This window comes from Sparus aurata, chromosome 12 (genome assembly GCF_900880675.1).
Source record: "Sparus aurata chromosome 12, fSpaAur1.1, whole genome shotgun sequence".
Classification (NCBI taxonomy): domain Eukaryota; kingdom Metazoa; phylum Chordata; class Actinopteri; order Spariformes; family Sparidae; genus Sparus; species Sparus aurata.
In genome coordinates, this window is record NC_044198.1 from 21,709,203 (window position 1) to 21,812,542 (window position 103,340).

A 103,340-nucleotide genomic window follows, 5' to 3' on the forward strand; every position below is an offset into this window, starting at 1 on the left:
TCTGCCAACGGAGCACTGAGGAAATCAGCGGTAGCCGACTGGGGGATTCATCCACAGGTGGATGGCAACAAGCTGGTGCCGTGTGATTGCACGCGGAAGCAGCAACGATTTGGCAGCTCTACTTGACAGCTTAAATAGACTTTGCAGTTGGTAATGGCGGCAGAGACACACGGGCAGGTCAGAAAACAGCACCACTTAAGTTGTCAGGATGGAGTTGCTCTGCAGGCTTGTGTCATTTGCGGCACTCAGTTGTTCTGTTTTAATGTCGCTGAGAACCGTCCAATCGCGCCAAACACTGTCGGCATAACACCGGAGCGCGTGTTATTTCTGATTGTCAATCAGACGGAGATGTCATGCCAGGATAATGTTACACCGTCTGCACTGCATGTTCAGTACAACAGTCTGCACGCTCTGCTCCGAAAAAAGGAGACCTCAAATGCATCAAATACGACCTCTTGAGATAACAACGGCGAACATAATCGTTTATATTCAAATAAGGTTGACAAGATGGCATTGCTAAGTACATTGTGTGCGATCTATATCATATAATTATCATAATCTATCTTCAGTATTTTTATGCCCACTGTCAGGTCAGTACCCTCTCACTGACTTTGTACTTTCATGATTCATATTAATGTTTTCGAATCAAACAGTGTGGTCCATCACAGCCCAGTCCCCGTCATAAAATACTGGTTGTTAAGGCATCTGGGAACCAAAGATATGTTCACATCTGTGCATGTCATCGGGCACCGTATTGACATTTCTGCAATACGTGTCATATCACATTCACATTACATGTTTATGACCTGATTGTCAGATCAGTGGGTGGAAGGGACGGTGGTGGAATTAAGCGAGACGGCTGGCAAGTCAGTGATGACAGTTTCAGGAAGAGAGTGGAACCAGGGGATGTTTTTAACGAGACCCTGGGGCGATTCCCAGCCACGTTTGTGGCCAGACATTTTTGACAGGATCAAACATCTCCAGTCATGTTTATGGCGACAAAACAGGTATTTTAAGCAAAAACATGATCTTTTCCTAACCCTAACTAGGTGGTTTTGTGCCTAAACCTAACCAGAGCATAAGCACAACATTAAATTGAACCCACTTACAGTTTTAACATCTGCCGTAAGATAGTCACCATCGCCCCTGTACCTAAAAATTCTGCAGTATTGGACCTCCACCAGTATGCATTCAAAACCAACAGATCCAAAAGATGCCATATCCACTGCCCTCCACTAAGTCTTTACAGAAAGAACAAAGCTGCATCAGAATGTTTTTCATTGACTTTAGCCTTCTATCTTTTCATAGAAGTCATACCCTTTACTCTCAGGGTCAAAAGTCTGTGTGTCACTGTGCCTCATTCTACAATAAATTATGTATTTTTCCTCTCTGTGAATCAAAGGACCGTTTCTACACGCTTAGGATTTATCTCCATCATAATATAGCCAATACCACACAATGAGAAACCCCCCACAGGCTGAACGCTCTGGACCATGAACTCCCCGTACTTCATACATCCGTCATCCGCAGCACCATGAAGAGAGCATGTGCCCTGAGTCCATCCGCGCCATAAGTCAGCTTATGAAGCCAAATTGAATTTTGATGAACAGATGAAAAGAGTTGAGTTTTTTTTTTTTTTTTGCTGACCTGGTGAAAATCATTCATGCGTTCATCTCTTAGCGGTTGATTTAATGCAACTCTCTCTCTCTCTCTCTCTCTCTCTTATCCATTCCCTCATTCAAAATCACGTCGAACACTCGCAGTACTCTACAGAGGAGAGTAGGAACATGGAAGCAAAAAACTAATGTGTTTTGCACTTGTATTATTTATCATTTGTGTGTCAACAGTGTTTCAGCAGATATCATGAAGGCCCGAGAGGAACAAATTCCTAACTCATCCTGTCATCTCTTGGATTGCGCCCCTCCCCTCCCCTCCGTTTTCTCCTCTCTGTCTCTTCCCATCATGTCCTGAATTCCAAGTTTGTCACCACCATTCTCTGTCCTTGAGCCGGGCTTGAGGGGTAATTAAATCAGCAGGATGAAATGTGCAGGTACTTCAACCAATTCATATATTTCCTAAGTTAACAGCCCCCCAGTCTGACCGACAGTGTTTGCTAATCAACTTTGTATAACGTGCCGGAAGCATGCATGGCCCCTCGTTTCTAAAAGTTAATGGAAGAAGGTGGGAAACGCAAAAAAGGCCTGTCGGTCCTGTTTTCTGTCTGTCAGTACAGATAAACGTCTTGTTACAGAAGCAATCACAATGTTCCTTTACAAAATCGTCCAGGTAGAAAACCCTGCATCATGCACTTGCATACATACAATATAATCATTCATTTTTCATGATGTTATTTTTGTCATTTATCTTAAATATAACATCCCACTGACACTTTCGCTAAGGCAAGGTTGGTGACATAAATTACCTGTTGGTTCACAGACTAAAGACAACAACAGCTTGCATTTACCCCAAGCTAGCAGCTAGCCTGAGATGTCAGTGTCGGGGAGATGTCAAAGACGCTAGCAAAGTTTTCACCCTCTGCTGATGCCCGACTCTCTCTAAGACTGCTGCACATCTCTGCTTTCCCTGCCTGTTGAAGGTCTTCTCTTACCCCCGATTCATAGTCCTGGTCACACCCGCCGTAAATCACCTCTGTACTGCTCCGTCTTGAACTCTCAGAAGTTGTGTTCAATCCAGTGTAACTCTTGTTGCAAGCATGATGTAACTGTTTCATAATTTCGGCATCCAGTTGCTGTTTGGTTTGACCAGCTTATTCAACTTCATACTGATGTCTCTGGGTTTGTTAAATGGTCCCTCTGATGAGTAGTGAGGGAAAGAAAACTGTTCAGTTAGGTCCATTTCACATTTTTCAGCCTATCACCTGAATTATTACTGTCCTATACGGTGCGCAGCAAATTATGCCACTGAATGAAGCATTAATAAATGATAAACCAGCAGCTGTGAGCGTCAGTGTTATGCAATGACGCCCTCCCAGTAGTGTGTGTGTGTGTGTGTGTGTGTGTGTGTGTGTGTGCGAGAGAAGGAGAAAGAGTGAGTTGACCACGTTGCCGAGGTGAGAAAGAGTGAGCGAAGTGGCCAGGACTCCAGCGACAAGGCTGCGTGAGACTCATCCATATTGATGCAGTATTTACCACTGCCGCCTCCCCGTGTTGACCTTAAAGTCACTGTTTATTGCATTATTAAAAAGGCTTGAGGGCTTCAAGTGTTCCGACCAATATATAGAGTATGAGAAGAGTTTTATCTTATGTTATGCTCAACGCTGAATGCATATATTTATATTCACTGCCCAGTTAGCACTCGTACTTGTTTAAAGGTGCTCATTCTCATTCAGTAGAGAGGCAGAATGCCGAGGAGCGTGAGCACTTACGGAAACAGCATGTACCGCACGGCACAAGTGTCCATGGAGAAGCATGCGTGAAGTGTGAAAATGGGTTCAGAATGTTGTTTATGCGCATCAAGCGAGCAGCCAGTTAGTGAGCCACGTGTCGTCCTGTGTGCCTTCTCTGCTAACGCCGCCTCCGTGTCCTCCGGAGCAAAATGCATCGCTACACATCCCAGTCATAAGGTAATGATTACTTTTGAGGCCTGTACAGTAAAATCAACACATGTGTACGTCAACGGTGGTGTAGCGCGGCGCATGAGATGGCAATGTTTTGCCAGTGACAGTAATTGTATGCAGTCCAGAGGGGGTTTAAGACTGGCACTATACAGCAGATCCAGGTCACTTTGCATCCAGCTGTCTTTGCTCCAAGTCTAATAAGACCGCTTTAATCAGTATGCTCCAGTTGCTGCAACAGTCTATTAGCTGACCAGAGGTGCGCCCTGACTTTCATCCAGCTCAGCTCATTTAGAATCAGTCGAAGACATTAATTGTGTGTGTTTGCGTGCGTGGGACTCAAATGCCATACATATTTTATAATGTAATTTCCCTCTGTATGAGTTTATGCCTCCCTGCGTATAGAGTTTGCAACAGGAATTAAATTTGATCAAGCACTTGTTACTCCCATCAGTTCATTACGCTGAAGATGAATCACACAAGAGTGAAGTTAAAGTACAAAATAGTATATGTTCTGCTGGCACTTTTGGCCACGCTGAGTCAAATCAGGCTGTGGCAATTTATATTTCTGTGACCAGCACCCGAGATACAAAATAGTATATGTTGTATATTATCGTGTCATCTACTGTTTTTCTACTGGCACTCCGGAGTAGGTCATAAGTGTGCATACACTGCCTCCAAGCAATCTGTGATGATCCTCTTCTTTTTCTTGCGTGACTCAACTATATCTGTGCAGTTTGCTTTCACCTGTTTCTGGAATTAAGTCACTGCTGCTTGAAGGTGCTATTTGTAAGAACAGTTGGTTTTTTGAGTCTCATTCCCAAATCTTCAAAAAACTGACTGAGCTTTGGGAAAGTGATAAGGGTCGACCCAATCATTCCAATGTGTCAGTGTCTTTATTTGACTCAGAAATCAACTTTTCTCACAAATAGCACCTTTAAAACCCAACATTTCCTGATTTTGCTGCTTTATGCACGTCATCAGTTGAAGACACACCTTGAAGCAGCTAGCCTCGTGCTAATGGAAATGCAAATCCCTGCTGCGCCAACCTCAAATCAAATTGAGGTAATTGAAAATTGCCGATGGTCTGAGTATACCTAATACCAAAGTCCTTCTAGGCAAGTCATGCCACTCGGCGGCCATCTTGGCGACTCCTCGAAAACCCCAAAGAGACCAGACCCCTATCTAAATGAATGGAGGCATGGTCAAATCCACCCTTTAACGTGATAGCAGGACGGAAAAAACATACAGACATGCTCGCCAGTGAAATAAGATACAAATAAAAACCAAAAAACACATCATTTCTACGGTAACGACTTTACCGTAGAAATGATGCCATGGTATCAAATCTGTACTTTTCATTTCCAAAACTAACTGTAACGTCAGTGCATAGTCCTCACCAAAACACAGCATTGTCTCTCAGTACTTGGGCTGCTGGTATCAAGCGGTCATCTCACATCCCATTCGCTATTCAGGCTGCGACTGACATTACACCTGGCCATCTTTTCTTTGCGACACTTATTTGGGGACAATGACCTGGCTGGCTAGTTAGCTATAATTATAATTACTGTTTGTTGTCTGTATGCAGTGTTATTGATGCTGAATCGTGCTAGCATAATGTTAGCACTCAGGCTAACAGATGAGGATGAGGGGTTCCATGAGCTACGTGAACTAGTCACCTGTATCTTTGTCTTATCTAAGGCTCGTCCTGTTTAAAGGAGGACTGAGCGTCTCCATCCCATTAGAACCTCATGGTATCGGTAATTATTGTTAAAATAGCGAAAATGTCAGGTGCTGCCAGGGAAACGGAGGCAGAGAAGAGCTGATTCCAGAGTTTTCTGTAACCTTCACTTTAACACAAATTGATTCAAACTTGTAAATGCGGTCGGCTATAAAGCTCTGTGGCCGGGGAGCCTCGCTGACATTGCAGCAGGAAATGCAGCGAGTTACCCTTAATGTTCTGGTACTCTGCTCGCTATGATTTAATTATATGCGTTGTTGTTCAGGGCAGGAAAAAGCTTTTCTTTTTTTTTTTTTCTTAAAGTACTTCCGCTGTCTCCTTATTGTCTTGTGAAAAAAAAATCCACTACACGGTAAAGCGGGAGGATTGTTCATCAGCGGCTGTAAAGATCCATGCATGAATCAGGGCCTTTTTTTAAGAGAATACTAAGACTGGAGTGTTGAGAAAATAACAAACACATAAAAACCGCTAAAATGTGGAGAGAAGTGATTTGGATTAGAGAAAATCAGTGCAAGTTGAAGCAATTTGGCCTTTTGTTCTCACGCATTTGTTTGTTAATTGTGATCCAGAGACTGTAATTCTGCATCGGGGCCACATGTCGTGACTAATCAAGGTCAGATTGCCGCGAATGATACTTAAATATCAGTGCATCGGCAGCTGTATGTAGATGCCAGAGATTAGTTACAGCCCAAGTGTCCTCGAGGGTGGAAATTTTGGGTCCCACAGGAGTGAGAGTGCTGTGGCTGCAGCTGGCTGATGGGGAAACCTTATCAGCAAGGCACAGGGAGTGGTGGGTTGGTGTGTGTCTGTGTGTGTGTGTATGTTGGGGTTGCATAAGCTGAGCAGGTAGATCATCACCATCACAGCCTCTGAATTCAGACTATTTGCTGCAACGACTTCAGCCGCGTGCGACGGACAAAGTCGGGGGGGGGAGGCTCTGATCTTGAGGGCGTTCGGCAACTTGAGCACGAGAAGCATTTGTGCTGATTGTGAGCTCCCCGAGACTGTGACACAGCTGGACAGAGAAAAAACCCACAATGTGCGACCCACAGCATTTCTGAGCCGCGGCCACCGCCCACACGCACAGCTTGACTTTCTGTTTACTTCGCTGCCAACTGTCGCCACCATACTGACATTTAAATTGTGTGAGTAACCAATTAGTGACATTTCTGAAGGGTAAATCAATCAAAAAGAGACGACTGTGCTGGTTGTGGCGTTTGACGATTGACTCACATGGAATACAATTGCGACCTCTCGGATGGGACAGTTGGACAGTGCAGTGCAATTTGCGTCAGAAGAAGTGAGACTGATACCTAATGGGGAAAAATCTGATTCAGAGGCTGTTAAGATAAAACCTGTCGTAGGGTTTTTGGCAGAATTTATATTATCGGGGTTTGTGCGATAAGTGTGATTGATGAAAGCTGTTAATGTTTTGGGGGTTTTTTGCTTTTATGAAAAAAAAAAAAAAAAAAAAAAAACAGCCCAGAGAAAACAGATTCTGAAAAATAATCCATAAAAAGCAAAAGCCAGAGTGGACACACACCGTATGCTGGTGTACAGGTCTTTAAGGCAGATGGAGCACTCACAACATAAAGATTAATGTGAAGTTGCTCCTCTGTTTGTCAGGCATGTTGCACCTAAAGTAGTTGGCAAGCATCCATGCGACCATTAGTCTGTGTGGAAAGTGGAGCGGGTCGGCCGGCAGCTGCTACAGTGTGGCGCTGCACCGACATCAGGGGAGGGCGGGACAGCCTGCCAGCTTAAATGTAAAGGAAAAAAGAAAATCCTGCTAATGCCGATTTCAGATTTATGTTCATCAGTCAAAGTCATTCCCTTCGGTCAAATAACCAATAGTCCCCTTGCTGCTAGAGTCTTAACTAAGTGTTGGCTTCAATCAAGCTAAGAGGGAAGAGTCCTGTTGAAGCTGCTGCTGGTGTCGAGCAAACATGTCCCTCGTCGGCTTCGCCTTCCAAATGACACAATAAATTATTGCAGTTGATCGATGCAGACTCATTTCCTTAAACCTTCCGTTCAGTTTCGAGTCCCCAGGACGCCTTTAACAGCTCAATAATTTACTTAAAACTGTTGAATGTTTTGCATTCCCTCTGTTTGGGTCTCTCCATAACATACAATGCTATTAGTTTGTTAAGTTGTCCCACGGGTCAAAGGAGATGGAGCTGTTGGATTAAATAAAATCCATCTTGAGCGTAGAGGCGTGACTGACTTCAGAGATCCTCGGGTCTTTAGCACCTTGCTTCGTGCAGACATACTGCCGGTCCAGCTGCAGATCAGGAAGGCAACGCACATTTGCTTAGTTAAGGTAGCCGAGATTTGTAGCTCAGGAGATAGAGCAGGCTGTCCAGTAATTGGAAAGTCGCTGGTTCGATTCCTTGGCTCTCCCAGCTGCTCTTTGAAGTATCCTTGAGCAAGAAACTGAACGGCGCCGGGCAGTTGCTTCAAGCTAACAAGATCAGGCCTATGTACATTTAGGGGAGAGAGCCATAACTTAATTTTCAATGATCGCTGGGACATAAAGCCGAACGTATAGAATCACCAGTCGAATCTGCAAAAAAAAAAGAAAGAGGAAAAAAAAGCGTGAAAAGGTTCAGTGACCCAAATTAAGGCTTAAAATGCTTCTTTAAAATTTGAACAACATCAACTCATCCCACCTTGATAACCCTGTGCATGAGCGTGATATCCTCCTCTTGCATGCTTATTCGAAGTCTGACTGAAGCTGCACCGAATCAGAACAGTTGTGGATATCAACTGCACATTCATGTCAGTAATGATACACATGATGAGCTGATATGTTTCCTGTTATAAAGCAGGCAATCGGCTTTTGCGGTGAAGGGGCTGGATGTGTCTTATACAACCGCCATCTCCGCCGTTACATCTCTATTCAGGATGCATTGAGTGGTTTGTCTCCTCTCTTGTGATGCCTCTATGATCCCGGATGCAGGAACGAGGTCTTTGGGATCACGAACACGGAGGAAGTAAAGCGAATGTCAACAAACAAACGGCATGAGTAAACCTGATATTGAAACGCACAAAAAACACACAAACTGTCATAACGCTTCTATCGAAGGTATCACGCACACAAACGCACAGTGAACTCCAGCAGCAATTACACATACAGAAAATATTTTTAAAAAAAACACAAACAGCCCCTCCAGCGGCGTACGATAGGTGAGAGATACAATGTTTCTCTACAGTAGGTGTCCGGCTCGGTAAAAGCAGCCGGTGAGAGATAAAGACGGACAGGGAAGTAACCCATCCGGAGGCGATATCTTCACCGTTGTGTTTACAGCTTGCCAGGGACGATCACCGTGTCGGTGAAAGGTGCCCCTCTGCATTGTGTCTCACGCTTACACTGTGCACGCAGATCAGCTCCAGACCCGCCTCACACTCTTGTCGACAAATCGAAAACAATCCATTGTGCGTTAGCTAAGATCACACGAGGCAACCTGGAGTTAATCTAAGTAACGGCTGCCAGAGTGGAAAAATCAATGTCGACTGTCTCTGCCGCAAAATTCTAGCATCCCGTGACCGTGGGAGGAAACGACTGGGTAGGATAATAGCCTGCAAGCCAAACAATACGGCCCGGTGTAGTGGCGCATGTTGCCACAACTGGGCCATAAATTCTCTCATACCCAGGGCCAATTCTGCCTAATGCATCAGAACTAATTTAAATGGTGATGAGCCTGATTACCAGACCTGTGCCAATCCCGATCGCTTAGAATTAAGAACGCTAGGCCAAGAGAGAAGATGGGAAGAGGTGGAGAAAGAAAGAAATGGGAATGAGGAAGGAAGCTCATTTGTCACCATCTGAAGAGGCAGTTATCACGAGGGGATTACTGCAACAGAAACTTTGCCTTAACTTGGACCCAACAATGAACTGATTATATTACGGTGGTCAAAGTTCAGAGGTCAAGGTCACTGTGACCTCATACAATGTTTTTTTTGGCCAATAAATCCATAATTCATGCCTTAATAATGACGAAATATCAAATAGTGATAAGTGATTTTTATTCCTAAATGTCAAAGAGCAACTTCACTGTGAGAATGGTGTCCAAAAAGATTTGTCTGGCCATTATTCAACACCTTAACTCGGGAACAGAGGGACAGATTGTGACCATATTTCACATTTGGTGAGACTAAGCTTGGGTGCCTACCTTGAAACTGTGGTGAGTTTATAAATCTGCGCTGCACGGTGGAACGTCTGTGAAGCATCCATGATTTATAAATGTATCCTCTTCATGTTGTTCATCAGAATCAACAAACTCAATAAACTTACACACTAATAGCCCTAAAAGAAAAAAGCTACAGTCATGCAGAAAGAGAGATTTCCATGTTAATTATAATAATAGAGCGAATCTAGGCGAAGGAGAAATTCATACAGCCCATGTTCAGAAACTGTGCCTTTAAATGAGCCATCGGGACTTGCGTACGATTATGATGTCACAACTATACAGCCACGCCCCCCCAGTTTGCAAGATCTAAAGGGTTTTTCAGACAGCGTTGCATGGTTGCCAGTCATAGCAAAACATATTTTTCTACGTTTATATTGCTGTTATCATGTACTACAGTTGTACAAAAATGTTACTTTTGTGCTTTGCTAATATAGTTCCGATAATTTCCATAACAATAAAGTACCTTTGACTTGAATCAGGTGGAAGAAAATGCTATGTTACGACATGCAACCACGCAACAACATCCAAAACTGAGGTTATGAGGTTGCAGGCTGTATTGACACCTACTGGACCGGAATGCCTCTTTCAGCATTTGTGATACATTTTTATTCTTGTGTGTACAGAGATTTTCAAAGGCTGGGTGGACAAGAGAAAATATCCCTATGATAAGGCCTGATTTAACAAATGAGTGAATGAATGCTCAAGCTTGCGTGAGTCGACCAATCAGAGCAGACTGAGCTTTTACCAGGAGGGGTAGCTTAAAGGGCCAGGCACTAAAATGGAGTGTGTCAGACAGAGGGGGAATCGAGGTGGGGCAGAAATTGACACTGTGAGAAAAATAATGTTTTTTTGAACATTAAATCATGTAAAAAATATTACAGTACACGCCCAAAATAAAGATATGAATGCGGAAATTGAACATAGCATGAGACCTTTAAAATTGTCTTACAGGATAAATCTGTTTTCACACGGATCACGTTTTGATGAAATCCTAATGCTGTATTATAGATCGGTGCAAAGGGCCTCTCCGAGAGAAACGAATCCCTTCTTACTCCGATTGTTGCCGCATGGGTTGCCACAGTCCAACCATCTGCTCGCTGGCTGTATATTCTAGTGCATCCAGATCAACAAATATGCAGCACATTCTCCACGTCTAAAGAAATTAAACCATCCATCTGATGTGGGAGCTGCCAACGGTCCTATCAGGCATTTTTACTGAAGGTTAAGGCGATCTCTATTTCACTCACAACTTACTTTATGTTTTTCCCTCTTCTTATGAATTGAATATGAAGGATGCGACATGTCTTCCCAGTTCACTCAGTTCACACACTTTGTCACAAAGGACAGAGTAAATGGACCATTATGCTCCTGTATCAGCTGTGGATCTGGATGAAGAGGAAGGATGAATTCAAGGAGGGACGCAGTGGACTGTACGTGTGTGTGTGTGTGTGTGTGTGTGTGTGTGTGTGTGTGTGTGTGTGTGTGTGTGTGTGTGTGTGTGTGCATTAGAGGTGGAGGTGGGTGGTAACAATGAGCTGGGAGATCCGGAGGGGGAGGAGGGGGGGACATAATGGCAGGGAGGGGCGGTGAATTGTGGCCATCCCAAGGACACTGCACTGAGGGTATATTTATTGATCGTGGGCCCCGATGAGGGGACACGTGCACTGACATGTACTGTAGTAGAAGTAAATTCCAATCTCACAGTAATTGTTGTTGTTGTTTTTTGTGTAGGGTAGTAATCAAGGAGTGGAAAGTGCTTCAAATCGGCTTAGTCCAGATTTTGATTGTTTTCCTCAGTGGATCTGTAAGCTTGAACATGTAGGATTTTAACAAATATGAATAAATCAAACGCTATTTTTACTCGCACAGGGTGTGTTGTTGATGTCCAGCTGTTAAGGGCAACTGTCCCGACATCCGTGTCATGTTTGCTCTTCCCCGGATCGTGCCTGTGTGGCTGGGGCGTGTCTGCAGCAGCACTTCTTCTCACATCACATGTCTTTGCACCTTATGTGACTCACCAGTGAACCTTGGATCGGCTGGTGCGAGTGAGGAAAGACAGAGAGAGAGAGAGAGTGAGAGATTCACAGCGGCGTGCGGTGGAAGAAAATCGTTCCCACTGAGATGAAAAGAAGAAAACTCCACATTAACCTGCTGCCATGAGCCCAAATGATGATGGCTGTGCTCCAGTTGCTTTCCAGATTGGGTTGCTGCATCTCACCTTCCCCGATGATATTTATGGAAAAAATAAACCTAAAGAGGAACAAATAATGGACGAATCAGCAAAAGGATATCTCTTATAATAGGTTTTTCTCGTACGATGGCCTATGATGATGGGGACACATCTTTAACGTCAGATTTGCTTTGGTGTTGGTACATTTTTTCCGAGTCAAACAACACTCGCATACTGATATTTCCATTGAAACTGTTTTTGCAATTGTTCCCCCTGTCCTTACATAGTTGATTTGTCTAAAGGTCAGCGTCCAGCCTGAGCTGCCAGACCAAAGCGGCAGTATTCGACGGTCTGGGGATGAGACTCAAGGATCAGCTATCTTTTTATCCAGTCAATTTAATTTCGTTGCTTTAGCCTCATGTTAGCTTTGACTAACAAAACAAAGACTGCAGATTTTGTCCCCCATATGTTATAATACCTTTTCTTTATGTAATGCTTTTCAAAATACATTCCAAAGTAACATGTGTTGTGTTCTAGCATGCTAACCACCTAGCGGCTGTCCAGGTCCAAACCTGAGCTAGCTAGTGTCAACTCAACGCCCCACGGCTAACTGAGCTAGCTGTCTATCGGCAGCTACAGTTGGCAGCAGTTAGCGGTTACTCCAATGATATGCTGCCCCCTACCTGTTGTGAGTTTGAATTCAACAAGTAGCCAATTCTTACTTATTGCACCTTTAAGGAAGACAGTCCATCAGCTTCCCTGATCTCCCATGGGTGTTCTTTCCACACCTGAGGAGCCAGGAGGGTCCTTCCAAAGGATCTCAGGGTGCATTCAGGCTTGCAGGAGGTCAGGTGGTCAGCTATATATTCTGGAGCTAACCCTCCACAAGACTTAAAATGATGGAGAGGAGGAACACTTGCAGCGATCACACCTCTGAGCGTGTGAATGTACTTTTCAGACAGCATTGGTAGAATGTGAACCTTTTCTTTAAGACCATTTGGAGACTATTTCTCCTCCAGTTGGCCTCCATTCCATTCTGTTTGATGCAGCATCAGAAAAATAGTGCAAAAAATGTGATATATCTTCCCTGTGGTGTTCACTTGTTTTCCCCTTGATTTTTCAGACTACCAGACCAACAGACTTGTGTGTTTCCTTTATTTATAACCTTTCACAGTTTTGAGTGCCTTTGATGTTATTTCTCCTTCTAATTCGCCCGTTTATTTTGTCTTCTGGTGGGGTTGTGAATCACATCTGTATGATCCATGATTGCTCATTGGTCTGTTTTGTTTTCATACCGTCAAAGACGAATAGAATAATGATCTATTGTCATGGTAAAGAACCTGGCCATTAGAGTTTCTTATGGAGGAGCAAACCCCTTCCAAATAAAGACATATACACAATATACACAACGGTGCAATAAATAGATTAACATGCCATAAAGTGCAACATAAAATAAAATAGAAAATTAATGGTTAAGGTATTAATCTATTTATAAAATGTGACATAAAGTGATATATTTGTTTTATTTTGTCTCTGTATTTATTTACCTATATATTCAATTAGCTATGTATTCACTTCCCCATTAAATTTCATTTTTTTAAATTAATTAATTAATTAATTAATTAGTTTCTTTGGTTATTTATTTATTTATTTATTTATTCACTTCAACTTATTTAATTTTGTATTTATTTCTGTATTATTTACCATTTGCATTTATATTTTTTGCAACCAGCAAATTTTAAATAAGACAGAAATAAAATAAGAGGAAAATTACATGGGAAAGTAAGTAAACAGTTGAATTAATAGAAATGTAAATAAATACAGTCACACGTTACACATTTTATAAATCAATTAATGCATCTATTTTCAATTTTATTTTTTATTGGCATATTGATTGATCTATTAAACCATTTCTATATTTATTCATTTTTGATTTTGGCACATTCAGTCCTCCTTAGTTTCTGAGCTACCAGACTCTTTGAACATCTGACCTATAGTAACTTCTTTCCTCAGACTGGATTAGTAATGGTTTTATGTTGGTTACAATTGCATTATCGTAGCAGCGGTGGCGGAGTTGTTTAATGAAAAATACATAAAAAGGGATCATACTGAGATCTTAACTGGTTTAAAGATAATAACATCAAGAGTATTGAACTATATGGAGGGAGTTAAATATGTTATAGGCTAAGGGATTGCAATGATGGTAATGAAAATGAATTACTGTAATTACTGACCAAAGAGAGGTAGTGTAATATTGTACATTAAAGCGGCACCAACTGTGTTCATTCTGCACACAACAGTTTGTGGGAGGCAGAGTGACCTTGAGACAAAAGAAAGCCCTGTCAAGACAACGTCACAGGTTCGACTCATGTAACAGCCGACGTGTCTGACGGTTCGTTTTTAAGGTTTCAAAAACGTCGACAAGAAGTTCATTTACACTTCTGTAAAACAAGACTTTCTGTTCCATGTGCAAACACAGCTTTGGTACAAAGAGTCTGTGATGCAGGCTGGTAATATTTCTCATGAGCTCAAACTTGCTGTGGCTCTCTCCCAGTCTGTCTGGGCATGTGCAGAGAGGCACTGCAGTGCTGCACTGTGAGGAGAGAGAAAGACAGAGAGAGAGGAGTTGTGACGGTGGGGCGCTCGTTCCCTGCAATACATTCTTGTTGCCGTCCCATGTGTGAGGGAGCATTTAAAGGATAAAAGACTGTATTTGTGTGTAGTTTGCTGCTGCAGCCGCGCATTGTGAAGCACCCATTAAGCACGAGTCTTATTTGACAGCGCAGCAGCGTATTAAAACTTGTTACATTTCAGATTTTCTTCTTGACAAACAACCAAACGGAGTCTGTTTGTTGCAAAACACCCCTAAAACCATCACATCATAGATTAGCACTTCCTCTCCACATTGCTCTGCTTCAACTCGGGCAGTTAACTGAAGAGAAACAGCCAGCACCGACAGTTTTAATCTTTATTAGCTGATGTTTGTTACCATACAAACCTCTGCCACCTGTGTCCTTCCTTCACTTTTCTTTCATCTGGTTTAATTTGTCCCCCTGATTGGTGCTGCTTCTCTCTCCGCCGAGGACGTAAAGATGATATAATACTTTACATGGCACTAAAACAAACCGCTCCACCTGTAGGGAAAAAACACAACACAAACGCTGATGTGAGTAAACAGTGAGAAAAAGGAAATGTAAAGCGAGGTCATGGTCTTTTAAGGTGGACACACACATAACCAGAGAGAGGGCTGATTAAAGTGAGGAGGGGGGGCCTCTTTAGGACAACATCACCAAACATTCATTCATCTGAGAACAAAGAGACAGAAAAGTGTGAAGAGTTAAAGGTAAAAATGTTTCCTTTGTTGCTCTCTGTTGTTTTCTGGAAAATCGATGACGTGGCAAAAACAATGACATATTCACATCTCTGAGGCGGAGGATGTGTAGCCAGATATTACAGAGTGAGGGTTATTAGCCCTGTAGCTTTGATACAGCATCAGCCTGCAGCATTAATTGGCTACTTGTGCTGTCGCAGGCTTGATCCTCCTCTGCCTCTCGGGCTGCTGAGGCACCAAAACAGGTGGAACATAAATGGCACAGCATGTGCACCTCAGAGTCGTGACGCACCCTGGTATTTCTAAAAGCTGTCATCCATTTTGTGGGCAATGATGACGATAGTGGCAAAAGAGGGGCGGGGGGGTGGGATCTCTTGGTTGAAAGGGCCATCAAGTGGCTGGAAGCTGAACTGCACCGTCAGAGCCACTGAGGCTCTGCTGTAATGAGGCGAGGAGACCGGTGAAACACTACTTTCCCTTGGACTGGAATGGTCACGCTTGAGCAGACCCTTTGAAACAGGTCCAAGGTGTCTTTTTCAGCTAAATCACCCTAGAAGAGACACGATTCTCCGTCCTCTATGTAAAAGCACAGTTTCTATTAGAAATGATTCTATTTCACGTCACCAGAATAGACATCTCGACCGCTGTCGTATTTCTGAATAAAGTTAAATCATGCCCGAATGACCTCCCAGATTGAAAAGCGAACTGGCTGTAAGTGACACCACGGTCCTCTTATTTCACTCTGGATATCCTTTACAGGCTCCTCGGCAGCTCCGCTATCCAGCTCCCTGTAATGGCACACTGCATTCCTGAGAAACAGAAGAGCTCTTGGGTTCTGCAGGTGCCAGCGAACAGTGTGTGAGGTCAGATCGGGCCCCGCCGGTAGAGGTCACCCAGAGGAGAGGGTCACTCAGAGCAAAAGTCACCGGGATGTTCGGGTTTCTCATCAACTGGATCACTTGACCGCCAGAGTGAGGAGGGCGGCGAGGTGAGCTCGGGGTTAACAGAGCGTGAAAGGTGCGACACACTCCACCTGATGTGTGGCTCGCCTCACATGCGTCATGTTTTTAGCGCTGAGTAGGATCCAGTGGTGCAGAGTGGCTAGTTTTACAAGTAGAATTTACTGTGGCTTCCAAACAATTACATTTATAACTTCTTTTATAAGTTGTTTGTTATTAGGCTGGTTTGTCAGCAGAATTACATAAAACTACTATCAGCTTTTCACTAAACTTTGATGGAGGATGAGTCTCAGGGTCTATTCCACCTGCGTAAATGTACTTTTCAAATATTTGCGTGTGTTTAGCTGGTAATACTTACATACATGTTTAAATACAAGACATTTACTATGATTATTTTAGGAGCTGAACACTGTTGACTTATTAAACCGTGCAGCAATGACCACAAAAAGTGTCCACAGATAGCAATTAATTCATAAAGTGGCAACAGAGTCAGCTGTTATTAGTGTTTTAACGGTTCTTCCGAGCCTTTGTTTTGACGCTTGAGTTTTAATCTTACAAATGTTCAGACATGATAACGAAGCGGGAATTTTGCCACTGGGCGCCGCAGGCTATGAATACATTGTGTTTTATTATGCTAAATTAATTCACAAACTCTGCTTTTCTCTTTCAACATGCTGCTCAGCTTTGTTTGTGATGACACGGCCGAAATTCCGCACCAAAACAATCCCCAGTGTTTTGACACGGTACACAAAGACAGTAATCTGCTTTGCTTTTACAGAAAAGCTGCCCTCTGGAGGCGTGATGGCAGTGGTATGGGTTGGGAAAATGAGTGAATCAGTGAATTAGTGAATGCTACACTGTTGTATTTGACTAATGAGTAAACATGTTCTGCAGTTTGTTAAGTTGAGAGGAAACCAGCATGTCCTTGCTTGAACCTCATTGCTTAAGAGATATTCAAAATGATCGCTAGATAACACATTTTCACCAGATTAGATTCAGTAAATAAAGGGTCTTGATGGGGTTCACAGACTTGTGATTGATAAATAGAAGAAATCCTTTAATGCCTCAAATGGATGAGGCTTCAGAAACATGTACAAGATCCTTCTCTTCTCATAAAGCAACTCGGCAGCCTCTTATTAAACATATAATTAACCCTGATGGCATAATCAGGGTTATTTGTATAAACTGTGGACAGCTCCCCCTCAGAGACACTGCATAAATCCAGCAATTGTTTTCACAGGCTGAGTAGCCTCCTCCTCTTGATTGAGTAAACTGTGCTTCATGTGTTCATGTGCCCCTTTAATATTTTAGGAATGCTCTCTTTCTGTCTCAAATCAGTTTTTGATTATTGCATGCTTATACAACTTTGAGTTGCACTGAACAATTACTATGAAATTGATTAGTGTTCATATGTTAATGCATTACATCGTGTTGGTTTAATGAGCGTCCGCATACATATCAGGTTAAATGAAACACTGAGATTAATACACTTTCTTCTAATTGATGATATAAAGATGTTAGGAAGTGACGGAAAGTTATTTGTACATTCACTTAAGTATTGTATTATGTATAATTTTGAAGTAATTGTACTTATTTTCTGTTACTTTAAAATTCCACTCAGGCAACAATGCTACGCTTTTAGTTTTACCTTTGATAAAGAAACCTTCTGTAACCTGACTGTCCCTTTGACTTTTCCCCTAAGAAGTTTTATAGTAAAAAACAAAACAAAAAAAACCCCAAACATTTCCCTTCAATGAATGATGAAATATTTTGAGCAAATGTGTGTTAAACACATCTTTTAAGTCATATGATGTTGTTGTAAGGAATAGATTAAAACCAAGGATGGCTGTCGTCAACATTAAATAATATCAATGTCAAGAACATGTTTTTATGCAAAAATCCTTCAAATTCAGTTGGTACTTTTTGTGATTTTGACTTCAATTTAGTTGTTTCTTTGTTTGAATGACAACATTTTTTGGTATATGCCTGTTTAAACACATGTTTTGAGCTCTATGATTCTTTTTTTAAAATCAAGAAATAGACTAATACCAGGAGGACCCATTTTTAAGGCTGAAACGTAACATAAAAAATGTTTGATATTGATGCCTTGAATTTTCTTTATGCAAAAGTCCCCACAATTCAGTTAGGTCCAGGCTGAAGATGTCAAATTGATTATCAATACTGTAATCTTACACCAGTACCCTACTATCTATAACCCATGGTTGATTTTCACTTTTACTAAATTACTATTTTTACATTTTGACTCAAGTCTGAATTTCAGTATTTTCAAAACACTGAATATAAGCAGCATTAATGTAATAATTACATATTTATGAATTATTGTGTAGTTGCTGTTTCAGTATCAGCCGCGCGGTGGTAGCAAAGACGTAAACGTCATGACGCTCGGAGCACGTTCGGTGTGTGTGTTTGCGTGCCTGTGCGGTCGCGCGCGTGTGCCGGTTGAGTGATGGGACGAGCGTCAACGGTCCGTTTGTGCCAATTATCAAAGTTTTACCGGAGAGAAACCCTTCACGGAAAGGTATGTTTATGTGTCAGTACCGAAAGAAAGTCATGTTTAAAGATGAAAAAGTTAAAAATATTCCGGCTCACTCGGAGTTCTCTTTGACGTGACCTGTCAAAAGAGGAGAGGAGAGGAGGGAGAGTTAAGCTAGCGTCCGTTCATTCACGTTAGCTTCTCAGATGCCTGGGGTGAGTGGGAGGGTCCGTCCACACCACTTCACCCTCGGAGGTTGTAGCAGCGCGGAGGTAATCATTAGTGTGGATTACTGACAGCACTCAGGTGTCTGGACCGATGAAATGATACTCAAACACAACAGCAGCCCTCTTCTGCTCACCGTCACCTGCCTGTGCTTCTCCGGAGGTTTGCTTTGGTCCTACCAAGAAGAGGATGCCACTGACGGGTAAACTGAAACACACGTTAACTTGCTCTTTGAATGAGCTGAGTGGATAAAAATGCTCACTTTTCTTCCAAATGTTGTCTTTTCACAGCGGAGAGTGCTCTGAAAATAACATTTCTACAACTAAGTACCCCTGCGTGAAGTCGACTGGAGAAGTTACGACCTGCTACAGGTACAGTGAAGTGATTTATGTGGCTGGATGCTGTTCAGATTGTAAAACCTTATAATAGAGTGAAGTTATGAAGCTGTAGTCCAGTTAGTACTGTGCACATAAAAGTGATTGTAAAATGTGGCTCACCATGATGTAATACAGGACCAATCATGTACTATTCAGAGGAATAATGTTGTAGACATGGTGCTTGGTTGGTACTGTTTACGTTTGATATTCATCCTTTTTTTTATCAGATTATCGGAAATCAGTGTTTTTCAATAGTAATTACTGAGCAAATTAATGAATTTAAAAATCATCTACTTTGGCTCGGATGCAGCATACAATCTGCAAAGTATCTAAGTCACTAAAGTAAACTTATAAAAGTAGTAGAGTAAAAAATAACAACATTTCCCTCTGAAATGTAGTGGAGTGGAAAAGTAAACTAGCAAAACATTCACCTAGAATTGCAGTAAAAGATAAACCTAGGTAAAAATCACAAAACCTCATTACCTGAGGCTGCTATTAGCATCAACACAAAATTCAATAGGCTTTTAACATTCTCCAGTCTCCCTTTCTACCAAACATGTGGTTGTATTATTGTTTACAATGAATCTGCTGTCAATCAAATGTTTATATGAGTTGTAAAATGCTTGCTTCCTAGCAAGGCCACAGTTGGATTATTGTAGACATCACAAATCATCACAAGTTATTACAGAAAAATGTATGAAATGTGTTGAAAGAATGGGATTTCCTGAAACAAATGAGCCAATGTGGGTTTTCCTCTTAATCATCCTTTCTGAATTTAAGGGATCATAGCAAACTAAATATCCACAAGCCTCCAGATTGGCTTGTTATGCTCTGACACTGGCTTTAATTATGACAGTTCACAGACGCAGTGGACACAGCGGTGCCTCGTAGTTAAACTCCTGTCAGAGGCCACGGATTAGGTTGTTAGAGCCTAATCTGTCTTCATTGCAAGGGGCCACCTAACAGGCATTTTGAAAAAAACTTGAAACTACTGACTTTAAAGAGGTATTTTAGTCAAAAATCTATTCAAATATCCATGGTGCTATTCCTTTAAGACCAATTTATTCATAAATATAGTTTACAGCAGCAAAGTTTCACTAAAAAAGTGGCAGATTCATGCTGCTCTCCAACACCCCTCAAACTCCTTACAGCGCTCTATGAAGATGCATTTATTGTAAAATGGATAGCTGCTAAATACTAAAACACCACTTTGCAGGAACATAATGCTCTTTATTCTGGCTCATTATGATTCAGGCTGATGAGACGGGTTAACTGTTGCTTTGGAAACAAGAATCATGCAAATTATTCAGAGAACTAATTTCAAACATTTTCTGTGATGATGATCTTGATTCACAGCAAATCTATTTCTGTATGTCCTTTTCTGGGAAAGCGTATCGAGAACTAAAGAAATGCCAGATTGTTGAACGTCCTGCCTGAGAAGTCTTCCAAATGTCGACTTAGTGAGGTTTCATCCCTGCATCACTTGACAAACTGCTGGCCATGATTCAGGCACACAGTGACATCCTGTTTGATCTTCAAATCTCAAACACATTCTTAACATAATTATGTTGGTTTATGGTTACTGGCCACAGTTGTTTCCCACAATGTTTATTTAAAGAAGAAAAACTGTCTCAGCTAAGAGCCAAGATAATGTATCCTGGGTGCATTTCAGTTCACCTGCACGGTGTGAGCTGATGACTGCCTATCAGCCCTGTAATGGGTACAAGAGAAGTTTTATTGTAGTGCCAAATATTCAGATTAATGATCTGAATTTGATAAGGTGAATTTGTTTTTTTGTTTTTTTCTTCAAATGCAGTCATAGACCAGTGCAATTGTGCCTTGGCATGACTGAGACGTAGTTCAAAGAGAACTAAGTGATTTAAGCTGGCAAGATTCAAATGGAAAAGGAAAATGTAGGGTTATGACATTTGTTAGGCGCTCTGTAGAGGATCAATGTCTCTCTACATCTCATAACAGTTCGTCACTGTAATTATCTTTTTTAAAAGACTTAACATCATATGAACTTTTTATAAAAAAGTTTCTTGTTTTGTTTTGGGTTTTTTTTACATCAGCTCTCTCTTTGGACAACTACATCTGTAGAACTGTGTGTTAGATGGGCATCAACTTGCAAACCGCTGAAGCTTACTATGCACATGGCATGAACAGTTCCTTCATGGGGTGGACTTAATGGGATCATCACCCTGGGTTTTCTTCTTTTGTTTGTTTGTTAATTTGGGTGAATTGAAAATGCAGTTTTTAGCAGCTAGCAAAAGATACAAGATTTTTTACAGAAATGAATGTAAAGACATACTTATGTGGTTTTGGTTTTTTGAATGTAATTCATAAATATGTCGATCTGCATTTTTCGCCGGAAGTTAGATGAGAAGACTGGCACCACTCTCAAGTTTGAACGGTAAGATCAACAACCAGCCGAGAGTTTAGGAAATCTTGTCTCTTAGCCAAGAAATAGTCTTGCACATACCCCAATATAACACCTTGTCCTAACTGCGTGTGACGGGATCCAACGTGACGTGATCACTGACACCTGATGTCCACACTGTATCTGTTAAATATGAATGATGTTTCATCATGTAAACAAAACACATACCTATAAGCAGTGCACTGGCGATCACATTGAAGCCTAAAGCATTCACTTAAAAGATGAGTGAGTTTGCTAAAAAGCCTCCCTTTCAACATTTTTACTTCCTAAATAGAAAACACAAGTTTTGTACTGTGATATTTAGATGTTTCTCTACTGGAAATGATAAACAACAACCAACAGCAAGTAGAGATGGCGCATTTTCTCACCAGAAACCTTTTTAGTGTTTTGTAGGCCTAGCAGGAGAGGATAGGACCACACGAAGGAATTTTGAAACAGGCCCCCTTGAGCCATGGCATTCCACTGTGTGGACAGTTTAACACTTATCCATGATGAATTTATCATATTGTGAAACAGCACAAGAGGAGACACCAAAGACCCAGAGAGCATATGTCACAGTGCAAGAGACGCACCAGGGCCTCAGTTGACTCTGACCATATCTGTCTTACTGTCAGTGGAGGCACATTTGTTGTAGTTTTTTGCGTTGAAGAATAAGTGTATCTGGATTCAGCACATTCAGTCTTTGAAATATAAACTTTAAATTTGTGTTGTAACGGCCTTTGGTGTTAAATTTGCTTGTCTAGTAATATGATTTAAAAATTTGTTCAGGTTTTTGTTCCAGACGTTACACTTGAATTATGGATGCCTGTGATTGCACCATAAATTCTTTACTAAAAACAGGAGGGCTTGATGAAACTGATAAGATATGGGCTGTTTGTTCCATTTTGGCAACATCTTCACTGCAAATCTAGCACTTCTGTTGCATTTTGGCAGCCTACCTCCCAGTGATCACTTTTTAATCAGTACTGCCTGTTGTACAGCTAATCATTGTTAGGTTTTTTGTTTGTGTTGTTGTTTGTGGCTCTCTTTGCCTTGTTAGTTTGGCCATTGTGGTTATCAGTGGTCATAAAAGCCATTCCTATTGTTTCCGAACCACAGTCATTGCTGTTGAAAGTAAAAAGACATCAGTGTCTGTGTCCAGGAAAGGTTCAGTCCGTGGCTTGTGTTACATAGCACGATTACTGACTTAGATGGACAATCACACTGAGCATAGAAAAGCCCTGGAGAGGTTTCTACTTTGGCCTATGTTGCAGATTTGTGGGGCTTCCGGGTTTTACTCAGCAGTTATCCAGTTAACTTCATAATCCTGCTTTTTGAGACAGACCCCCTGGAGTAAAACAGCAAATCTTTCATGCATTTCAAGTTTTCATGAACTGCTTTTGGCTGCCTCACTTTATCAGTTGGCAATAGCGAGTGACAGAATTTTTTTTTAGCAAAATACTGTGAAGTAATGTTCTAAAGATGTATTATTTTATTGTTTTTATGCCACTCAATAAAGCACCTTTTGTCACCTGCTGAGATGAAGTATCTTCTTTCATTTCAATTTTCAAGATGACATCCAGATCCAATCTGTTAACCATCAAAGGATGGAAACACATTAATAATCTTTGTTTATAACTTTTCTTAGGTGACGAGAGGGTACATGAAACAGCGATTACACTGGCTTGATTTATTGTGTATACAATTACAGCCTTACCTACTCTGTAAAGGAAATGCTTCTCTGGAAAAGAAGCAGAACACAGTCTCTCTACAGCTGCAACAGTTACACATAATTGATGTGTGGCATGTGTAATTGTTGCTTTGTTATTTTTCCAAATAATACTGGTGGTACTGAACATTTTGTTGCAATCCCCCCCTCCCTCCTCTGTTCCCTCCTCCTCTGCTCTGGAATTCACTCTGGTTTACGTAGTAAGGAAACTGAGGATAACATTTCTTCAGCCCCCCTGTGAGACGTGCTAGCCATGTTACTTCTCATGCACTTGGCTGATCCAAACAGCGTTTGTTTGTCATTGTTTGCATTGTCCTGAAAATGTTGTCATCAATTCCTGCCAATTAAGTGCAGTGGAACCTTTTTAGAGGTCCGTCTCATATCTCTAATTTTGATGTAAACCTCGTATGCATTGTATCTTGTTGAATCAAATGGCTGGGAAATTTGTCAAAAAGAATTGGATAGATTTTCCATTGACTTCAAAATGACTGATATGTATCGGGATGTAGATTTAAACAGTGGGGGCACTGCGCAGTTCCAGAGAAATGACCGCTTCAGTCTGATTATTCAGTTTGGCTACAAACTCTTAAGTCTCTCTTGTTTCCTTAGTTTTCAAATCTGGTTTCCACATCAAATTTAAATATGTTCTGCACCCTGGAATAATCCTCTCAGTTGGACTTCTGTTCCATTTCCCAATTCAAATAGCTTTCAACACTAGAAATAAGCTTCGGAGTTCTTTGTTGCCATATTGTCATACCTCCAGTGATCTTAGCGTCATGAACGACATATTGTGGCACAGCTTGAGCAGTGCAGCAGGCACCAATAAGTAATGTTATGTCCATTTGGGGGATTACATTTCTAATACAAATGCCCTGCACATAAGTGAAATGAGTCTTGATTTATGAACAACATTGTAGCATCCAAGGAGAATTTCCTAGTGGAAACACATGTAACACAGGAAAACCCCTATGTCATAATGTTACAAAATGACTGTAAACACACACACATGGGCACACATCCACTATTGTAAAGTAGTAGTTTAATAGGCTGGAATCCTTTAGATTGATGTCAAACTTAATTCTTCCAACATTTTTGAGTGTATGGTGCTCATACTGAGGTCCTAGATGAAATTACACATACACTGATATAGTACAAGCAATCATTAAGCACAGCGATTACTGGATGAAAGCATGAAAATCCTCAAATGGAAAACGGATGACTGCATATGGGGGAGTTGGAAGATGTATGGCAATTTAAAATGATTATTCCTCATGTCTCAGCCATCTCTATAGATGTGTTTTTTATTACATACAACCCAATTATCAACCCGATCATGTAAGCTACTGGATATGTGTCAGAGAACCAGTTAGTAGAGTTTATAAGCATACTTGTCAAGTCTTGTCTTCTTTGCACGGAAAGAAAAGAGCAGCAGCACATTTCATGTCAAAGATTTTGGAAGAAAGCACTAAACCACAATGGCATACCAATAATAAACTTGTTGTAGTTCTTGGTCTGCTGTAAACATTATTCTAGTGGGTCTACTTAAAGGATTCCAAAAACACAGAGGCAAAGTGCCAAAACAGGCGTATTTTTAAATTACTGAAACCACATCTGGAATTACTAACAAAGCATTTTTAGAAATGTTTTAAGCCTCAATTTATTTTAGAAATTAATGATGACATTATAATCTATTGCTGTTTAGCAATTAAAAAACAAAAATGCGTCATTATAAAGTAAATACGTTGACAGACGAAGGAGCATGGAATAAGTCCAAGCAGTTTCTCAACAGGCCCTAGAGTCAGACTGAGTTTTCTGGAATTAACCCCAGTAGATGCAGAATCAGATAACGCTGCTCAGAATGATGCCAATCAAAAATGCCTTAAATGATTTACCGTACCTGGCACTGTTTCCGAGCATTTAAATACCGTGTACTGAGTAATAGCAGAAAAAGTACGAAGTTGCCACTGTAATTTACAACACTACATTACACAAACAAGAGGCAATTAACTATTGCTTTGGTGATGCATGTGCTGAATTTCTGATTCACAACTGTGATCTGATTTCCCATAATTCATCATAAGCCAACATCCCTGAAATGATGCATAATGTCTCGTCAAAGAAAAGACATCAACATCTGTTTTCTATCAATATTCACAAAGAGGACATGTAGCCTGTTAACTTAAGTAGACTGCTCTGTTACAGAGACTGTTCTGTGGAGTCAACGAGTTGACATGAACATTTTATGTTGCTCTTTATTGACAGCTCCCACATGGTCAAAGATTTAGAGGCTCTAAAGGACAAAGAGAGAGGGTCATCTGTTGGGTTAAGCTAATGATTTTAGTCAATCAGATTTAAAAACCTTTATAAATCCCTGTTGGAGAAATAAATGCATGTAAAGATTTGACTCTCCTGTGGTTACACTTTGCTTACAGTTTAGGCCTGAACTTGGCTGGAGATAAGTCGAAGAGCATTGTTTGAGTTAAAAGTACAATTTTATGAAGGTTAGGGTACCATCGTCATCATGGTTACAAAATACTAACTTGTTCAAAATCCAGAAATGATTTGGTGGTTTAAAGAAACCAACCACTGATGGTCTGAAAACTGGAAACAGCCTCCTGTGGCAAAGAGTTTTGTTGACCCAGGAAAGTAAAGCTGCAACAATTTGATTAATCAATTTGTCAAGTGAAAGAAAGTTAGTTGCCAACTATCATTTCATTCTTTTTTTCTAGCAAAAATGACAAATATTTGCTTCTTCCAGCTTTTTAAATATCAGGATTTGCTGATTTTCTTTGTCATTTATAATAGTACATGAAGGGTCTTTGGGTTTTGGACTGTCAGTTGGACAAAATAAGCAATTGGAAGATTTGTAACAACTTTTTATTGATGATGAAAGTAATTGTTAGTTGCAGAGGACAGTGTCCTGTTTACAGCATAATCACTTCTCAGTCTGTCAAGCAACAGTATAAAAGAATGGATGAGCTGGCCTGTGAATTCCGTTCATTGTATTTAGAGGTCAAATAAAAGTCCTGTAACTGGAGCCTCTAAGGCCCCATATATACACCAACTTCCAATTTCTGTAACCCACACTTTTAAGTGAACAGGCTTTTTGAGTGTCATTTCATGTAATCTGCTTCTCTGCCAAAAAACCTCTCCAACTGGCACCAATACTCTTTCTAACCATGCATTTGATTTAAGGAGAGAACATGATGCTTTCACCCTCGCTGCAAATAGATTATTCCTCTTTGCAGCTCAATATCAAAACAATAGTAAACATGCTGTATTCACTATAACTTGTACTTTACCACCACTAGTAGGTCAATCATAGGTTTTTATAATGGAGTGTTTGCCGTAGATTTACCCCCTCATTAATCACAGTTGGCTTTTCTATTGTATGTTCCCATTAAGCAAGTCTTCTTTAAAGCCACTGTTGAAGTTTTCAATGACACCAGCACAGCTGTTGCCTACAGGGGAAACTATAACAATCGGGTTATTGTGTGCATTACTTGATTGTCAGGTTATTTTTGCTCATTCAAGCTTTTGATTGATTATCTGCCTGTGTGCTCATGAGCACATCCTACCTTAGGAATTACCCCTGCACAGGTGGATTAGTTGCACCTGCATGTGCAGTTCTGGACCTATAGGCATCAGTTGAAATACATAGTTACTTAATTCTTTCTTTCTTTCTTTTTTAAACTGAGACATATATTTTTGTTTCAGCTGGATGATTAAATGTTATTAGATTTAAACCAAATGATTATTAAGAAGTTATGAATCCAAATTGGTTTAGTTTATGCTTTGTGTCTGTCATGTGTCAAAGGGAAAACACTTACTGTAGGGCTAGGTGTAAATTATGATTCAGAGTTAAATTATGTTTCAGAGCACCTCAAAAAAACCTTACAATGCAGTCATATCAGTCACATACTGCGAAAAACCAAGAACAGACATGCTTATCAGAAGATGATTGTTTTTGTACATATTCTTTATTCACAATTATCTATCGTTTGTCTTGAATGCCTGTGCTAAGATACATCATTGTACATTATTGGTCATTTTAGTCTCTTCTCCTGTCCAACAGAAATATTATTCTTGCTGATGTTAATAATTCATGGTGCATACAGCCTAAAGCCAGCCATTATATTGAGTCACTTTAATTTCGTTGCACTTTGCAACCCATTTTGAATAATATTGTGATGGAAGTCGAGCCAATTGCTCATGAATAAATTCTGTAGGTCCTGTCATTAATACATTGGCGTTGTGTTGGAAGTTCTCACACTCACAGTTGAACTGTGTTGTGAGTGGGAGGTGAAAGCATTCATCATTCATCTTTGCTCCCGCAGGGGGTGATATTTTGCAAAACATTTTAGTGGCGTCTTTATTATGTTATTTTAGATGATATGTTAAAGAGCTCATTAGCCCTAGTCTTTTCAACAAATCAATGTAAGTGTTGATAATGCCCTATTAGGTAAAGGATGAATCCCCATCTTGTTCCCTGAAAGCGCTGAGGAAGATACAGTGGAGTGTGAGTTATCATCATGAGAGCTGGGGAGGACATGTTAGTGTTAAGGAGCATTCCTTAGTGACCGATGTAGAGCACAAGCAGCAGCAACCATCCTCCCTCTCTTGTGTTTCAGTGGTGCATTGCAATTCATGAATTTAAGTGGCATGTCAAAAATATACATATAGTTGATGCAGTTCATAACTTTGCTATTGAATTCACAATTTAGTTTTTTTTTACCTAAATCGTCAACCCGCCAGGACATTAAATCAACAAATATGGTCCCACAATTTCTCACCTACAAATAAGAAATAAAAAGTTTTTCTTTCTCTCTCTTTTTTTTTTACCTTGTTCAAATGATTAGAAACATTTGATTTCAGAGATCCCAATCAGACTTATCGTCTGAATATTTTCACCATTACTGGACAGGGTGTACTAGGATTTGGTTCCTTGAAATAGTGTTTTGCCAGATGTTTTCATTTACAAAAGTTGCCTTTGCCGGAAAGAGCATGACTTTCTGAGTTCCTGCTCCATGTTGTCTCCTCTATCAGAATAATTTGACAACTGTTGTTTGGATGATTTTGACCTATTGCCCAGTACACACATACTTAAGCACTACACAGTAGTTATTTAACAGTATGTAGAGGACTGGCTGTAAATGGGGATGGATTTTCTTTTAAATCTTCCCCATCTTTAATGGCATGTATAAAGTGATGAGTGGTTGATGTAAGGTAACAGTGGCCTCATTATTGAAACTACCTAAGTCTGAGATTTAGGATGCTTTGATTGATCGTCCACTGATTGTTATCGGCTGGCATTTGATCCAAATAGTTTGATCCGCACGAGTGCATGAGTGTTAACATAGAAACAGGTATGAGAAATAAACGTAATTTCTCATACCATGGTGGTCATATCATGAAACATTTTCATATTCTCTTCATGATCTGATCTGTTTTAAGCATGCTAAATGGTAGTAGATCCTAAATTAAATGAATCAGAAGACTTGTTTCTGGTGAACTTTGAGACCTTGTTTGGTCCTTCACTTTCAACTTAACTTTTCTAGATAACAGGCATTTTTCCTTCTCCAATCCATGTATCAACAATTTTGTTGTCATTTTTTGGATACTTTGGCACCTCAAAATTCCACTCTTGTTGCTTTTGGCTGATGCTCATTCATCCATTTGTTTCTCTGATGGAGAACTGTAGTGTGGTCACGCTTTGGCCGTGCGGTGGTTTTGCAATGGTTAAGAGATGTGGTGATATGTAAACCACGGGCTCTGTTTTTTCTGCCTTCGTGCCTCTGCGCTGTATATCTAAGGCAGGGACGTAGTTGTAGTCAGCTTGTCATTACACCCTAAATGTAAAGATAAGCAGCAAAAGACAAGTATTTATTCTTCTATTACAGTAAAGCAGGAACTTCTTGACAAGTTAATCAGCTAATTGAAAGCAATTGGGTGTGTTCTTCAACTCAATGTGCATTTTTTCCCCAGCTAATTGTTATTCATCATTGAGCCACTTGAAGCCTTAATTTATTCTCCCATTAGTGAAAAGAACAAGCTGCTAATTTATCAGTCCTGAAGGACAGCAGCTAGCCAAAGGGAATGTTTGCCTGTGAACACACCACCATATACCAGTCATTTTAAATTGTAAACAGCTGCAGCATTCAGTGTTAATAACACAGTTTGGGAAAGGGGCTTCATGTTTGGTGGTTTTTGGCAGCACAGATGTTGTCCCTTCCATTGAGAATTTTGCTTGTATGCTGCTGAATTTTAATGTTTGTGCGTCAGTTGTAATTCAGTTTAACGATAATCATCACAACACCCACCACCAGTGTGTTTGTCCACCTGTGAAGGCCAGGTTGTAGAATACTCAGACATTTATCTTCCTTCTCACCTTGTCCTCTTCTCTCCATGCAAGACAAAAATGTTTTATTAATAATGAATCATGCATATAGATAAGCATTGATTTAGGTTATATTTTGAGTTAGCCAGTGCTCGCTGTTTCTTGTATGTGTAGTCCCTTGACAGAATATTAAATATCATTACTTGCAAGAATTAAAATACCATGAAAACCACAGAGCCTTAAGCAAGCTAACATGTCACATACCACACAGTTACCTTACACTCTGCATTACAGAGAACATATGAAATGGATAAAGTGAGAAATATGATACAGTAACTACCTCACATGATCTCTGACCATGACACAACCATAGGACAAGGCTTACTTATACCACATATCTTATATATAATGTGTATCTTGTCACTTTATTTACAATTTAGAGTCACTTTGCAGAATGATCAAGTAACAAATGGTGGATCACATCAAACAAATGTATAGACAACTCACTTAAAATCACAAATATCAAACACATGATGGCACTAGAGAAAAAGCCAGGACATTGACTAAGTAAACACATCATCTGGGAACCATGAATGTCTGAACAAAATATTGGGTCAATCCATCAAAGAGATGTTGAGAGACTTCACAGTGTAAGGGAACATTTGACCTGTTGGTAGCACTCAAGGAACCATCATGAGATCACTAAAGTCTGATGGTTTCATCCTCTAAAGACCAAGAATGTATTTAGAAAATATCATAGCATAGAATGAATCCAGCAAAAACTCTGTGGTCAATAATTCACAACAGATCATCCAAACCATACACAGTTCTGTGCATCCAGTATTCTGAATAACACAAGGCCCAATACTCCTCATAGCTTTTTAACATTCAATTTAATGCTCACAGGTGGGATTGCTGTTAAGCCTATCCTTGTCTTCTTTCTTTCCTTTCTTCCTTCTCAGTAAATGAAGTATATTGATTTCTCTCGCGCAGCAGTGGAAAGCCCCATTGTCAAGTGGCTTGAACTGATTGCAGATTGATTGATTGACAGCTCTTTTAAAAAATTTAGATTACCTTTTTATGGTACTTGATATATCTTTCTTGTTAAAGTGTAGGGAGGTGGTATTGACACGGTAGAACAACTCCAGCTAATGACAAGTCTTTTTTTTGCTTTTTACATCTAAATCTTTATGAATGCTGTTGGATTCAACCGTAGATTTCTACTTAGGATTTAAGGTCTGCTTTCAATCAGCCAGTTTTTCACTTCCTCTTTGGTACCATTTGCATCATAAGTATACTCTCATTGTAGTGTTTTGTGGCAGATTTTTCCACACTGTCAGCGTAACAAGCTGTTAAACCTGTGAATCATAACAAAGGAATTAAATTACTAATAACCCCTTCAAGATTCATGAAAATTTCCCTGAACTGGACGTTGCACCCTTTAACAGTAACCTCCCTTATGTGTTTGAAAAGGGGTTTGGTAATATCTGGCTTGTGTCCAGTTACATGGAACGGTTTGAGTTAGAACCACACGGAAGGGCTGATGGTGGTTTACTGTAACAGCCCACAGACAGGAGTGCTCTGTGTAATATCCTGAAGTGTCAGTATAAGAGACATCACACACACCTCTGCACTTGTCCACAGCTTTCTAAGTGAAAGTTTATGTGAATGAAAATTTGACTTTCTCAACTCTAAGTGTGACATTAAAGCAGATAGATTTTATTATGGATTACTTCACGTTTTATAAAATGTGGTCAGAGTCAAATCCAATTAGCTTGAGCCTGGTACACCACTGAGGTTAGAAACGGTAAAGCAGTGGCTTGAGCTGACTGTCTGGTAGTATTTTAGCTCTAGCTGTCTGCTAAAGCTGAGCAACGCTGAAGTGCTTTTCTGCAGTGTGTCTCATTGAAAAACTGACTGTTGGATTATGTTGCAGATGCAAGCACAGCAGGGGTGCTCTACACGGCCAGTATAGTTGCTAACTGCAGATCTAATATGGATTGGATAACGTGGTCCGTATTTCAACTGATTCTTTTCAGCTGCCAGAAAGTTGCCTTTGCTCAGTAGCCATGTTGTATAACAGTCATTTATTCACTGTATGGCTGCGTAATGGTCTTGTAAAGGCATACAGTTATTTGAAAGGAATAGTCCTTTATTATGGGATATACACTTATTTGATTAATTGAAGATAATTAGATGAGAAGATGGAGGTACAGATAACTCTCGCGGATGGATGTACCGTCATGTTGGTTAGTTTGGCTTTGAATAAAACATGGTAAGTGGGAGAAACAGCTTGCCTGGTTCCTTCCAGAGGTAAAAAAAAAAAACAAAATGTAAGTTGTTTGAACATTTTGTTTTTGTACAGATTGAATAAATTAGATATATTGTATTTATGAGCAAGCTTTAGGGGTGCAGTGGACTGTTTCTGTTGCCTCTGGACTGAGAAGAACAAATTGTTTTCAGTCTTTATGGACCGACATTAGTGGTCTCAATCTTCTCATTTTCTGCACGTGAATTTCTCAAAATGTTTAAGTATTCCTTTAATAGTGATCATGATCACAGGCTTTCATGTGACCAGCAGTAACATTTCCATTTACCTTCTGACTGTATTGTGTTGCTACACACTCTGACAGCATATTTTCCCAGTGTTTTCTTTACGGTTACCAGGCCTTCTCTTCACCATCGTGTCACAAGAGAGGAAATGAAAACAAAAGGGCAAGAATTAAAAGCTACGTAATGAATTACTGACATTAAACTGAGCGATGCATTTGAACAATTTTCAAAACAGACTGCTTGTTGTTTTTAAAATGAGGGGCCTTACCATGGGACAGTGTACTAAAACAGTGTGACTGTCACGGACTGTGAACACTGAACTCAAACAGTCATTGACCAATAGGTTAAGTTAATGTACCATGTTAGTGATCAAATGGGCTGCCATTATTTCTCTGGACAGACATACTGTATCCAAGCATTTACCCTGGATACAGATAGAAATAGTGTTGCTGGGAGAAACTCATTTTATTTGAGGGAGCGAGGATTTTATTCAAGCCTACATATGTCATTTTAAAGGCCAACTGAAGTATTATTCATGCTTTTTAGCAGTAGATATGATGTCCCAATCTGACCTTTATCAATTTTACTCTCTTTTCTTGTATTACCATGCCTCTATAATTTAAGTTCCTCATCTGCTCTGTTGGTTTGTTTGTGGCTTCCTCCTTACATTTCATAACCACACTATAGTCATGTGCATTAGGATGTCTTTCCCCAGGCAATCCTAACAATTAGATACTGTGAACTGTACCCATAATTCTCTGCCTAATCAACAGCATGTAGTTTAAATACTTCCCCCTTGACTGCTCAAGACTTCAGTAGAGTAAGTCAACCAATGAGTACAGGATTCATGACTGGGTCACAATGTGGTCAGTGTATGTTCAGTGTATTGCATAGTAGGATTCAATGAAAGGACTACATGTAATGTGAAAAAGGGTTGTTTTTAGTGAAGAACCCACACAGAATTGCCACGTGTGCAGCCTCTGTTGAGCCTTTTAGCCTCATTAAGCGCACAGTTTTGGTTTTATGGATTCCAGTTAAATGATGTTGCCATGTGCCTGCTGGATGTTATAGTAAAAACACTGTTATATTGTGATTAGGGCTAACGCAGAGTTTAAAACACAGAGTGTCAAAACCTGCAATTCCCCTCCACTTAGTTAGAACTTAAGAAGCCTCTTGGAGGAGTGGTGAAACGTCTTCAAGAAACAGAAACACCTCCAGTTGCCTACAATACAGCACTTAGAAAAACCGTCACCTGGATGACTGAGAAATTTCATCAGGATTTGATTAGGGCTGTTTTTCTGGCAGCTTGTTGTGGAGTACGTCTGTCCCATATTGGCCAGAAATGTAGTAATACAGCTTGCAAATATCCAGTTTTTCAAATTGAATCCTAAAATAGCAACTGGTGGAAAAACTCAAAGGTGTGTGAACTATGTTGTTAGGTACGGTATGTGGGTATAAGTAAGAAAAATTATGCTCTGCAGAAATCACGTGCACATTCATCCTGTCCTTAAAGTACTGAAATATCTCTCATGTTCTCTTAGTTCAACACCAGATACTGTTAAATATTAAACACATTTCATTTGTGCTGAACAGGTCTTTTGCCAATAACAACTTGCCCGTTCCAATGTTCTCCTATAAATTAAAGTATGTGCATGAAGCTCTTGAACAGCTAAGTTGTTGTTGGACCCCCTTATTCCATGAAATGTCCCTTTAGTCAGCATGCTGAGTTACTGCTAAGTGCGTTGGGGTTAAAGTGCTACAGCTGTTGTCTGTAATACCTCCAACAGACGGATACCCGCTGCTGGAAAAACCTATTTCGCCAACATTATTTGCCTTTTATGGCATCTCTGAACAGTCGTCTATAATTACATCCTAATTATCCACAATAATAGGACATAATCTAGCATAGCTAAGGTTAGCAGCAACACATTGGCAAGGGAAATGTCAGCGTATTAAGAATCATGTCTAAAAGTCTACCAGTGTAGAGAAAAATTATGGTTCGTAACAATATCTGATGTCTGTGTCCTTCCTTTTCTGTGTGTAGTATTTTTAGCAGATTAAATGACCTTTCCAAAAGTTTTTTTTTTCGTCTGGAGGCTTAGAAAACACAAAGGTATCCAGGCATTTTAAAGATGGACTCTCTGTGCTTGTTTTTTTAATGTGTTCCTATAAACTCATTCTCCTCCAGGGTTGTTTTTTGGGACACGTCACTGGCAGAAGAAACTGTCTGTCATAATATACTGCAGTTTTGTCTAGATTTGGAATAGCTAATGCGTTGCTTAACTTTATCTCCTGTTTGTCATGACAACCAATGTGTGCTTACAAGAAGTAGGACACATTTTGACATGCTGGAGTTTTATTTGTAAATTACATAATGTGATTCTTCAGGACAAACGTCCAAACCAGGAGGCCTTACAGACTGCAGAGCAAACCTTTGTTCATGTGTTTATATTATACTTTGCTGACCCTGAGAGCTGTGCGTGTTTACGTCTGTGTGTGGGTGTGCATGTGTTTCTAAGGGAGAGGGATTATATGATGGTGAAAGCATTTAAACTGCCTTTAATATACCGTTATCAATAACACACAATATTGAATATCCTGTAAAACTCTTACTTCTTGTGTATAGGTGGTAATACTTATATGCATGTCATTGAAAAGGAGACAGGTCACTTCCTGTTCCCTGATTGGAGTGAGCTCAACTCGTCTGTTTTAGTCACAATGTTTTGGAAGCACAATAATTCCTTGGAAAAGGTCTACAAGACTGTTGGCATTAGAAGGCACCACTAAGTGCCCCTGACACATCTCCATGACCTTGCTTGTGCAGCATGGTTTTGTTCTGCCCTCTACACAGCTTCAGGCCTCATGAGTTTTTGCTTCCACCATGCGTGAGTAAATTGAAAGGTTTCTTTTTTGTTGATTTTAAATGTGTTTATTGTTATTATCTTTGACTTTGTTGTGCTGACGATCCTAAGTCTGCACAGGGTGTTTTATTTTGAAATTAACTTGCTCTAGGCCAGTCTTGTGTCTGCCTTCCTGCCTGGCTGGAATTGCTCTTCGCAGCATGATTTGATTTCTGTCCATCAAAAATATAATCTGCGTGTTTTCTCCTTACAGCAGAGCTGATAGCCGCTTCTGGGCAGCTTCTAAAACACCTTTCATGAGCCAGGTGGACCCAAGAGCATTGTCCAGGATGGCTGCATTCAGCTCCAGCAGCCATGCAGCCAGATCATAACACAGACATACTCTGTAAAACCTGGATCCAAGTATATGATCATTATAGATTATTCTGCAGTTTGTTTAACTTTATTTCCCTTTTTTACATTTCATGAGAAAAAATTGTCTTCAAGTTCCTAGAGCCAATGATGACATCTTCAAATGTCTTGTATTGTCTGAACAACACTACAAATAAGAGGGCCAAGAGGAAAATCTTCTTCTACTTTTTCAGATCCATCCATCCAGTCGATGAATCAGTTAATAGTTGTAGCTCTATTCCCAACACCAGAGGAATGCCTTTCTCTGCATTACAGGCCTTAGATACACGCACATCAGCATCAACAGCTGCTAAACTGTAGCATTGCCATAAAGATGGAAAATGAGTTTCAAACGTTAGAGCAAGTGTTGACTGATATCTGGCTTGCAGAACAGGGAAGACATTCTTTTATTTTAGCACAGGCAGAGTCTAGTAAATCCCCCCCTTTTTTTACCTTCCTTAAATTAAAAAAACATTTATTCATATTTAACGGGCAACCAATAACCTTTCAGAATTGAGTGACTCATTCTTTTGAGTGTGAGTGTGCTGATGACCGCAAATGGAAATATTGGTTAGCTGCTTAGAGAAAGCGACAAGAACAGCAGGGTTTTTTTCCTGCAAAGAACATTAGCCATTTCGTCTCACTCATTTCTAAACACGAAGAATTCCTTAGAACCAATGCCATACAGCAAGCCACATGAATATGTCTCACATGCTTAAGATCACAATACCTGTGATTATACATAGAGTCATTGTCCCTTGTGTGGTTTCCTTGCCTCTGACTTACTTGTTCTATTTATGACATAGCAGACAGTCATTCTCTCAGCTCTGGATGTCTTCAAGATAAGGATTAAACAAGAACTCTGACTGATCACTGGAAAATAGCTACTGAGTGTAGCTTCAGAACTATTATTTAAAGGCTTTTTTGACAGCAAAGTGAGTTGTGATACACGTACGGTGACATGAGGGCAGCGCTTGAAAATTGGACTTTGACTCTACAACAGAGGATAACGAGTGATCCTGCTGTGAAGAGGCAACAGTGAGTGGTGCTTTGACCCTGCTAGAGGAAAGTGTAGAAGTCTGCAGTATATCTGCAGAATACAGGAAAAGATGAACAGTCGTGTGGGGACGACTGTGTAGTCTAGAAAAGCCAATGCCAGGGTTTTGGATTTGAAATTAGCAGCTAAAAAAGAAAGGGATAATTCAGTTTGGAGACTACATCTGGATGAGCTGAAGGAACTGGAGACTCAAGGGAAGCGCTGCAGATTAGACAAAAGACTGAAGATTGAAAAAGAATTTGGGCACTGTTATTGTTGATGAGGAAGCGTCTGATGAACAGATGGTTATATGCAAACATACTGATTGTGTTAAGCCTTTGTGGCAGATTTTACACAAGAGTCAGCTAACTAAGACTAGAAACCACCATAGTCTTCCATCCCTGGGTACAAAAGATTTCCCTAGAGAAAAAATGTCTTCATCCTGGGAATAAGTCTAAGGGGGCTGGCAGATATTGTTGATATTGATACAGGATTGGAGTGGGAGTGAGAGTTAAATATCATGAGCACAATAATCATTAAAAAAGTGGTGAAATGTTATAACATGGGAGAGAAGAAGTTGCAGAGAGGACTCCATGAGAGGCAATAATCAGAGTTTATAGACACTGATAATTAGATATGGGGTAAGATCATCAGTGTTGGGAAAGTTCACTTTCTACATGAACTAGTTCAAAGTTCAGTTCACAAATGTTAAAATGAACTAGTTCAGTTCATAGTTCATAATTCAAAATTTTGAACCAAGTTCACAGTTCCAAAAATGAACTAGTTCATAGTTCTTTTTTTTTTTTCCGTATGTTGCTGCGAGCTATTATTTTTCTAAATTATTGCCACAGCCCATTTAGAACCACAGACAGCAATTGTTCTATCAGTTTTAACACTAAAAACTGCAGCTCTCCCACAATATACTGCAAAGAAGGTTGTCCAGCTGCGGCTGGGAGATGAAGACAACGGAGCCGCTACTGTATACCGTTAATGTGATTTGGGTGGTAGAGGATCTGTTTTGGTCGCTGTTGCCGTGTCTTTTGATTTTTCATTCACTCGCACAGACCTTGAAAGGCTCGTCAGGTGCTTTAGTACAATGTGCCGTTTCAGGTTCGCTGTTGACGTTGTTGATGTATGGAGTTGCTTCTTGAAACCCGGCGGGCAAAGTTTACACAAAATTGTCAGATTTTTCCCACCTGGATCATGACTGACCTTTTCATAAAATAGTTTTAAGTAATCATACATATCATCATTAATCATAGATGGCGTATTAATGGTGGAGGCACAGTCTGAGGTAGTGATGCTGCCTTCATTTGTTTTTGCCTCCATGCTTCACATGTTGATGACGCATGCGGCGGTGCAACTCTGCGGTGGCTGGTATTGCCAGTGTTATGTCCGTCCATGACAAATTAATCTGTGTTCGTTTGGTAATGCCTCACTGCATGTTTGGTATGCAGCTGTTTCTGTCTGAACTAGTTAAGTTTCTTTTTGACCGAAAGTAAAGCGAGTTGCGTGCACAAAACTCTCGTCCAGCGTCCTTTTCATACACAACAGCCAGATTGGGTGTTTTTTCGCTATCTGTTCACAATGTGTTTTAGCCGGTTTTCGCCTGGAAGGCTCTGTGGAAATCTGGCACTGTCTTGAACGAAGTTAAACTGTGAGAACGCGCCGTTCACAAACGCCAGAATGAACGCGTTCACAATAACGTTCATCAGGCAGAAATACAGTACGTTCAGTTCACGTTCGCCCAAAATATGAACGAGTTTATGAACGATCGTTCATTGAACGCGTTCAGGCACAACACTGAAGATCATTATACCAAAATGGTGATCATTCAAAATAATTTCAATTATTTAACTATTAACTTGATTACTGTGTCTTTAAATGTAATTTAAATCCACAGCATGAGCAGACTTATTAGCATGAGCATAGAAGTTGTTTCCTCCCAACTGCGACAAACATCTTCTCTTGAGTGGAATCCAGACATGTTTTTGTATATCACTGGCAGCAATACTAGACAAATAAGCCTCCATCCACTGAGCAGACTCTATGTGTTGTCTCACAGCTGTGTGTTTGTATGTGTGTGTGTGTTTGTGTGTGTATGATACCCTTTGGTTTTGTAATTGTTATCCTTGTCAAACAGAAGAGCATGCTGGGATGTGAGGATGGGGCCCCTACTGTGAAGGTGAATGCATGTTCTTTAATACATGTGCACTTTTTTATACTGGGGTTGCTTCCACTTTAACTCATGGGTGTCTGTCATAATTAGTGTGTTTCATTACAAGACAAAGCCAGGCCAGGCTGGTCCACCATGTTGGTTCAGGGGAGGTCCACTGTTTGTAAGGTAATTAGAGTGCTTATGGTTCACCCGGGTAACTGAGGTCAGACTAATCTATGTCTAAATTTCAGGGGCGCCTCTGTAAAATGATATGGATCAGTGGCAAAATGAAATAACCTTTAGGTGAAAAAAAGGCACAGGTGGCAAAACAATCAGATTGTCTGTGATGTCCTGCTCATTCTGGACAAGTAAGGACCAAGCTGGTATTGTGTGCTTGTGGAGGCATTTGACTGCCAATTCTGCTCATTGATATTCTTGTGGAAATCATTTAATGAATGCCTTTGGAATATCTTTCCCTCTTGTTCTCTCTCTCATGAATATGAATGAAATCCACATGTGTTTTGAATTTGTTTGCAAATCTGTGTGAAGTACACAAGCAACTAACAAGCTCACGCAGGAATGTATTCTTAGCTGTTGTTATTAAAGGTGCTCAGGGCCCTGTGGTTCATCCCTCAGCATGGTTTTGTTTTGTACACTGAATATTTTAACGAGCTTCATTTCTAATAACCATGCGACAGTAGGAAAATTCATGTCATGATTATCCTGGCAAAATGATTGCAATTCAGAAATGATCCCTATATTCACCAAAATATACTTAAAACTCTTCAAAACATCACTGGAATCACTTCAACATCATGTTGAGAGAGGAGCCTGTTGAGATGCAGGCTCCTCTTTGTGGCAATTCAAAATAAATCAGGGAATCAATAAAGAACTGTACAGTATCCAGTTTTTTCAAGTCCTTCATGTGAGGATATTCACAATTATCATGATTAATGGCTACTCTGATAATGGAAATTCACTATGATCAATTTATCCAGAGTGTTTTTGTACCAATCCATGATAAAATATTCAATCTCTAATTATTGCTCCATGCTTGATTTTTGGATAGCAGCTATTCTATTAAATACTACAACAACAAAAACATTCATATAATGCTTTTTAACTATCCCCTAGTGTATCATTGTGCAGAGTGCTTTAGATCTGAGGCGTTTCTGCTGTTCAAATAGTGTGAGAGGAGCTGAGGTGGACTGTTAAATAGCTTTTTGGAAATCAATGCCAGATATTGATTCAGACAGCTGTTTAAATATAGACAAAGCTCTTTGGAAAGAATTGTATCCTTTTCGATTTAAGTGTCAGCGCGTTCTAGCAGAGGCTGGAGCTCACTCACACTCTATGTACACACCGCATTTATAAAAAGAAAAAAAAGTGTGGCTTCTTTAAGAGATAACTTGGCCCCGGCCATGGGAAAACATTAAAATTTCACCCCAAGCAACTTCCACATTCTGGAAAGGTGTGTTTGGACTGCAAGCTGCACTGCTTAATTACTGACTTTTTGCCACAACATGTCAAACTGATAAAAACCTCTTTAAAGTACGCAACAGTTTGACTGCAGTGCATTAATTTGGACCATGACATTACAAACCAGGCAGTAAGAAAACAAATGTCAAAAAGTTTTTATTTATATTATTGTACACATTCAAATATTTTGAAAGCTAGATGGTTAGATGGTTACATAGAGCTTTACATCTGGTATATAATGAGAATGTTATTTCCATGTATCAGCATCAGTGTCTAGCTCTTGAGACCCTCCATATCAAAGACCTGACAGATTTTCACCCCCCCAGACTATAAGTCACGTAGTTGGTTTGAGGTTATTTTATTGCTTCAGTGCATTGACCTTCAGCTTCGTATCCATCACACAGAGTCCTTACTAGGCATGTTGTTTTAACTCGTAGACAGGTCATATCATTACCATCTCAGTTCTGGGCGTCTGCCTTTCCCGGTCTGCCTGTTTTCATGCCCATGTGTCAAAATAAAAAAGGTTATCAAAGGGACAACATCAAATTAAATCAATTTGTGTAAATGGAAAATGGCAGATAATACTCTAATCGTGTTTTAAAAGTCCTTTAATCTGCAAAGTAACCAAATATCACTTAACTTTTCAACTTGTTTATTTAATAGTATCATGAGATAGGGTACAACAAAGTAGAATATTATAGGGCTAATAAGAATTTCTCTGAATGATTTAATAAAAAGCAACTTTAACAACACAGATCCAGTTTCTTTGGGATGTTGTCGCGTCTTTCATGATCTCCTGGAGACGGACATGGATGTTTGTTTTCTCATGATTGTTCAACTAACCGTGATTATTTTGCTTAGCTGGATGTTTGCTATAAGTGCCTTCTGTCCTCATGGGGATGTTATTGTGAAATGAAATATTGGGTCGCACAGGAAACCATCCTCAGATAATCTCTGTCAGGGTGTCCAAGCCGTAGCCACTACCACTCACAAAACAACACAACATATGGTGAAATGTAATTTACTTATACAAATTGAAAGACAGCTGTGGAAATAACATGCCAGTTTGACATCCTCACATGCATTTTACAGCCTAAAATAAAAACATGCAGTATTTCCCTGCTCAATATATATCCTACAGTTATAAAACATTTCAAGGTGGTCAAGTAATTAGCTTTGGCAAACTACCATACAGAATATAAATAACAAAAATACTAAAGAGTTTATGAAAGAGACCAAGAGTCTACAGCTATGCTAGAAGCCACATGAGGCTGTAAAGTGGGTCTTTGAGCAAAATGCTAACGTGGGAATGCCAACCTGCTTAGGATGACAATCCTCACATGCTAATATTGAACATCTATAAGGTATACCATATTAACCATCTTTTTTTAGCTGGTTAGCATACTAATCAGCACTAAATACATACTACAGCCGAAGCTCTAAATGTGTTAAGGTTTTACAGCTACACCCCCTAAATTGGGGGTCAAAACATACAAAAACACAGACATAGTATATTTATATGCATCCAGAGAAACTGACTAAATGCACAACACGTGGCTAGTTGTGACCTTATGGAGGGCCTCCCGAGTGTTCTTCTTCTACATTAAACACACCTGCAGAAGCTGCAGCATTGAGTGTCACCAAAGACTTGAAATGAGATTGTTGCAGGTTAAAAGGGGGCCTCAAGTGCAGTGAGGGAGGCTCTCATAGCCCCTCTTTAGGTAGTAAATATTCAGTTGTGTGAGTGAATAAGTACTTGGCTGCTCCGTATATCCTGTACTCATCAAAACGACCGTAAAAGCAGTCAAGTGTGGATGGTAGGCCCATTAGATTGCAGTAGTGCAGAGTCAGTGATTTACTTTGTTTTACCAGGATCATATTTCCGTGATGATGTTATTGCAAAGAGCGTGACCTTGTTATAGATGGGTCATGAGATTCAAAAATAGAATTGGAAGTAGGAAATGGAAAATCGAACTAATGAGATGAGAATGTGAAATTAAGGGGTTGTTGTTTTTTTTAACATATTTCCCTTTTTGTTCCAGGACTCTAATGGGCCGTATAAGAGGAAGATCTCAGAAATCAATCAAAAAATCTGTCAGTTTAATGATCTTCAGATAACCTTGTCTGCGATTCTTACTCTTCCCACAAATTATTACCTTATGTATCACATGTAGGCAGATATGGAAATTGTGTGTCACATTATCCTGTCTAACATAAATGCAGTTCTGGATATTATCCCGATATCATCCACATATTCTTAAAACGTTATAAATGAAAACTAAAATTGCACTAAAACATACTGGAATCACTTCAATCTTACATTTTGTGAGGGAACAAATCATTTTTAGTTTAAAACAAACAATCTTAAATTAGATTAAATTAATATTATAAATCATAAGGTCTTCCTGCTCAAATAGAGGATAAATAAATGGTGGTAACCTCATCTCTCTGTCATTCTTTAGATTGGAATCCGTAGTATTTACACACATCCGGGTTAACTTGTTTTTGTGGGGGGTACATTAGTATTCAGGCTGACAGAGCTGCTAGTATAAACTGTAGACTGTTGTTTTTTTCCAATGGGTACCCTGGTTCAGTGCAGATTAGTCATACACCGTTATGGAATATAGATAGATTAATTAAATCAATTGTGTGTGAATGATGATGAGCAGAGGAGGGAGAGCTTTCATTATGTGAAATTACCAGACAGGCCCATAGGATTACTCCCATCATCATAACTCCTGAATAAAACCTCCACAACATTACAGAGTCACCTTCTCTCAGTATCAATTTAAAGGTGATTGTAACTGCACTGTATTGCCTTGACTTTATGGTGTAACTGGACTTTTTTCAACCACTTCTTGTTTGAGAATCACACCTGGTAGCACTTTTTCCTTAGTAATGAATGCAAGCGAGGGACTGTTTTTTACCTCATGATGATTTGACTCACACTGATTCAAAAATATTACAACAATATGTGTTCAAGGAGACGGCATGACTAAAACTTGACACAGATGAGGAAAGAAATGATGCAACATAGGGAAGTTTAAACAAAAACTCTGTTGTTTGTTGTCTCATCAAGTTGTTTTCTCTCACTTTAATGAAATTCAGTGGAAAATAAAGGATCCGTACAAGTGAGAATGAAAGACAGAAGAACAGTATTTGGTCAATACTGAGGGATTCAGGAGGGAAAGTTTAAAGAGAACCAGGAAACACCACACAGTCAGCAGAGCCAACCCGATGGGGGATTTTAATCGTAATTCAGAGGAGTGTCATCAGACATGAACGAACATGCAACAGCAGGCCAGACGCAGAAATGAGACCTGCAGATAGCAGTCAGTGTGTGTGTCTGTGTGTGTTGTCTGGCCACATAAATCCTCATGAAGATGTTTCTCACATTAACAAGCACAATCGTAAAAGCAGACCGAGTCGCTGGATCACAATAAACTCTGTAGAACCTTACGAGTGTAACGTGTCAAACATTGTGCACATTGTTTGGGGATGTGGGACCCATTATGTGATTGTTGAAGTATTTTGGATGTGTGTCCATTTTATGTTTTACAGAAAGAAGTGTTGCAAGGGTTTCAAGTTTGTGCTGGGCCAGTGCATTCCTGAAGGTAGGGAAAACATGTTTGGATGTCTGTCTTGTGTATTAGTGATTATTTTGGAATTCCCTCCTATCATGTCCCATAAGCTCTTCAGTCCATCAACAGACTTCACTTCTCTTTCTCTTGTTTACACCTCACTGAGTGTTTCCAACATGTAACAGACATGTTGCCTGGATTTTTTAAATTTAAAAACAAATCTGAAATGCCTCATTTATTTCTTCAGACTATGATGTGTGTACTGGCGCCCCCTGTGAGCAACAGTGTACTGACCATTTTGGTCGGGTTGTGTGCACCTGCTACCCCGGCTACCGCTACGACCGTGAGCGCCACAGAAACCGAGAGAAGCCTTACTGTTTGGGTGAGACTTTGCACAATAGCACATCAATATAGTTCCTCTTTGAAAACAAGGAGATGCTTTACATTCTCAGTTTTGTAACAGGTGAGAGTGTCAGAAGCCCTCACTGTGGCTTGTACCAGTCTGTAAGAAGACACATGCACTCTTTACTGTAGATTTAACAAAACCCTTTGTGAAAATAGTCTTTCTTCCAGCAATTTTGCATAACAGGAAGTCATACATATTTTCACAATCTCTAGCATGGATTGGTCTGGGGAAAAGTGGGCTTGGCAAAGGGCCTTAAAAAGTCCTGCTCCAGTCAGATGGAATAAACTGCAGCAGAATGCGAAAGTGCATTGCCTGATTTCTTTAGCTCATTTTGAAATTTTTGTTAAGTCCCCCAAAGTGCAATGTGCAAGTACACTGCAATGAGTGATCAAGTGTGATAAAGATGAAGTAGATCATTTAAGGCTTAATCTTTTATTCCATGCTCATTGTTCTTTGTTATTGTTAGTTGAGTTTCTACATTATTGTGTGTTAATGTTTTGTGTAAAATGTAGCATAAAGGTTGAAATAATTCATTAAAATGTATCATATATGTATGGTTATTCATTTTTAAATTTATCATCGATGCAGAGGTTTTGGTAACAGTAGGTTGCAGGTCTGCAGATTTAAATATTAATTCTCATGCTAATGGTTTCAAAATTATTATATATTATAACCTAAATTATATTTCTTTAATTTGCTTCCTGTCTGCTTGTCACTGCAACATACAGACATCGACGAATGTGCAGACAAAAACATGACTGCATGTTCTCAGATCTGCAGTAACTCTGTGGGGAGCTACAGGTGTGAGTGTGAGAAAGGCTATTTCCTGGAAGAAGATGGGAAAACATGCACCAAGGGGGAGAGAGGTGAGAGTAGTATTTTTACTCAGACACTTTCTCTTTATTCAAGGGCACATCTGACTGTGATGTGGGGTACTGCAAACACAGACACCTGGTAATCATTACACATCCCAGCTCCTTGTGCATGTCAGAACAGCTCTGTCTCTCAAACATACTGCTGCCCCTGTGACTCCGGGTCTTTTCTGATTTGCTGAATGCTTTTTGAGGAAAACGTTACAAAATGTTCAGGCGATAATAAACTCTCTTTTTTCCCCCCCAGATTCAGTTGCCAATGAAGCGGTCAGGGGCTGTAGATTTGCTACTTCCTCCCATGAGTTTATCTTCCATTACCTACTATAACATTTCAGGAGAGGCTGGAGAGTGAGAAGCTGGATAGTGAGAAAGTATTGCGCATGTAGTCATGGTTCTGCGTTATGTCCTGCTGCTTTGTAACGTACTGGGAATGTTGTGTCCTAACGTATTAATTCATCCATAAAATGTATGTATTCATAGAGAAGGACCCGTTCTAATGCAGAAACAAAACAAGGAGACCTGAAGAGCTCTGTGCTTTTCATGTTGTTCTTTCTCTTTACAGGATTGTGTAGCTGTATTGCTTAAACCTAATTGTTAAATTGTGGTTTCCGAAAGAGTGGTTAGTTCTTGACACACCATCTTTTTGTCAAATTTTCAGATTGTTGCATTGTTTTACCTCCAGCAGAGCCAGTAGGGAGCCATTGTTTCTACACTAGTATTCCTCGAGGTTCAGACACATTAACTAGACCCCCCTCAGTCTAAGCAAGGTTTTAAGTGACCCACAAGATTAAGGTCTCACTAATGACGGTGTTTCCAAGATGTCAGCACTGTTTAAGTCCCCTGAACAGACAGTTAGCTCATCCAGTTTGCAGCAAACCATTAAACTTTCACCAGACTTTCACTGTGTGACTGTATTTTTGGTTGTTGACTTAGGATGTTACAGAAAGAGTTCAATAATCAATCAACTTTACAAATCACCATTAAGTTTCTCTTGGGGGGGATCTCTTAAAGGATTTTTATTATTACTGTATGTTTTTTCTTTTTCTGAAAAAACCATTGTCCTGATACAATCTGTGACAGAAACATTTTCTCCCAGCAGTGCATCTCTTTGAGAAGTCTGACAATGTGATGACTGCTGGAACTTGCTCAGCCACGTGTGACGATTTCCTCCAGATTAAGACATCTGTCCTGCAGCTTAAACAGAAGGTAAGGGGTCAGAAAAAAATAACAAAAATGCACATTTCTGTTAAATCCTATGTATGATTCCAATTTACCTGGAAGGCTACACTATTGTTTCATCTGAAATCGTAATACCGTTTTCTATTATTCTGTGGTTGACCACAGAAATGCCTCAGTGAGCATTAGACACACCTTCTCGACCGAGCTGAATGTAAATATCTGCAGAACTGCTCTGTTTCTTTATCACCACATAAATATCTTGCTTTATCTCTAAGGAGGCCACACCTGACAGTATTTCAGAAACAACAGTTGGCAGATTTTTACGGCAGCCTTGAGGTTTATTGTGGCATTTAATTCTCTAATAAAAAATGTCTGAAAAAACTTCCTTTACTGTAGTGGTAGATTTCTTCTGTAAGTGGGGAATTGCTGGGTAATTTGTGTGAAACTCAACAGTGGGGTTATATTTCCCTCTGTGTAATCACAGGCGTCTGAACCTATCCGAGCACGAGTCTGTCAACAGTGGCACTCAACACCCTCGACATTATTATATATTGCTTCCAGCTGTGTGGTCTTGGTGCTCCTACTCAATATGAGTCTTTTTTAAAAAATATAATAAATTACAAAAACAAAGTTAAAATACTTAATGTGGTCACTGTGTATTATCACAGTATATGAGGAAACATATACTCCTTTTTATTCATATCACGGGGAGGTTAGTGTATGATCTTGGGATCACAGTGTGGTTCAAACACCTGCGCCCAAGGTCACAAGCTACAGTCCTGCATAATGCTCACTGATCAGCAGGTGAACTATGACCTTGCTCAGTGTGTGTGTGTCTGTGTATGTGTGTGTGGACATATGCTTCTATGTCCATGCGCATGAATTCTGATCTGTAGGCCCTTGCAGCAAAGCAAGGTCTTTGACGTGTTTCCCTCTGGGATTGTCAGATCCACATGATGTTATACAGAGATCAAAGATACATTTTCTCAAGGATGCCACTTAGCATCCCGAACAGGAACTCTCCCGGTATCGCTGAATAATGCAGAGGGGTTGCTTGGCCCTCCATCTGTCTGGGGTACAGCTTGTAGCATGGTGCAGATGAAGGATCAGCTTTCATCTTAGGCAGGGTATATCCTTTTATCATAATTTTAATTCAAGTAGTGTGTAATGTTCCTGTCCTGACAGACAGTGCAAGACTATGAATCATTGCATATAAAGCCATTTCAGGAATGAAAACATTGTGTAGTTACACATTTGGATGTTTGACAAAAACACTTTGATCCCGTGAGAGAATGTGTATTTTTGTTGGCCATGTGTTTCATTTAATGTCATTCATCCTATTTTTGTAGTTGCCTCTCATTGACCTGTAAATTCTGCATCCTAATTCAAGATGGCCTTGCTGTCAAACAGTGCTGATGTCCCTGAGCAGATGACCAGGGAGAAAACACTGATGTCGTCCATATTTTTACCAGGGCCTCCAGGTCTCCCTGGACCACCAGGTAAAACACATGAAGCTAAAAATAATAAAAGAGTCCGACTCATAAGAAACTTGCCTGCATCCAGCAGGGATTCTGTGAAGCATTAAAGACAAAGCACAGCTGAGACGGATTTGAATGTCATTAGTTTTGCAGGTGTTTGGTCATAAACCAAAGTCTTGCACAAGATAAAGGTTCAACATAGTGATGGCAAAAAGTCAAAAGATCGTAAAAGTTATCCCCCTCCATCACAAGATAGAAACAAATAGCTATAACAGATTTCACGGTAGTTTATCAATTGGTTGTCAAGACATTGCACTCACAAATAAATGAGATCATGATAGTGATTAAGATTACATATGTGCCAGGTTATCATTAAAAAGTTTCACAAAATAAGTGTCAAGTATGACCTACTGGTGGCAGGAGTAGTAAAACCATACTTTTTTTGTGTGTGACCTCTTTAATGATCAGTTGTCTTTAGTTCACTAATATCAGTTTGTATTCTTTTAGGAGATCCAGGATCAGCAGGCCCTCCAGGACTTATTGGACTGATGGGACCTGCTGGGCCTCCCGGTCCCAGGGGTTTTATGGGACCCATTGGACCCACACCTGACCTGTCCCACATCAAACGAGGCCCTCGAGGACCTGTGGTCAGTTAGTATATACCTTTTCCCAGTTGATATAAATCATTGTGTTTTAATCAAAATTGGCCACACAGTTTTTATTGCATTTTGTATTTAATATTTTCCTCATATACAGAACGATAGGCTTCTGAATCAGCAAGTAAGAATGTGTGTGTTCTGACTGCGATCTTCCCTGCTCTGAGTAATGCTTGGATACACTACATAAGTCTCTTACGTCCAGCTTTGTTTTCTGTTGGTTCAGTGCCACACTTCTGCTTTGTGTTAGACTGCAGAATGACTTAATTAATCTGGATGACGGCACTGAATGCCTAAGACTATGTTGCAGTGTGTGTGTCGGATTCCTGTTAACTTGACAAAATCTTTCAGAAAATATAGTATCAATTTTGTCTACAAATCACTGATTTTAAGTAAGGAAAATATCCCCCAAAAACCCCTTTTAGAGGGAAAAAAATGGATAAAAACTCATCGAGAGGGGATTAATCCTTCTGCCAGGATGTCAGACATGCAATAGATGTCAAGTGTACAGAACACATCAACAGAATATATAGGTTACAATGACAAAAATTTCAGACACGGCCCAGGAGAGCTGTGATTGATTTATTCAGAGAGCAACCTTAGAGAAACCCACACTTTTGCAGGGTGAAAAAGGATGACACATGGTCGCAGCAATAACAACAGAGAAGTCTGAATCCATTTACAGCTTATGTTGTTTTCTTTGGCTCGCTGTGTCTTTGTGCAGTCTCAGTCTTGCCTGCGAGTGTGAACTCTCCGTGTTAAAGTGTGGGCTCTGAATCAAGAATGTGCAGGATGTGGCCAGAGACATATTTCTAGTTTTTAAAGCTTCAGTATTTATGCAATCTCATTATTGATAAATCAGACCGCCAACACTCGCAATCAGTCATAACACGAGCTGCATGATGCCAAACCCAGAACTCTGGGACCTTGTTTTTACAGTAAAAAGTGATCTACTGCTTTTTGTGTGTGACAGTTAGATGTATGTTCTTATTCACAGCTCTTTATATTTACGACTTGTTAATCCATTTAATCAGTGCACATGTCGGTGAGGGAGTTGTCTCTCTCCACACACATAAACCTGAATAGATTCTGAGCACAGCTATGAGGTTTGGCCACCAGGTCACATGTGTTTGACTGTGTGTCAGAGTTTCAGAGATGATGAATGTGGTATAGTGTGTGACTCAAAGGCTTGGTACTGATCTGAATATTGGCCCGACGTTCTATGCAACGTCTTCACACCTCTTTAATGGCGATTATCCCAGGAAAGAGATCAAAGCACTCTCTGCCATCGAGCTGATGTCACTCAGAAATGGCTTGGAGGCAGACGTGAGGTTAATCTCGGATAATTGTTGTTTCTGGAACACGACGAAGATATCTGTTTTGAATTTGAAAAGATTCTGAATACATTGATTTTCTGTGAAAAGAGTCAACTGAGCATTAAAGCTATAATGTACAGGTTTTTATTTAAGAAAAAAAACAATAACAAAAATAATCCCTCTGATTTATCATTTATGACCCACTAGTTGTCTGAGGTTGTGTCTCTGTCTGTAGAGATCCTACCCCGTGCCTGTATTTTATTATATTCTTAGTATTTTGCTGTGATAAGGATGTTTCTTAGTCCCCAGTCAATAACAGCATGAGGTCTTGACTTTATAAAAAGATTACAACCAGCTCACATCGCTGTCTTGTCTCTGTGAGCTGTAGGTGATGGTTGAACTACACAGACGCTCAGAACAGAGAGGTTAATCGCAGTGAGGAAGAAGCCTGTAATGCTGAAATCACACAAAATCCAGAAGTGCTGCACCTCCCTACATGCACCATGAAACAATCAGAAAATAACATTTTATTTCACTGATTCACTGCTTTGTTCACACTAACGCTGCTCCCTCTTTTCACTGAATGTGTAGCTAACTTGACCACACCTGCTCGTTCAGTCTAGTAGAGCCAAGGAGAAGGGTCCAACTATGGACGATTTGTGTCCAAACAACAAGTGACAATGGCAGCATATTATGCCTTAATCACATTTCTGTTTGGATGCAAGCTGCAACACATACAGATCCCATGTATATTTACATTTATGGGCTTTATCATTTCCAGTCCTGCTGACTTGTATGTCTTTGGCATGTGAAAGAAATCTGACATAAATATGTAAACATGATTCAAACAGATATGAAATTCAGGTGTTTTTCTCATTTAACAGGGGCCCCCAGGAGCACCAGGAAAAGATGGCTCAAAGGTGAGGGCGAATGTGGTTTTGTCACCTAATCCAGTTTTACACATAACTTTATAACAACAGGCATCTGCTCTGGTGAAGAGCTTCTTTTTCCAGAGTGTAGAACAGACGTCCATCCAGCGTACTGCGCCTCAGGCTAAGGAGTCACTCTTGTTGGCAGCTGAGTTTGACTCTTGGCTCACTCATCAGGGCCTCTCTCAAAAGAAAGATAACAGAGTCGAAAAGTACCAACGAAATACGTTTAACTCACCTGCCAACACCATGTCTGTCAAGAGATATTTCTCAATAGCTAAACTGTTTCTCAACTTCACCAGATTTATACAGGGTGAAAACCACAAGGCAAGTCCCAGGGTTCTTGTAAATCCTCAGCCTGGCAGATGATGCGGTCAATGCAAGCTGCTACAGGTTGAGAGGGGAAAATCAATGGGCTAAACAGCAATATCAAAGATCTTATTAGATAGACCAAACGAGCATGATTTGGTGGAATAGCTTCTCAATATAACCACATTCAGAGTATTGTATTCTGGTGTCTGTGAAGGCTTGTTTGGGCTCAGTTAATTGCCAATGGTACAAGAGCAATTTTAGCCAAACATGGTCAATTTTGTGGTTACATAATGAGACGTGAGATTACACAATCTATCAGATGATCTCTGTTCCTTTTAGAGTAATATAACCTCACCTCATTTCACTCACCTGCAAAGACATGTCTCCTGTAAACTGAGTCAGAAAGGAGCCGAGGCCGACAGCTAGTCAGTTCAAGTAGCAGCACAGTAACTTCTGTCTGACCACTGTGAACATACCTCCAGGCTATTGCAAGGTAGCAACCGTCTTTCAAAAGGATAACTGGAGTGTTTTATCTTTGCTGTGCCTCCATGTGAAAGCCTAGGGCGAAGTGTTAAACAAGAGGCTCCAGCAGATGGTTAAGCTTCAGATTAAGGAGGCACAATGCAGATTTCACCCTTGTTACAGTGAGATTTGCGTTTGCATATTTCACATTTCTTTTGTATTAAACCAGATTTGCTCATGCCGTCTGTCCCATTTTGTGATATTCCTGAAAAGATGATCAAAGAGCAGCTGAGGTCATAAAAATGGCATCTTTACTGTTTGCAGATGATGTTGTTTTTGCCATCAGATGTGTGCAGTCTGCTTCAGAGCAGTTGTGAATGAGTTTACTCTCATTCAGATGGGGATCAGACTCTTGACTCAAGCTGAGAAGTTAACTGTTAAATGAAGCTGAAATATGAATATCATGTGAGAGTGTGTCAACATTGTGTTGATTTGACAGCAGTTTGTGCAGTGAGAGTGGTGTGGCTGAAGCTCTGTGATCCATTGGGATGTCAGAACTTTAGAAATGTATAACTTTTGTATTAAAATTCTAAAGTTAGTTCTTCTTTAGTTCCACTGAAAAATAGATGGATGTCAACACTTTCAAAATTCACAAAATATTTTATCTAAACAGATGTTCTGCTTCAATCCATATTTTTTGGCATTTAGCTTTGCAAAAAACCACATATATTTTTCTTTGTGGGCAAAAAGCTGTTATCTTTCTTGTTGCCGCACACAAAATGAGACACACACTTATATTGACAGGGCGGTCTAGCAGCAGTCTAACATCAGAGACATAGATTACATTTATACAACCGCAATGACAAAATGATCATGTTATGTATCTGCATTCACGTCATGCTCGGAGCTCCATCAAGATGTCATCACTTTTCTTACCAACAACGACTGTAAAGATGTCAAAGAAATCAGCAGTTTGGGAGCATTTTGAGATTGCTTGTGATGAATCACATCATTCAATTATTTGTTTGTTTTTTGTAAGGTTGTCCACATCCTAAAATATGGCAACAGACATTTGGCGCAGCACAGAACTTTTGAATGTTTAATTTAGAGCATGACTTGTTGGTGGTTATTTTGTTCTTTGTCCTGTTCTTTGGTCGATATTGATTGAATGAGCGGTCATCTGAGTCACTCTGACTAAGAGAAATGTGAGGTGTAAAAACTGAGGTCTGGCTCTTGGATCTCGTTATACGCATAACACTGTTTGCTTAGCTTGTGGATCGCGTATGGAACAACTTAGGTGCATCTGCTTTATTATTATTGACATAGCACGTTGGCATTCTTTCAGTACAGCTGGGATGTTTGTGTGGATAGATTGGAGGGTGATGGTAATCTGTGTCTGAGAGTTACAAATCCAAACCATCTGCCAAAACACTCACAGCCCCGGTGTGACCCTGAGCCTGGCTAACAACCACAGTAGTCAGGTCGATGCATGTGTGTGAGTGTGTGTGTGCGTGCATGCGCTACTGCAGGTCAACAGGCCGACATGATACCTCACACGTTATCCTACATGTACAGTGCGTTAACTGTTATTTGAACAGCACAAACTTTTCTTAGGGCAGTTTCAGGAACAGTTTGGGAAATACACCTTTGCCATCCTGTTTCTTATCTGATGTGTGACACGTCTTTCTACTGTTTCCTGTTTTGTGGCACATTGGCGATGTCCAACGTTGACGTCGGACATCGCCAAACAGTAGAAAGCAACATGGAGGCGAGTGACAATGTTGCTGCGCTTGCTCCTCAACATCTTTCATTTCAGTCTCTCCTTGAAAACTCAACGCCGTCATGTCTTTTAACTTCAGTGCTTTTTATAGCATTGTGCCTGAAAAGGGCCAAAAATGTGCATATTAACACAGATGTTTCCGTCACTGCCAATCAGTCATTTAACCGGCAAACTAATGCCATTCCTATCAAGACAAAAGCCAAATGTTAGTGGGTGTGGGTGGGGTTTCTTGTCAAGCGTGAAAGGGAATTCTTTTACTTTCTTTCTAAAAATGTGTTTGATACAACTTCACGGATTAAGGTAGCATAGCTTAGCATAAACACAGAATGCAAGGGTAAATACATGCCCACCAGCATCACTCAAGCTCTCTTATTACATGTTTGTTTCATTTGAAATAAAAGTGACAAGTTTTATGGGGCCTTACATCGTAGAACTATTTGTATTGACTGCAATGTGTTAATTAGTTAGCCTGAGCTGCGCAGGTGGGTTTATTTTTCAACTTAAGTGAGAACCGAACCACCAGTTTCCCCCCTGCTTCCAGTCTTTTTGCTTAAATAAGATTATCACTATTGAAGTTAGATGTGAAATTGTGGTATCAATTTTCCTTATCTAACTAGAAAGTGGGTAAGAAAGTGAATACGTTTTCCCAACTGTCAAAATGTATTTTCCAAAAATGTCAAACTATTCTTTTAACTAAATAAGACAAGAATACAAAATCTAAATGTTTTTATTATTATTATTTGCTCACCATTTGTGGTCACGCTCCTCCTGATCTCACTTCTCTCTCCTGTCCTCTGGCTCTTTAAAACTTGATCATTATGAATTCTTCTCGTGCTTCTTCCCCCACTGTAACTCATCTAAGCTAAATATTTGTTTTGTTTCCCCAGGGGGATAGAGGAGCTCCTGGGCTCGTCGGACCACCAGTAAGATTCTGGCTATCTATTATTGATGCCACACTGTTGTAACTTGTTACCATTAGACAGGACAATACAGTTAAACTAAAGCATCACAGAGAAACAGACCACTGCGGACCCTGAACATAGAGGACACAGTTAATGATACTGTCAAGCTCAAAGTAAATAGTATCCAGCACAGAATAAGCGTGGTCCTCTTAGGTAAACACTGATGAAGCTAACGTTAACAAACCATTAGCAAAAGCTCAGTAGCCATTGATCAGCTGAGTTTCTGTTGGGATAATCTCCTCTGTGGCTCCTGTGTAAATATAGAGAAATTAATCCTTTTCAAAAAATGCACTTTCTTTAAAAAGGAGAATAACTTTAATCGTAAGTCCACAAATAATTTGTTGGACATAAACTAAATACTTGTGAAATCATTTGTTTTTGTTGTGCTCGACCCTCTCAGGGCCCTCCAGGCTCCTTCGACTTTCTGCTCCTTCTGATGGCAGACATCCGTAACGACATCGCCGACCTGCAGAGCAAGGTGTACGGTCGGCCCATGCACTCTCCGGGAGAGGACTTTCCTTCGGTCCCTGACAGCTGGAGGGATGACCAGGACGATGTGGACACGGGCTCGGGCGAGGAGTACAAGGAAGCTCCGCCTCGAACAGGCGGAGGGTCAAAGAGGAACAGGAAGAGGAAACCAGCACGCGAGAGAACAGACTTTGACTGGAATATTTAAAGAGTTTAAAAAGTGGATGTAAATATCGAAGTGGTTTGCTTTTTTTATTTAATTGTGTTTAAACAGAATGTACTGTATGCCTTTTCATCACAGATGTTTATTTTTGTATGATATACAAGAGTTTGTGGGAATATTTTTTAACAAAATGAGCAGACTGTGCAAATGCATGTTTTTTTTTTATATATTTTCAGAAGCATATGGTTCCTTCACAGCACATTAAACACGTCTCTCATGAAAGCAGTTTTCAGCTCATTACTTTAAGAGAGTATATTATTCTTTTTCACGCCCTGTCATTACATATTCTTAAACATTAAATGTCAAAGAAAACCACTTAATTTTACTAGCCTGGTACAATCAATCTTCCGGACATGGAGAGAATGGACTAAATAAAAGTTGGCAGTGTTGTCCGCTGCAAAGCTGGGTGAAGTCAACAGTGGCCTCATTCAACAGTAAAGTCCTGGAGGACAAAATCATGATGCCTAACATAAATTGCAAAATCTGTCTCATATTTAAACAGAGACAGACATTTAATGTTAAGCTCAGGGGAACAGGTCATTTCCTCCACTCTGTGCACTCAGCTGTTGGATGGATATGAGGATGATAGTTGACAGATCCACCAGAGGGAGACCTTCTCAAAGAAAAGAAAAGTGCTTTCAAAATACGGCAACATCAGTAGGAGATGATGCCTTGACTTCAATCTAAACTCCTGAAGTCATAGCTGGAAGAGACTGAACATGTCTGACCTCTGAGGTGAGAGTGAAGTCGTAAACTTGTGTTACTTCAGGCTTTTGTTCACCCTTAACTTTAGCACACATAAATTACATTTATCTGATATTGTACTTTATTTGGATAAAGAAGAGTTGCAGATATGATCTCAGGAGTTTAACCAAAACGAGGGGGTGTCATTTTGTTATTCTCATGAATAATGAGACCATGCAATAAAATTCCAAACACTCTGCCTCAATAAACCTTTGGTCCCATTCAGCACTGGTGTTTCATGTTACTGGCTTTCCAAGGACTTAAAGAACCGCAGCAGAATAAAGAGGTTTATTACAACTTTCAAGTATGTAAGAACTTTTACATTACAAATTCTGTCATGTCATCAGTGTTGTAAAAAGCACCTAAAAGTCACACACAAAATAAAGTGTTAAAATACTTTGGTAAAAGTGAAAGTCACACACATAAAAATTACTTGAGTAAATTAGATGTGTTCAACTATTAAAAGACATTCGGCAAATTATACATGTACTTAAGCATCAATAGTACAAGTAAAGCACATTATATGTGTATTTATCTGCATATATTTACTGCGTACTGGGTCGACTCATTACTTGCCTGGTGCTTTACTGGATCCAATATTCAGCATTTATTCTGATTATTGGCATCAGAGTTGTTGTGTTTTTTATACAATTGCTGATTAATTTTATTTAGTTATAAATGTGCTTTTTGACACTGATGCAAGTATCTATTAACTTAAGTTCTCAAATAAAAGTAGTTCACCTCAACCTAAGACATGATGCGTTTTTGTTCCCTCAGAATGAGCCTTGTGTATCTCTGGTCTCCGAGCTGGTCGTCTTCCACCAAGTTCACCATGTCGCACCGCCATGTTTCTACGGGAGCCTAGAACAGACAAACTAAACACTTGGTAGGTTCTCCTGCACACGTGGATGGGGAGGGGTGTGAAGATGCCACTAAATCATACTCATGTCACCTTTAATGATGAAACCAGGATAGATAGATAGATAGATAGATAGATAGATAGATAGATAGATAGATAGATAGATAGATAGATATAGAACTTGTAATGGAGTATTTTACAGTGTGGTATTCCTACTTTTACTTGCCCTACATATCCACTAGGTGTCAGTCATACACAGTCACACTCAGTACTGTGTGTTACCACCCTGTGGATGGTGCACAGCTCAGTGTTCACTGAACCCATTAAACTGTGCAGTGTAGTTCACACAGGAGCACATGAAGATAATCACAACACAATCATGAATAAACCTTTGTGGAGGGGCTCACCCGCCGTGGCTAATCAGTGTTTTCTTGTTTGTCTTCAGACTCAATAACTAGAAATTGGTGTTTTTTACACAACAAAACTTTACATCTTTCCCCGCAAAGATGTTTGACAACATGGTTGGCAGCCACGGCCGATGACGTTAAATGGAAAAGACACACTTGGCGTGTCTCTGGCCTGAGTGATTATTTGTGACATTGTGTTCCCTGGAAGCAACACAGTCATCTTCATCAACTTATTTACACATTTTTGGAACGCCACACCACGATTGCATCACCGCGATCACCGATATTATCTTCATTTCATCGGCAACGTGAACAAAAAACAGATTTGTTGTTGTCCAGATGCCACCTTCACTGAGCACGACGTCACTGTTTCCAGAGAACAGTACATGCCATGATTTGCATTTGATTAAAAGAGCGGCCGAAATGAAAGTCCCGTCCTGTGCACGTCCTTTTGACAAGCTCGGGTCATCCTGGAAAAGACGGGGAGGGGGGGAGGGGAGAAAAAAAAAAACTTGGCAATACATTTCTCCAAAAATCCCTTCTGGAAGCAATTAATCACCATCAATCAAGGGGGGAGCCTTAAAAGATTTCAAATATTTGCTGAAGTGCCCCCTTGTTCCTAATTATATCTCCCTGCTTGTCCCCCCTCATTATTTAGAACCACCCACAAAAAGATGCGACGCTGAATGGGAACCGGCCCCCGTCCAGAGAAAATGTTTAATAGCAAATGAATGAGTGAGTTACTGTGCTGCCATGAAAGGCCTTAATGAGGTAATTTTATTAGCAGCGGCTGCCCAGAACTGTTGGAGGGAAACAAACAGAGAGCGGCAGCATAGAGAAAATTAGTGTTACCCAATTCATTAATTAATGCATTAGTGTGGGCAGCAAATTAACTGCCCCAAAAATCCCCCATTCAGTGAAGATTACCGGGGGAAAAAATACATTGTTGCCCCCCGACGTAATTACAAGACAGTGCAAATTCAATTCTAATGAGGCGAAAGGCACCCCCTTAACATGCATCCCCTCCAAAAGGGCTCGCTCTTGTCGGAGCCTAAGTTTAAGGAAGTATTGAGAGTTGAAGGAGACAATAATGAGAGATCGGCCTTGTCCCCGAGTGCTTTATGCGCTGCACACAGGTAGAGGAGGATTGAATGGCTCTCTTTCTGGGACTCCTGGGGGGCCTGTCTTCCCAGCACAACAACACTTGGCCCTGAGAAAAAGGGCCCGCTGAGGAGCCTGCGGAGTGAATGGACCTGTGCTGCAGCGGGTCACGCTGAATGGTCAATTATTACAAACTATGTTGTGCCGGCCCCCGGAGCCGCACACATGTACACAAACACGAGCGCGCAACACACACCTATACGCACACACAAAAGCAACGCACGTAGGCGAGCCCTCACCCTTCCACCTCTCCCTCTCATTGAGTTATCTTTACTCAGGCTTTGTCTCCCCTAATTGGAGCTGATGAGGGACTAATTGGTAGCTTTTTTACAACACCCAGTACTTAAGCAATGGCAAGCCGAGGGAGGCAGCATGAGCGGAGTTAATGAGAGGCTTTGCACAAATAAAAGCTTTAAAATGGGCCTGTTTCACAGAATGGGGAGAAAAGGAAAGTTGAGAATATCTTTTGTGTGCTCCACATCTTTCACTTATGTGCAGGTATCTGAAAAGAAGAGGGAGTGGTTGGAGGGCACACAGTGGCTGCCGAAACGTTGAGCACTTGTGCGCATAAAGGGATCTGTTCTGTATTGTTTGGCGCCCATCGTTTAGTGTGTCTGTTAATAATGAGAGAGGGCCGCTCTTCAAATGAATGTGGCAAAGTCCTCAGTGGACAATAAGTGCCCTCTCTTACCCCCGGACCACACTGGACCGTGTTGAAGCAATCTGGAATAAAGGTTTGGTCCTTCTGCATTGTCGAGGGCGAGTATGTGGCCCTACATGAGCAGAACCGAGCCAACAAATAATACAGCAGCAGAGCCACACAGCTCTGATGTGGAGCCACCATTAAAGCTTTGTAGATTGTTGTTTGAAATCAGATGATAACTGGGGGCTCGTGTAGCTCCTGTGGGATGCTAAGAAGCTATAAAGTTTGAACTTTTTAAAACGTATTTAAAGGTTAGAATCATGCTCCTCTCTTGGCTCTGTAGGACCAGTTTGGGATTTGCATCATGGTGGAAAATCTTAAAGGATATGTTCACCCAAAAAATAAAATTCAGTCATTATGTACTCAGCTTCTTGTCGATGGAAAAGTCGAGTGAGGTTCCGTCAAACACAAAAAGATTCTGGAGCTTCACAGCAAAACAGCGCTGCAGCATTTTCCGAAACAACTGAAGTGGATGGAGACTTGTTTTAAAACTTCCATTTTTATACATTTTAAAAACAAGTCCCCATCTACAACTACAGTTGTTCGGGAGAATGCTGCAACTCTGTTTTTATGTGTTTGTGGAGCTCCTGACATGTTTTTGTGGACTTTGAATCTGCATCTATGGAAGTGAGAAGATATTGACAGAATTTTAATTTGGCGGGGAATTTATCCTTAAAACATCAACTATCAAAGTTTGGAGGTTCATGCTGGGAAAAAAATAAGAAATAGCTCTATACGATGCTCCGGAAAGCCTGAGATCCTAAATTCATTTGAAAAGATGTTATTTACACCCTTGACACCCCGTCAAGCTCAGGCACCCACTTCAGGCAAGGCAAACCCTTTTAGCTCAGCAGCAACAGTGAAGAAAAGGTGTAAATAACGTATTCTCAAATCAATTTGGGATCTCAGGCTTTCTGGAGCATGAACCTTCAAACTTTAAAAAAGTTTAAGCCTCTCAGTTGCTTTAACTGTTTCCAGAGACTTGGAATACGCCAGACCAGATGGAGCCATTTTGTGTGTTTACATGTTATGCAGCAACGCTGTTTTGCTGCGAAGCTCCAGAAATGCTGCGTGGGTTTATGAAACTCCACCTGACTCTCCGCGCTCGACGGTGACTAGATAATGACTGAATTCTAATTCTGGGATGAACTTATCCTTCAAGAGCACAGCGGGCTGAGCCACAGGACATTTCCTTCAGCATGCCGTCATCTCAGCAGACGTTCGGTTCATGTGATAATGGGCTGCTTTGTGCTTTTCAGGTATGAATAAACACCATGAGGCAGCGGGCTTCATTTAACCACCGCGGTGTCACAGCAGGAGGTGACGAGCCACTCTCCCTTTCCCCCTAATGCGACATGGGTAATACAAACATCTTCAGAGGCCCCGGTGCACGACACAACTGCTCTTTGTTTTATGTGATTAGGCCAGTTCAGGATCTACAAACCAACCAAATGACGGACGGGGCAAGTTGGGTTGAGGTTGAATATGTTAAGATGCGAGGTTCACTGTGGTCAAAACTTTGGAAAAGACAAAATAATCAACTGAATCAAACTGCATTGACTTTTGATCAAAGGTAGGTCGAATACTTTTGGAGCAGTATTTCAAACAAAGTCGAATTCAAACGTGAATGCTTCAGCCTCACCTCCCAGATACGTTTCCTGCAGCACTGTATAATTCACTGGCCAAATATTTGTGCTGACTCATGTGATAGGCCATTCACAGTCTCAGTGACCCATTAACATCCTACAGGTTCCCATTGTACGGCCCTAAATGGATCCATTAGCATTGCTTTTGTTATTTAAATCCTACATTTCCTGACAAAGAGTGTGGTTTAACTCTCTAATGAGGACTTCCTCGGACAAAAGGGACCGAGGCCTCTATTTTTCCCTCTGCTCTCTAAATCCACTGCTAACCTGTGAGATTTCACGAGTTTAAATGTTAGCATCTGCTGTCATTTATAATTTAACGTACTTCACTTTGAATTTCTAGTGTTTCTTCTGATATTCTCGATGATTTAACACTTTATTTTTTTACTATTGTAGCTGCTTGCTCACACGCCATCCTGGTTCTTCCCATAGAGATCATTAAGAGTAATCTTTTTCTAATGTATTTTTCAGAGTGATGGAGACAGAGACGAGTCTGTATGTTCACTGTTTGCCCTGAAAAAACACTTCATGGACCCAGTTTGACAAGAAGCATTCTTATCATTGATTAGGTTTTTTAATTGTGCTTGACCTATAACCTCTTCACTTCTGAGAGGGGAACATATACTTGCTACAGCGACTCCGTCTTTATCGATGCAGCATTTCCTGTTTCGTCTGGGACGAGAAAACACATTCATTCATCTAAAATGTTCAGTTTTGCGATGGCAAAGATACGACATTTGAGAAAACTCTTGACTGTATTTTCAGCATTATCATTGACGGTCCCAATACTTCTACATCATATAATATTGATAGTGGTGTTGTTGATGTGTACGTGCAAATCGTGCAGAAAATAAATGCAAAATTGGTAACAAAAAAGGACAATCTGGCTGATGTATCTACAATTCACAGAGTATGAATAGGTAATGAATGCATACAACTCTACAGGATATCAGAAATACATAGTACATTAATTTTGTTTAAACACAAAGTACATATATATCATCATAAAAAAACAATCACACTTGTGAAACAAAAGTAAAAAAAAAAATATTAGAGATTTTTTTCTTTTTATTATAATAACTAAATTCATGCCTTCGTTGACTTTTATTGGCAGACTGTTATAAGAGGCCAGGCTCAGCAGGATAGGTCATCAGTTTCTGGTTGTATATGTGTTGTTTCCAGTGATGGACTGTAACTAAGTACATTTACTGATGCAATTAAGTACAGTTTTGAGGTACTTGAATATTTCAATTTTTCTGCTACTTCATACTTTCACCCCACTACATTTTGGAGGCAAACGTTGTACTTTGACGCCGCTACATTCATTTGACAACTTTAGTAACTTGTCGCTTTGCAGATTACACACTGCATCGGAGTCAAAGTAGTGCATCTACACATGTATTTATTTCATTGGCATTAAAAACACACAAAAAAAACACACTGATTTTAATGATCAGAGAATTGTTGATAGATCTGATAATTGTCCAGGTGGATAATCATTATTTTTGATACTTAAATACATTAAATATCAGATAATTTAAGGCTATTACTCAAGTAATATTCAATCTTTTACCAAATTACAATGTTAACGCATTAAATATCGGTAGTTTTGCTCAAGTACGACTTTAAGGTACTTTTTTTTTACAACATTGGTTTTATTCATGTTTGTATGTATTGCATGACTAAAATTACTACAGCATCAAACCTTATCACTGCAAACCCATGCAGATGAGTCTTGACCAGTCGCTGAGGATTTTGCCAGAGTAGTCAAAATCCTGAGATTAGTGTCACCACAGTAGTCTGTTTTGTTCCGGGGTTCGTTCCTGAACCCGTAATCACAGGCCCTCACAGTAAGTGATGCTGCACCTCCAGGAGCAGCAGGAAGACGCTGGATTGAGTAAACAGAAAGCGAATGGCACATAATTGTGTCATCTCCAGTCTCCCGCTGAGGCTTTCTGACCGCAGTGAAAGCTTAACGGCTGTGTCAGCTAACCTTTCATTGACCCCATGCAGGTTTACAAGCCGGGCCAGAACAACACAGGTTACACCGCTGCTGAAAGAACAACAACATGTGGGGCTGATACGTTGCTGCTTTTACATTATACGTCTCTGATTGCTAATTTAGCTCATTTGTAGCTCATATGATAATGTTTTCTGTAGACATTCTGGGTCCAATCTGTGCAGGATGTCCTGCACAACAACATTCTTGACATATAAAACTTTTTATTTGCCCCACTGAAACAATGTAAGAAGCTAGAAAGGTTCTGTAGAACTTATGGTTGTGAATGCAGGCTGTTGAATAGCTGCAGGCACGTCGTTAGACCTGGGCATTCGAGGCTATAGCCCCGAATGTTTTGGGAATGGCACCAGATCTCTGTGCCGTGAAAAAAGTTTTTTATGTGGTTGCATATCGAACAGCCAGCAGCCACAAATGCAACATTGCACAGAAGCTGACCTGGCAATAATTTCAACATCAGTGTTATTCTTTCCCCCTCTATATGTCACTAATATTACCAGAGCCTGTCTATTAGCCTACTGTTTAGTACCATTGCAGCGTTTATAGTAGTTAGTTATTATGGATATACAGAGGTTCTTTGGGGAAAAAAGTCGCAGCCAGAGCAAGAAGACATTGAGAGTGAGACATCATCTCCCCCAACCCCTGATGATACTTCCATCAGCTCAGGTTCATGAATAAAAGCAGCCAGATTCAGCAGTCCCGCGGTGAATTCAACCTCTATGTGGTCACCTTGACACTGGGTAGGCACATGTGTTGATTATTCGAATTTTGATTTCTAATTTTGCCCGCTGTGGTAAATCAAATCAGCATCAGCATTTTAACTTAATAACCTGTAAAGCCTACTGTAGGCCTGATGCAGATAGACAACGAAGCCAAGAAATTATAATAGGGAATATTCTACCTGCTCTAATAGCCTATGCACACAGCACAGGTCTTATTACAGGCTATAATATCTTTAACGTAAACATTACTCAGTAGGCCTATAGTGAGGGAAAATTAGCTTTATTTGTGATTAAAATATGACGACGAGGACCCCAATGATTGGCCTTCCTTTCCTTCTCGAAATACGTTGAAATTGCATCTTTAATTTCCCCGCTAACAACAGACTCTATCTGCGGGACTAAAGCCCCGGATGTTTTGCACTCCTAGTGACGCCCCTGAATAGCTGACAATAGATGCACATTGCTGGCTGCCAAAAATTTAATAATGCCAATAATCTCTTAATGATGTGGAAAATGTTCTGTTTTTTAAAGGTGTTTTCTAATGTGTGTTCGAAACTGCAATCATTGATTAATCTAACTCAGTTCTCCAGTTACAATCAAAGGTCTCCATGGTGATGGCAACTAAATTGGTAGTGGTAACAGACAGAGTTTATTTTACAGAGGCTTTAGCTGACGCAGTATTACCATCAGTATTAGTGTTAATATTAGTAAAAATGTTGGTATTAGCTTATGATTTGTATTGATTTATATATATATATATATGTATATATACATATATATATATATATATATATATATATACATATATATATATATATATATATATACATATATATATATATATATATATACATATATATATATATATATATATATATACCACTACCATATATATATATATATATATATATATATATTGGCTATTTGCGCTACTATTAGCATTAGCATAGGTGCATTATTAGACCATAGGTTAGCATCTGTATATGTATGAAAAGTGGCCTACAGTTATAAATAAAGGGATACTGGGATATGTATTTGCATGTAAATGCAGTAAAAGTCAAATTAAATGTGTTTCACAATTGTTGGGGACCAAAAATATTCAAAGAACTTAAAATAACAATTCAGATATGTCAGAATAAACAATAGAGTGAGACACCACATACAGTGATGTATGTAAGTATGTAAGGTGTGTTTGTTTTACTTAAGTACTTGACAACGTGACTCATGTGGAGACAGACAGACAGACAGCTTCTCTTGTCAACCTCAGCTGAAAGATAGGAAAAAAAACAAAAGAGACAGAAACGGCTCCAAAAATTCGTCCAATGAGAAAACGCCCTGTTGGCCCTACAGGCATCCGTCATGCGCGTGGACTGAGCGCTACGTCAGCAGTGATACCGAAACATGGCGGTGTCCATAGCACAGCGCCCGGCTGCCAACGCTCGTCTGTTGATATTAACTTTTCTCACAGCGTTAATATCACACTGCAGTGTCGCCGATATCTCCGCCGCTGCCCCGGCGTCCGAAGAAGCTCCTCACCGCCGCTTCGAGTACAAATACAGCTTCAAAGGACCGCATTTGTCTCAAACTGACGGCGGTATCCCGTTCTGGATCCACACTGGAAGTAAGTTTGAGTCCAGCTGTCAACATCACAGAGCTACTGGTGGTCTGCTCGTCTGCTGCTTCTAACTTAACAACTCGTGTGTGTGTGGAAGACAAATCCGTTCATGGTTTCGTAACTGACATTTGTAACTGGCTTTGCTTTTCCGCTCAGGAAATCATGACAGCGGTTTGGCTTTCTCCATTCAAAACTCCACTTGAAAAATCACACATTTAAGCAGCCTAGCTTTCACGTTGGAGATACGTTCATACGTGTCTTAAAATCTGCTGTGAGAGTCCGTGCAGACGTATTGAACTTTCCTCTTGAAAACACGGGCCTTTGGATTCTTGCATCACACGCTGATTTGTTCAGTTGCTGACATGAGCGTTCAATAGGAGCACCGTGACATTACAGTGAAAATCAGCCCTGGTCTGGAGCGGTGACTGAAGATAACTCTCAATAGTGGTTAATGATTCAGAGCAGAAATTGGAGACGTTCATCACCTTTTTCCCCAGAGTCAAAGGTGACATCATATAGGATCTTTTGGGGATTATCTTAATGTCTTTTGTGGGAAATAGGAATATATAGTAGTGGCAGGAAACAGGCAGGGGGAAGTTGTGACTACATGGCCAGTGTCCCAACATTTAGGCCACCAGGATGCCCAAGTTTAATGAATGTTTGCCAAAAACAGGTAAAAGGGAAAAGTCGTTGAGCTACGGAACAAGACAAATACATAAGACCAATACAAAAAGCAGCAAATCCTCACAAGCAAGACATTTGAGATAATGTTTTGAGATTTCTACTTTAACAAATAAGATTATTGACTTACTGATTGCGTCAATCCATGCATATCACCGTAAGGTTGAAGAGGTCATTTTAAAGGAACAATTTGTAAGATTATTGTCTGATTTTTTTTTTGTTTAAAAGTAAAATTATGTCAGAATGTGTAAATGATGCAGAGGTTCGCATGCTAACCAGCTAGCTCCATCTCTTCATGTCTCATAACACCACCTTGCACTGCAGGAGGTTGTAGTCCGACAGCCTCTTCGCTCCACAGCTAAATGAGCTAACTTGCTAACCATAACTAGTATAGTTAGCAGCATGTGGCAGTTATGCTGCCCTCTATACTTTTGGAGCTACCTTTAAATTCTGGCCATTTCGTACTTACAAATAAGATCATTGACTGATTGAATACATTGATCAATGCATTCCACAGCACGGTTGGACCTGGTCAACAGTGCAGGAGTTTTCTGATTAAGCAGCTGTTGTTTAGTCTGTAAGATGTCTCTGCAATTGCCTGGTTTGTCTCTACAGCACTCAAAATCCCAGTTATTCAAGCCACAGTGATACAACACGGAGAAAAGCTACATAAGTACTGAGTAAACTTAAGTTGGACAAACAAATCTGGTTAAATAATCATCAGGTGCTGAGGCAGTTAAAAGATTACAGAGAAGGCACACCCTGATAATGCTGGTTTATAATGACATGACCACTAGTTGGCTTTCATGAGCTCGTTCACCTCGACATTAGTGGGAGAAGACAGGAACTACACAGAAAACGTTTGTGATCGGAGACTTCTTTTTGTGTACATTTTCTTATACATCAAATTAATAACACACTTCTTCATAGAGAACATTGAACATAACATGTTACTTATATCCTGAACTCTCTCTCCATCTCTCCTGTCCCTTCTAGATGCTATTCCCAGCGCAGACCAGGTGCGCATCACGCCGTCCCTCAGGAGTCAGAGGGGCACCGTGTGGACGAAAAACAAAGTCAACTTTGAACACTGGGAGGCCGAGGTGACCTTCAGAGTGTCTGGGAGAGGCAGAATGGGAGCAGACGGTTTGGTAAGGAGAGCTGAAACTTCTGTGTTGGTTCATGAGGCATTCAGTGAATGTTTTATTTTACACAACTCATAAAAGCCAGTGGTTCCATGCCACCATTCCCCAGTAGTACTTAGTTCTTATGTATTCACTTCTGATAGCAGTTGTTGTAAAAGGGGCAATGAATGAATGAATGGACTAAGATTATCATAACATTATTTTTATTAACAAAGTGTGAAGAAACAGCAGAACTGACCATCGTCAAAGACGTCGAGGTACTGTGTTGCAGAGATTAGCATGCTTACCAGCTAACCTCAGCCTGTGCTGTTACTTAATACCACTTGAGTCGATAGTCTGATGATGTCCCCTGTCGTTTCAGCTTGGAAACAAAATTAAATTCACCAGTCAACAATCTTGGTTTGTCTTTCCACAATGGTTCAAATAAACCCTTTATTCACTGAGTAAGATGTGAAAATATTCCATGCCTCGTCTTTCCCCGCCCACCTGCCATGTCCTCTCGTACCTGGAGTCATAGTTTTGGTCAGAGTTCTTGTAAATCACCTCCACACTGTATCCCTTGTCTTCCCCATCACTGCCTGGTATTAAATATTTAATTATCTAAATCTTAAAGGTCCAATTGTAGCAGATGATTGTTTAGACTCATTCTGAACAATCTGTGAAACCCAAAGGATCAATATTTGACAATATGGAAACCAAAATTATTAAACAAACTCTGTCTACAATAGTCAAATAAGTTATATAATATGAGGCTGTGCATGTGTTTAGACCTGATGTGTTCAGGGAGAGGTGCACATCCAGTTTAGGAGGTGTGTCGTGCCCTCAGGGTTAAATGACAAACATTGTTTTCTCCTGACAACTGGTGTGAACTACATAAACATTCAGAGTTAGCTGTTATTATTAGAAAAAGGGTCAAGAAAAGTAGCATGTCCTCATATTTAAGAAGCTGAACCCAGGAAATATTAGAAAAAGGATCAAGAAAAGTAGCATGTCCTCATATTTAAGAAGCTGAACCCAGGAAATATTTGAGATACATGCAATATTTACTCTAACTTTTCCTGTGTTACTATTCACCTGATTTAACTTATTCGTCATGAGAGAAACCTAAAAAACAAAAAGCAATCACAACGTAATGGATACTGCCTTTGATTTTTTTTCTATTTCTAAAGGACAAAAAAAAACCCTAATATTTGTACTAAATCCGCTTTTTCACAGGCCATGTGGTTCACCACTGAACAAGGCCTCGACGGTCCAGTTTATGGTGCCGCTGACCAGTGGAACGGAGTTGGGGTCTTCTTTGACTCTTTTGACAATGATGGAAAGGTAAGTGTGTACTTAATAGGGCTGGGTATCACCAGGTACCTCGAGATACGATACTATCACAATATTTTGCCCACGATAACGATATTATCACAATACAGCGATTCTGCGATAATCGATATATTGCAAGAAATTTCATCCACGATACATCACGATATCTGTGTCACTGAATAAATTCAGAATTTATTGGCTGCACTGAATCAATTTCACATGAATGACAGCCAAGTAAAACACTGCACAGTGGCTCTTCTTAACACACACACACTGACCGCAATTTAAATATTATTAAATATCGATATTTGGAGCCAGTGTATCGATAACGTACCTCAAGACAAAATATTGCGATATATCGTAGTATCGATATTTTGGTACACCCCTGGTACTTGTATTTGTAAGAATTGTAAAGCCCTGCAGTTAGTTTTCATGATTGTATATGTTTTAGGGGGAGTTCCAAAAAGTGTAGCCTGGGGAGTTTTTGTTTTGACAGTAAGCTGTGTTTAGGAATTCAAACTGATGTTGAGTCAGTCTTTGTTTCTTTCTCTTCTTTCACAAGCGCCCTGAGTAGACCTGGTGTCAATGTCTATCCGGGGTATTTCGATCACAAGCAGACAGCTCTAAGTCATTCAGTTCAAAGCTGACATTAACATGCGTCTCACCTGCTCAGTATTTAAATAAACACATACTGTACATCCCTGAGACAAATGGATCGGATGTTTTTTACACAAAGAAAGATTTTAATGTATGATATATTCTTTATTTATATTTACAAGAAGGCCCAAATTATTACAAAGTTCAGTGCTCTTAGAGAAATGGTGTTTCTCAAAGAAAAAATATAACTGGGAGCTAATATTTTTGTAAATCTCAAGTATTTGTTTTGGCTCATTTTGGGGGTAAAACATGTAAAAATTATGGAAAACTGTCTGTGATAGATCTATTTATATCACATTTGATAATGTATTTGTGATCAGGTATGGGATTGATATTTTGGAATAAGATTACCTTAAAGCAAAGCCACCTCTGGTCCTCAGATGAAAAAAAAGGATTAATGCTCTTTCCTTGTTTTTGTTTCTTCCTTCCAGAAAAATAACCCCGCTATACTCGTTGTTGGAAACAACGGCAAGCTTGTTTATGACCACCAGAAGTAAGTAAACACTTTCTTCTGCTTTTGCCATGACGTCGTCACCAACTCAAATTTTTACAACTTAAAGAAGATTAGGAAATATGATTATATTTGCTTGGAAAGTAAATAATCCTCTATCTTTCCTAATCTCCCCCAGGCTAGTGAAAGCTTTAAATCACTTTTTCAGTGCCATTCCAGTTTGTCTTAGAGTTCACACTGTTTACTGCACCACTAAACAAGTGTTTACGAAAACATACACGCGCATTAATGTTATTCATCTATTTAATAAACTTTGATCATACTGTATTTTTATCTATGTGGAGCAGAGTGCTGTATGTAGATGACTGAATGTGTTATACGTTGTCTGTTGTTTTGATCCAGTGACGGCAGCACACAGGCCCTCGGCACATGTTTACGAGACTTCCGCAACAAACCGTATCCTGTCCGAGCTAAAATAACGTACTACAAGCAGACGCTGACGGTAGGAGAAACGAGAGTTATTACTCAGGAGACAAAAATTAAATTCCACCTCATTACACCTAAGCACTTCTCAGTTAATGGTGTTAATCTTATTACTTAATTATATCACATTATGTTTGCTGATCAGCTCAGTCAGTGGTATGACAATATTTCAAATTTGATACATGTCATTCAAACAGCATGTTCTTTTTGGATATTCCAAATAAGGCTTTATTTTAAATGTAGCATTATCTGATTAAGACATGTAGGAAATGCTGATTTTATTTGAGTTTTAGGTAAGGCTGCTGGTAGTGACTAGTTTTAACATGCTGGCTTGTTTTGTGTCTGTGAACAACTACTCCATGTGCCTTAAATTGCCCCCTGGGAACCAATAAATGTTTTTAAATTGAATGTAATTGTTTTATCCACAACTCAAAGATACTGTAGTCAGTTTACTGTCATACAGGAGTAAAGAAACCAGAAAGTTATCACATGTCAGAAGCTGTAATCAAAGAATTTTTACTTGCTATCTTAATAAAAAACTCTAACTGGTTAATCAATTATGACAAAAGTCTGGGATTAGTGCAATAGTTGCTGCTGTAGTTCTCGGAGCGTTCTTTGGACAAGTATACAACACATATTCAGAATATGCATCCCATCCAGGGCCTCTTGTCTGTTTAGTCCTGCTCCGTGCGTCGTCCTGATTGTGTTGTACACAAACCAACAAGCCAGCAGTTTGCAAGAAAAGCCAAAGAAAATAAAACCCCATGTTTCTGATCAGAACGTCAAACAAACCCACAGTTCAACATTATGAACATTTTTTCCAAAGAGTTTTTGAAATTGCACAATGAGTGAGACATTCCTTTTCATCAGATATATGTAAACAGCTGAGCTGGAATAAGGGCAAGAACCAGAATATTTGTTCATGTAAACATAGTCACTGTTCTGTCTTCGTCCTCAGGTGATGATCAACAACGGTTTCACTCCGGACAAAGAGGACTACGAGTTCTGCACAAAGGTGGACAACATGATCATTCCCAGCGAGGGATTCTTTGGCATTTCAGCCGCCACTGGTGGTTTAGCAGGTATAATTCTGATCTCTGTGTTAAAAAGCCTTAAAGGTGCTCTACGTAGTTTTGGAGAAGAGACTTTAATCAGAAGAGAAAGATCTTCATCGACTGTTTTTCTTATGGCTAAACAAACAAAATACCACACTCTCTTTGTTTTCATGACTGAATAAACAAACTGACTTTAAAGGACAACACAGTTTCATACTGTTTTACTTTGTTTATATGTGGCGGACCCTGCCACCTTTCTATCCTCATATAGTGTTCTGGAGACCTTATTTTCCTCTAAGAACTGCTTGTTTATTCAGTTATGGGAAAAATAATTATTTCTCTGTGTGTTATTACCTCATTAATATTATAAATATCAAAAAGATGAGTTTGAATTTCTTCTCCAAAACTGCACAATGCTCCTTTAAAAGCTCTACTGCCATCTATTTCTCTGCAGTCCTCCAACTACAACTAGTGAGTCATCGAGGAATCAGACTTGGCGTGTAGGCTGAGCTGAAATAGAAAATTCTTCAGCTTAAATTGTCAGTTGTGGAGGTATAATCAACTTGATTTGTGTTTATTCCATTGTGTTCCAAGTCAGAAGGAAACAACATAGAAAGAGGCATTTTTTCCATTTTTCTTCTTTGTGATTGAGGAGGAATTTCCGTATGATTGTAATTACTGATTGTGATTTCCAAGAATGTTGTTGTGAAAACATCGTTATTATCCACTTATTACTCTATTATTACACAATTCAACCCCATTTACATTGACAGTACTGCACATATATATATGTTTTTTTTACCCTGATGAAACCTCATTATTGTAAGATGATCAGTCTCTTGTTAGCCATTACAGCTGTGATATTAATGAGACTTCCTCCCTGATCGAGATGTTCTTCCTAGTGTTACGTATTGTGTTTTTTAACCGAGTCATTACTTTGCGATTACCGTTGTATTTACACAGTTTAACTTTCCCTACATTTACATATCCTGTAAAATGTAATTAATACATTCAAAAAACATTTTAATATATGAAAGAAGCTCAGATATATTTCACAATTCTTGCTCATCATTTTGCATATATTGACACGTATTAAAATTGTATAAGTTAAAATTTATTTCACATATATTACCAGGTATCAGATACTTTTGAAAAATATGTGGTTATATTTTTTTACAAATGAAAAACTGCAACAACTGGCATGTTTGTAACTATATAGAGATTATTTTAACTTTATTCTTTAAACTGAACTCGGTTTTATTTGTAATTAGAAGGTGAAAATATTGACATAACAATTTAAACTACACAAATAATTAGGATGTTAATATATTAGATCTACATATGTGAAAAAAAGACTTCTGATGAATATGTTATGTTTTAAGTTGTATGTGTTTAAGTGGTAATTTTCTAACTCAGAGTTTCTCTCCTCCATCAGATGACCACGACGTTCTGTCCTTCTTGTTATTCAGACTCACGGAGCCCGGCCAGCAACCGGTAACCACATTTTCTCAGAGCTACTAAAACTTCTCCACAATCCTGTGTGTGCAGCTCACGTCTCTGTAGCTGTGTGCGTCTCATGCATGTGCACAACATAGCCTTAAGCACAGCGCTCTATTGAGCTCACAGAGGGTTTCTTTTTTTTTTTGTCTCTCCCATTGAAGCCCCCACCTGAATCTGAGATTCCTAAAGAAGAGAAGGACAAGTACCAGGAGGAATTTCAGAACTTCCAGCAAGAGTTGGACAAAAAGAAAGAGGAGTTTCAGAAGGAGCACCCAGACGTCCAAGGAGAGCCAAGTTAGTTTAATGAGACCCCAAATAATCCTGCAAAATACACTGGGAGCGAAAATAAAATAAATGTTAACGTCGTTTTTATTTATCTCTTCGGTTTCATCTTAATAGAGTTAAACAGTTTGTGAAGTATAAATCACAACATACTCAAAAGACATTGGATGTGTTTGTATCTGTCTCCAGTCGAGGACTTGTATGAGACCGTGAACGACCGGGAGATCCGTCAGGTGTTCGAGGGTCAGAACCGGATCCACCTGGAGATCAAACAGCTGCACCGGCAGCTCGCCATGATCCTGGACGAGCAGCGTCGGTACGTTTCTGTCATCACCGACGAGGTCGCCAAGAAAGGGACGAACGCCGAGTCAGGACAGGTGAGCACGTCACGACAAAGAGACGGGGGCACAGCAGATGGTTGAAGGATCGATATCATGAGTACATATCTGAATAAAACAGATAGTTAGTTGTTTTAAGACATTTTAATGTGAAACGTTACATAAAATATTCTTAATACATAATACTGCTTTCACTTTTGTGTCATTTCTGTGACCTGCTAATGAAGCTAGGTGTTTTTATGACAGGTTATGAAAACTACTAAACCTTTTATGGCGGCTTTATCAGGCATCACCGTTCAACCTTCAGACCGTCGTTGTATTTCTCTTTCAGCTGGACACGGCAGGTCAACAACAGCTGGGCTCCATCTTAACCTCCCAGCAGGAGGTCCTCAAAAATCTGAACGACCTGAGGTAAGTAACAACCGTGTCATTGTTGTCAAGGTTTGGTCACTAGCTGTTGTTTTTGCGACAAAACATACAGAGAGGTCCGTGATACTCCAGAAAAACAAGGGAAATCCTGGCCCTTAAATCCCTCAAATCATATTTAATCTCAGGATTCAGTGGCTGCGACATCACAGGTGTCTGCCAGCCTCCATAATCCAGCTGCAGTGACCGTCACATGCACACACGCATTAAAAGCCGGAGGAGTAAATGAGATCATCGTCACACTGCCTTCATCTTAGCTTAAAACTGTTTCACTAATTTGTTGAGAAAATTAAAAGACTGGTAACACTTAAATTAAATTAAAATTAACAAGTTGCTTTCTAGAATCAGGCATTTTAAAACCCTAATGCCTTATTCTGCATGACTATATTCAACAGCTACTTTGCGAGTAAATTAGTAATGCAAGACTCAAGAATGTGGAACAAATTCTGAGTTATAAAGACTAAATTTAGAGTTCTTTAGGCACTATTACTTTCTCACTTTCTCTTCGCTACGACAGCCAATTGACACATAAACACATCACGTTGTTTTTCATCGCGTTACAAGACTGGGGATTTTTTTTAACTGTATTTTTATGATCTTTTTTTAATTGACCTGAATAAAAAAATACAAATAATCAAGTTACCAAACTGCTCTCTGGAATAACTCGGTACTGAGTTTGTGTGTGTGTGTGTGACTGTGACACAGGCCGTATGAGGCTGAATAAATGCTTCAGCTCCTCAAGAACCCGTTCAAGCTGTGTCTTGAGGGGTTAGCTACGTGGTTACCGACAATTTCTAGGCTCCTCCCAGGCTCACTCGGGGTGGACTGACCTTTTAAGGCGGACCAGCTTTTGTTATTTGAGGGACAAACCCCTCATCTGGCAACCCACCGCCCACAACTGACTTTACCAGGTCAGGTAACATTTCTGAAACCTGGACACTATTTAGAAATAGTCTTAAGACAAAAAACACTTGTATATTTACTTTTGTTGAATATTTAAGATTTTCTAGTTACGGTACACCATTTTTCCTTGAGGTATCACATCAAAGTTAGAAATTCCCTTCCCACAGCAACACTGTGCTGTACGTATTTATTGAGTGACTATTGTTGTGGTGGTGCCACCTTATAAAACCCAATACTGAGCAAAACATAATAAATCTCATTATTCATGTACTACTACTTCTTTACTTCGGATCAATAATTAGCAATGAAGAGGTTATTGGGGGAAAGCTCAGGCATTAATAAGTCATTAATGAGTCCTTTATAATGACTATTAAAGACCCAAAATACAACTAATATGCACCCTAATGAGCAGCTTTTTGCATGTTCTCAGACAGCTTGAAGATTTTGTGTGAAAACAGTTCCTGAGTGAGAGAGACAGTTTGCAAATACAGCATGATAGGAACAGTAATATCCAGCTGTAATCTTCTTCTTTTTTCTTCTGTAATTTTAAAAATAGTCTCCTTACCGCTCGCAGATTTTAAGATAATACAGCTTAAGAGATTTCACGATGGTGTGCCTTCCACGGCAGAGACTCGAGCCACTGTTTGATTTTGGTACTTACAGTGAGTAAGCCTGATTAGGTGTACAGAATGTAATTTTTTGACGTTTAGAGCTTGTATTTGCTCAACAACATATTTGTGCTTTTGTACTGCTCGTCTAAGGTGCTTGTGGGCTTAGCCATTGTGAGCACGCAATCGATTAAAAAAAAAAAAAAGAAGAGTCTTCTTCAGAAGCCGCTTCTTTGAGATTTGTGAGGGGCTTTAAATGTTTTTCTCAATTTCAAAAGTAATTAATTAAGTTATGAATCATCCAATAAGTCTGCAGATTTATAACTTTACGACTAGTAAATATGGAGAAAATTAAAACCTTTACTTGTACCTTCTATTAAAAATCAACTGTAATTGTATTTATTTATTTATTTATGTATTCAGTCATGACACATTTGTCCTGTCGCTGCAGTTTTTTTATTGTGTCTTAATTTCGACACACCATCTGCATTAAGAATTAATCAGAATCACAAGATATTAAAGATGTTATTTTATGTAACATTAATCTCTTAGCCTCATGTATCATAAAAGAACCAAGCTGTTTCTATGGCCTAAATCCAACCGGACATTCATGCTCAAATTACTTTCCATACATGATTTTCTTTTATTAATATACGCTCACCCAGACTCTCACTCACGTGCTGTTATAAACGTGAATGATAACGTATAGATGGCAGGGAAAGACGGGAGTGTCTGCGAATTATCCGAGTGGATGTTTCATGATAAGGTGGTGTGCAGGAGTAAGCTGATTGACACGTTCAATAAGTGCAACAAAAAAAAAAAAAGGGCTGCAGCAGCTCCCCTCTAATGTGCTAATGTGCGCGACTGATCTGTATTACTTTGTAGATTAAGCTCTCAGTTTATCCTGACCCATCTTCCACACACGGAGTTTATGATAGGACTTCATCTCAGACTCTCTAAATATCCCAAGGAGGGCTTTCTGCTCATAAATGGGTCACTTGTAGCAGATGTAAGATTAGATGTAGGCTTTATTAAATGCTCACTTACTTTCTCAAGGGAGATTTTTTATTTATTTTTTTCTCTCCCCCGTCTCTGCGAAACAAATTAGATTTTGTTTTGATGTCATCCCTGTCCATCCCGTCAGAGGTCAGCCATGTGGCCCCCCCCGAGCAAGAAAAGGCCACATCTTAGCACCATTTTGTCCTTATCAGATTAGGAGTCTTTAAATACATCTGTCAGACACAGGGGCAAAAAAAAAAAAAAAAAAAAAGCTTTACCTCCGATTGATTTCTCATCACAATCCTCCCTCTCAGGGCCGTCGTGCTCGCGCTGCTGGAACTCCTTTCATTTGTGGAGTCACTTTTTTCTTTCTAATCATCTTAGATGTGTTTAAGGCGATAAGGGAAACTTATTGCTTCCTCCCTGCGAGTAATCAACTTTAAGAAATTGCATTTTGTTGAGAAATATGATCCAGGCTTAGACATCTTCATTCTCTTCTGAGAATGGTTTAAACTGTATTTCTTTCTTTGAAATTCAAAGTAAAGATACAGATTTAGAGATTTCACATTTTATTGCTGGTGAGCCTTTACGGAAATGGTTTTTGGTTGTATATATTTATCTTGTCTTTTTGAGGGACCGATTTACATAAAACCTTTCAACTTTTGTACACAACAACATCACTTTACTAAGCTACTGTTCCACAGTGAAGGTTTAAGATGCCTAATGCAATGACTTGTTGCTTATTTAGTTTATTCAGTCAGATGTCAATCTGAAGTTGCACTTCTTAAGTAACTAATGTTTAGACGTTTTATTGGAGTTTGCAATCAAAGACGTAAATGTGTGGGCAGGATGCGCTTGAAAATAATGTTCACCCGCATAAGTAAGACAAGTCTCCATCTACTTGAGTTGTTTCAATACTGTTTTGACGTGAAGCTCCAGAAATGTTTTGTGGACTACAAAACGTCCCGCGACTCTCCATCAGCACAGGGATGAGCAGATTATGACTGGAATTTGGGTGAATTTATCCTTTAATGTAAGAGATGGAGGACAAAATCTAAAAATGCTTTCACAAGCTCAGCTGGAAAATCATGCTTCCGCAGTCAAGTTAGACAAATCAGGTGTGTTTCTATCAAAGCTGATGCCTTTTTAGTCCTCACTTGCAGGCAAAAGCAGGTAACTTTGAAATAATTTAGTCCAATTCAGACAAAACAAGGAACATTTTCCCCAGCTAACACTTATAACGCTCCCAACCAACCAGCACTAGTGAAAAAAATCCACTCCGAGCAGTTGTTTAAAGATTCACACCCGAAGGAACTGTCTCCATTCTGAGACACAAACAATTATTTGATTATTTTACACATTTTCTCCCCCCTTTCTCTTAAAATAAAGCCTCTTTATTTGGTCTTTAGCATCATGGCTGGACTTCCTCTGTAGTCTGTTTCTTAACCTTCGGCACTTGTAATCTGGTGTAAGAACATGTTTTTATAAGGGATTAATTTAGCAATCATGACCTCTTTTATCAGATGGTAATTTTCTGTTTTTCAAACTTTGAGAATATGTAGCCTCCAGTGAATACAGGGATTAAAAGATTAATTTGGGACAATTTGTAAGACTGTAAATAAACGATACCACACAGCATATTTACTGCACATCATGTGTCCCAACTGAGCGCGTGTGTCAAATTGGGAAAAGAGAAAACATTTGGACTATATTGCTGATATTTTCATTTGGTATTAAGAGACCACTGCACTTTGAGATTATTCGTTTCAGTCCTTTGGGGGAACCAGTCACAATATTGATGCTTATCTGCTGCTATTTTTTTGTTGCAGAAACTCCTTTTACGAGTCCCTGAAACAGATCGGATCAGTCCAGCAGCAGGGTAACGCGGGCGGTATGGGAACGTACGAGACCATTCAGCACTTCAACGACATCAAGGAGCACCTGCACACGGTCAAGAGAGACGTGGAGCACCTGGTCCAACGCAATGCTCAGGTGTGGTATCAGAGTGTGCAGCAGTTTATAAAGCAGAAGAGGATTCAGGTGACTGATCGCTCTCATCTGCATGTTTTCACGCACAGAATCCTGCTGAGAAGGCCGTGAAGTGCCCCGAGATGCCTCCCATGCCTTCCTGCTTATCCACGGTTCATTTTGCAATCTTCGTCGTCATCCAGTCAGTCCTGTTCTTCTGCTACGTCATGTACAAGTAAGATGTCGGCCTTCTTAATTTAATCTACACGTGTACTTGATGTGACGTGATGCTGATGCTTTTGTCTCTCCTCTTTTCTTCCACAGGAGTCAACAAGAAGCAGCAGCCAAGAAGTTCTTTTGATGAAATTAATTTCTCAAACGAAAGCGTGTAAATGAGGGAATGTCCATTTTTTGATAATTTTTGGTTTGATTTTTTTTCAGATTGTAAGTTATTGTACTTGAAAAAAATTTGGTTTTGTTGAAGAAGTTTGTTTTAATCGATTGCAGATATTTTTAATTTGATCGGTAAATCGTTGTGTATGAATGCTAATGCGAGATGTATCATGTTCCTTACAGTGTTTTTTGGTTGGTCAGATCTTTTAGATTTTTGTTTTCAAAAGTTGAAATCTGCCACAGTCCCATTCCATGAAGCTGAAACTGACAACAACAACGACAACAACAAAAAAAGAAGCCTGTGTTTTGAAATGTGCAATTTTGTATAAAAAAATGCTGAACTCTTGGTGATGAGAACTCAGAGCAGATGTCTGCTTCCGTTTATCTGTTTTGATGAGTCAAACATGTCAGAATCTGACAGATCCCCCCACCGCAACAATTTACATAAACGGAAAACACAAGTTACTGGTGTCTGCGTATTCTATCAGATATGTTTAACTCCATACAAGACACATCTCTATATCTGCTGGTTTATCTATCATGTGTACAACAGGTTGTTTTCTATGAATGTCAGGTTCATTAATCATATTGATGAAGGAATCTATCTTATCTTTGCAGTCAGGCCGACACAACAGAAGGGGCACGTGCATGTTATTTTCAATGAGAAGGAGAGTTTATTTCTACAGCACAGTTCAGACACAAGACAACTGAAAGTGCCTCATAAAATTAAGTTGCATTTAAAGGACAAAAAGACAATTTAAGCAAGTAAATAGTTACAGATTTAAAAAGTTATTTATCTGATTCACTGGAAATCCACAGTAATGTCTAAAGTCCTGATTTAAACGAGATGCTGTCAGGTATTCAGGAAGATTTACAGCATACAAACTACAACTGAGTAAACCTAGCTGAGATGACCTGACGGGGTCTGGATGCTTTGTGACATATTAACAAATGAGAGATTAATTTAGGCCTGGTGAACATTTAGTGCTTGACAGACAAGTTACCTGATTTTAAAATCTATCTTTTGACATTCAGGAAGCCAGTGCAGTGGTTTAAAGGACAAGTTCACCCAATAGTGAACATTCAGATATTATCTACTCACCCCTGTGCTGATGGAAAGTCAGGTGAGGTTTCACGGTTGTAGCATTCGCCTAAATAACTGAGGAAGATGGGGACTAAAAAAACAAAAAAAGACTAACATAATTTTAGTTCCCTTTTAATCTGTCTTGTTCGATGCAAAAAGACAATTTCAGTTTTCCCATTGTTAACTACTAGAACTTTCCAACACATCCGCTCTCTGATCAGTTATCTGATACTTATCCATTTGTTCAATGAACGTACTCCACAAACATAAGGACTGTATCTAAGTGGCGACACTGTCATGAAGAGTTGTTTGTCATCTGCATAAGTGTGGTAGGAGATGTTATAATGTTCCATAATCTGGACAAGGGGGCTGAGAATAGACCCTTGAGGAACTCCAGATCTTACTTTTTTTATTGACAAATAGCCCCCATTAGGGATTTTGACAGTTACTTGGTCATCTGTTAACCACAAGAATATTGTGGACTGGATACCCAAGCAGCCCAAGGTCAAAGGTGATTCAGGCTAAAAGATGTTCAGAAACAAAAGGCAAAAAAGTCAAATTTATGTAACGTTTGATGCCACTCTTTAGCTTGCTACTAGCACAATACTGTATCTCTTTAAGAACAATCACCCTGCTGCCCTGTCTGAGGATGGCTCAGAGCCAAATATGAAGTCACTTCTATAGCCAGGGGGAGAAGGTGTGCACATTGGTTGTCAGAAAATCATGCTGCCAATCGGTGTGGTAGAGTGCGAGGGATTCATTGAGTTAGTTCTGCAACACTGAGTACGTTATGACATCGAGAGCTACTGTACTATGACTTGTGAAAGCACTTTGAGAAGAAGAAGGAGTGAGTCCAGAGCAGACGAGCTAACACTGGTTCCGATAAGCGACTCCTGGATGGCTCTCACAAACAAAATTTCACGTAATTTTTCGGTTTTTTTCTTAAATATTAACCTGTCAGTTACTGGTATGGGTGCAAGCTTATCAAAAGCTGTATTAAATGAAACTGACATCTCTATCGCTATCTTGCAACTATGATTTTAACCAATTTCCTACAGTAGCAGAAAGTCCGACCCACTCTGGTCTGTTGATCAGTATTTTATGATCAGCTGTGTTGAATGCAGCACAGAGATCCAGTAATACCAGAGGGTGTGACAGGAAGCAAATAAAGATATCCTCTTGGGCCGAGTGGTCCAACATCCATAACACGAAACCACAATATCCCGGTACGAATCTGTGGGGAAAAAAAAACAATTTTATAATCATAAAAATCATATAAGTTCCTGTTTTTTTTTCACCTTTAAACTCTCAACAAGAATTTACATGCAACAACACTAAGGACATTTTTGGTTGCAGATGAGCGTTTCTAAAATGTTTGAGTGACCGACAATATTGTGGTGATCTTCAAGTCCTTCACCAACCTTGCAGATAGTGATGTTGTCATAGGGTGAGGTAAAATGGGAGCTGTCTCCCTCCCATCCTCCTGTCAATCATTCTCCCCCCGAACAATAGCACGGCATGAGCGACGACGGCTCCACTGCGGGATAAACAAGACTCTAATCCCGCTCCTCTCTCTCCACTCTGCCTGGTCTCAGCAGTATAAGCTGCACACGGGCCGGCCCGTACTTTACTAATATGATTAAGCGCCAGTGGGCGGAAGCAACATATGTGTGGTCCCAAACTGAGGACACCCGTCTCCAAAACCATTTTTATGATGAGCGCTGCACCTTGTTTCACCCAAAGAACACGCCAAAGTGTCAAAATTAATGAAGTCAGTCATCTACGAAGGTCTGCATGATTTAAAAATAGAGAGAAAACAGGCCATCTGCCTCTTAGCATAGTGGAGCAGGGAGGATTAAATCCAGATTATGGCCGAGGCAAAATGTTGTGTGTGTGTGTGTGTGTGTGTGAGTGTGTGTGTCTGTTGCTGGTCGTCAGTGTGTCCTTGGCTCCATAGTCAAGCAGCAGGTTAGCTAGAGAGCTACCACTGGATTTGACGGCTATAGGAAGGCGTACCGGAGGGGCACCGTAACGGGAGCAAGCGTCCTTTTTTTTTTGCTTATCCACAAAAAATTATTGTCGTTCTCGCAGAGTAAACAGTCACACAGCTCAAGATGGCTTTCTTGATCAAGAGCATGATTGGGAACCCCCTGTCAGGAATGGGTCTTGGTGGTGGAGGTGACAAAGAAGAGGAGGCCACCCCCACAGATCCAGCCAAAGCAGCAGGGATGACACGAGAGGAGTATGAAGAGTACCAAAAACAGTTGGTGGAGGAGAAGTAAGTAGCAACAGTTGTCCACTTTGAATTGATGCCATCGGGCCCCATCGGGAAAACCCAGCATGGCTGCACAATGTATAATCTGACCTTGACGAGCTGTTTTCTCCTTCTGCATTTACAACCCTTCACTGTTTTCCCACCACACTTAACTGTGTTTTTTAAAATCGACACCAAATGTAAACTCTCATATATTCATAATTTCCATGATTTTACAATTAGCAAGCAGTTTTGGAGAGATGCATCTGTTGCTGAAGGTCACAGCAGAACGCCACAGTGCATCTTTTCTTTGCTTTTCCCTGAATCGACGACATAATAACCCACCGAGGGCCAAAGGTCGCACAGGACCTGGATCAATAATCTCCCATAATCTGTCATCTGTTTCATGCATCATTTTTCTCGGGGGACATTTTGAGAGACAATCTAGTTCTGAACACAACTGATTGAGGAATTGTAAAATGGCTGTTTTAAAACATGGACTTTGGTGCAATAAATGTGAGAACATTTATGCCGAATTACCAAAAAAATCCAACGGTTAAGGAGGAAGAAGGAGTTGGTTCAGATAATGAATCACAATCCTGCAAGAAAACAACAACTATTAAATCATATTAATCAGTTTTCTACAATATATACATTTTACTGTCAATCATATTTTATTTGTTATTTTTTTGAGTATCTACTGAATCTTTTTTAAAAGATATTTAAAGCTCTACAGTTATATTAAAGTCACAGCTCCTTTCACTAAAGTAATACAATGTACACATACAGTACAAAGCAACAGTGTGATTAATCTCCTAATTTTTTTTTATTTTTATTGTGTAAATATTGAATATTTTTGTTTTAAATTTTACTAATCTGCAGTTTGGATTTTGGTGATACAGCATAGATTTTGCAGCATCAAGCAGATCCTGTCAGCCTGTGTTACATAACAAGATTAATCCTGCCCTCCCCTCGCCTGTGTTTAGGAAATCACAATTTGTTTTAAAAGACAACAAAAAAGCTGGCAGCGGCCTCCATAATAGCGGATTTTCTAGAATCGTGTTCACATCTGCAACAAATAAATCCCGATCAACGCAAATATTACAGAACATGAAGAACCTTGATATTCTCCTTAAAATTTTTTTGACTGTTTGACACCTCAGTTCACAGACTGTGTTGTTGTTTCACTACAGTTCGAGTTGGCTTCATAGCAAATCTGCTTGACTCAGTCTGGCCTAATAATCCCATCTTTAATTGGCTGAGGGAAAGTACGTGAGACTCACCTCAAAGATGCAGGAAGACGCAGGGTCTCGCACAGTGCAGACTGCTGGAATCAATAAAATGAGATCTGATGGCTTGATTCAAAGTTCAAATATGGTGAATTATTATTTTCTGATAGGCTAAAACCACTTATGTTGCAACAAAATCTGATTAGGACACAGCTTTAGTGCATTTTCTATCATATTTATTCAAAGGAAGTAACACTGCTGTCAATGAAAGTAAAGTTGTTAAATGACAGAGGCAAAGATTTGAGTCTACAGGATATTAAATCTTCAAAAAAACTGTAAATAACCCCTGATGATTTGATGATTTTAGGAAAACAAAAATTGTGCCAAAATATTTTAGCAGTTTCATCATGTTGTGTAAAGAGAAACTTATGAAACTAAACCTAAGATGTCATAACGCTTATAACTTGAGCACAAAACTGGCATTTCCTTAAAATAAATAGTTTGGGGATGTTTTAAAAATAGTCCGCCTTGAATGAAAAGAACACAAAAATACATCTGTTGTTGTAACAAAACTATATATTGATTATTACAAATGAAATATGCGATTTTTCAGACATTATGTTTAAATGACCTTTAGGTGAACTGGAGGATGTTTGTGTTGAGCTGAACTGTCTCTCTGTTGTTTATCTGACCGGGCTGGTGTGTATGTGCAGCACACTGGATTAAGAAACAGTTAAGCAAAACATTTTGCGAGAGAAAAACAGTTTTTCCTGAAAATCAAAAATCCGTTCTGCTGCTGTTGAGCCGTTGAGCCGAGCACAAACACGAGATCATGAAATTTCACCTTGCTGGGATTTGCCTGCTAATAATGTGTTTTATTTCCATTTCAGGATGGAGAGAGATGCAGAATACTTAAACAAGAAGGCCGAGAGGGCGACGCTGAGGGTGTGTCTGAGAGACAAATACAGACTGCCAAAGGTACAGTTAATTTTCTACATCTCATTTAATTGTATACATTAATCTCAATTAATTTCTATTTGGTAGTGTTGTTATTTCTCCTTTTCTTTGTTTTGTTTGGCTTGATGTCATTGTAAATGAGGGGTGACCTTCAATGATCTGTCGAGCTTAAAAACAGGTTGGCTGGTGGATTGGTTGGTGGGTTGGTGGGTTGTTGGGTTGATTGGTGGGTTGTTGGGTTAGCTGTTGGGTTGGTGGGTTGGCTGGTGGGTTGTTGGGTTGATTGGTGGGTTTTTGGGTTAGTTGTTGGGTTAGCTGGTGGGTTGTTGGGTTGGCTGGTGGGTTGTTGGGTTAGTGGGTTGATGGGTTGATTGGTGGGTTTTTGGGTTAGTTGTTGGGTTGTTGGCTTGGCTGGCGGGTTGTTGGGTTTTTGGGTTAGTTGTTGGGTTGGCTGGTGGGTTAGTGGGTGGGTTGGTTGGTGGTCTGACTCACTAACTCACTGACTGATTCACAAAGGACAAATGGTTGATCTGATTATTTTCAAGGTAACACTTTTCTTTAACCCCCCCCTTTAAGCATTTATAATCTCTATATAGATACGTAATAAACGGTTTATAAAACAATATAATGTGATAATAATATAAGTAGATTTAAAGACATTTTTAGTGTTTATCATTGTTCAGTATTTGTAGGTGATTATCACTGCTTAAATGAAAACATGTTTGACATTATAACAACTCTGTTTGACCATATTGTGATTTATATTGTAGCATCAATTTACACAGCAGCCTCCCATTAAGTGTTTTACACCATGTATTAAACATTTGTAAAGGTTTATACACATCAGTTAAAACTTTATATTTTAATCCAAATAATGTTTATAGATGAACTACATAGTATTTATTAACCATTTACACAGTTTTATAAAGATCAGTTGCAACTTAACAATATACACATGCTTGATAAATGGTTCATAAAGTATTTTATTGTTTGTTATCAACTGAAGTTTAACCAACCATAAATGTACAATTTATTAATGACGGTTGTTATCAAGTGAAGCATTTTACTTCACTCTCCCATTAAGCATATATAATAAGCACTTTATAAATATGTAATAAACAGTTTATAACAACTATAATAAAGACTAAATAAGAAGAATAAAGATTGTTTTTTAGTGATTATAACTTATTTGTTTAATATATTTTCTATATTATTGTGTTTATGCACCAGTATCAACTTATCGATGCCAACAGGCGTTATAATTGTTGTAAACAATTTAAACCTGTTTTTAAATAGTCATGTAGTTCTTATAAAATGATAACTCAGGGGTATTTCAGTAAACTGGATTTATTTAGTGCCAAATCACAAGAGAAGTTACCTGATGGCACTTTTCATTAAATCAGGTCGACCGTACACCTCTATCAGATAATACACTACTTTTTTCAGTCTTTGAATTAGAATGGGTTTCATAAATCAACACTCCTGCCCTGACTGCACAGGTAGATCAACAAATAGCTGCTCCATGCTCGGGGTTATCCTTATCTAACAGCAGCTCTTGGCAGCTGAAGCTCGGACGACAGGAGGCGGAAGCCATGCCAGTAGATTAGTGAGGAAGACGTTGAAAGAGGCGTCCTGGAGACGTTAGCCTATACACGTCCCATATTGCACCTTGAGTCTTACAAAGCCAAATGCTGCTGAACAGGTGTCCCAGGCTCATTAAGGAGCAGCGGGCAGCGTGAACTGAATCTACTTTAGTGGATGTCAAGCGAGCGACTGCGCCTTTTTAAAAAGGACTGTTAAAGAGAAATAAGACGTAATGGAGGGAGCACAAAAGGTATGTTGGGATTTTATAAGAGCTGTGCGGTGTCTTCTTCTTCTAATCCCCATAAATTACTCTAGAGGTGAAAACTTGCTTGTAGTTGTTTTTATGGCAAAAGAGCAATTTCCTACCACAGCTTTTCTAATATGCTGATTTTTATCCATCTGAATGCAGCGATGACCTTCGCTCAGGAAACTGTCAGACATCATTATTGTTCAGTTTTCTCCTTTAAAACAAAGGCTGCGTTTCTTTTCACTTCCTTCTCTTTTTGAATTGAACCCACACACATATATGATGAGGACAATGGCAGGAGCCTCTACATATAGATCTAATTAACTTCAATAAATGATGTTTACATTTGCAGAAAAGAACAAGTGACAATGAGATGACGTGTGTTTATGAGAACTAAATGGGTTTCCAGCAACAATAAGGCACCTGAAGGGATCCTGTTGTGTCGAGTCTTTTCTTTTACCTGGTTGGAGGTCGACAACACATGCTCACACTTTGAAAATATAAATGTATATAAAGGTGCCAGTTCACATTAGTGTTGTCTAATGGAATTAGAGTCTCGTGCGACGCTATCGAAGGTATCTTTAGACTATCGCTGGGATTCGGAGTTGAGAGGCTAAAGCAGGGCCGAGATAATCCCACAGATTGACGTTTAAAGAAGCCACAGTGGTACCTATGGCATGACTCCTCCACATATTAAGTGATTAGATTGAGTTGGCTTCAAACTGAGCGTTTATATTTACGTGCAGTGAGTCAGTGAAGTCGAGCTCGCGTCAGAAAAAATGTTGGAAAACGTGGAAAGCAGAAGATCCTCGAGCTCAGCTACTCGAATGTGGATTAAGATCCAAGAGTTCATCTGTCAGCTTGTGTCCTTGTCCGCCTGTTTGCTCATAGTTTGAGTTAAAAAAACAAAAAACTATGTCATTTATTTTAAAGTAATTTTGCTCAAAAGTATTGTTTTTCCCTTTATGTTGTCCATTTTTTATAAAGAGATTTTAAATATTGAGATATCTTGCGTACCGTGATATACTGTAGTCCATCCCTACAGAAATTCAACATTTAATTCAAAAACAAAGACCTATTCTTAGTGTTTTAAGTTTTGATCTTCATGTTTTTTCATTCCGATTGAGGTCAAATCAAAAGAGGACAATATAATAAGTCAAAAAGCATCCAGAAATGTAGGTTTATAGGATTTTCTAAGACGAACGATGGTCAACACGTGCCGAAGGAATGTCAGATTTGAGTCCAGCAGTGGGACGTTGTGCTGTAAATTGTGGGAATCAGGGAAGGCAGACAGTATGTTAATCTTGTAACAAGCCTTTAAGCCAGACTTTGGGTTGTAACAGGCCTTTAAGCCAGACTTTAGGTTGTAACAGGCCTTTAAGCCAGACTTCAGGTTGTTGACTTTGGTGAATTATAATGCAATGCCATAAATATTACATCTTTTTTAGGAGCAGGAAACCAAAAAAAATGCCCGACCTCATGTCTGGTACTAAAGTGACATCATGGAGAATTATTTTAACTCTTCTATTACTGTTCCAGTGAAACCACGGGCAATTCTAAGAGGGAAATGTGAATATTTATGAATAAGTGCTTCAAATCTAATACATTCTCAATTTTAAAACGAGCGAGCAGCTTCATGTTCTGATGACTTCATATCCCAAAAAGAGGCCCATTGTGACACTTCTGACCTTGTTCCCTGTTGTCGTCCGCAGAGCGAGCAGGACGAGAACATGATCGAGATGGCCGGGGACGACGTGGACGTGCCCGAGGAGCTGCTCAAGATGGTGGACGAGGACGCCACGGAGGAGGAGGGCAAGGAGTCCATCATGGGCCAGTTTCAAAACTTGCAGAACATGGACATGGACCAGCTGAAGGAGAAGGCCTCGGCCACCGTCACCGAGCTGAAGAGCAAAGCGGAGGAGAAGTGCTCCGTCATGTGAACGCTGGCCTGTGCGCGATGAAGAAGAGGAATGGAAGAAGACGAGAAAATAAATCTGCAGAGTGAAACCGCCTACGAAATGTTAAAGCACTAAAAAAGGCACATCATCTTAAAAAATGAAGCCTGGCCACTTACCAGTCTCCTTACACTGAAGGATATACGTTTCCCGTGTTAGCTTGTTACTGCAATACACTGAAAATACTTAAATTAAAACCAGGGTGCCCCCATCTCTCCTTCACTTTCTTTAGATCAATTATGTAGAAAAGTGATATTCCCGGTCAAAATCGTGCTTCTCACCAGCACAGGCCACCAAACGTCTCAAAGATTTTGATTATTTGTGATGAAATGTTCTGTTTGTTGTAAAAAAGAGACGCTTAAAGTCTCTGAAAGTGTGATTTTATCAGTCAAATAAACAACAATATACCAAGACTAACCAAAAAAAATACCTTATTTAAGTCACAAAATTCAATCCTGTCTGAGTGTTTGAACTTTCCTGTTGGTTTGCTGATTATTCTAGATTAATTTTTTTTCTTTTGTATGTGTTGTTTGATGATATGTAGACTGTTCTCTTCTTTTGGTTGTTGTTACAGAGCACAACCTTTTGAATTCCACCACGTTCACGCTCTAATCGTCATAAAAACGAGCCTGAAACATTCGCAGATTTATACAAATACTGAATCTTAAAAAATGTATTCCAACAATGTACATAAACACAGAAATATATGGAGGTCAACAAATGTATTGTTCAAATAAAGATGTATATACGTGAAATATGTCTGCGTGTGTCTCTACTAATCTCCACGTGTAAGTCAATTATGATTAATTCAGACCATCACTGATCCTAATTTCAGGAGAAAACACTGTGTTATCTTTATTAAATGTATTAAACTTCTCGTCTCAAATCCTTCTGATGCGGTCAGCCGCACTGAAAAGAATTCTGTCGTACAAACCATCAAACATTCAGATTAACTGACAATTAATCCCATTTACCTGAATCAGGGCTAATGCAGTGAATAAAGAAAAAAGGTCTTAATTTAATTGGGCATTATCCAAACACTTGTTAGGGATGATTAGTCAGAACGAGGGAGGGAGGGAGAGAGGGAGAGAGGGAGAGAGGGAGGGATCCTCAACATTTAGAGTTTCACATGAACCTAAGTTTAAACGGCTGTGGATTTATGAAGTCTGGAGATTAACATCTAATAGGATCAGCAGAGCCAAGGTTGTCAGCCTGTGCCCCGCTCTCTCTCTCTCTCTTTATCTCTCTCTCTCCCCCTCTGTCCCTCTCTCCTTCTGTCTCTCTCCCTCTTTCTCCCTCTCTCTCTCTCTCTCTCTCTCAAACTGAAGCTTTACAACACCAGATCTTTCTTTTTTTTTAAACTGGAAAAAGGAAGTTCTCGTTCAGCGCTTAGCTTGAGACTCATTATTTAATTACTTATTTACTGTCATTACCACTTTATCGCTCTTCGTCCTCTCCATGTGGGACGGCAGGGAGAAAATCTCCAAGGCTCTGATACACCGTGTCACATTAAAGTTCTCTTAAAGGGACATTATGTAGTTTTAGACATGAAATTGAAATTGTAATAATTACAGTATTAGTGAGGTAATAATGCAATTCAGATATATTTATTTCGTCCATAACTCAATAAACAAGCTGTTCCCAGAGGAATAAACAGTCCAGAGCACTATTTGAAGCTAAAAAAGTGGCAGGGTCCGCCACATATAAACAAAGTAAGATCCTTTTTAGTTTAAAGCTTATTAAAATTTCTTCGCCAAAACTACATACCTTTGGACGAATATTTAAACATTTTGTGACATAAATCTTTGGCTTCGATAAATAGATTGATGTCACTCATAGGCTTCTATATGAACCCGTCTGTAGAGCTCATATGAAACCAGGTGACTGTGAGCTCAGCTTAGCACAGAGTGTGGTTACATTAGCAGAGAGCTGGTCTGGGTCTAAATGTAGGTGAGACCTACTGGGGGGTCGTTTTTCAAGTTTTAACCCTGAAAACGTATTTTCTGCCATTCTAAAAATATATAAAAATTCATTAACATATTGGATTAACTTTTCTTTTAATCTGCTAGTGGATGCAGGGAATATATAACAGCTAGCTAACATACTGACAGAAATTGAGCGTCACATCAGGAAACAACAACATTCATAAAACTGACTTTTTTACAGAAACAATCACAATCAACTGTGACATAGCAACATATAAAAAGTAGTTTTAATGTTCTTAATGTCTGACTTTTGACTGTATTTATGTCTCTAAATGTTGCTGTACAAAGAAACTAAATTAACCAATTAACTTACACTGTATTTAACTTTTTAATACGATTTAAGAATAATGAAATAGAGAGACACTGATTCTGCACAAAGTAGTGAAAATACGTGTAGATGTATGGCAACACAAACCACACGCAGAGCTGCAGTACACCTGATACTGCAGTACACCTGATACTGCAGTACATCGTAATACTGCAGTACATCGTAATACTGCAGTACATTGTAATACTCAGGCCCCAAGAGAACCATAGACGCACTGTACCAGTAGAAGTAATCCTGGCATAAGTAATAATTATGATTACACTTGTCAATGATTATTTTGGATGGCAGTGCATCGTCTTAGAACTGAAAACAAACAAAAAACAAACACATTATAAGAATTCATTATAAATCCAGCTCTGGTTTCATCTGTCGCCTGTTGAACCAAAAAAAACATTTCTACACTTTTTTTTACTTTTGCATAGAGGCAGGCTGACTTTTTCCCTTAATGCCAAGTCTTTATAAGACATTTTTGTACCAGATGGAAAAGTGGCATCAACCTCCTCGTCAAACTCTCCACAGAACAGCAAGTTAAGAGTCGTTCCCAGCGAACTCCAACTAAACCATTGCAGCTTCAAACTCACATTCAGATTCAGATCATCACAGAGGACGAAGGCCGATCGGTGCCGTGTTCCATCTCAGATTTTGGAAATGAAGTTTGACGTGACTTCAGCACACGTTGTGTCAAGTTAAAGAAACCTGTGAGGAGTATTGTGTCAGTGACGACTTCTTCTCTGGTGTCGTGACCACTGGAGGTTTTCACACTCAGCTGGTGTGTGTCCAACTTCCGAGGCAGTCGGTCAGCTGAGCACTGAGCTCATGACTGCTCAGTATTCCCCTGAACATTGTTGACATTTAAATAAAAAAAAATAAAAAAATCAGCTCAAACTTTTTTTACCACAGGAAAGAAATCACAATCTGTCTGTGTGCCAGCAAACATCGTCGAGCTCAGGAAAAAAAACAAGGCAGCGTGTTTTGAAAAGTTTCTGCTGTGTGAATAAAGTTCTGCTCGCCTCACAAACTTTTTATCACGGCTAATTAAAAGCGAGCTCAGTTAGCATCTCTCTCCCTCTGGACCCTCCTCCTCCTCCTCTGTCAGCCAAACAAAGGATAAGGTCACCTCCTGTAATTAGGAAAAGCTAAATAGTTTTAGGGGTTTTAACTCTTTTGAGTAAAATAATGTAATCCCCTTAAGCAGGATTACCACACTGCTGTCAATCTTTGTTTGCGGTTAAGTGGTTATAGCCCAAATTTGTTATTCTTTGGGCTTTGTTACCCTCTTTGACTCAACGCCTAAAAGAAAAAAGAAGCTCCTCCTGGTCTAACTCTGGTTTATGGCTCATTAAAAGATGATCTAATTGATTTCTAATTGATTTCTAATGAAGCCTATAAAGCCTCTTTAATTCAACATGTGGGTGTTTTTTTCTTTCTTTCTTTCTTTCTTTCTTTCTTTCTTTTAGGTCAATAAATCAATTTCTCTGCTCGATATGTCTGTTTGGTTTTGGCAACAATATCTTGACGCTTTGATTAAATATTAAGCTGTCATCTTGCAATCCGTGTCCTCACCAGAAATCTTGTAATTATGATTTTGTTGTACCTTAATCTGTGGGCCCTAATCTTCCTCTCTTTTTTTTTTCCTTCTTTCTACACAGACTGACATGAACATGACATCTGGAGGAGTGGAAAGATGGTTTTAAGATTTATGTAAGTCGGTTTAGAGCCGACTGATGCACTTGAGATGGGGATGGGGAGGAGTTTAGTGTGGATGCAGGGAGGGTGGCGCGCTGGTGCCCTTGCATGCGTGAGCGCACAGTTACCCCCCTTAAACCCCGGCGGACAAATCCAACAGGACGTCCCCCTTCTCTGACGTGCAGCGGGGGTGCCGCACCGGCAGGGGGTCTTGCAGCGGGCGCTACTTTAAAAGCCCCCTTCTGAGGGATGCGCCACATCCACTGAGCGACTCTCTCCTGCTGCCTGCGCGCAAGTTTTCCTCCAACTTTACCCAAACACGAGAGCAAGCGATTAACTCGACTAAAAGAAGTTTATTGTGAGCTTCTGTATTTTGGGGGTGGGCTTTACCGACAAATGTGGCTTCTTGGATCAACTTCCCAAGTGATGATGATGGATGAGCGCCTGTCTCCGTCCGCACGCTCCGTCCAGAGCCCGGGGGACAACCCGTCCACCATCCACAGCATCGAGGCGATCCTGGGATTTAAAGAGGACGGCATCTTCCACAAAGCGGCCTCCTACAGCCTGACGGACAAGGTCCTGGTCAAAGAAGCAGAGCGGAATGTAATTGTGACGCCAATGAAGAAAAGTCCGTCCTCGGAAAGTTTTGACAGTAAGTTTCCTTCCAGATTTCACGAACAAATCAATCAGATGAAGTGTAAAGATAAGCTTAAAACATGCCCTGCGATACTTATAATACAGGCATAAATAAAATGTTTACTTCTTTCTCAAGAGAATCATCTTTTTTGACTTATTCGTCATTTTCTTTTGGATTTTACGCATCGTGTTTCAACAGCTGAAATCCTTAAAAAAAAGTGTACAGAAGAAAAGTAAAGTTGTTAAACATGAATTTATCAGAATAAGACAAAAGGAAACATTTCTCAACATGGTCGTAACTTACTCTGACTCCTTCTCTCCGCAGGTGTTTGTTGCGCCAGCAGCGCCGCGGACGCGTCGGCCTGCCCGGACTCACCGGACCGAGACGGCAAACTGTCCGACGACGAGAACCCGAAGAAGAAACACCGCCGGAACCGGACCACGTTCACCACCTTCCAGCTTCACGAGCTGGAGAGAGCCTTCGAGAAGTCCCACTACCCGGACGTGTACAGCAGAGAGGAGCTGGCGCTGAAGGTCAACCTGCCGGAGGTCCGCGTCCAGGTGTGTGTGCGCCCGAAACTGCACCTGAGTCACCGCGCGTGTGTTCGTGATGGCGACCGTTTCAGTCCTCACAGAAACACCCAAAAAAACACGTCATATTCTTAATAAATAGCTGCAACAAAAGACAAAAAAAGTGTAATTATCTGAGCAGAAATGCCTTCCTTAGTTTAATTTTGGTAAATCTTCCCTCATCAAACCAGATTTAAGAGAAAAATTTAGAATTTATAGAAACAATTTGTAAAATATGAGTTTAATCTGGTCACATCGCTCTGATTTCTGACGGTATTTAACTTGTAACTTGTTTTTATTCCACATAGTAACTTTTGTCCACAGTTACTTTAATTCTTTAGATTATTGTTGTCAAATTCTGTTAGTCAAAGAAAAGTCTATCTTATTTTTCTCACAGAATTTTCTGAAAGAGATTGACATTTCTTTTTTTTTTTTTTTTTACCACAAAATGTGTTTAGATTTTGCTCTTATCTCAGACTCAACATGACAAATCTTGACAAAAACTGACAAAATGGGAAGTTTTATCAAATTATTAAAATATTTTGCTTGTAATACTATTTAATTCTTTCTAAAAAGATTGCAAATGAATGCAAAGTATTCTGTGTAATAGCTAAATCTTCATCCTCCACATTTCTAAATATTATAATTAATTAAAAAAGGCTCTAGTTTTTCTTTATTGCTTCATCCGTCCATCATGGGTCTGTCTTTGTGCTGAGCTGCTGCACTCAGCTGCCTCTGCAAGGAAAAATAAATAAAATTGTATGAAGTTGATTCAAACTAAAAATCCTCCTCTTCCTCTCCAGGTTTGGTTCCAGAACCGGCGTGCCAAGTGGCGTCGGCAAGAGAAGCTGGAGGTGAGCTCCATCAAGCTCCAGGACACCTCCTGCTCCTCCTTGCTCTCCTTCAGCCGCTCCCCCACCAGCTCCCTGGGCTCCAGCCTGCAGCTGGACCCCTGGCTCTCCACCCCCATCACCACCTCCACCTCCCTGCAGTCCCTCCCCGGCTTCATCACAGGCTCGCAGGGCCTCTCGGGCACTTACACCCCTTCTCCTCCGCCCTCCATGCCCTCTTCCTTGCCGGCCTCCTTCCTCAACTCTCCTGCGCTGGGACACAGCGCTCACCTGCCCCACATGGGCTCCATGTGCCCCCCGCCCCCCTGTGTACCAGTGCTCGGCCGACCCCAGGAACTCCAGTATCGCCTCACTGAGGATGAAGGCCAAGGAACATATTCAGTCTATCGGGAAGACGTGGTGATGCTCAGAGGAGGTGACACATGGACACCAGAGCATCCTTTGAAAAAACTGACTTCCTCTTCATGCAGACGGGACTTTTATTCTGGATGTTTGAAAGACTGAAATCTACAGTTGGCATCCCGGACTAGAGACAATCCTCGCCACTTATCAGGGTAACGCTTTAAGCAACATCTAGACATTTAATGAATGGTACGATGAGGTTGTGAGTAGTGTAACTGTCAACACAACTAACTCCTCCAGAGGGCTCCTACAATAGGAGGTACGATCAGATAATTAAAAACAAAAATTATATGAAATGTGTTTTTACAGGAGAAGTTATTGACAAATACCATAAAAAGAATATTAAATGTTTGTATGCTGTTTATAAGGGGACTCAAAGTGAAGCGAGCTGTTTTGAGAATCTGTGACTCTTACTGTGAAATTCCTGTAAAATATGAAACTAAAGCCGTCTGAGGATCATCGTCTTCTTCTCCTTTATCTTTTCCGGTAACTTTCACATTCTTTCAACCCGACTTCATTCTCATCCAGCGTCACGTTGCCGACACAACAAAGTCCATCACCCTTCAGTATTTATTCTACTCATCTTTTGATCCATTCTTCCTCTGCTGGTTTTTGATCTTTGTCATGAAAGATTTACCCAATGTGAATATTTTCTCTATACAATAAACTTTATATGTTAAAGAAACACACGTTACGTATGTTTTCAGACAGTTTGTCACGTATGAGAGATGCAGATTTGTCAGAAATGTCTAACACAAGGGGTGCTGGAGCAAAACTGAAACTTAATGGTGGACCAAGGACCAGAAAGCAAACACCTTCTGTGTTAATATGCAAAAAAGCACAATATGGAAGCCTAGAGAGGCAAGTCATTATAATAATAATAAAAAAATCTGAACTAATTTGTTTCTCTACTTCAGAAATGTGTGAAAAAAGGAACATTTTTAAAGGTCCTTTTTCATTATTTCCACTCACCTCTCGGGGCTTCCGTACCTCCAGATCCCAAATTTCCTGTTTTGGTCGAAGTGTTTTTCTGCCGGCCGGTCGCACTCATTCTGATCCATTCCTCCTCTGCTGGTTTTTAAACATTTAAACAAATGTGAATATTTCCTATAAACAACAAACATTTTATGTTAAAAAAACCATCAACAAAACAGAACCTGGTGAAGTTTTCAGAGACAGTTCATCAGATAAGTTTAACGTCCATACTTTTTTCCCTTAAAGAGCCAAACGCAAACACATATCGCGCTAAGACATGAAAAAATAGTACCGAAGCCCAAAGAGGCAACTAAAAGAAAAAAAAAAAGAATCTGATATGAGATCTCATTTTTTTTCTCTCCTGTGTTTGTGACTTTAGAAATATGTGAGAGAAAATAACATCAGGAAAATTAAGTTCCCTGATTATTTTTCAGGCCTTCTGTAGTCTCTGTTTTCTGTGTCTCTCTGCTGCTCTATAAACATGATAATTAACTGTCCTGCATGTTTCAAGATCATTTTACCTCGAAAAAACACAACAAAACAGTGATTCATATAATAGTTGACTCACTTACTTATAAATATTGTTTTTTTTCACTTGAAACATCTGGTCTGGCCAAAGTAAACCTATTTGGCAGCCCTGGTCTTCCAGAATGAGGAGAATAAAATAATGAATGTGTGTACAGTGTGTGTACAGTGTGTGTACAGTGTGTGTACATCACGTTAACGCCTCATTAAAGGGCAACTCCACCGAATTTACAAGCTGAAGGGAAGAACTCGGGAGTACGTCTGCATATGTGAAAAAAAATAGTATAGAGCATTTTTGTGGCTGCGGAGGACGCTGCATGTAATCTGATAGATTACCTCCAGTGATGTCACTCAGTGGCTAAATTGGATTGTGGGTAACGTAGTTGTCAGGTTTTGAATAGCAGTCCTCTAGTCTAATGTTGCACTCCTCTAAAACACTGTTTGACTCGTTTTGGACAGTTAATAAATAAATGAACAAAACCAACACAGCCGCCTACATTTCCCACAATGCAACTACCTGTTTCACATTGTTTGACTTAAACAGCAGTGCACCCCAAGACCCGTGAATAGACTTTAATGTGTGAAATTGGTGTAATTGACCTTTAATTATGCCACACAGTGGATGTACATGACGGCTCAGCACCCACTCACTGGTGGAATATATATAATACAGCCCCCCCTAGTGGTGGAAACCATAAACATGACTATCAAGTTTGGAAAAAAACATTTTCTTTAAGTAAAAAACGTAACAATTAATTACTTTTTAGACCTTTATGCTTCATTAAATACTCTATAAATGGTTGATAAATACAGTGTTTATCTGTAAACGTTATGTGAATGGCCATTATAAAGTTTGTAACGTCTGTTTATAAACCTTTAACAATAGCTTAATAAATGTTTTATAAAACATTTCATGTTTGATAACAGTAAAAATACTGTTAATTTAGGTTTAATTAACTTTAAATTTTTTATTTTTATTTTTATTTTTTTTTACTTATAAAGCGTGAGCCTGAAAGTGACTTTTACAAAAGTGAAATAGAGCCACAGATCATTCAGTAAATATTATTTGGGATGTCTATGGTATCAAGTTTCATACCTCTTTAACATTTAAAACAACAATAGAGTGTTATCAAGAGGCAGCTTACACTCACAGACTTCCTCCCTCATGGTTTTCACAGAATGAGTTTGTCAGCCCACTTATTTCCTCCTCATTAGCTCCGGTAAACTTTATCCCATTCGCTCCTGGGATTAGACCCATAATGACGGGGTGAAAGTGGCTTGTACCTCCATTGTTCACCAATCAGCCGTGACAAATGGGGGGAAAAGAGGACAGAGGAGAAAACTTTGCAACGGCTTTAAAGAAAAAACGATGTAACCAAATTGTTTCAATTAGCATTTCCTATTGTGTGCAGCTAATAATGGCCTCCATCATCATCCATCCTACTGTCCTAAATAGTCCTGATTGTGTCCTCATTGTGTTTATTTGCTCGGAAGCACACTGAATTGACTACAAACTGCTTTTGGTGGTGTGTTTTCAACCTCCTCATGCTTCACCTTATTGTTAGGTTACTCATAATGAAACAGGGAAACAGACTCCTCTCATAATGAACGCTGTGCCCCATCTGGTGGCATGAACTGGTTACTGTTAGGGGTTCAAATTCAAAGCAGTTTTGCTTCCTTAACAATCGATTAATGGTAAATGCCTGAGTTGATCTATGTTCGATTCAAAATGTGAATAAGCCACATGAGGGGTTGAAAGAACAGAAAAACTAAACAAAAAGTTACTTGAATCATAAACTAGAAACATCAAATAATGTTTCTGATGCTATTAAAATCCAACACACATTGAGGCTATAAATGACTAGAAAATGTATTAATATCAGTTTGTATAGAGTATTTTCTTGTATTCTTTAATTAAACTTAATTAAATACCAGTATTTTGTCTTTTATTTTGATATATCTGATAGGCAAGTATTTTAAATTTGTAACAAGATACTACTCAATGTATTTGCACGCAACTTTAATTGTATCTTAATACATTTTACTCGGTTATGTTATTAACAACCTTTAATCAATTCATGACTTATTATTAATCATTAATATTCATAGTTACAGAACAGGCAGGGCCAGATAAAATGGGAAGATGACAGTGGGCAGGATGTTTGTTTGGGGCCCCTCGGCATGCAAATGTTGGTATTTGTTAAACAAACAAAATGACTTCAATGCTGCATGTTAATTATTGTTATTGCTTATTTAGTTAGCTATATATTTTAGCTTTTTTATTTATATTTCAGTATTTATACAATTGGTTGGACATTATTATTTTTTATGAAAGTATATGTAACGTGGCAAATGTTTACATACCAAACCAAATTTCCCAAATAACACCAACAAGAACATTTTAAGAGTCACCTCTCGTATAACAGCTGTAGCTAGCCTGGTAACATCTTTTTACTTTCTTGCTAGAAGTGGCACCGCCCGCTGCCTGCGACTTCTCTTCTACACTGAGTTCATCAGATCTGTCAGGGCCCGCGTCGCCCCCATGCCTCTCGGTAAATATATTTGAGTTCAGGCCATTTCAGTATTCCACTAATGCTGCTTTTAAATCAGCAACTGAGGAGTCAAAATCTCTCTGTTTCCTTTAGCTTACAAGTTTATGCCGGCCGTCAGGTCACGATTCGGACGTATAGATCATGTCATATAGCCGTCACGTTAGCGCAGGCTATTCTAATTTACTTTTTCTTTCATATATTTAAAGGAAAGACAACTTTTTTAATGTGATGTGTATATGTTGTATTTAAATGTGTTACCTTTGTCTGTAAAAATCTAATCAAATAACAGTTTAGGGTTGATGCCACTTGGTGGCGCTTATGTAGCAGGGAATTACTATTATAAAAAAAGTGAATAAATGAATATATATATCAACCTTGACATTAAGTTTAAGATAAGGGATTCTTTTAGATTTCAATATCTTAAAAAGTGTGTTTAAAATTATTCAATGAATGGCAGTTGATGCTCTTTTCTCCCCCTAGTGGCAAGGAGGCCCAATGCATGTGCCTCGATCCAACCCAGTGTCCAGGTAAAATGAAATGTATTTGCATTGCATATTTTAAAACAAAAACAGTAAATATAAAAAAATCACCCGCGGCTGGCAAAACACAATTACACAAAAAAACAATGCAGTTATCACAACGTTAAATTTATTCAGGATTCTCAGCTCATAACTATGTCACGCAAATTAGAAATTTGAATTTACTGATAAAATAAACTTCTCTCGGGTTTCCAGGGTATTCTTACAGCAGAAAAATAATATACAGGGTGAGTGATGTGATTACAGGGCACATGTTGCGTCGATGTGGAGCTCAGGTGGAGCCTTTGTCTTGCAGCTTCAAAGCCAGAAAAAGCAGCTCGGACATCTATGAAGTAAAGAAACACGTGTCACTGTAACATTTTAAACAGCTGATTAGAAGATTACGTTAAAGGTACAAGTCCACTAACTGACCTCTCTGAGATATTTGTCTCTGTCCTCTTCTCTCCAGCCGCTGCGCAGTCGAAGCAGCCTGTCTGCGGTTTGTGGCATCTTCTGTTTTTGGTTCTTCGGCTGCATCAGAGCCCCATCAGGCCGTCATACCGCTCCATGACTGTGACCCCAGCTGATGCTGAAGGCATGAGGTAGTCACTGTTTCCTGTCTCCTGCAGGCTCTCGATGCTCTTCTTGCCCATCAAATGACCTGAAAGGTTCGACAAACCAGGATGCATTTGTTATTTTGGAATAAGCCTCTTTGAGATTAAATAAAAACTGTGATAATATGGAAGCCCAGCTGGTCTGAAATAGAGGCTGTCATGATATCAGATTTTCACAAATATCACAGCCCAAAAGATTTACAGTAATGATATTATCGTGTTATGTCTAGAAAATCTGAAAACAAAAAAGAACTCTAATTCAAATTCATCTTTTATTTTTTGTCTCTTGTGACAAATGACTCAAAACAGAGTGTTGGAAGGTGAAAAGTAACAACAACTGCACAAAAACAGTTACACAACATCATTCTTCCTTTTTTATGGCAGCCAGCATTTGGCTGCATAACTGATGACAAATTAAGAACAGAAAGAAACACAAATGATTTTCGAGGTGATGTTTTATTTACACGATATTATCATATATGCAGGATGAAGAGGATTACTTTAAATACGTATAAAATGTATTTCGATACAGTTAATAACTACCTGCTAAAAAAGTTAAGTAATGATAATTGATTAGTTACTGTCACTTTTGAATTACCTCAACACCAAAAATATGCTTCTGAAGACTAGTGAAAAGAAATATCAATAAGATTCTTTAATTTGAATTTTTTATTTTCTTGTAATCCAATTACATCTTTTTTTCTGTAACTATCTGATCAAGTTACCTTTCATGCATCCTAATAATGTAAAAACATTTAATATAAAGTATTATGTTACTGCAAAAGCCTGCATATATGTATGATCGACATGATATCAACATTTCAATTTTAAAAATCACGGTTATCGTCAATATCGGTGAAAAGAATCTGATGCATATCATCTAATATTACCCCATTTTTTTTTATCTTTAAGGGTTAAATTCAATTCAGGGTCAAGCACAATCATATTATTATCATTATCATCATCATCATCATCATCATCCTTCTGTGAACCTTTCAAAATAAATGCTGATAAAAACATATTTGTCTAATAAAGATGACATTATTATTATTGTTATGTTAAGTGAGCACACATTTATCATTGTATCTAAATGTTTTCTGACACAAAGAAGATCTTAATGTTTTATCCAGACGTGTTGCAAACACACAATATCACCTTCACACAGTTTAAAATGATGTACTATTTCAGCTGACCCTGTTAGACAGTGAACTCTCTCTTACCTACAGCCCAGTGGTTTCCTCGGGGGTACATCTTTCCCACCACTGCTGCAGGACTCTCCGAGCAGTCCAACATGCAGGGGATCGTCGCCAGCATGATGAACACTGGCCACACTGGTCTCCAAGTCCACGACGCGCACAGGCACACTCCGCCCATGTTACCAGAGGGAGAATGTCAGATCTTTTTTTTTTTTTTTTTTTTTAAAACAGTCCTCGCAGTTAATCAGCTCGATTTAAGCTTAAAAAATCTCCACCATGCTCGGGTTTTTTTTAATCGCTGTGGGCTGAGAAGGCAAGAGGAGGCAGCAGCTGCAGACGCGCTGAAGTTTCTCTGCCGGTGACGGAAGCTGAAAGTTAAATGCTCCTCCTGATCCAGCTGTGCGTCATGCGCCCCGTTTTTAAAAGTAGCAGCGGCGGGATGAGAAAGTGATGAAGGCAAATTATCATCAGCAGCCTGTAATTATAAGCGCTCCTCACTGTTTGCTCAGAGATTGTGCGTCAACGTCACTGATGGACGCGACTTCTCACTTAATTGCTTCCGAGTGGTGGAAAGAGCCTGATGACCAGAGGAGGAGGAGGAGGAAGTCTCCAGGTCCTTCACCGGAGGAGAAGAAGTGGTACCAAAGGGAAAATCTATATAGTAAAAGCTGGATTTATGTGTAACATGCACTTGAATGCACCATAATTGCATATTGATAGCATGTCAGTATTAAGTACTTTAAGGTGGAAGCTGTTTGAATTGGAGCTGTCAGAGAAATCAAGTGGAGTGAAAAGTTCAATATTTTATACCTGAAATGTAGAGTACATTTGAAGAGCATCAGTGAAGAGCAGGTCCCCACAAAGTGCACTTCAACGTGATAATTCACGAGCTGCCAAGTCCATCAAAGGACTTTTCTGATAATCAATTTGAGCAAAGATGTCAAACATTTGTTGACCATTTTCTAGATTTAAGGATTTTCTCCTAATCTTCGAAGTTTTTTATGAGTTTTGGGGGTTTGGATAATTGATTGGACAAGAAGCAAATCACAGGTGTCACTTTGAGTTCTGAATAAATACAAGACTTTTCACAACTTTCTGATGAAAGGATTCGTTATGGAAATAACTGGCAGATTATTTGATAATAAGTATTTGCTGCAGAAATATCACAATGAAAAAAAGATCTTGTTTAGAGCACAACAGCAGGTTTCATCTTTTCCTTGTCAAAACCTGGTGCGTACATTACCCACAATGCAGCTCAACCATCAACAGTTTGGTTGCAGGTGCTGGTGCTTTATGCTAGCAGCGGCTGATGTAGCCTTGACTTTGTGCCTTCATGCAGAAATGAGGAGAGGGATACAGTATAGTATGAAGAAGAAGAGGTTTAGAGCATTGTTGATAAATATGGTTGAACTTTTTATGGATATTTGTGGTGATCCTGTGCAGCTTCCGTAGCCTAGCCGTGATTAATTCAACTGAAGGGGAATTTTATTGTTAAGTTTTCTGTTGACCGGACGGCAGATCATTGTTTGCAATGCCAAGCCAACCAAATGTGTAAAAGCAGTCTCATGTCGTCCATATTAGGTGGTTATAATAGTAAGAAATGTGAGATGAAGACAAAGGGGACGTGTTGGCCATGCACCACGCAGCGAAGGTGTAAAATAAAGACGCTCCTGGTTGCACTGTGGGTAATGTAGGACCCAGTTGTAGGAGTTTCTTCATCTGGTGGCTCTGTCAGCAGGAACGCATGGTTCAACGGTGCCTTCCAAAGCTGTTACAAATCACTGTTGTTGGTTCGGTTGGACTTGGTTAGGTTCGAGGTAAATTGTTTGGGTTGAACTAAGCACTTGGTGAATGTTCGGAGACCTGCACCGTATCATGGAAATGCTTTTACAGGAAGAGAGAAAGAAAGAAAACACTACATGTCAGTTTGAAATGGTTGTTAATGGTCGCGAGTTAAAGCCCTGTCCGTCCACTCTGCACACTTTGTTGCTATATAACATCACCTGACTTCCTCCTTTGCTCCCGACATCCTATCCCTTGTTGAAACAACTGATGCTGTGACAAGTCTCTTTAAACCTTATCCTGACAGTGACAGTAATTAAACATCACACAAACACTGTTGACGTGCTGATGACGTCATTAGCTCTGGCAAACTCTACCAAAATTATTATCCTGTGCTTGTTTGAACCCATTTCGTAATGGTTTCAACTTAACGGACATTCATGTTTTAAAGTTAATTTGCTTAGTTGCTTTGTATTGTAGGTAATAACACTGTGTATAAATACTCAACATTTTCCATACGTACAGATGTATCATGAGCAAAGAAAGAAATAAAAAATATAAGTAATCATCACGCAGAACGGCCTCCTTTCAGAGTGTCATGTTCTTAAATGATGGGATTATAAGACTGATGCATTAACACATTATATAAATCTAAAGTAGGGAACATGTTTGGGACCAATAAATGATCTGCCCTGTAATGGAGACAACACATTATCGGTTTTTGGCAGATAAATAGAACCAATAATACAAAGCCAAACTGCTCAGGGGTGTGTAAATTACAGGCTACTTTTTAAATACAACAATGTGAAGTTATTATCGGTTAACGGCATCAGCCGTAAGAAGCGTGTAATTATCAGCTGAAAACTCCATATCGTGCATGTCATAAGTTTTTAGAAGGTACAACTGTCAGAATATACAGTAAAAGCAGTATAAAGCAGCATGCATTGATTATTTAAATACAATGCAAGCACCTCTAACTGTCCTTGTTTTGTTAGTAGGGGCGAGGGGAAACCTGTAGATAAGAAACAGAATGGAAAAACCCCTTTGAGATATATGATATCATCATTGTGTAACTTTTATTACATCATCTGTTGTGCTGCTAAAAATAAGATAAGATAAATATAAGAACATGCACCAATTCCATTTTCTAAACATCACCTTGTTTTCCGAGAAAGGAAATGACGCAGAGGTAAAAAAAAAAATTAAAAAATCCACATCAATTGTGAAACAAGAAGCGGTACAAGATGACCATCAATCATTTTGCTGCAGACAACACCTGCCGTGTGCTCGGTTACAACAATTCGACAATGCAGCACATGTATCATTTATCGGTACAGTTTATTACAGTGTATTTATCTCCATGGAAAGGTCAACAGTGTAAATTAAGCAGTCCTCAAACACGGTGAGGCGCCTGTGTGAAATTCTTATACTTGACTGATCCCTTTCATGCCGGTATTGACAGACGTACTGCTGGAGGAAGGGAATAGATGAGGACAGATAAGGAGTCACACGCAGGTAGCTAACATTTTGTGCTGAAAAGGTTGAAGGTTTCCTTCGGGCATTTTCAGGTCACAATCCAACAAATAGATCCCGGCAGGATATTGGAGCACCTATAACGTATCATATCCCCGTCCAGGGATGACCTTATACGAAACAGGATGAGTCACCTGTGGTCGAGGGGCAGCACGA

General features: G+C 39.7%; 5 protein-coding genes and 1 long non-coding RNA gene across 7 annotated transcripts; 4 read left to right on the forward strand and 2 right to left on the reverse strand.

Moving 5' to 3' along the window:
- The first annotated feature begins 18,417 nt into the window (after nt 1–18,417).
- On the forward strand, nt 18,418–54,869 carry ccbe1 (collagen and calcium binding EGF domains 1). 2 transcript variants are annotated; one of them, XM_030436763.1, is made up of 11 exons: nt 18,418–18,886; nt 18,975–19,055; nt 43,585–43,637; nt 43,852–43,986; nt 44,739–44,876; nt 45,979–46,088; nt 47,452–47,560; nt 48,047–48,186; nt 50,396–50,431; nt 53,882–53,917; nt 54,357–54,869. In XM_030436763.1, the coding sequence occupies exons 1-11, from the start codon at nt 18,783–18,785 to the stop codon at nt 54,630–54,632; spliced, it is 1,218 nt and encodes a 405-aa protein (XP_030292623.1). In that variant the 5' UTR covers nt 18,418–18,782; the 3' UTR covers nt 54,633–54,869. The 2 variants fall into 2 exon arrangements, with proteins under 2 accessions (XP_030292623.1, XP_030292624.1); XM_030436764.1 differs by having other exon boundaries at nt 45,982–46,088.
- Nucleotides 54,870–64,267: 9,398 nt separating this feature from the next.
- On the forward strand, nt 64,268–78,182 carry lman1 (lectin, mannose-binding, 1). Its single transcript, XM_030435346.1, has 13 exons — nt 64,268–64,527; nt 66,199–66,353; nt 67,563–67,670; nt 68,747–68,808; nt 69,169–69,268; nt 70,208–70,331; nt 71,740–71,798; nt 71,966–72,098; nt 72,276–72,463; nt 72,756–72,835; nt 77,190–77,352; nt 77,439–77,563; nt 77,653–78,182. Exons 1-13 carry the CDS (start codon nt 64,308–64,310, stop codon nt 77,687–77,689), a joined length of 1,554 nt encoding a protein of 517 aa, XP_030291206.1. The 5' UTR covers nt 64,268–64,307; the 3' UTR covers nt 77,690–78,182.
- LOC115592516 (uncharacterized) lies at nt 72,090–72,807 on the reverse strand. Its single transcript, XR_003986181.1, has 2 exons — nt 72,690–72,807; nt 72,090–72,532 (listed from the first exon to the last, which is right to left on the reverse strand). It is a non-coding gene; the product is annotated as an uncharacterized LOC115592516 (long non-coding RNA).
- Nucleotides 78,183–80,715: 2,533 nt separating the features above from the next.
- Nucleotides 80,716–87,786, forward strand: cplx4a (complexin 4a). The gene is made up of 3 exons (XM_030435348.1): nt 80,716–81,083; nt 83,179–83,266; nt 86,789–87,786. Exons 1-3 carry the CDS (start codon nt 80,920–80,922, stop codon nt 87,014–87,016), a joined length of 480 nt encoding a protein of 159 aa, XP_030291208.1. The 5' UTR covers nt 80,716–80,919; the 3' UTR covers nt 87,017–87,786.
- Nucleotides 87,787–91,407: 3,621 nt separating this feature from the next.
- rx3 (retinal homeobox gene 3) lies at nt 91,408–94,174 on the forward strand. The gene is given in 4 exon segments (XM_030435347.1): nt 91,408–91,682; nt 91,992–92,227; nt 93,040–93,390; nt 93,392–94,174. Coding segments are annotated over 4 exon segments (942 nt in total). The 5' UTR covers nt 91,408–91,426; the 3' UTR covers nt 93,491–94,174.
- A 3,993-nt stretch (nt 94,175–98,167) lies between these two features.
- On the reverse strand, nt 98,168–100,756 carry grp (gastrin-releasing peptide). Its single transcript, XM_030435351.1, is given in 4 exon segments — nt 98,168–98,405; nt 98,492–98,602; nt 98,605–98,720; nt 99,894–100,756. Coding segments are annotated over 4 exon segments (435 nt in total). The 5' UTR covers nt 100,048–100,756; the 3' UTR covers nt 98,168–98,351.
- Nucleotides 100,757–103,340: the final 2,584 nt, after the last annotated feature.

Bases quoted from the DNA above. Each gene is read 5' to 3' on its own strand.
- lman1 (XM_030435346.1), top strand. From the start codon at position 64,308: ATGGCGGTGTCCATAGCACAGCGCCCGGCTGCCAACGCTCGTCTGTTG. The intron at 66,354-67,562 runs GTAAGGAGAGCT...GCTTTTTCACAG, and splicing joins GAATGGGAGCAGACGGTTTG to GCCATGTGGTTCACCACTGA. The intron at 70,332-71,739 runs GTATAATTCTGA...CTCCTCCATCAG, and splicing joins CGCCACTGGTGGTTTAGCAG to ATGACCACGACGTTCTGTCC.
- cplx4a (XM_030435348.1), top strand. From the start codon at position 80,920: ATGGCTTTCTTGATCAAGAGCATGATTGGGAACCCCCTGTCAGGAATG. The intron at 81,084-83,178 runs GTAAGTAGCAAC...TTTCCATTTCAG, and splicing joins AAACAGTTGGTGGAGGAGAA to GATGGAGAGAGATGCAGAAT. The intron at 83,267-86,788 runs GTACAGTTAATT...TGTCGTCCGCAG, and splicing joins ACAAATACAGACTGCCAAAG to AGCGAGCAGGACGAGAACAT.
- ccbe1 (XM_030436763.1), top strand. From the start codon at position 18,783: ATGATACTCAAACACAACAGCAGCCCTCTTCTGCTCACCGTCACCTGC. The intron at 43,987-44,738 runs GTGAGACTTTGC...TGCAACATACAG, and splicing joins AGAGAAGCCTTACTGTTTGG to ACATCGACGAATGTGCAGAC. The intron at 46,089-47,451 runs GTAAGGGGTCAG...TCCTAATTCAAG, and splicing joins TCCTGCAGCTTAAACAGAAG to ATGGCCTTGCTGTCAAACAG.